This window comes from Oryctolagus cuniculus, chromosome 14, assembly GCF_051225735.1.
Source record: "Oryctolagus cuniculus isolate XC-2025 breed Fujian yellow rabbit chromosome 14, ASM5122573v1, whole genome shotgun sequence".
Taxonomy (NCBI): domain Eukaryota; kingdom Metazoa; phylum Chordata; class Mammalia; order Lagomorpha; family Leporidae; genus Oryctolagus; species Oryctolagus cuniculus.
The window spans coordinates 8,001,729-8,145,907 of NC_142880.1; the positions used below are offsets into that span (position 1 = coordinate 8,001,729).

At 39.2% G+C, this 144,179-nt stretch overlaps 1 pseudogene; it reads right to left on the reverse strand.

Moving 5' to 3' along the window:
* Positions 1–20,828: 20,828 nt before the first annotated feature.
* On the reverse strand, positions 20,829–88,203 carry LOC149122233 (ribosome biogenesis protein WDR12-like; annotated as a pseudogene).
* Positions 88,204–144,179: the final 55,976 nt, after the last annotated feature.

Genomic DNA, 144,179 nt, shown 5'->3' on the forward strand with positions numbered 1-144,179 from the left:
TTTTTTTTTTTTACAATTAGAGAGATAGTGAGAGTGAGAGCAATGGCGGGAGGGCAGGAGAGAGAGAGAGAAAATGAGAGAGAGAGAGAGAGAGAGAGAGAGAAGCATATCTTTCATGTAGTGGTTCACTCCCCAGTTGGCAACTACAACCAGATCTGGGCCAAGCCAAACTCAGCCAGAAATTCCATTAAGATCCTCTACAGGGTAGCAGAGGCCCATATATGTGTAATATCATTTGCTTCCTTCCCTAGGGTACATGGGAACTCTTTCTACAACTGCTGTTTTATAACAGAACAGTAGCAGGACCCTGGAACACCAATAGAGGGGCAGGAGTCCTTGAACCAGTGCTCTGATATGGATGCCAATACTTCAAACAAAGACCTAATCTGCTGGGTCACAATGCCACTCCCAGTTAGCTTATTTGATGACAGTTTTTTCTTTTTAAATTTCTCATTTGCAAAAATAAAGAACTTTATCCGTAGCTGTCAAGGTGTGTGTCTAGGTGCGTACCATTTAATTGCACTGAGAGTTAGAATATTGGCTAGTTACTCACCTCTTACTAACATGATCAATTTTCCATCGTTTTTATGATTAATTTGTTAGTCCACTTTTGAAATCTTGCTTATAATTTTTTATGTTTCATAACAATGCAGTTCGTACTCTAATTCATTTGCATCTGCATCTTAATTTATATAATTTATTTATAACTTATATGTATAATTTTCCAAGTTGTGATACTATGTATGAAGTAGTATAAAATGTTTCCTTCCCCGATTTGTGAGCATCGGTATGATGTCTCTTCTGTTATTTTGTGTTACTTACTCATGATCGCTTCTTTCTTTACACTAATTTAATGATTCTTGCTTCAGATTGTGATGCTTAGTGTGACATCAGCAACCTTTTCCTGTATTACTTTTTTTTTTTTTTTGGGGGGGGGGGACAGGCAGAGTTAGACAGAGAGAGAGAGAGAGAGAAAGGTCTTCCTTTTCTGTTGGTTCACCCCCCATATGGCCGCTAAGGCCAGCGCACTGCGCTGAAGCCAGGAGCCAGGTGCTTCCTCCTGGTTTCCCATGCGGGTGCAGGGCCCAAGCACTTGGGCCATCCTCCACTGCCTTCCCGGGCCACAGCAGAGAGCTGGACTGGAGGAAGAGCAACTGGGACAGAATCTGGCGCCCCATCTGGGACTAGAACCCGGGATGCCGGCACCACAGGCAGAGGATTAGCCTAGTGAGCTGCGGTGTCAGCCTCCTGTATTATTTTAAAATGGCCCTGTGTTTTGGCCATTCTGCTCCATTCTGTTGCACCAATTTAAACCTTTGAGCCTAATCACATGGGCAAAAAGCCTAGAGAAACGGGACAGGGTTTTTGTTTTCTCTTCCCTGAGTGACTTCATGGGAGATTTGTGAATTCATGAGTCGTTTGAGTGTTGGCTGCTATCAGAGGTCTGTGTTCCTCTGGCTCAGGGAGGTAAAGTACAGCTAACCAGGTGGAAAATGCATGAAAGATGAAAGTGTTAAAGAATCTGAGCAGGATGGGCTCACATTTGAATGAGAAACTGGAATATGTATATTTTGGCTTAGTTTAAAAGAAAATTATTTTAAGCTGTTTTAAAATGACTCCAGGGCTTTGGCAATTGAATTTTATTCAAATTAATAATACTTGCTCTTTGATGACTGTTAAGAAATTTAAACTGCAAGCCTCAGGTCAGGAGAAAATATTTGAAATAATCTGACAAAAGATTTGCAAGGAGACTACATAAGGACTTCTTGTAGCTCAGTAATAGGAAGACAAGCAGTGAAATTTGAAATATGGAAAAACCATTTAATGGATACTTCATAAAGGAATATATATATAGATACACCTGTCCAGTGGTCACATGAAAAATATTCAGTGGTATTAGTCATCACAGAATACAGATTAAATGCACAAAGGTACACAGGAGAATGGAGGTCAGTAACAAGGCAGGCAATTCAAAATGTTGATGGGGATTTGGAGCAACTGGAAATCTCATACTTTGTTGGTGGCAAATAAAACAATGTAATAATTTTGGTAAACTATTTAACATTACCTCAGTTTAACTCCTGAGTATTTATTAAAGATAATAAAAAGTATGTTGATGTGATGATACCCATATAAATAAATGTACATAGCTAGTGCAATTGCAATAACTCAAAAAATAGAAACAAAGGCCAAATGTACACTAGTGGAAACTTAAACAGCTGACATTTTTTACCTCTCAATAAAGTTGTTTAAAAATCCTACTAGGGAAGTTGTGTGTAGTTTACGAGTTGTGACAAATATACTAATCCAAGATGTTAATAGTAAGGGAAGCTGGCTGTAGGGTATATGGGAACTCTTTCTACAACTTCTGTTTTATAAATTTAAATTAATATGACATTAAAATTTAAAACATTATGGAATTTTTTGTGTTTGTTTTATATCACAGAGAAAGTGAGAGCCAAGCTCATCCCATACAACCCCAGCAAAAGTGACAGAAAAGGGAAGACTATCATCTTCTCTGAGTTTCTCCTTTGAAAGGTTTTCATGTTACGATACAAAGGGACATGTGCAAAGTTCTCCTGTCTATATTCAAACCACATGGTGAAAGCTTTTCTAAGCATATCTGGCCCACTGTTATGATTCTATGGATTTGCTTTAATCGTTTATCTCCTCATATGATTAAGCAAGCAGCTATACAAACTCAACTCCTATGTGAGATTACATCCTTGCCCAAGCTACAAAGAGCTGAAATGACTGAAATATTATCAATTTACCATGTCTAAATAACTTGGTTTTTATGCACAGAGAGACTCCTATCAAGTCTTTTCCCTAAAAGATGTTGTATTTCAGCACAAAAATTTCCTGCTGCTTTTTCATAAGGTTTGCTTTCTTCTACCATTATATGTGAAATGGCATCATTACTGCTGCAGAACATGAACTTACGATATGTGATGATGTTTTGAGATAGAAGCGGTGCAAATGAGAGTTGAAAGTCATAATACTCGCTTACACTTGTCTTCGGTTTGGGAAATGAACATATTCATTCTCTTTTCTCCTACCTTTGTAGCTGTAAAAGACCTCTGTGTTTTGGGCTTGTATCTATATTTTTTTTCTCAAGAATTGGTATTTGTAAATACTAAGGTTTTATTTTCACTTCATTGACAAGGCTTCTCGCTTCTGTAAAGGTTCAGAATTAAATTTTAGATCGTATACAGCATTTTTCATAGGATAGAATGGATGAAATAAACATAAGTATTTAACATGACAAATAGTCAGCAATTTCCTCATAGACTTCCTGAGAGGAAGGGAAATTTCCATAAAGAGAGAAATACTGGGGAAAATTTCAATAAAAGCTATATCAGAAATAAAATTGATGTCTACAATAAATCACCTTCAGTACTCTAGTGCCAAACACTGTCTGGACTGAAACTGCAAGGAATTTTACTGGGGTGCTCCAGTGTATAATAACATCTGTTTTTCCTCCAAATACAGCACTACAATTCTACTAGTATTTGCAGTTGTACTCTATATTTTCCGTTAGCATAAGACCAGGTGGTCTGAGATTTTAAAAGTCGAATAAAGAGGAGTTATTTTTCTTTATGCTGACTGCAATTGAATAATAAGATCATTGGTTATTTGATTGATAACAGAAAACGTTCATAACTGAATTGTTTTTTAGAGCTTTGATGTATTGAATTAGAAATATAATGTTCTCATTTTGTAGACTTCAGAACAGTTAATATATGTATGTAATGCTTACAATAGAACAAGCTTAATTTTAATTAATGAAACTACCTGGAGCTTGTTAATCTCATAAAGAGTGAATTGGTTTTTGTAAAGGAAGGGAATTAAATATGGATACTTGTGAAATGCATTTACACTGGGTTGTTACAGATTCTAACATTATCGTCTAAATTTATTCTGAATCACATGGTTTCCTATCAGTATTCCTAAAATCATTTATAGGCACTTCACTGATGCTTAGAGGCTGAGCAGCTTTGGAGAGAGAGGATCACAGAGCTTGTAAGAGGAAGGTTAGAGTTGAAATCCTGGTCTTTAGGACCCAGGACTCCGGACCCTTGGTTGTAATTTTATACCCAAGGCTTCCTATGTCCCTTAAGACCAATAAGAACCGGATTTCCAGATTCACATGGTTTCCCAAGAAATCCCCTTGCTGCATGGGTTACTGAATGAAGCTCTTCTGAAAGACTTCTCCTTGGATGTAAAGCAGCCAAAAGGCATGAGCCTGTGAGCAGACAGACACACGTCCTTCAGGGGACATGGCTCAGGGATGGCTTCTTGAATCCTCTTGTTTTGCTGATTCCCTTATTCTGCTGGTGAAGTCCTCAAAATGTACATAGAGACATCACCACAAAATGAGGAAATAATGTCTGGGTTCTATTCACCTGCCGACAGTTCTGCCCAACAACTAATTTCAATTGCCATTTACTGAGAGGGTATTACAATGTATAAAGACATAATGGGGCATTAGAAGCCTGTTCCTCTGCAAATAATTTGTGCAATTTTTGTCTTTGAAGCTAAAACTTTAAGGTGAGTTCAACCTCTGTTCAAAGCTCTGTCATCAGGGCATTAAGGATAAAAGTGCATAGTACTGAATTTTTCACTAAAACATGCAAAGGACAGCAATATTATTTCAGACAAATATTGAAATCCTGTGAACTTACTAAGGCAGGCAAAATTTCCTTAGTTGTTTTTAATAAGTTATTCTACCTGGTATGTTTATGTAAATTAATCCCACTAACTCCATAATATCTGGCAGGCAGGGCTGAATTGCAATTATGATTTCTATTTCTTATACATCTCTCTATTATATTTACGCTCTTAGAGGGACTGACTTCACTCTTGCTAGTTACCAACCTGTGTTTTCTCTTTCAGATCAGTGATGACCTTTGTTATTTAAATAATGTAGAAACAGCAACAATAACAAAATAACACATTGCTAGCTATTAGAAACTGTGCTAAATGCTTTAAACAAATTATGGAATTTGGTCCTAATATCTACCTTAATATTTTCATCTTTATGTTAAATTGACCAAGATTTAGAGAAATGAAAGTCCCAGAAGGAAGCTACACCTAGAGGAGTTGTTAGAGCAGGGAATGCGAATGAAGTTCCCTTTTGTGAAAAGCCCATGCAAGCTTTTAACAGCTAAAAGTTTCCTTGTTTCAGAGTGTGACCCATGGAAGCTGTTTCCCCAAACTTCTCCCCTTCAATTGCTAAAATGAAACTCCTGTCCAATGATACATGTTTTCGTTCCTGCAATCACAATCTGCCCAAATACATTTCTGGAATCCTGTTTACAAGAGGCAATATAGCTATAGGTAGAGTGAGGAGCAGACAAACCTGGGCCGGATTGCCATCTCCCTCCACAACTGAGAATTGGAAAGAGTATGATTGGCTGGTGTACATGCTAGTACCCTCATTGGTAACAAGGGATCATATTAGGTTGTTCTAATTCTGGCTAGAACACTAGGAAAATGCATGTCTAAGATACTGCCGGCCACTGAGTGAAATTTGCAATACATTGTCTACTTCATTTCACTTCTCCTTTACTTATCTTCCACAACTATCTCTTACTTTCCTCCACGGGCAACCAGTTGCAGACATTTGGACACTTGACTCTGGAGCCAATGACACTATAACGTCCTAAATATATATTGGATTATTTAGACTACCAGTGTGGGCACACATCCCGTTTGGTAGTCAAGCTAGTGTGTGTGTGTTGTGATTGTGTTGTGAGAATACTGGCTTATTGTATTACCTTTTTTTCCCACCCATTATAATAAATACCATTTGGAGTGACTGTGATTTCCCAGGCTCTTGCTGAGAACTTGTTCCTCATCATTTGCTATTACCTATAAAATATTTGCTATGTGGGTGCAATTTTTAGTTTCTTTTTCAGGTGAGGAAATTTAAGCTTAGAAAGACTTAGTGATTTTCCAAGATAATACCTCCTATGTTTTGGGATCTAGATTCAAACTCAGGCCCTTCAAGCCTCCCCCTTTCATCACTACAAAACACTTTTTATACTTGCATTTCTTTTTTTTTTCTTTTTTATTTATATGTCATGGTCAACACATTTGGATTAATAATCGAGAGGTGGTTATGTTTAGTTTTCAAATCTATTCTCTTTTTTAAAAACGATTTATTTATTTGAAGACCAAGTTACAGAGAGGGAGAGACAGAGAGAGAGAGTCTTCAATCCACTGGTTCACTCTCTAGATGGCCACAACAACCATAGCTGCACCCATCCAAAGCCAGGAGCCAGGAGCTTCTTCCAGGTCTTCTACTGCTTTCCCAGGCTATAGCAGAGAGCTGGATCAGAAATGGAGCAGCCGGGACGAGAACCAGCCCCCATTTGGGATGCCAGCACTGCAGGCAGTGGCTTTACCTGCTACACCATAGCGCCAGCCCCTTCAAAACTATTCTTAAACTTTGAGCATTAAACTATTCTGACAGTGTAACTAGTGAGAGAACACAGTTCTAGTCGAACACTTAGTGTGAGGCAGAAAAGAAGTACCCTCGAAGCTTCCAGGTAATTGTCACCTCACTCTGACCTATCTTAGTATCACTTTGATATTAAGAAAGCCATATCTAAATTGACTTGTAACTATTATTCTCCAGTATTGCTAATTATAACTATTTGTTTCAGTGGAAAGAATTAGGTATATTATGTTTAGCTTTTGGACATTGAAAAAGTAATTTATATAGAAAGGACTAGTGCTAAATAAAAGCTAATCAAGAAGCATGACTGTGTTCTCTTCATTTGTCCCCTGACAGTTATGTGAGTCTGGTCGGTGCACTGGCGCTGCTATTTCAGTTTGTTTTCAATATGACACATAGGTTCCAGCAACTGAATTCACAGCATTAATAAGGCAACTTTAGTAGTCATTCCAGGGGTCCTCGTCTTTTCAGAAGAGTTAGTAATTATTTCATCATAGTTAAGTGAAAGTTACATGACTGAAGGCATCCTCTACATGAAGCAGAGTTAATGCCGCTGACATTTCAGGTCACCTGCAGACTTCCAATTTGGTGTGTAAGAGCTGAAGACGAGATAATTCATTCAAAGGTCTATATTTGGAAAAAGGCCCAAGCGAGACACCCTCAAATTAAATATTTGGCAAAATTCCTCAGATAGATGGAAAAGGTCATTTTGAAAATTTGTTTTGGTAGATTTTAACAATTGCACTATAAACTGTAACTGCAGTTTAAACAACCTCCAATGCTACTCTGAAAAGATTTTAACCTGCCACCCCTCAGAGCTTGCACAGAATACACAGACAGAATTCTTTGGGCTGCAAGGGAATTTCTCAGATATTGCTTAATTTCAGTCATTGTTACAGGTAACAACTCAAACATGATCCATAATCTGTGAGGAAAAAAAAAAAAAACTTTGAATACTTAAGTTTGCGAGAGTGGATTCCTTATGTATTGAAAACAAAAAGGCAAGTAAATATAAGCAGATTCAAATATTAAAGAAACTAATCATTTAAGAATAAAAAGACTACATTTACTTTTTAGAAAATTCTGAAGGTAGATGTATTTTAAGTATCAATTTGCTCACATGAAAATAGTATAGATTTAGTGGTTCTATATCAGAATTACTACTTTTGAAAATTATGTTTACAACTTAAAATTGTCATTGGGAAAATAAAAAGTATTATTTGGGAAATAACATCAGACTCAGAATAGTAAATTGCACCCTAGGATGTAAAAGCAAAATATATAATTTAAAAATACATGCTGGCTGATTTTTAAAATATGATATTAACAAGATTTTGAGTATCTCAAAAGAAAATCATAGATGTATACTTTCCAGATTAAATTATTAAGCTATTAAATTATTCAGTGGAATGGGAAAATGTCAAGTCTTTCAAGTATTTCATAATTTGATAATTTCAGTATTTTAAAATACCTTTCTTTCAATATTGCATTTTATTTAAGATTTTATGTACAATAATTAAAAATATTTAAAAGTTATGGAGGCAGCGCTGTGGCGAATAGATTAATTCTCCACCTGCGGCACCAGCATCCCATATTGGCGCTGGTTCTAGTCCTGGCTGCTCCTCTTCCGATCCAGCTCTCTTCTGTGGCCTGGGAAAGTAGTAGAAGATGGCCCGACTCCTTGGCCCCTGCGCCCGCATGGGAGACCCGGAAGAAGCTCCTGGCTCCTGGCTCCTGGCTGCTGGCTTCAGATCAGTGTAGCTCTGACCATTGCAGTCATTTGGGGAGTGAACCAGTGGAAGGAAGACCTCTCTCTCTGAGTCTTCCTCTATCTGTAACTCTACCTCACAAATAAATAAAATCTTAAAAAAAGTTACAATGTAATATTTCGATACATCTATAAAATATGTATGGTCAAAACAAAGTAATCAATCACCATTGCCCCTTCTTGAAATTTTTTTGTTCTTTTTTATTTTTCTAAATTTTATTTAAGGAATACAAGCTTTACACATTCCACATACACAAATTTAGGAACATAGTGATTCTTGCCACTTCACCTCCCTCTCGCTTATACCTCCACCCTTCTTCTGGAATACTACACAGCAGTAAAAAATAAAAAAAATGAAGTCCTGTCATTTCCAACAAAATGCATGCAACTGGAAACCATTAGTGAAATAAGCCAGTCCCAAGAAGACAAACACCATATGTTCTCTCTGATCTGTGTTAATTGATAGAACACCTGAGAGCTCATCTAAAGGAGTGGAATTGACACCTTGTGATGCGATGATTTTTTTTTTTTTTGACAGGCAGAGTGGACAGTGGGAGAAAGAGAGACAGGGATAAAGGTCTTCCTTTGCCGTTGGTTCACCCTCCAATGGCTGGGACAGAATCTGGCGCCCTGACTGGGACTAGAACCTGGTGTGCCAGCACTGCAGGTGGGGGATTAGCCTATGATGCGGCCTGTGATGCAATGATTTTTAACAGCCCTGTCTTGATTGTTGAGGAACAATGTTTTTTTGTTTGTTTGTTTTTTTCTTTTTTCTTCAGACTATATTTTGAACTCTCTACTTTGTGTTTTGAGGCTTTTAACTTCTTCTATTTGTTCATACTACATATGTAAGGTTGTTGTGAATTACAGTGTCTGCACTATGCAGCGTAACAAGATTTATTTGAAAGGCAGAGTTACAGCAAGACAGGGGGAGACAAAGAGAGAAATCTTCCATTCAATGGTTCACTCTTCAAGTGGCCGCAATGGTAGTGCAAGGCCAAGCTGAAGCTAGGAGCTTTGAACGCCATCCATGTTTTCCACGTGGATGGAAGGGCCCAAGAACTTGAGCCATATTTCGCTGCCTTCCCAGGTGCACTAGCAGGCAGCTGGATCTCAAGTGGAACTTCCAGGGCTCAAAACTGCACTCATACGGGATACCAGTGTTGCTGGTGGAGGCTGAACCCACTGCACCACAACGTTTTTCAAGAGCTTCATTTGATGCCAGGTATCCACACCCCTTCTATTTCCTCTACTCCTTCTGGCCTCTTGTAATCACAACTCTGTATTCCAGTTGATTCTTTTTTACCTCCTAAGTGGGAGGGAAACCATGCAGTTATTTCGCTATGTTTGACTTATTTCACTAAACATGGCGTTCTCCAGTTCCAACCATTTTGCTGCAAATGACAGTATTTTATTTTTTAACAGCTAAATATACATTGTGTATATAAACCACGATTTTTATCTATTCATCTGAAGATGCACACCTTGGCTGATTCTGTATCTTGACTGCTGTGAACAGTGCTGCAATGATGCAATGAACATGACCGAGCAGGTGTCTCTTTCATACAAGTTCATGTCTTTTGGATGCATATCCATCAACCCAGAGACTGATGAATCACAATGTAGTTCTAATTCTAGCTTTTTCAAAGAAATCTCATTACTGCTTTCCACAGGCTGCACAACAGTGTATTAGAGTCCCCTTTCTTCACAAACTTGCCAGCATGTGTTTCTCTATGCTTTGAAATAGGAGTGCTAATACAGGTGAGGCGATATTTCCTTATAGTCTTCATTTGCATTTCTCTGATAACTAGAGATGTTGATCATTTTTTGACAATTTGGTCATTATATTTTTTCTTCTGAGAACTGTCTGTTTAGGTCATTTGCCCTTTTCTTAGCCTGAAAGTTTGTGCTTTTTGGTGTTCAGTTTTTGGAATTGCTGATAGATTATGGATATTAATCCCGTGTCAGATAAATAGCTTGAAAATATTCTTCCCATTCTGTCCTATGTCTCTTCACTCTACTGATTGTTTCTTTCGCTATGTGTAGCTTCTGATTTTTTTTTTTTTGATAGGCAGAGTGGACAGTGAGAGAGAAAGAGAGACAGAGAGAAAGGTCTTCCTTTGCCGTTGGTTCACCCCCCCAAATGGCCGCTGTGGCCAGCACACTGCGGCCAGCGCACCACACTGATCCGAAGGCAGGAGCCAGGTGCTTCTCCTGGTCTCCCATGGGGTGCAGGGCCCAAGCACTTGGGCCATCCTCCACTGCACTCCTGGGCCACGGCAGAGAGCTGGACTGGAAGAGGAGCAACCGGGACAGAATCCGGCGCCCCAACTGGGACTAGAACTCAGGGTGCCAGCACTGGGACTAGAACCTGGGGTGCCGGCGCCGCAAGGTGGAGGATTAGCCTATTGAACCGCAGCTCCGGCACTTCTGAGTTTGATATAATCCCATTATAACAAAATGTTTTACTTTTTTTGCTTGCACTTTCAGGGGTCTTACATTAAATCATTACCTATACCAATGAATCGAAATGTTTCCTGTATATTTTCTTCTAACTATTCCAGAGTTTCAGGTTTCACAGTGAGGTCTTTTCTATGTCTATAGCAATCCAATATGCCAGTGCCACTTATTAAAGTGACTTTTTCTCCAGTGTATGTTCTTGACACTTTTAGCAAAAATCGGATGATCATAGGGATGCACATTGATTTCTAGGTTCTCTGTCCTGTTCCATTCAACTATGTGTCAGTTTTTATGCCCATACCATGCTGCTTTAACTATATAGCTTTGTATTACGCTTTGGAGTCAGTCATGTGTTGCCTCTAGTTTCATTTTTCCCTTCTCAGGATCATTTAACTATTCTGTATCTTTTGTGATTCCATAAGAATTTTAGGATTATGATTTCTAATTTGGTAAAGAATGATATTTGTATTCTAATAAATATTGCACTGAGTCTTTAGATTGCTGTAGGGAGTATGGGCATTTAAAAATATTTTTCACTGTATAATAATAATAAATATATTATATTATTGAAAATTTTCAATTTTTCAATTTTAGTGTTATTAATTTTTGTTTCAATATTTTGCAGTTCCTTTTTAATTTTTTCAATAATACTCCATTTATCATTCAGGATAATGTTATTAAATTTCTATATATTTCTAAATTTTCTATTGTTCTTGTTGATTTATAGCATCATTCATATGTTATCTCGGAAGATGAATGGAATGATTTCAATTTTTAAAATTTCTTGAGACTTGGTTGGTTGTGTAAAATATAGTCTGTTATGGAAAAGGTTCTATGTGCTGATTAGAAGACTGTGTAGGGCCACTGTGACGTATGATAAAGATGCTGCCTGAAGTGCTGGCATCCCGTATGGGCGGTGGTTCAAGTTCTGGCTGCTCCACTTCCATTCCAGCTCTCTGCTATGGTCTGGGAAAGCAGTGCAAGATGGCCCAAGCCCTTGGGCCCTTGTACCTGTGTGAGAGACCTGGAGGAAGCTCCTAGCTCCTGGATTTGGATCGGTGCAGCTCTGGCCATTATAGCTATCTGGGGAGTGAACTAGAGGATCTAAGACCTCTCTCTCTTTCTGCCTCAGTCTCTCTGTAACTCTGCCTTTCAAATAAATAAATCTTAAAAAAAAAACAAGATTGTATAATCTGTAGCTGTTTAATGAAATATTCTGCTCATGTCTGTAAGAGTCATTTGCTATCATGCAGTTCATGCCCGATGTATAGCTGTTTATTTTCTATAACAAATAACACTATTACAGTCTGCTTCCACGCTTATTGTATTTGAAGTCATCTATTTCTGAAAAACATTGAGATATGTAAATATTAAAATTACAATAGCTGATCAGTGACAGCACTCCAAACATTGAAAGGTCTTCTATAAAATTGACAGACTGAGATATGTTCACTATAATAATGACCTCATTTCACCACAGTAGTCTCTAGGTTCATCCCATTGCTCCATTTTATATCTTTATCATTTCATACATAATTTCTAAAAAACCTGACCCCTGTACTGACCTATCAGTGTGTTTAGGTACTTGCAAATATACTACTACTACATCTACATTATAATAAAACTGATCCTCACAAAATGTTAAGCATTAGTTTAATTTTATCCAGCTAGTAAAGGAAAAGATAAGAAACACAAGCCCTGCCCATTCAACTTTCTTATTTTTTATGTCTTTTATTATGTCATCAGGACATCTTTTTTTAAGAGATGCCTAATCAATTGTTTTCCCTGATTAGAACTCTTTCATCTTCAATAAAAGAATAAATGGAGTTTCAATTTTATCAGAACTAGTTCTGTAAGTGGAAGAAGAACTTGGGTAATTAAAATTAATAAATTTTGACAGGAAAAAATAAACACAAGAACATACAATTTCAGTAGTGCCACGCAGGACCATGTTAGCAATCCTACAAAAGTCACGCATGCATGCCACTTATGTAGACAGATCAATGTGGGCATGACATACTTGTGTAATCATCTCCCAGTAATCCCAAATCCCATGGATGCAATTATTTCTTAAAGGAAGGATAGTTTTAGTTTGAGAGCGCAGGAAATAAATGACTGACAGCGAGAAAAAGACAAGATCCAAACACTCTTCACAAGCCAGGCTCTCAGCTGGCTCAGGGATTTTGGTTTAAGCCTGGTGCTGACTCTTGCGCTCTGAAGGGATGAGCCAAACCCTTGGAGAAGATACGTTTTTGACATTTCATTAGCCACAGATCTTTCCCTTCTTTTCAGGAGAGCCACGTAAACAGTACAGATCCCCAGGCTCGTTCTAAATAAGTTGGAAGTGGCCCAGGTATTGTAGTCTGTATCCCCTTTGTAAAAAATAAAACTTCTAATTAAATGTGGCCTAAGGATTTCTTTTATAGGGAAGACTGATCCATGTCATTTCCCCCTGGAATTAGAGGCACATCATGGCTTTCAAAGTTCATTTCAGGACAAATTAGCTTCTGCAGCCCCTCCTTACTCCTTAACTCTGTCTAGTGCCATTTTCTTGGGATATTACCTGGGGAAGGGGGGTGGGAACCACGGAACATTCCTAAGGTTCCATGAGCTTATAGAAATCAGTGAGTTTTTCTGCTGAATTCTCTTTAGATTCACAGAAATTACAAAACCCAGCACTTAGGAGATCAAGAGCCTCCCTGTGCCACTTCCAAAATAGATTTTTTTCCAGTCATTTGAAAGGACATAAAGAAGTATTAAAATGGAATTATAGGCCGGTGACGTGGCTCAATAGGCTAATCCTCCACCTAGCGGTGCCGGCACCCCAGGTTTTAGTCCCGGTCAGGGTGCCGGATTCTGTCCCGGTTGCTCCTCTTCCAGTCCAGCTCTCTCTGTGGCCAGGGAGTGCAGTAGAGGATGGCCCAAGTGCTTGGGCCCTGCACCCCATGGGAGACCAGGAGAAGTACCTGGCTCTTGCCATCGGATCAGCACAGTGCGCCGGCCACGGCGGCCATTGGAGGGTGAACCAACGGCAAAGGAAGACCTTTCTCTCTGTCTCTCTCTCTCACTGTCCACTCTGCCTGTCAAAAAAAAAAATGGAATTATAGAAACACGAATGCTTTACATGTAACTAGTTGCATCCTAAAAGACCCAAAGCACAATGACTGCGAATGTAACCACATCACCGTGGAGACTCGTCTTCCATGTGAGACAGGCCGAATGGCCGTTCTGGTGTCTTCATGGTTATACTTGATGACTAAACTCTTCAGAGCAGGTGAAGGCACAACCTGAAACACAGCTCAGGCAGAAGAGCAGAAACACACAACCAGACTGCCTGTGCTCGGTGGATCTCAGCTGTGTCCCTTTCTGACTGTGTGGGTCTGTGCTTCCTTTTCCTCCTTTCTAATGGAGATAATAATCACCTTCCCTGGGGCTGTAGCAAGGACCCAGTGAGGATGCTGTACAGAGGCAGGGACATGGCACACGACTTCACTCACTCTGTACTGGCCAGGTCTCTGGGTTGTGGCCCTGAACAAGACTGGGAATAGCACAATGAAAAAGACGCATTTGTGTTGCGTTCACTGGTAGCATATGTGATTAATGTCACGTGAAGATGTTGGCTACTACTCCAAAAGGATTTGAAGAAACCCACAGCTCACAAAGAGTTGGCAGTGAATCTCTGGTAAATACCACTCCTTTTTACTCCATTAAAGATGCAGAAATTCAGGGCTTGCACTGTGCCATAGCAGGTGAAACTACTGCCTGGGGGGCTGGCCCGAGTCCCGGCTGATCCATGTCTGATACAGCTGCCTGCTAATAGGCCTGAGAAAGCTGCAGAGAATACTCCAAGTCTTTGAGGCCTTGCACACATGTGGGAGACCTAAAAGAAGCTCCTGGTTAATGGCTTCAGATCCGCCCAGCTCCGGCCGTTCTGGCCATTTGCAAAGTGAGCCAGTGATGGAAGATTCTCTCTCTCTCTCTTTCTCTCTCTCTCTCTCTCTCTCTCTCGGTAACTCTGCCTTTTAAATAAATGAATAAATCTTAAAAATGAAAAGTTGTAGAAATCCATCTTCTAAGCATTAGCAAATAACATTGCCAATTAGTTTAAAGTCACTGGAAATTATAAAGTTTGGCCATGTAAAAGCAGTAGTGCTGGTGAAAAATACAGACGAAGTCAATGTACTGTATCCACACAAACTAATATCTCAAGTCTACAATTTGCTTACCATAACTCAGGCAAGGAGAACATGTTTATTTTTCTAATTTATCTATTTTCATGATAAATAAGTTCATGAAAAATATGGAAATTCATTGCCTATGTGGGAAATCATAAAAATCACATTTAAAATAAAAACATCGAAAGTTTTTGTTTTGTTTTATTTTAGTTTCGCCTAATAGTTTTAATCTGGTCACTAAATCAATTCTAAGACACCGTGGAAAAGGCACAGGACAAACAAATATAGCCAGTCTCCTTTGGATTACTGCCATGATAAACTATATAATCATGAAAGAGAAGCATAATTTGTCACATTTAATCTGAAATGATTCCCACAAGAAGGGCTCAAATGATCAAAGTTGGAAATCATGAGGCTATTGCAATAAAACGTCCTGATTCTATGCAACATTCTGCCACTCACTTAATCTCAAAGTCCTATTCTACGAACTAAGAATAATAATAGATGTTACAACATATTTGTGAGAATAAACAAATACAGCTCATATCAAATTCTTAGCATGGCACCTTCATTCTTATCTAATGTTGAACATATTTTGGTACTTATTTTTAATTTTTCCTTCTTAGGGCTTAAAATATGATGTTTCATGTGAAACTTTTCTTATAAACAGTTTATTCTTAATATATATTTTACATATAAATTAGCGTTCCATGTGATTGAATCCAGGATATATTAACCTAGACTATTTGACAGCTTTTGAAAGTGGAACTGAGTTATTTGAAAATTCACAAATACTAGCTAACTCTCCCAGGTGAATGGAACTTGATCATATATTTCAGGTTATCCAGAGGACATGAATGAAAGCTTAAACATTAGGTATTTTTTCATTGTGAAGATTCTTCCTGGGAAATTCATCTTGCTGTTTTGCTACTGTAGTGTCCATTCAATAAGGTGAAGCGAATTGTGTTCAAGTATCTTAGATAGTGGATGGTATTGTGTAAAGAGAATCCTAATGACTCTTTCTAAATACCTTACTCAGCTGAACTGTCCACTAAACCCTTACTGAAATTCAATCTGCTTTTCCATTCGAATTCCTTTGCACATGCATATTCCCTCCATGACAACACATTTCTGCTTAGCACTACTTGTTTAAGTAAGTCCAGTTATTAAGACTTTCTCAGCTGGGGCCGTGGCTCACTAGGCTAATCCTCCGCCTTGTGGCGCCGGCATGTCCCAGTCGGGGCGCCGGATTCTGTCCCGGTTGCCCCTCTTCCAAGCCAGCTCTCTGCTGTGGCCTGGGAGTACAGTGGAGGATGGCCCAAGTGCTTGGGCCCTGCACCCCATGGGAGACCAGGAAAAGCACCTAGCTCCTGCCATCGGATCAGCGTGGTGCGCCGGCCACAGCGCACCGGCCACAGCGGCCATTGGAGGGTGAACCAACGGCAAAGGAAGACCTTTCTCTCTGTCTCTCTCTCTCACTGTCCACTCTGCCTGTCAAAAAAAAAAAAAAAAAAAAAAAAGACTTTCTCAGGTAGTATCAGCACCATGACAGATTTCTCCATTTTACTTTCTTCCCACATCTCTGTTACATCTCATTTTCCAACCTTGTTGAAGTATGTTTATACATTGTCTTCACGACTAGGCAACCATAGGTAACCCTGATTTACTGATCCATTACCAATTGGTATACTTAACACTTTGCATGTGCGGAATGACGAAATTACTTTTCTTAATTCAAATGAACCACATATATTTACATCATATCTTAAGGAACTTAATATGTAACATCATTCCACAGTCCTGTGGTTTTGGAAACCACAAAGGGTAATACTTTAACTGGAAAATAAGGCTATTTTTATTTCATATAATAATAAAATTAAAAATGTAGTATTAATATGTGATTTTTTTACATTACAGTTAAATAAAATATTTTTAAGTTTTATTTATTTTTCAGTTTTTATTTTATTTTCTTAAGTTTTATTTATTTATTTGAAAAGCAGAGTTAGAGACGGGGAGGGGAGAGGGAGAGAGAGGGAGAGAGAGAGGAAGAGGGAGACGGAGAGGGAGAGGGAGAGAAAAAGAGAGAATCATCCATCACTGGTTAAATCCCCAAACGGCAGCAACAACCAGTGCTGGCCAGGCTGAGGCCAGGAGTGTGGACCATCAATTGAGTCATCTATGTGGGACATCTTATTCTGCTTTCCCAGAAACATTAGCAGGGAGCTGGATAGGAAGTAGGGCAGCTGGGACTCGAACCTGTACCCATATGGGATGTTGGCATTGCAGGCAGAGGCTTTTCCCACTATGCCACAACACCTTCCCAGACAAATAGATTTTTGATGAGAGAACTGAGAGATTCTACAAGTTTTTATTTGAATTACAAGTTAAAAACACCTTTCTTTATTCACAGAATATATTTTGTGAGTTCTTTGTTACAAATATCAACCTTCTACCATAAATATGAAAAAAAAATTCAATTTCACGAGTTCAAGTGGCCACACAATTTCATCTAGCTAGTCAGCAGGAGTGTCAAGTTGACAAAGAGAAACAAACAACCCACTTAAGAGATGGGCCAAGGACCTCAATAGACATTTTTCAAAAGAGGAAATCCAAATGGCCAACAGACGCATAAACAAATGTTCAGGATCACTAGCAATCAGGGAAATGCAAATCAAAACCACAATGAGGTTTCACCTCACCCAGTTAGAATGGCTTACATATAGAAATCTACCAACAACAGATGCTGGCAAGGATGTAGGGGAGAAAGGGACACAACCCACTTGTTGGTGGGAATGCAAACTGGTTAAGCCACTATGGAAGTCAGTCTGGAGATTCCTCAGAAACCTGAAGATAACCCTACCATTCAACCCAGCCATCCCACTCCTTGGAATTTACCCAAAGGAAATGAAATTGGCAAACAAAAAAGCTGTCTGCACCTTAATGTTTATTGCAGCTCAATTCACAATAGCTAAGACCTGGAACCAACCCAAATGCCCATAAACAGTAGACTGGATAAAGAAATTATGGGACATGTACTCTATAGAATACTATACCATAGTAAAAAACAATGAAATCCGGTCTTTTGCAACAAGATGGAGGAATCTGGAAAACATTATGCTGAGTGAATTAACCCAGGCCCAAAGGGACAAATATCATTTGTTCTCCCTGATCGGCGACAACTAACTGAGCACCAAAGGGGAAACCTGTTGAAGTGAAATGGACACTATGAGAAACAGTGACTTGATCAGCTCTTGTCCTGACTGTTGATATACAATGTAATACTTTATCCCTTTTAGTTTTTGTTGTTGTTGTTGTTGTTGTTGTTGTTCTAGTACTATTGGTTGAACTCTGTAATTAACACACAAGTATTCTTAGGTGTTTAACTTAAACTGAAAAGTGATCCCTGTTAAATATAAGAATGGGAATAAGAGAGGGAGGAGATGTACAGTTTGGAACATGCTCAAGCTGACTTCCCCCAAACGGTAGATTAGAAACGTGCCAGGGGATGCCAATTCAATCCCATCAAGGTGGCATGTACCAATTCCATCTCACTAGTCCAAGTGATCAGTTTCAATTCATAATTGACCATAATGATAGGATTAAGAGTCAAAGGGATCACATAAACAAGACTAGTGTCTGCTAATACTAACTGATAGAATTAAAAAGGAGAGAAAGATCCAACATGGGAAGTGGGATACACAGCAGACTCATAGAATGGCAGATGTTCTAAACAGGACTCTGGCCTCAGAATCAGCCTTTAAGGCATTCAGATCTGGCTTAGGTGTGGAAAGCCAAGATACTTTGGCAAAAAAAAAAAAAAAAAAACCCTAAATGATAGATGTCTGCGAGTGAGATCCCAGTGGAAAGAATGGGGCCATCAAAGAAGGAGGTACCTTTCTTTGAATGGAGGAGAGAACTACACTTTGACTATGGTCTTGTCTAAATAAGATCAGAGTTGGCAAACTCAAAAGGCTTCCATAGCCTTGGCAACTCATGACAAGAGCCTAGGGTGATTACTGACACCATAAACAAGAGTGTCAATTGTAAAGTCAACAACAGGAGTCACTGTGCACTTACTCCCCCGTGTAGGATCTCTGTCCTTAATGAGTTGTCCAATGTGAATTAATGCTATAACTAGTACTCAAACAGTACTTTACACTTTGTGTTTCTGTGCAGGTGCAAACTGATGAAATCTTTACTTAATATATACTAAATTGATCTTCTGTATCTAAAGATAATTGAAAATGAATCTTGATGTGAATGGAAGGGGAGAGGGAGTGGGAGATGGGATGGTTGTGGGTGGGAGGGAAGTTATGGGGGAGGAAAAAAACACTGTAATTCAAAAGCTGTACCTTTATATAAATTTTTTAAATTTATATTTATTGAATAAAAGTTTAAAAAAAGATGACAAAGAACCCAATGGTAATAACTTCTAGTCCTCTACTCTATCACATAAAAAGATGTTTCAAGAAAAACACATGCCAATGACTTACTTTCCAACCCATTCAATGAAGCTAATCATTATATGTCAAATATTGTACTCATTTTGAAAAAAAATTAGAATTAAAGTGAACTTCATTGCTACCTTTACAGATTGTACATACATCACATCTCTGGAATATGGCAGAGTGACTGAAAGACATTGATCAATTGCAGATTGATCAATCTACGTCACAAACTTTGTTTTAAATTGGTCTGACATTAGTGCTCAGGGTTCTTGAGACTTGTGACCTTGAGCTGGCTCCCTGACCTTTGAGTTTTCTTTTCAACCATGTAGATTTGCAAATTTTGGAAATTTCTTAGTTTTAATTAATCATTTTCTGCTTTGAAGGATGTTCCCTATAGTCTTCCCTTTCTATATTTCTGCAGTGTATTTTTCCTTTGGACAAACCTAATTCTTCTCACTGCTCCATTTTTCTTTCCTTATGCATTCTACATCTTAATGATCGAATTTATATATTAAATAACACAAAAATATCTCATTCTCTATATTTGATATTTTCATAAGGATGACTGCTGCTGATCCAAAGCCTGCATTTTTCTCAGTAATGCTCCAGTTGTTCGCATTATGAAATCTGTATTATTTAGTAATTTGAAGAGAAAATCTGGAACCACTGACCATTTAAAATGAAGAAAACAGCAGTATGAAATATGGAAACCATACATTCAAAAGAATAGAACATATAGGGAACTTGATATTAGGATATAAAGGGGAAAGGAGTAAAATAAAACTAACTGAAATTTTGAGGGAATGATATATCCACTTAAAAAAAAGGAAAACAACTAAAGCATCTTTTACTGTTTTTTAATTTATTTGACAGATAGAGTTAGACAGTGAGAGAGAGAGACAGAGAGAAAGGTCTTCCTTCCGTTGGTTTACTCTTCAAATGGCGGCAATGGCCGGAGCTGCGCCTATCCGAAGCCAGGGACCAGGTGCTTCTTCCTGGTCTCCCATGTAGGTGCAGGGGCCCAAGCACTTGGGCCATCCTCCACTGCCTTCCTGGGCCACGGCAGAGAGCTGTCCTGGAAGAGGATCAACCGGGACTAGAACCTGCGCTCATATGGGATGCTGGTGCCGCAGGCGGAGGATTAACCAAGTGAGCCACAGTGCTGGCCTTAGGCATCTTTTACTTTTGGCAATATAGGAAATCAAATGACCTAAAATGCTTTCACTACAAACTGTAAGAATTATCAATAAGCTATATTTTAAAGAGAAATAAACAGTTAATTTTAAGTTTGTATAAGGTAGAGAATGTAAGCCACATTTTATATTTTATAAACTATTATGTTATAAATATGAAATAAAGGACAAAAAGAGTGATATGTTAGCTTATGAGGGTGCAAACATTCTATAAACTTTTCTCTAAAAAGGCTACTTTCTGCATTGCATCAGTGTAATCTGAAAATTCTTTACCAATTTCATTTACAGACAGAATCTCTATGATCAGACTATTACTCACTTTCATGTCCCCACCATGCTAGGTAAATATCCATAGGGATATAATTTACAGCCTGCTGCCCCACTCAGAAGGAACCCTGAATGTCAACACTCAGAATTTTGTCTTTATGGGCAGTCAGATCATAGAGACGAGACTTACAACTTCTTATATCCTACAGCTTGAAAATGTTACCCCAAGTGCCCGAAACTGGTGGGTGTTCATGCATAGGCCACTTTACTGACATGGCCCAGCTTGGATGATGAATGTAGGGCAATGACACCAAAGAACCACCCTTGGTTCAGGGGCCCCGCATCATAAATGCCTGTTTATGCTTCCAGTTGCTAAGTGGGTTCAAAGAATAGAAATAGGAATAGAATAGAATAGAATAGAATAGAATAGAATAGAATAGAATAGAATAGAATAGACGATTAAATAGTATTTCCAGTCGAGGCTGACTTAAGACCTCCAAACTCAACATCTCACACCGTAACAGTGTGGTTCCAAGTGGCACTGCAGCGTGTTTGGTCTCTAATGACAGAAGTAATAATATTGTTTCCTTGTGGCCAGAGAAGGTACCGATAGAACTCCTTGTTAATCCCAATTTCTCTGTTTTTTTTCTGTGTCGATTTGCGGATTCCTCCATTTCATCTTCTTCATCTCTGGATCCTGGAGACCGGATTTTAGCATCTTGTCCCAGAAGCCACTGCAAAATTTACTTCCCGAGCTATCAGCACTGTAGACTTCCAACATTATCCCTGCAGCAGTGCAGGGTTTTCACTTGGTTCTTCTCTGCTTTCCACTTGCATTCGAGAATGGTCTTATCGAGAGAGGCATCCATCCAGGCCAATTCTTTTCCAATGTCTCCATGTCCTACAACTATCATTTTTGACTTTCTTTCGACAGGCCATGTCTGTGGAATCTTACATAAGAACCAGTCAGGATCCATTCTTCTGCTCCTTTATTTGAGCTGATCCAGTGAGCTCAGAACATGCATTGCCCTGGCTGGCGTACAAGGTACTTATTTCTCCACGTTCTCTAGTTCCACTCTCTCTTCTCAGCTCCACATGTTTGATTGAAGGTATTCACAGAAACTGACCCTTAACAAGGAAATCAGATTCCGCATGTTCATGGAACTCTTACATGGTCTCCAGCACCTTATTGATGATGCCACTGAGGCCAGTCATTTCAGAGGCAGCATGGATTGAGAAGGGAACCTTCTCCACAGCACATGATTGCTTGTTTTCCGTGTAGAAGCATTTCTGGGGCTGTGCCAGGGCAATGAGTACACATAATCCTTGCCCACAGATAGCAGTGTGTGGGTAGAGAATGGGAGCTCTTGTCTTTTAGGACTATACAAAGAGGTAGTTCAAAGTTAGACTGCATAGCTAAATAAGAAGGTGCTGTTGAACCTGGCTTGTTTTCTTTTCTGTTGTCTCCTTGGTGGTATCCATAAAATATCAATAACATTCTGATAACATGTAACTGAGCTGGGGATAAGGGGAACCCAGGGAGTTCTAAAAGGGAGAAGTCAGAGCAGTGAGCCACGTGCTGAAGGGCTGCTAGCGGTCATGGTAGGAGTGGCAATGTGGAGGGAGGCTCTCTTCCATTGAAACAAAGGGACTTTTTATGTTTAATATTAATTTTGATGTAGATTCAAAATCACAGGAAAACTGAAAGAACGGTACATGGAATTCTCATACATACTTCTCCTACATTATCCAAGTGTTCCCACTGACTACATACACCTTTTCACTTCCTCAGGTGTTATCTCTCTCTCTCTACCTCCACATCTATTGGATAGGCATAATTGAAGGATAAATTCACTGAAGTTACAGGAAAGTAATGAGCTATTTGTTACACTTCGAAAAAAAAATCTAGGGGTCCAGTGCTGTGGCGCAGTGGGTAACACCCTGGCCTGAAGCACCGGCATCCCATATGGGCGCCAGTTCTAGTCCCCGCTGCTCCTCTTCTGATCCAGCTCTCTGCTATCGCCTAAAAATCAGTAGAAGATGGTCCAAGTCCTTGGGCCCCTGCACCCACATGGGAGACCCAGAGGAAGCTCCTGGCTCCTGGCTTCAGATCGGTGCAGCTCTGGCCATTGTGGCCATCTGGGGAGTGAACCAGTGGATGGAAGATTTCTGTCTCTAGCTCTCTGTAACTCTGTCTTTCAAATAAATAAAATAAATCTTAAAAAAAGAAAAAAAAATCTAGTATAACAACTGAAAAGATGAAGGAATTAATATATTTTCTACATTCCTGTATGAATATTGTATATACAAGCCTGATTATTTGATCTTGACCCTCTTCCTGAGGAAGTACACACATTGAATGTAAAAACTGTATTGCCTCATCTTTTCAGAGCCTCATCTTTTTGGAAGCCCAAGATGTGAAGCCCTGGATCTCATGTTTGTGAATATGGAACATAGCTCTTATCTCAGGATTAGGAAAAGTAACTTCAAGAAATGTTGCAATTTTGTTTATACGGATATATCATTGTTAACTAGCATTAGTGTTTCTAGTCTGCACATACCCTCAAAGCCATTTCTAACATCTTTAGGGTACAATAAGAATGAAATGTAATCACAAGTGTAATATTAAAAAAGAAATATGTTTTATTTTAATTGTTACCTTAGGAAAAAATGATTGAACATGTAAGATAAGAAATCCCAGCTCAAATTTTATACTTTATTTCATTATCATCAATTCTTTGCCTAGTTTAGGGTCATTTATCAGCTTATAAACAACTCCTAGTACCCATCCTGTGAACAGTATGTTTTCTAAAGTTGTTCTCTGTGATTAATTGTTTCTTACACAGAATTCACGCTGAGAAAACACCTTTAAAAGTGTCCTTGTAAACACATACGTAACTAGCAAAAAATCACCTTCACTTGTTTTCTGCATATTTTATACTTTCCCATTTCACCTAATGTCTATGTAATACTTGAAAACTTTTATTTAATGTGTTTTTTTTTTCAAAATGTATTCATTTATGAGAGAGAGAGAGAGAGAGAGAGAGAGAGAGAAACAAGCTCCCAGTTGCTGGTTTACTCCTCAAATGCCTGCAATGGCCAGTACAAAACTAAGCAGTATCTCAGGCTGAAAACTCAAACGAGGGCCCCCCATTGCTAAAGCCATTACAATTGCCTTCCTGTTAGCAGGAACTTGGAACCAGGGCTGGTCCCCATGTACTTTGTACCCATGTACTTTGATGTGGAACAAAGCACATGTCTTTTTTTATATGTACACAATGGAATACTGTTCAGCTATAAAAAAGAATGAAACTGTCATTTGTAGCAAAATGGGTAGAAGTAGGCATCATGCTGAGTGAAGTATCTAGACACAGAAAGACAAATGTCATGTTTCCCCCTATATGTAGGACCTAAAATTTAAAAAAAAATCTCAAATTATAATTACTAAAGGCTTAAAGGCTGACTAGTGACTGGGAGGGGTGGGGGATATAAAAAGAGTTTGGGGGGGGCCAGTGTTGTGGCGCAGTAGGTTAAGCTGCCGTCTGCAGTGCCGGCATCCCTTATGGATTCTAGTTTGATCCAGCTCCCTGCTAATGTGCCTGAGAAAACCTTAGAATTTGGCCCAAGGAAACAGTGGAAGATGGCTATCTGAACCCATGTGGGAGACCCTGATGAAGCTCCTGGCTCCTGGCTTCTGCTTAGCATAGCTCCTGCTGCTGTAGCCATTTGGAGAGTGAACTAGCAGATGGAAGATCTCCCTCTGTCTCCCTGTCTCTCTTTCTCTCTCCTATAACTCTAACTTTCAAATAAATAAATAGATCTTTTTTAAAAAGGAGTTTGGATGAGGAAATATGGGAAGCTGGTGGGGTTCATTAATTGTGATAAATATGGTAAGATGAGCTGTTAACAGGAGAACTGTGTGAGTGGTGTATGGAAATTCTTTGCATTACTACCTCACGATTTTTATGTTGTAAATTTAAAACTATTCTGAAATAAAATGTTCAAAATAAATAAACATTTGAAACAAGGAACAAAGTCCTGGAAAGGAGGATTAGGGGGGACTCCTGGTCAGAGACGTGAGAAGGGCCCCAGCTCCCGACTTCATGTTCTCAGAACATCAGCTCTGCTATTCTCTGTCTTCTCCATTGGAGGAGATCACGCTAACCCAAAAATGACCTCCCCTCTGGCTCACCCCTTCTGTTTCATTTATTCTGAAATGTGAATAGATCTTTGTTTACTGACATCAACACAGCAATAGATAGGTCGATCTGTACTTTGGAAATTTATATTTACTAAATCAAAGTTAAAAAAAAAAAGAGTGATAGAAAATATGTGGCAAAGTACGTGAATCCAGCTCTTTATAGATAAACAGAGACCAGTTTCAAATTTCAGATGTCCAAATGATCCTAAAGAAATAAGAGAGCAGTTAGGGACCATCTTATGGAAAAGCCATTAAGGGAGTGGTTTGTAAATCTTTAAAATTATTTTTTGGTAGATTTGTACTATATCAGGGAACACTGGAAACCTTCAGTGAATTGTAACTGTTTTTGTTAACATGCTGATATTGCTATAATTACATATTTACTAAATTTATTGATCAGAATAGCATAATAATGAGGTCATAGATACAGATCTCAGAGCTAGCTGTGTTATGTTTAAGTGTCTACCAGCTGACCTCTCATCTCACTTTTCTGTATCATTAACTGTGATAGAGAACATTAAAATGTGAGATTGCATATCTGGAATGAGAAGAATTCTGGAAAAATAACTCAAACTTTGTGCTTTGCTTACAATGGTCACTACTCATCTTTGTAAAACTAGAACAATTTATGTCTGATGATGAGACATATATTCATTTAAAAGACTCATAAAATATTCTGTACTTATATATTGTCTAAAATTCCAAAGATGAATTTATAACCTTTAACAATTGCACCAACCATTTGAATTGTTTTGTTTGTCTGAAATATTTTTTCATACATTGCACATCAACTAAAAATTAAAGTTGTTCATGCAATTAGGAGTATTACGCTAATGTTATAACTTGTAGCAGACCCACTGGAAATTATATTTTTTTATTTATTTGACAGATAGAGGTATAGACAGTGAGAGAGAGAGACAAAGTGAAAGAAATCTTCCTTCCGTTAGTTCACTCCCCAAATGGCCGCTATGGTGGGCGCTGTGCCGATCCGAAGCCAGGAGCCAGGTGCTTCCTCCTGGTCTCCCACGCGGGTGCAGGGGCCCAAGCACTTGGGCCATCTTCCACCACCCTCGCGGGCCACAGCAGAGAGCTGGACTGGAAGAGGAGCAACGGGACTAGAACCCGGCACCTATATGGGATGCCGGTGCCGCAGGCAGAGGATTAACCAAGTGAGGCACCCCCACTGGAAATTATTAATATCAGCAGACAAATATTACATGAATTAGACACAACCAATTACATTTGTTTTCAACTTACATATTTATGTGAAGTAAAGTAACAGAATATAGAAGAAATTGTAATGAGCTATTGAGACAGAATCTAGTCAACGAAGTTGCCGGTTACTCAGAGGAAGTCAAAAGTCTTTAGTCTCTCAAAGCAAAATTAATGAACAGCCAATCTCAGGGAAATTTCTCAATTTCTCGTAAAAATCACTGTAGTTGATTCATCAGGCTTTATCTAAACCTGATCTCAGGATTTCAGACCATGTTTTTGCGTATGTGGTGCATACCTAAGATTTCTGGATGTTTACCTACTGCCAATGACTTGAATTGGTTCCCCTTTCAGACTTGGTGGGTTCAAAGAGAAACCTGAATTATAACATGCTGTTAGCAGGTATCTCCGTAAACGTCAAGAAAAGATTGCAGGGTGGGGAGCCCTTGTCTCTGCCAAGGGCCATTTGGATATTGATAGCATAATTTGTGAGTCATACAAAATTACAGACTTAAAAATTAGCCTGCTGTAGGTTTATTAAATCTGTTTCTCACCTGCGGTTGCCTTGGCAGGGCCAGACTAAATGATTTTGTGGGCCTCACATGGCTTGTGTGCCAGACGTTCCCTGCCCCTGGTTGTGGTCATCACACTAAATCACCTGTGCTTATAGAACAAAATCCTCATAACCAGGCATCAGGATGGTTCTTGTGGGTTTCAGACCCATCAGTCATGACACAGGTTATTGCCACACTTAAATCATGAGACTCAGGGAACGTCAGTGTTAGCAGCACAACTCTTTCCATTCCTATTTTGTGCAAATTCATGCAGCTTAAATTCTGAGACTCACTTTATGAATGGATATCGCACCCCTCAGAACAGTTCCTTTTCTATACAATAAATTTCTTTTTAAAATTCTACAGTAAGTATACCCATAATGTAGTTTTATATTTGTTTGGTTTTGTTATACCATTCTTTTCCTCTTTGAAGATGTGTAATGGAAATTCCTACAGATTAATCCATAAAGATTTTTTTTTTTTTGACAGGCAGAGTGGACAGTGAGAGAGAGAGACAGAGAGAAAGGTCTTCCTTTTGCCATTGGTTCACCCTTCAATGGCCGCTGCGGCCGGCGCGCAGCGGCCGGTGCACTGCGCTGATCCGATGGCAGGAGCCAGGTGCTTCTCCTGGTCTCCCATGGGGTGCAGGGCCCAAGCACTTGGGCCATCCTGCACTGTACTCCCGGGCCACAGCAGAGAGCTGGCCTGGAAGAGGGGCAACCGGGACAGAATCCGGCGCCCCGACCGGGACCAGAACCCGGTGTGCTGGCGCCACAGGCGGAGGATTATCCTAGTGAGCCGCGGCGCCGGCCCATAAAGATTTCTTAAGGTTATTCTTTGTACTTACATACAGAGTGCACATAGAAGGATGAACTAATTTAGAAAAAAGAATTATCTCATGCTGGATATATTATTATTATTTTTTAGAATGAGGGCTAGTTTAAACACTACACCCCTCTCCTGCTCTGGCTTCTGATTCCTGTTTCCTACTAATTTGGCCTCTAGGAGCCAACAGTAAAGATCCTAGTGGTCGGGTTCCTGCCCCCATGCGAGATACCTGGATTGGGTTCCTGGCACCTGGCTTTGGCTCTCTGGCAGTTGAGGGCATTTGGTGTGATGGGGTGGGATGGGAATCCAAGGGACAGAACTCTTTCTCCATCTTTTTCTTTCTCACTCCCTCTCAAATATGAAAGTAAATAAATAAATAAGTACAAGATGTCAAGTTAAATAAAAATTTCAAGAGAAACAAAAATATGTTTAATATATGCATATCCCCAGTACGGGTTTAGTGGTTCTAAAACATTATTCCTTGTCTATATGAAATTTCTGTTTATCTGAGTGTCTTCTGCTTTGTTAGCAAACCTGGCAGCTCGTTTTTTATTTGTCTTCCATCTTTTCCATTTGACCACCTCTGACTGCTTTGCTCCCTCCCGCCCGATTTAGGCACCCTCATTGTTCCACATGGGACAATCTCTGTGAAATATGAGGAAGGAATTTGGAATTTGGAATTCTTCTGTCATGCAGACGCATACATTGGTGTTGGAATATGTAAATAATAATATTATGAAAGATCACTATAAGTAAGGCGCTCTTAAGTTTGTAACATATATTACTTAAATTACCTGGAGGAATAACCATTGATACAAGTATTCACTTCATTTTACAAATTTGAAAATTGAGACTACTGAGAATAAGCAATATATTTAAAGTGATACAGTTAAAATTTTATATATGAAACCTAGTATCTGGACTCAGGGGTACCAACTCCTAGACCCACATGAACTACTCACTATTTTTATTTGTATATTTATATACCATTCTTGTATAACTATTAAACTTTTACTGTATAAGAAATATCAGGAGACTGAAATTGCTACCACTCATACCCAAAAAGTTTAGCTAATTACATTTTCAGTAAACCGACTCTAGCATTACCATGACAAAATAATTTTAAAATCTACCAAATTAGCTCAACATTATCATAAAGTTTTTCATAATTTTGTGTAGCATAAACTAGGATTTTAGAAAAGAACATTTGATTTATTCAAAGATTAGTTATTTTCCTTATGCCCGTGTTTGCGTTTTCCCATTTCCTATATGCATGCGTAGACACAGGTGTTGTGTGTGCCTGTATATGAATGTGCATGTGTGTGTGTCATAAAGACAGAGCGTACCTGCAGACTGTATCTACTGGAACCTTACCTAGCTTCCATGCTAATTCTGAAGATATTTTTAGCTAGTATGTCAATGCAAGTTTTCCTAAATAGAAACTCTGTTCTTCACACCTCGAGTCGGCCTGAAACACATTTTCACTGTGATGCTCTGAGTCTCTGAGGCTGCCACATTTCAAACTCAGGGAGCCATTCCTGAAAGCAGAGAGCATCTCACAGATCTTGGATATCTGAACAAAAACTGTTCTATTTTCTAAACACTCAGGCAGTTGGGTAAAATATTCGGTAATATTTAGACAGAGAAAGATGTTCCTAAAGTAATTATCCCCAACAAAATCCTGAGGTAGGAATTGAACAATTTCATCTACTCTTTATTTAGCATTTTGAAATCCCAGATATTTTACACTATTACATTTTGTGATAAAATCCCAGGGTATTTTTCTAATTATCTACTTCTTTCTTTCTTTATTTATTTAAAAGGGAGGGTGACAGAGATGCCCACAACAGTCACTGCAGTGCCAGGTTGAAGCCAGGAGCCATGGAGCATAGGGATCTCCCACATGGGTGACAGGAGCTCAAGTACTTATGCCTTATCTACTGTTTCCTGACCCATGTGATGTGGGATGGGGCATCCCAAGTGGTGGCTTAGTGCTGTACCACAGTGCCCCCCATAATCCTACATTATTATGAAGACAAATGTGCGCACCACCTACTCTGCAAAAACAGAGTGTCAATGTCAATGTTAGCCTCATTGTTATATCACAGTTGTATAGAGCTGTGTTTGACAAAAAGAAATGAACATTGTTTAATGGAAAATTAACACGTATTTTGACAAATATTTTTCTTTTTTCAAAAAAATGTAACTGGTACATAACAGTTGAACAGATTTATGGGGTATCATGTGATGTTTTAATACACATACATTCTGTGCAATGTCTAATCAGGGTAAACATATCCATCTTCTCCAACATTTATCATGCATTTATGATACAAACACTCAAAATCCTTTCTGATAGCTTTTTTCAATAGAAAAATTACAGTGCGTTTTAATTCTGTATAGTGATCTTGCTGTGCAATAGAACACAGGAAGGCCTTTCTCCTATCCTCCTATAACCTGGTTCCTGTTAATCAGCCTGTCCTCATCCTGCTCTCCTCCATACTATCCCCAGCCTCTGGGAATTACTTCATTCTTAACTACTATGAGACCACCTGCTTTAGCTATCACATATGAGTTATACACTAAAATATCTGGCTTTATGTGCCTGGCCTATTTCACTTCATTTTAGCAAATATTCTAATTCTCTAGAAACACTAACGACAAAGATTAATGTTGAGTCCAGGGAACAAGTAGTGAGAGTTAAAATGGCCCCCATAGATGGCAATAGTGATGTACTATTACTGATAACAGATAACAGAAGCAATTATAATAATAGTGATACTAATTTTACTGATTCCTTCAGTTCAAGACTGTTTTCTGGATAGTAGATTATTCTAACAGTCATCCGTCACACAACCATATCGGAACAGGTACTATTTTCATATGAAAAAGAAAACTCAAGTGTAGGAAAATTCCAGATGTGGAGCACCACATGGCTACTGTGTACTTCTTAAACACCCATCAGTTGGCTATGGAATCAGGCCTTTTAAATGACAATTCTGAAAGTTTATCATCGTTCAAGGATCATTTTGTCTTCTAAGAAGAGTTTTATGTGATGTATATTTTTATTTGAAGGTATTATTAAGTCTACATGTTAGGACTATATTAAATTTATAAGCTAAACAAAATTCTTTCTAGATCCTGATTCTCCTACTCAATACTGGGATTCAGATTCAAATATTTGAAAACTGGAAAAGCATAAAATTACTTTGTTTCATTTTTGACATAACTTTAAAAATTTATTTTCTTTACATAAGTGTTGGATAAAATATAGTTTTTCTTGGTTAAATTCTATTTTTAACTTTTTGATGGCCTTATTTTCATACTTATTTCCCTTTCAAAAGCACAATGACTCTGTCAGTCTTAGATTTGCTATATATGAGAGCCCTTCAAAATGCTCACAGAAAATGACATTAAAATATAAGTTCATTTTGATGAAAATTTTTGAAATCCACTCATATGCAATATCTTCAAAAATTTCTATAGAAAATGTGTATTATGAAAAAAATTGCATGGGTTTCAATCTTTTGCATGAAAATAAATATATTCTTTAATTCTATTTCCACAAGCTTGTTGAAGACCTGTGTATACAATACATTGTACAGAGTGAATTTATTCTTCACTTATTGCTATTCCCAGCCATTGTACAGAACTCATGAACTTCTGTGATCCACCAGCATGGCTGACAACCTAACCACAAGCTATGGCTTTCCCCAAGAAGTTATCAGCTGTTGGACTGACTAATTGGTTAATGCTGTGATGTGTCAGTCTTTGTCACAATAACAAGGATTATTAGCAATAACACCTAGGGAAAAAGAACTCTATGCCATCCAAACTTCCTACCTTCTTCATAATGTAGAACATTCCATGAGCTGCAAGTTTTAACTCATTCTTTAAATGAATTTACTTTCTTCTCACAGTGAGGAGAATGATGAACGAGCTTGATACTTTATTCTATGTAAGAGGTTGATGCAGATATTTGTAGATCATTTTATCAATTCAGAATTTTTTCTTGATAATAACAGAATATGATTCAATCATTTTTAGAAAACTGATATTCAGGGAGGTGTCCTATAATAATAAAGTTAAGTTTTTCAGCACTCTGGCCTCAGAATCAGCCCTTAAGGCATTTGGATCCAGCTAAAAAGTCCATGGCAAAAAAACAATTACCTAAATGAAAGATCTCTGTGAGTGAGATCCCAGTGGAAAGAACGGGCCATCAAAGAAGGAGGTACCTTTCTCTGAAGGGAGGAGAGAACTTCCACTTTGACTATGACCTTGTCTAAATAAGATCAGAGTTGGCAAAATCAAAAGGCTTCCATAGCCTTGGCAGCTCATGACAAGAGCCTAGGGTGATTACTGACACCATAAACAAGAGTGTCAATTGTTAAATCAACAACAGGAGTCACTGTACACTTACTCCCCATGTAGGATCTCTGTCCTTAATGTGTTGTACTATGTGAATTAATGGCAAACAGTACTTTACACTTTGTGTTTCTGTGTGGGTGCAAACTGTTGAAATCTTTACCTAGTATATACTAAATTGATATTCTGTATACAAAGATAATTGAAAACAAATCTTGATGTGAATGGGATGGGAGAGTAAGACGGAGGGGAAATGGGATGGTTGCAAGTGGGAGGGAGGTTTTGGGGGGAAAAAGCCACTGTAATCCAAAAGCTGTACTTTGGAAATTTATATTTATTAAATAAAAGTTAGAAAAAAGTAAGTTTTTATACATTTCAAGAAGGTTTGAATTAAATGTGAATATATATTTTTGCTCTATTTGGTATTATCCATTCTTATAGAACATACTATTTATATGTAAGAACTTTCTCTTTATATAAATCTGTCTGGAAACATACAATACTCATGTTGTTTATTCTTCATTCCTTTTGCAGTTCATTGGTATGCTTGAAAAAAAAAGCAAGAGGAAAATAGATGATAGATACATAAATATATAGACAGATGATAAAGATCTTCCCTCTGTTTATTCACTCACCAAATAACCACAATAGCCAGGGCTAGGTCAGGTAAAAATCAGGGATATAAAATCCATCTGGATCTCCCATGAGGGTGGCTAAGGTGCAGGCATTTGCACCCATCATCCATTGCTTTCCAGGAGGCATCAATTGCAAATTGAATCTGAAGCCCAGCAGCCAGTACCCAAAACACTACCATAGGCCTGCGCCGTGGCCCAATAGGCTAATCCTCCGCCTTGTGGCGCTGGCACCCTGGGTTCTAGTCCCGGTCGGGGCGCCGGATTCTGTCCTGGTTGCCCCTCTTCCAGGCCAGCTCTCTGCTGTGGCCAGGGAGTGCAGTGGAGGATGGCCCAAGTGCTTGGGCCCTGCACCCGGATGGGAGACCAGGAGAAGCACCTGGCTCCCGGCTTCGGATCAGTGCGGTGCGCTGGCCGCAGCGGCCATTGGAGGGTGAACCAACAGAAAAGGAAGACCTTTCTCTCTGTCTCTCTCTCTCACTGTCCACTCTGCCTGTAAAAAAAAAAAAAAAAAAAAAAAATAACACTACCATAGGGAATGGGTGGCCCAATTAGTGTCTTGGCCTACTGGGCTACAATGCCCTCTCCTCAATGGCATGACCTTTTAAAGTTTTGTAGTAATTATGGACTCTTCAAAAATATTCTCTGAAATGTCAATCCGCTAAGTTTTCAACTTATTAACATTTTCCTTGATTTTATGATAGGACAAACTATACAAGTCCACAATCACTCATTTATAATCATCATAAAAATAGTATTTTCACTCAGACATATATATGCTTTTTAAAAATGCAATTTAATATTTTTAGAGTCGGCACCCTTAAACATAAAAATTCATATTCTCATTTTTTTTTTGACAGGCAGAGTGGACAGTAAGAGAGACAGAGAGAAAGGTCTTCCTTTGCTGTTGGTTCACCCTCCAATGGCCCCCGCAGCCGGCGCGCTGTGGCCAGCGCACTGGGCTGATCGAACGGCAGGAGCCAGGTGCTTCTCCTGGTCTCCCATGGGGTGCAGGACCCAAGCACTTGGGCCATCCTCTACTGCACTCCCGGGCCAGAGCAGAGAGCTGGCCTGGAAGTAGTTTTAAATATAAAAAGAAAAAGTGTCTTAAATAGAACTTTGATAAATTTATAAACATGAATTTCAACCATTACCAGACCAAATTATCTGAATAAACATTGCCTTATGAGACAATGTTCCTCCAATGAGTAAAGGGAGGTGAAATGATCAATCCAACCCATAAACCTCAGTGTCTGTCAGGGCCTGGGGCCTCTTTGTAGTTTGGAAATGAAGCAGATGTTTTGTTGAAAAGGAGAGAAGAATGAGCACATGGTAATACATGGCGGCACAGGAGCGTCCGCGTCGCTTTTTCTAACTTGGAGTTTCTGAGAGATTTAAGTCAGTTTTCTTTCCGTTTGCTTTAATTATATTCTCTCTGATGTGTCACTGAAATTCAAAGTTTTAATCATAAATGTGAGATTTAGGTGGCAACCTGAAACACCCGTGGTGACTTAAGTTTTATACTATAATTGATTAACCAAAAGCACAAAACACAAAAATATGAGTGTGAAGATGACAATTTTCTTGCTACTAAAGATAACACAAAGGTCTTTCAAAAAGTTCATGAAAAACAGAATTTTTTTTTTCATTTTCGATTCTCTTTATATACAGAAGATCAGTTTAGCATACATTAAGTAAAGATTTCAACAGTTTGCTCCCACACAGAAACATAAAGTGAAAAATACTGTTTGAGTACTAGTTATAGCATTAAATCTCAATGTACAGCACATTAAGGACAAAGATCCTACATGAGGAGTAAGTGCACAGTGACTCCTGTTGTTGACTTAACAAATTTACACTCTTGTTTATGGCATCAGTAATCACCCTAGGCTGCCAAGGCTATGGAAGCCCCCTAAGTTCACCAACTCTGATCATATTTAGACAAGGCCATGGTCAAAGTGGAAGTTCTTTCCTCCGTTCAGAGAAAGGTACCTCCTTCTTTGATGACCCATTCTTTCCACTGGGATCTCACTCGCGGAGATCTTTCATTTAGGTGTTTTTGTTGTTGTTGTTGTTGTTTTTTTTTTTTTTTTTTTTTTTTTTTTTCCCCAGAGTGTCTTGGCTTTCCATGCCTAAAATACTCTCATGGGCTTTTCAGCCGGATCCACATGCCTTAAGGGCTGATTCTGAGGCCAGAGTGCTGTTTAGGACATCTGCCATTCTATGGGTCTGCTGTGTATGTTAATTTATGCATAGTTTTTTTCATGATACCCATTTCTACCAACTTCTGAAGCACTGTCATATAATCTAGCTGGAAGGTTCTGGAAAGCGACAGCATCATTTTCCAAAAACAAACAAACAAAAAATCCCTAAGACCAAATTACTTAAATTACCACACTTCAATTTTCTGGATTTAATTCATGACATAAAAATAACCCCTGAGATGAGTGTCCTCTCAGTTTTCATATATGTAAGTGTGCCTGATTAATTATCCGTTCAAAAATTTGTCATGAGGTATTACTGTGGATTCAAAAAAAAAAAAAAAATGAGGGAAAGTTGCCTGCTTTTATGTAAACTTATTATCATTAAGAAAGTCACTATGCATGCATTACATTGCACACTGATGCTGTCCAGGAAGCACTTTCTCATTTGACATGCTAATGTTTCTAAAACATATGAATAATGTGATTGCTTGAACAAGAAATATGTTGTAAGTATTTTAACTAGAAAAAAAATCAATAAATATTCACATCAGGATATGCCTAACTTTGCCATTATATGAAAAAAGTCCTCTTGTTTTCAGATCCTTTTAGATATTCGAATCACAAAGAAGGATGTGTGATTTTCATTACAGCACACATCATTTTCTGTGTGCTTTTCTTTCTCCACCTTGGTGCTCTGAGCCATGTAAATTTTCCAGAGCCCAACTAATTTGGCTACAGTTGTGAGCACTGAATGTGTGAAAGTCAAGACAGAATTTGGACTACTCCAAATTTTTAGTGATTATCAAAATATTAGAAATAATATTTAACAGTTTTGAGAATGTAAAAACACACCTTGAGAAATACAATATAACAGTACTTCAAAAGTGCATAGGAAATGATTATTATGAAGATAACTTGCAATTCAAAAATTTTTGTACCAAAATAAAACTTAATGTTTAAAATTATTTTATATGATTTGAAAGGCAGAGAGAGAGAGAGCGCGCGCTCTCCTATTCACCGGCCCACTCCAACTGGTTAGGGGGCGGGCTGAATCTGAGAGCCAGGAACTGGATCCAGGTCCCCTGTGTGAGTGACAGTGACCCAGGTACCTGCTGCCACCAAGGGTGTGCGTTAGACGTAAGCTGGATCAGAAGGACACCCATGACTTGAATCCAAGCACTCTGACAAGGGATTGGGGAGTCTCAAGTGGCATCTTAACCACTTTGCCAAATGCTTGCCTCGCCTTTAATTCGATTTTTCTATGAACTTTTAAAGATCTCTTTGTATTCCTTATTGTGCTAATGAAAAGCCACACCCTGGGAAAATTTGGTCAGATATATCTATATTTGTTGATATCTATTTTATCTCATAACTATTAAGTGTCTCAGCCGGAGTTCTTGTTCTGTACTTGCAAATAGTTTATTGAAGCTGATGGAATTCTCTTTCTTTTGTGCCTGCTTGTATGTTTTGTGTACATATCTACAGAGCTTGCTCCCAAGCATTTAAGAATCTGCAGACTGAATAATATGCTTTCCATCATCTTCTTTTCTGTTGCAGATACGAGTGGGTCTTGTGAGAAAATTACTTTTTCCTGTCTGGCTGGTTCTCAGAGGAATGGAACATTCAAACACTTTCATTTAGCTGGATAAAACACAATCGAAAAATAAAATGTGTCCTGTAGGTTTATCTCGGTGTTCTCACCTTCGAGTAGCAAAGGATAGAACAGAAATATATGACAGTCTTCAACCCCAGCACGTAGTATAGCTGAAGCAATGTATTTTGGTTATGGAATTCAAGAGAAGGAGTGGAAGGGTAAGGAGGAGTCACCAAGGCAAGCTTTGGGGTCTAGTCAGCCTCGAGGTTGACTGAGCCACTTCCAAAGAGAAAACTGTATGGAAATGAGGTCTCAGCCAAACTCTGACAAAATTCCAGGTCTCAAGAGCTTTAGGTCTCTTTTCCTGTGTGCAGAGTCATGTACCTCTCTAACCACGCATGACACAAAGCTGCCCTCATGTTTGTCAGGTCAGGATATCTGAAAGCACACGTGACCAACCCCGTATTTTTCGGAAGATCCCTGGGTCATGCTTATGGCTGCATGAAATATTTCAGTGGCAAATACCATGAAGCACATTGCTGCTGTGGGTGGGACATCTTGATGAAGCGGTGAGGGTAACAGATGGCTCCCTGTTTCTCCAAAGGCATTATTACAATCTCTGGGTGTTCTCAATCTGCACATGAGGAAACAGAAGCCTAAAGAAACTGAGGTACTTTCTGAGGAGCGCACAGACTTGCAAATGGTGGAGTAAGAACCTGAAGCCAAGTTCTCCAGTGCCAGGAATTCAGTGCTATCTGTCCTTCCATCAATATCTCAGAAGGTACATCTTTGTGAGTAGAATCTTTTATTGCTTCAAAAATGATTATTTTTCCATGATATGAGGCTTTCTATTTGTTTAAGTCTGGTAAGTGCTTTAGCTATCACTCTACCTCTTCTGGACAATAAAGAGAAAACCAAGAAAATTAAATGGATTGACTATAATTACAGACCTAAAACAAGTCTGTGTCCACATCGAGGACTGTTACCAGGAAGAGCTTTGTAAGGAGCTGCACTTTCTCAACCCCACACGTATTCATAAGCCGTTCTTAAGCTTCAGCCTTAGAGGAATACCTTTCATTCTGATAGATTTTAGAATCTTGCTACTAACTCACATGAAATGAATGGGCTGTCAGTCTTGATATCTCTATTTCACTTGGAGGAGACCGCTGGCTTTTTTTTGGCAAAAAGGGAGCAAGTGAATAAAGAGATATCATTTAACAGCATCAATAAAGCAAGTGAACCTCAAAAGAAGAGTAACTATGTTTAGAAATTGTTTACATGACTTAAACTTTTTATTGTTACTAATGCTAAAGCAAATCTTCCCTAAGGAAAACCACAAGTATAACTGAATTGCTTTTCAATGAATTCCAATGATTCTTTTTGGGGATGAAGCATTTGAATACAAATTTTAATGACATAATTACTACTGTTCCTTTGTTTTGTCTACTATCATTTGAGATGACTGACAAAAAAGTTGAGTAAAATAAAATAATTTTTGCTATTGAAATTTAGACATGCTCAGGAATTAGCTGTTTCTTATAAGGTACAATTCTGATTTCTATTATTAAAGCCTAAAAATATTTCTTAAAATTATAACACTTAAATTTTTTCTTAAAATTATAATACACCATAATTTATAAGATAACAAGATGGATAATTTGTCAGAAGGTCAAAAATTTTTTAAATATAATAATATATTTTGGAAAATTTTATGAGTAGATTTCACAAATTATGTTAAATCTCATGATATGTGAAATGATTTTGAAATGGAGAAAATTAAAAAAATATTGTCTTAAAATTTAATAATTACATTTCAAAAGAGAATTGTTAAATAACTGGGCTTTTATTTTTTGGTTGTTTCATTTAGGCACATAATAACATGTCAGTTCTGTGTTCAAAGAACCCAGAATTTCTTTAATTGAAAAAGTAAATTCTTCTAAGAAAAAAAAATCATCTAACATCTAGTAAATTTGATGCTTGATAAAGAACTACTATTTGCTAAAAGTCATATTTGGTAGGATGCTATTTCAAGGTTAGATCTATATTTGCCAAATCATGTATTGTACATCTCCTTTATCTGTATACCCCTCAGTATTCTCAAGATGTGGGGCCTGAGGCAGGGGTCAGCTTTTCCCTGTGGGCTCCTTGGCTTCCTGAGTCGTCTCACCATCTGCTCCTGTTCTGAACCACACGGTCTACATGTGAGAAAAAGCTTCCCAGGGATCAAAGGAAAAATTCAGGTGGTCCCAAAATGACAGATGCCATGTTTTCCCTGGTCAGGGTAACTAATAGAATACCAAAACTGTAATGTATTGGAGTGAAATGGACATTTTGAGATTTGATGATTGTTTACCACTCTTGTCTCTACAGTGGAGGAAGTGTTTTTTTCCTTCATACTATTTGTTGAACTCTTAACATGTTAATGTTATGAGTATAAAGTAAACTGAAAGCAGATCGTTAGAAAGATTAAGAGAGCACATAAGAGAGAAAGGAGGAGGAAGGGTGGGAGCATTGGCGGGAGGAGAGCAGAGTGGGAAGTATCACTATGCTCCTGGTTTACCTTAAATAAAAAGAAATTAAAAGGGATTTACACAGCCACAAGAGTTGGTAGAGAAAAACCTGCTGATATGTTGATGAAAGCATCGAAGAATATATGTAGGGACATTGAGCGGTGTTAACACTTAAGAAGTTTGGAAGGTTTATTACCTAGAGAATAGGAAAATGAATAAGAAACTACAACAAAACTTTCTCTGTAGTGTTTCCAGTTGCATAGTTATTAAAAGAAAAATTGTAAAATTTTATATTTGAATAAAAGGTAGCATTTTCAAAATTTTATTTCAGTTATACAAGTTTCAAGTATTTCACATACACAGATTTAGGAAGATAGTGATGCTTCTCACCCTACTCTCCCTCCTGCCCACCCTCCCACCCTTCTTCCTCCTCCCTCTCCTACTCCCACTTTTTTTTTTTTTTTTAATATTTTTTTTTAATTTTTTTATTTATTTTTTTTTTTTTTTATTTTTTGACAGGCAGAGTGGACAGTGAGAGAGAGACAGAGAGAAAGGTCTTCCTTTGCCGTTGGTTCACCCTCCAATGGCCGCCGCGGCCTGCGCGCTGCGGCCGGCGCACCGCGCTGATCCGATGGCAGGAGCCAGGAGCCAGGTGCTTTTCCTGGTCTCCCATGGGGTGCAGGGCCCAAGCACCTGGGCCATCCTCCACTGCATTCCCTGGCCACAGCAGAGGGCTGGCCTGGAAGAGGGGCAACCGGGACAGAATCCGGCGCCCCGACCGGGACTAGAACCCGGTGTGCCGGCGCCGCTAGGCGGAGGATTAGCCTAGTGAGCCGCGGCGCCGGCTCCCACTTTTAATTTTTACAGAGATCTGTTTTCAGTGTACTTAATATTCTTTTTTTTTTTTTTTTTTTTTTTTTTTTTTACAGGCAGAGTGGACAGTGAGAGAGAGAGAGACAGAAAGGTCTTACTTTGCCTTTGGTTCACCCTCCAATGCCCGCCACGACCGGCGCGCTGCGGCCGGCACATCTCGCTGATCTGAAGCCAGGAGCCAGGTGCTTCTCCTGGTCTCCCATGCGGGTGCAGGGCCCAAGCACCTGGGCCATCCTCCACTGCACTCCCTGGCCATAGCAGAGAGCTGGCCTGGAAGAGGGGCAACCGGGACAGAATCCGGCGCCCCGACCAGGACTAGAACCTGGTGTGCCGGCGCCGCAAGGCAGAGGATTAGCCTATTGAGCCACGGCACCAGCCGTACTTAATATTCTTAAGGTTAACCATATAGTAAGTAAAGAGTTCAACAAATAGTATGAAGAAAAAAAAAACACTGTTCCTCAACAAAAGAGACAAAGCCTGTAAACAATCATCTAATCTCAAAATGTCCATTTCACACCAGTACATTACATTTTAGGTACTGTATTATTTAACCCAGATCAGGGAAAACATTTGACATCTGTCTTTTGGGGACTGGATGATAGCATTTTAAAAGGTATTTATTTATTTATTGAAAAGGGAAAGTGATAGAGAGAGAGACAGAGAGAGGGGCACTCCATCTCCTGGTTCACTCCCTAGAGGGCTGTAACATCCTGAGCTAGACCTGTTTAAACCAGGATCCGGGATATTCAACCAAGACATCCATGTGAGTGGCAGAAACTCAAGTATCTGAGCCATCTTCTGCTACATCCTAGCTACATTAGCAGAGAATTAGATCAGAAGTGGAATGGCTGTAATTTGAACCAACACTTTGATGTGGGAAGCAGGTGGGAAGCGCTGGTTTAACTCACTACAACACAATGCCCATCCCAGGAGGGCAGCTTTAAAAATAACCATGTGTTGCCCCTTTTCCAGGCCAGCTCTCTGCTGTGGCCCTGGAGTGCAGTGGAGGATGGCCCAGGTGCTTGGGCCCTGCACCCCATGGGAGACCAGGAGAAGTACCTGGCTCTTACCATCGGATCAGCTCAGTGCACCCGCCGCAGTGCACTGGCCACGGTGGCCATTGGAGGGTGAACCAACGGCAAAAGTAAGACCTTTCTCTGTCTCTCTCTCTCTGTCCACTCTGCCTGCCAAAAAAAAAATTAAAAAAAAAGAGAAAAAAAGTAACCATGTGGTCACCAAAGAGTTGCAATATCTGCAACAACTCTATGATGAGTGAAAGAGGTGACAGCTTTTGAGGATGGTGTCCTTTGAAAACATTTATGCAAAAATAACACCTTCAACTGTCAAGGATTCCCAACCATCCACATCATCTGTCTGTCACATTTCACCACCGACCTTGTCATGGCTATATGGAACAAGATTATCTAAAGCAGATGTTTCTCCTTCTGATGTATTTCTGGAAAGTCAATAATAGCCCAATGCTGTGTCATAAAACCTGCATCATCCATCTCACTCCACTTCATCACAGAGGCACTGTGTCATCCAACATCATCACAGGAGGAGAAGGGTGAGTATAGGACAAAAGGATATTTTGAGAAGGGGGAAGAGAGAAAAAGGTGAAAGAGAAAGAGCAAATTCACATAACTTATCTTACATTATATTGTTATAATTATCCTATTTTATTATTGCTAGCTTCTTATTGTGTTTAACAGATTAAATTTTATCATAGGTAAGTATAAACAGAAAAAAACTTAGTATAGAAAGGTTTTGGTACTACTACAGTTTGGGGCATCCACTGAGGATCTTGGACAATATGACCCATTGATGGGTGAGGGATTCCATAGCAGTTGGGTTTTATCTAAAAATTTCAGATTCTTCATCACTCTAAAAAAGGATGGACATTTATACTTCTTTAAGTCCAGACTGAAACTAAAGAAAATAGAAAGATACAGAAACATCAAATAACTATTTTAAAAACCTAAGAATAGGCTTATACATTGAATGAAAATAGATCTACACCAAAGCACAAAGCATTGTGAAATTTTATGTTTCAAGGACAAAGATTCTGACACTTGTGGGGCTGGGGAACGTAGTCTACTCACAAAATGTAAGGAATAATAATGCCTCTAAACTTAATGGCTTCCAACACCAGACACTAATGCAATGGGAAATTACCCTGAAAACACTTTACAGGAAATGATGTCTAACTGAAATCTTCACTTAGCTTAACTGTCAATTAAGAATAAAGATAGAATGAAGTTATGTTCAGACACGCGGAATTTCAACAAAGACTATCTACCATTATCATTCTTGAGGAAATGATTTGATGTGCTTCCTTCAAAACAAAGGAGTAAACCTACATGGAAGCATCCTCCATAAAACAGGGATGCAGTTCAGGAGGGAAAGAAGCCATGAGACACATGGGATGCTGGGGAAGTGAGATCAATGATGACAGCAGCCCAGATATAGAGATATGCAGGACCACCCGGAGGAAGTCAGAAGCCTTTGGGAGTTCTTCAAGAAAATGAAACCAAATAATTTATGATGCATGTGAATAAAGAAAGAGAGGTTTACACAAGAGAAGGAACATTTGGAGTTGAAGTAGTGCCGTCCTTATGGAAAAGTGAGCAAAAGACCAAAAATGATAATTAATCCAGGGGAAAATGTGCAGAAATGTAAAATCAATGACAAAATGTATGCACAAGGTAAAAAGTTATCAACAGAATCAAAATAATGTAAACAGGCCTTGTTGATAAAAACCAAAGTTATGGTAAAGCCTTATCGGTAACGGAAGGGAAGAGTCTGGGGGGAAGATTAGGAGTAATGCTTACCTACTTCATAGTGTGCCTCCTACAACTTGTAACTTGTTAACCTATGTTGTACAGCTAAGGTGCACACTGCTCTTGTCTGCCCAGGAAATGTCCATGTTCACAACTTTTGTCTAGGTATAATTATTAACTGCACACCATTCATTCTCAAAGGAGACCAGTCTGGATGATAAACGACCGTGTCAACACAGCTTAGAGGAAAAAGGTTGTTTCTTGCTCATGTTAAATGCAGGGGTCAGTGGTGGTTACACTACTGCTCCTTGGTTTTTATTTATTCCAGGATCTGGGCTAAGGAGCAGTTCCCAGTGGGATATGCAGTTCCTGTGACACAGAGAGAGAGCGATAAGGCACCAAAGGGACATACCGGCTCACATGTCATTGGGCAAGGAGAGTCCCCTGCCCACGCCAGCTGTCAGGGCAATGGGAGCGACACGGAGATGCTGCTTCTCACGTGGCAATAATGGGGATGTGTATTCCTGCTAGGAATGGGGCACAAAAATGGGACTGCGATGTACCGGATCACCAAGTGGAAATAACATCTTGGAAAATATGAATCAGTGACCATGTAGCCATAATAGCTAAACTACTGCTGGGACAATTTAACTATGAATTAATAAGACACAATATATGTATTGTGCTTTTTATTTCACACTGGGCTTTTACATACACAATCACATTTTTTAAAAAGATTTATTTAGTTAGTTTTTTTTTAGTATTTTTTTAGTATTTTTTTTGTATTTATTTATTTAGTTTTCTTTTACTTAAAAGTCAAGTGGATGATCATGAAATGAAAAATATGACTGGACATTGATTGTTGTTCTGCACACAAAGAGAGGGAAAAACAGAGAGAGAGATCTTCCATCTGCTGGTTCACTCTCCAGATGGCTTCCATGCTCAGGGCTGGGCCAAGCACTTTGGTCATCTGCTGCTGCTTTTTCTAGGCCAGTAGCAGGCAGCTGGATCAGATGTGGAGCAGTCAGGACACAAATCAGCTCCCATATGGGATACTGGCATTGCGGGCGGCAGCTTTACCTGCTACACCAAAACATGGACTCCACATATACACTTTTGTTTCTTACACTGAACTTCATTTGGATACTTTACTATGTCCATTTTACAAGTGAAGAAATTGACATTAAAAATTACATAACATGACCAAATGATGCAAATAGTGTCAGTCTGAGATCCAGGATTCCAAATTTCCATATACAATACTGTTCCTTCATAAATGGGATACAATTGTACTTTATGATAAAATAAGTTCTGTTATGTATTTGGTAGTTTTGTAACTATCTACTTTTTTCTCTTATGCTGAATGTATTTATGTGAAAGAAAATAAATGTAGAACAGTGTGCTGCTCTTCACGATTAGCAAATTTGAAGTGGTTTGTAAAGAAGTTTTCTTTCTTTCTCACTGGCTATAGTGTATGCTCTATCAATAAAACAATAAATCTAGATTCCATCTTATTTTATACAAATACAGCCCACCTACAAAGTTGTGTGGAATGTTAAGTGGATGATTGAAATGAAAAATATGACTGGCTATTGATTGTTGTTCCATATACAGACTCAAAATTTTTAGTTTGACTCAGATATGAACATATTAAAGTATAAATGTGAACCAATATCAATCTTTTATAGAAGTAAAATATACTGTTTATAGGGCCGGTGCTATGGCATAGCAGGTTAAAGCGCTACCCTGCAGCACCCGCATCCCATATGGGTACTGGTTTGAGTCCCTGCTGCTCCACTTCTGATCAGGTCTCTGCTGTGGCCTGGGAAGGCAGTAGTAGATGGCGCCGGTCCTTGGGTCCCTGCACCCACGTGGGAGACCTGGAAGAAGCTCCTGGCTTCTGGCTTATCGGCTCAGCTCTGGCCATTGCGGTCATTTGGGGAGTGAAGACCTCTCTCTCTCTGGCTGTAATTCTGTCTTTCAAAGAAATAAAATAAATCTTATAAAAAAGCAGTGAATTGTACTGTTATAAAGTGCTTTTGTTGTGGAGTGCGGACTGTAAAGATGTAATCCTCATTACACTCCTCTTCTGAAATCCCACCCTTACTCACCCACTCGGGCTTTCATGCGTTCATTCACTCATTTCACAAGCAGTGTTTTACTCATTACCTGTGCCTGTGCTTCAAGAGCCCAAAATCAGGTGATGGAGACAGAAATACACTCAAGTAATTGCTACAGAGTGAGATAAGTGCTATCAGAGGTGTATGCAAAAGGCTAAAATAACACTTTCGATGAGCCTGCGGGTTGTGACATTTCAACCAGAGAGTCAGCAAAAGTGTGAATCTGCCGGGTGGCTCTGGAGAGAAAGAGGGAGGGAGGGTGTCACAGAGAAACTCCCTCAGGATACACTGGACAAGAAGGGACATCTTCACATTAGTATAATCTCCTGAAATTAGGCACAGAGTGAGAATTTGGTTTCTCGCCTTCAGGAACTGAATGCCTTTTTTAATGACCTATGCAATAGCAATCACGTGGTTCAGCAATGACGCTGTCCTCAACCACACAGGCTTAAACCATGGTGCTCGCATAGCTAGATGCTCACAAAGCAGAACCCTGGGTGAATGTGGCCTGCAGGAGCTGAGTTCCTCCCATTCTGTTACTGGTCTCACAAGAGTCCAAAGCATTTATTAATATTAACTGGCTCATTTATACATCAGCTTCTGTTTTAACTTATTAAGGTATATTTTTATATTCTTGGATCACTTGAGAGCAATTTAGTTATTTGCATTAACTTTGTGAAAGTAATTTGTAACCCCAAACAAAACAAGAAGTGCAAAAAAGAATCCCCAAAAACAAACTTAAAAGAAAATACCAAATAAAATATAATAGATGACAGTGGAACAGGTATATACATTAAGAAATGTGTTAGTTTGTATTTTTGTCCCTACTGCTTTAAGTTTAAAAGGGAACCCGGCTTAGTCTTTACTTTGATCACAAATGCACTGAATTCCTCCCCTCCCCTGGATTAATGTCCTCTGTTTTGATTATTGTTATGCACTCTAAGCACATTGATTTTCACAATTCTATAATTGACTTAATAAAAAAGCAATCAAAGCATAGTTTCACGATGACTAAGTAATTATGTAGTAATTTATCAAGTCAGCTAATTATTATAGATTTGGTTCAAGGTTCTCACACATTTAACTCAACAGCAGTATTAGGTATAAATAAAAATTTTGACATATTGAGACAGTAAACAAATTTTTACTTTCTCCTTTATCTGTAACTAAAATTTTCTGGATTATTTATCAGCCACTAAAATGTCTCAAATTTTAATATACATTTTACTTTGATTTAATAATAATTGTAGGCATATAATTTAATTTTAGGAAAGGCAGTTCTGATAACATAAAAGCCCAGTGAATGAATCTAACATACAGAAGAATAAAATACATTGTTTTTAATTCATCAACTACAACAGTTATTCTACCAATAGGTCAGAACCCAATGTCAGTTGAACTTTCTTTTTTATTTTTAAAGCTCTATTTATGGGAGCCGACACTGTGGCGCAGTGGGTTAAAGCCCTGGCCTGAGGCACCAGCATCCCATATGGTAGCTGGTTCTACTCCCAGCTGCTCCTCCTCTTCCAATCCAGCTCTCTGCTGTGGCCTGGGAAGGCAGTAGAGGATGGCCCAAGCCCTTGGGCCCCTGCACCTGGCTCCTGGCTTTGTATCCACACAGCTCTGGCCATTACGGCCATCTATGGAGTGGACCAGAGGATGGAATACCTCTCTCTTTGTCTCAACCTCTCTCTGTAGCTCTGTCTTTCAAATAAATAAAATAAATCTTTACTAAAAAAAAAAAATGCTCTGTTTACTTGTTTTGATTTATTTGAAAGGCAAAGCAGCAGGGAGGGAGACAGATTTCCCATCCACTGCTTCATTCCCCAGAGGCCAGAAACAGCCAAGTGTGACCCAGGCTGCAGCCTGGAACTTGGCGTCACCTGCTTCTCCCAGTGTGCACAGGAGAAGGAAGCTGGACTGGAGGTGGAGTAGGGTGAGGACACAGCACAGACACTTGATGTGGGTTGCAGGTGTCTAAGGTGGTGGACCAAGCCTCCATGCCTAAGGCCTGACCCGGCTGGGTTTGTTGTTATCAGCATTTCTTTATAATATATAGATGATTATTTGATTTTCTGCCAAGGAATTTGGTGACTTCTTATTTCTAAGGCATGCTATCAGATCATTTTAGTCAGTTTCTGAATTAGTTTGACTACGATGATAGGGTATAGCTATGTGAAAATTACATATAATATATACAATGAAAATATGTATATTTTAACAATAAATTTAACTGTCATTAACTCATATATCCCATCGCTTTATTCATAATACACCTACAAAGACTCAAACTGAGTAATAAATATGCCATTTATGGTGATGTTGAATAAATATTACATCATTGACATATTCACAGAATCGAAAACTTGGGACTTAACTCAAACTATGTACGTGTTTGTTTTTGCTTCAACATTTAAAATATAAAATATTTGTCTAATTAAAGTTGTAATCATTGTTTCATTCATTACTTAATTCTTCAAGTTAATAATTAAGCAAAAATATTTTACATATTTCACAATATTATTTCATCTATATTATCTATTTACCTTGTATTCTATTGTTCATTTTATCTTGGACACTGAAATGGTAGTTCAATTCTCTGTTAAAAACCATCAAGTGGCTGGCGCCGCGGCTCACTAGGCTAATCCTCCGCCTGCGGCGCCGGCATCCCGGCTTCTAGTCCTGGTTGGGGCGCCAGTTCTGTCCTGGTTGTTCCTCTTCCAGTCCAGCTCTCTGCTGTGGCCAGGGAGTGCAGTGGAGGATGGCCCAAGTCCTTGGGCCCTGCACCTACATGGGAGACCAGGAGAAGCACCTGGCTCCTGGCTCCAGATCGGCGCAGCACTGGCCGCAGCAGCCACTTGGGGGGGGTGAACCAACGGAAAAAGGAAGACCTTTCTCTCTGTCTCTCTCTCTCACTGTCTAACTCTGCCTGTCAAAAAAAAAAAAAAATCAAGTATATTTGTAAATATGGAACATACTAAATTACAAATACAAATTCAAAAAGTGAATATTTTCATATTTTGTTTTGCTTAAAGAATATACAACAATGGGTCACAACTACTTTATAGTCCAGAGTCTACCACAAAAGTTGTTGCACTGTGAGATGAAAATACAGAAGGGTGGAAGAAGGAAGGAAGAAGGGAGAGAATAAAGGGGGGGGGAGGAGGGAAATGCCAGGCAGTAAGGTGGAAAACCTTGGAAAACCTCAACTCTGATTGCCACTTTACTTTAGTTGTGTGCTACATATGTCAACTTACTCAGTGTCTCTGAACATTGATATTCCCACCCGTAAAATGCAGAAACTTTTACAGCCTTCCCTGTGGATTATGATGGATAATTTCTATAAACAGCCTCCTGCAGTGCCAGGCTTTTGTTTCCTTCTCTCCTCCTCCTATTGAATTCCTAATTGCAAGGATAGGACAAGGAAAAAAAATGGCAGCTCCTGGGATTTGGAGTGTGCTTAAAGGTGAGAACCTTTTGGTTTATGCTAGAAGAGTTACTATTTTGAAATTTAACAGGGGTGAGGTGTATTAAAATCAAAATAGTGCTTAAGTTATATTTAATCATTTAATAGGAAATTATTAGTATTTTTATATGTTAGAAAAAATGCAATTTAGGATGTATCAAAAATACTAAAAATATTACTTAAAAGAACTGATCTTGTCCCCTTGGGACATCCCATAACCTAGGTGTGGTAAACAGAATCAATGAATCTGTCTTATCCATAAAATTATATTTGCATTTCAGGGATCATTTAAATTTCAACAGAACCTTCTTAGGTTTCTTACTTTCACACTTTCTTACTTTTGAGGTAAATCCAATAGTTTTGTTTTCCTTTTCTATACCATGCAACCATTCTCATCACTGGATTAGAACCCAAAGTGAGGACAGATTCTAAAAAATGCTTGCATCACTGAGACAATTTATACAATTAGGAAATATGACCAATAAAAGTTAAAATACTATTCAGTTGTTAAAGTGTAACTTAGAGTTGGCTTACTTCTCCTTCTGTCTCAAATCTAACTAGTTCCCTTACTCTTCAAAATCTATTGGTTTTTAAATATTAAATAAGAATGCATGTAGAAAATCTTAAGTGCAACAAAACTGCAAAATATAAAATAAAAATATGCTACTATAATCTTGACATAAGATGTAAACGCTTGGTGTACATCAGTCCAAAGAACTAACCTATGAGTCTACGCGTGCACGTTTGTAAGTGTTTATAGTATCTGTCCCGTTTTGTACACTGAGTTTAACATCATATTGTGTCATGTAAATCCCTAGTACTAGTTAACTGACTTAAAATATAGAAGAACATCTGGATAGCATTCTATTAGAAAGACAGGCCAGCCATTTTGATTTTCAACACTGATCAACATTTATCCAGTGTTTGATTTGGATTGCTAAATACACATAAAATAGGGAAAGTTTCTTTCCAAAGACTTCATGTTCATGGATGGAGTCTAATTGTTTTGAATATATAAGAGCATATTTTGCAAAAATGTGCATCTAAAATTCACTAACAACTAAGTTTATATTTCTGTAAGTTTTCTTAGTACAACTGCTAACAGATAATTCATGTTAAATAGTCTTAAGACAGTTCTTATTTTACCCACAAATCTAATTATTTCTGTGATTTTATTTCCCTTGATTTTAAAAGGGAATTTTTAAGTTGAGTGCATTTTTAAATTATTAATATCAAAGTGTGCTTTAGGAAGGCAACTACAGTAATACATCCAGACAGCATGTCTCTGGGTACTAAATTAGTGCTTTCCTTTTAGGTAAAGAAAATGAAAAATATTGATTCTTTGACTGCATTTTAGTGTAGAAAAGGTCATATATGGACCCTTCGTTATTTGAAGATTTAAAAAAAAAATTTTTGGTCTGCAGGTGGCCGATTCCTATAAACATCTATTTATAGGAAATAATCCATGGACAGATTTTCACTTCAGTTATGGACTGTTACTTAAAATAAACTCATTTCAAGCATCCTTATTTTGTTCTTTAAAATTATCTACCTGACCTTAGCCATATCTGTATCAGTTTAAAGAATTAAGATATCAGAAAGCAGACACAATGAAATCAGGAGTGACTAAATGTCAAGATGTACTATTAAATCTATCAAATAATCCCTACGTATTCTGTAACAGTAAGGTCGTACTCAAATTGAAGAGAAGCCTTCTCAGTTTTGCTTTGTGTTATATTGACATTTCAGAGGGATTGTCTGGGCAGTCTCAGATAATAAAAGCCTGCCACGTTGAATGTTCCATCCCAGTGATTGAAGAGTTCCTTCCTTTGATGTGCAGCCTCTTTCACACAGGCTTACTTTTCTGGCACCTTAAGGATGCACTTGTGCATTTCTGGCCCCTGCGTTGTGGTTGATTCACCTGGCAAGAAAATCATCCAGAGCTGTGACTCTTTCCAAAGTGATCTGTTCTGATTTCCTCTCCATACCTGTGACACATCACACACCTCTCTTTGTTCCGCCCCTAATATCTGACTCCCACAGTCCACTCTAGTGCATCTCTTGCCTGCAGATTTATCACATGTGAATTAGACACCATCCACCTCTGATCCTCAAACCATAAGGGCTACAAGTTACGTTTTCCTAAGAGGCTTTTCATTTGCCTTGGTTTCACCTATTGGACTAAAGAAAGGGTATTGTTTTTTTTGTTTTTTTTTGTTTTTTTTTCTTATCTTTTTTATTTTTTGACAGGCAGAGTGGACAGTGAGAGAGAGAGAGACAGAGAGAAAGGTCTTCCTTTTGCCGTTGGTTCACCCTCCAATGGCCGCCGAGGCCAGCGCGCTGCGGCCGGCGCACCGCGCTGATCCGATGGCAGGAGCCAGGTGCTTTTCCTGGTCTCCCATGGGGTGCAGGGCCCAAGCACCTGGGCCATCCTCCACTGCACTCCCGGGCCACAGCAGAGGGCTGGCCTGGAAGAGGGGCAACCGGGACAGAATCCGGCGCCCCAACCGGGACTAGAACCCGGTGTGCCGGCGCCGCAATGCGGAGGATTAGCCTAGTGAGCCGCGGCGCCGGCCTAAGAAAGGATATTGTTAAAACATTCCAGCACCATTCTCCAAGTAAAGCCAATCTTCCTCTGATCGTTGCAACATACTAGACAGTTTGGATATGGATACAGATATTGTTCTAAGTTTGCAAAAATTCCAGATGGAAAATATTTTAAACCATTTAGTTTGTAGTTTCTTCACAGACAATACAACCCCTTGCTTTTATACTGTAGAAGTGCCTGCCCCTTTATTTTGTCCTAGAATTCTATTTTTAACTGTTACATGGCAAGGCTTACTTCCTGTTTGGAATATAGCTTCAAAATCGGATAGAACAGATAAAGTGAAGTCCAAATCCTTGAATACTCCAATCCTTCCCATCCAGTTAGTGGGCAGATGGCCAGCAGACCCCCTTTCTGGGCAGAACTCTCCCCAAAAATGTATATCTGGGCCTCACCGGAAAGGCTCTCTCCCAAAGTTCCTAGAACTAAAGAGAGGCCAGTGTTGATTCCTTTGTTCCAAATAGCTCATAGAAAGCAGAGTATCATTGTTTCTAATGACTTTATGATGATTTTTTCTTCAGGGAGACAAGGCTTAGTAACGCTGGGAACCAAAATATTTAGGTAGCTGGACCATGCTGACGACTACAAAATTATTGCTGTATCTCTATATTGTTTATCCAAAACCTGCCCCCACATACATTCAGTATGGCTTCGGGTTCATCTGAGTTTATCAGTTTATAGAATGAAATTTCCCACACAATTGGATCTAACCACGAGGATCTCCTTATCTTTCATCTCTTTCATTTCCAGCTGGCATCAAGTCTCAGAATACACACAGTGTGAAAAACAGAGTTTGGAAATCATATATTTAGGCTGTTTAATATAAATCATAATCACGATAGCTTGATTCTGATTACTTTTGTGACGCCAGAACTTTTGAATGTAGGGAAAGTTAAAATGTTGAAGGCAAATTCCACCTTAATTTCTATATGTGCTATATTGTTTAACTTGAGTGTATTTGTTAATGTATTAGTGATTTATTGCTGTATCAACAAATCACCCCAATACACAGCTGTTTAAAAATCAGCATTTATAAGCTTACAGTCTCCCTGGGTGAGGGAGTTTGGCATGGCTGGCATAGGCTTTCTCGTGATCTGCACCAATGATCTGACCGGGACTTCGGTCATCTCCCTGGCTGTCTGAGCGAGGACCCACTTCTAAGCTCATTCAGATGCTTCTGGGAAGTCTAGACTTTCACTTGATTTCAAAAAGAGATATTAATTCCTTGCCACTTGAAGTTCCATACAGGGCAGCTGATAATGTCACAGCTCATAATGTCACAGCTGCCTTTCAACTGAGCAACAAAAGTTTATAGTGAGGGCAGGGACATCCCATAACTGTTGTCACATTCTATTCATTGGAAGTGAGTCATTAGTTATAGTTCCAACAAAAGCCAAGTTAAGTGCCCAAGCTTATAAACACCAGGGCATAGGAATGACTGGGGCCACATCAGATACCGTCAATCATTTATCATTTGTCCACATTCAAACAGCAGATATAAATTTTATACACTGATGATCAATGTTTAGGGAATCACAGAATCCAGTCTGTGCTTTGGGACACAAAATTAATAGTATTTGTCTTAAAATGCCACCTAGAACTTAGACATTGAAGGATTCATTCTTCTTCATATCTACAATGGTATATGAAATGACTGAAGTGTTCCCATTCAGAAAATTTAACTTCAACAGTTTGCCATTCATGTGGCAGAAATTCTATTAACAAACTTGATAGCCTTGGATAGCATGTTAAAATCATTATATGCCTGCCAGTTGTCTAGTTAAAACACAGAAAACCAAACTAAATAAAACAAATGGAATGTATTATGTAGTAGTTTCTTATTGCTGATGTAACAGATTGCCACACATTTCATGCCATTAAAAAATGTACTATCTTAGTTATGAAATCAGAAACTCAAAGAGTGGGGCCAGTGTTGTGGCATAGCGAATTAAGCTGCCACCTGCAATACTGGCTTCCCATGTGGGTGCCCGTTAAATCCCAGCTGCTCCACTTTTGATTCAGCTCCCTGCTACTGGCCCCAGGAAAGGCAATGGAAGTTGGCTCAAGTGCTTGAGCTCCCGCCACCCATGTGGGAGGTCTGGGTGAAGCTCCTGCCTCCTGGCTTCAGCCTGGCCCAGTCCTGGCCATTGCAGCCATGTGGGGTAGTGAGCCAGTGGATGGAATATCTCTCTCTCTCTCTCTTTTTCTGTGTATCTTCCTTTATCCCTGTAACTCAGACTTTCAAACTAAATAAATATTTTTAAAAAGATAAAAGAAACTCAAAGACAGCATAAATTCAGCAGTCACCCATGTCGTGTTCCTTTCTAGAGGCTCGGCTGGAATCAGTGTGTTTTGTTTTTGTTATTTTTCAAGCAGCTTCTGGGAGTTATCCACATCTTTTGGCTTGCGGTCTTCATCCATCTTAAAGGCCTTGGCTTTTTGGCTGGAGTCTATCTCGCATTGTGTCTTTCTGCCACTTAACTTTCCTACTTCAGTCATCAACTCTAAGTACTCCTTATATGATTAAATCGGGCCTGCCTGAGTAACTAGACTGATATCTCAAGGTCAGCTGATCAGTAAACTTAAATCTGTTTGCAACATTCATCCCCGCTTGCCACTGGCATCACATACTCAAAGATTCTGAAAACTAACATGCAAATAATTTTGAGAGGCTATTACTCCATGACATTTTGAAATGTAGAAATTAACTGAAGCAAGCTTGATACACATTTTCAATGTACAGTGAGTGATTTTTTTAGCACAACAGAGTAGATGAATGTTTATTTAATAATTAAATGAAAGTCAACAATGTTTTCTACCTCAAAAATTTATTTCCTTTTTTATTTAAAAGGCTAAAAGGCAGGATAACAGAGAGAGAGAGAGAGAGGAGAGAGAGAGATCTTTCATCCCCTGGTGGTCTTCTCAAATGCCTGCAGCAGTTATGTCTGGTCCAGGCTGAAATCAGGAGCCAAGAACTCCATTCTAGTCTCCCATGTGGATGACAGGGACCCAAGCACCTGGATGAACTTCCAGTATCTTTCCAGGTACATTAGCAGGAAGCTGGGTCAGAAGTGGAGTAGCCAGGACTCGTACTGGCACTGTAGTATGGGTTGTTGCTAACTCTGGCCACTGCTACATCCTCTGTGCAAAGTCAAAGGAGGCTGAATCTCCGGAGCTCACTCAGAGAAGAGAAATACAAGCACAGCTCCCTGACTTTTATTTGAGAGTCTGCTTGAAGTGTAGTCTCTTTCGATTGCATATTGCTATCTGATTGCCATTCCCCAAAGTAGACTTTTCTTCTGTATTCTTAAACTTCAAAAGATGTACAAAAAGATGCAAAGAAAGATAATGAGAGCAGAGAGAATATAAACTGACAACAATGGGGGAAATAAAAGAAATAACACAGACTTGCCAAGTCTCTGCCATAGATTCTTTTCACTCGTTTATATTAATTTCTCGTCAGATATCCAGCTTCTAACCTATCTGGTCCATTTGTCGTTTACACAATAAGCACACATTCTGACAGGCTTAGTCAAAGCTGCTGTTAGGTATGTCTGTTCCGGCTCCATCATTTCAAGTTCCCATGATTGCCCAGGAAAATAGAATTCTGCTTGGCTTCCCTCATCCTGTTAAATCAAACATCAGTGAATTCAATCCCTATATTGTCAGTTCTCAAAATGTTATTTTAGTGCCCGGCCTTGTGGTGTAGCAGATAGAGTTGCTGCCTGGGACACTGGATCCATTATGGGTACTTCCAATCCAGCCCCTTGCTAATGCATCTGGGAAAAGCAGTGGCAGATGGCCAAAGTGCTTGGGCCCCTGCAACCCACATGGGAGACCTGGATGAAGCTCCTGGCTCCCAATTTTCACCTGGCTCAGCCCTTGGGAAATGAAGCAGCCAATGGAAGACATTTCTTTGTCTCTTCTCTGTCTGTAACTCTGCCTTTCAAATAAATAAACAAGGTATTTTAAATATTTTTAAATGTTTTTCTGAAAGGCAGAGTTAGAGAGAGAGAGAGAGAGGAGAGAGAGAGAGAGATCTTCTATCTACTGGGTCACTCCCCAAATGGCCACAATAGCTGAAGCTTGGTCAACACAAAGACAGGAGCCAGGAGCTTCATCCAGGTCTCCCATGTAGATGCAGACGCCCAAGGACTTGGGCCATCTTCCACTACTTTCCCAGGCTTATCAGCAGGGAGGGAGCTGGATCAGAAGTGGAGCAGCCGGGACTTGAACCGGCACCCATATGGGATGCCGGCACAGCAGGTGGAGGCTTGACCCACTACACTACTGTGTCAGCTTCAAAAGTGGTGTTAGTTAAGCTCAGTTACCTCAGAGATCTTTCCTTTTTCATGACTTTGTCCCTGCCCACATGGAGAATCCTTAGGGGATCCCCTTCTCTGGAACGGTTTCCTGAGGGCCTGGAGGCTCTGTCCTCAGCGCGAGGCAGCCACTCAATGTCGACTTCATCAATGCACACAGAAATGATACCAGAGAAAAAATGAAACACCTCTACCTGACTGCTCTTTTATGGTTTTCTCCCAGATGTGCACTGACCCATTACTTACACCAGACTTAGACTACAAATCCTCCCATTTACATATCCTCCGAGCTCTGCCAGTCGGACTTCACCTGAACAATTTTAGGAGGCTCCTGAGGGCAAAAGAGATGGAAAATTACATGTTCATCCAGAGGCTGGCATTACATCAATTATTATTATAGGGCTCCATCCTCCTGCTACCACTCTGCCCCCTGTGAACACTTTTATTACTCAAATTTTTTATTATTACTCTTTTTTAATTTGCTGAGTCCTAAGAGTGTGCTGTGGTGCAGAACATGACAGCAAGCAGTCACGATTCCTTTCCAGGGTTTTAAAAGGTAAGTAATCGAGTTGAGTGTTTAGTCTTGAACATCATTCTGTAGATACACACGGAATACACACATACCTATAAATATATATTAAGATATTAATGCCCATGAATAATGCAATTTCTCACACGTATGCTCATAAAACATGCTTTCAAGTTGCCTAAAACTGAAAATTTAAAGGAAAAATAACAACTTTAAATCATAATAAATGCTTTTCACTTTCTAGTTTTTATACAGGATTCAAATTAATCAAAGGGTTCTTCGTATAGAGGCCTTCGACACCGCTACCATTTATACCCTGGTGGTGTTGTACTGAACAGACTCCTCTGTTAGATTCAGAAAAGAGGTGGAGTGGACAAATCCAAGACTTCAGCAGATAAGTGAATTGAATCAGTAAACGAATGAGCACAACTGCATGGACCCTCGATCTCTAGACTGAATGCCTTTCAGAGCCATTAGAGACAGAGTGTTTGTATAATAAGTCAACAGACGAAGAACAGTGCCATGTGGCGATACAGGAGCTCATGAGCAGTATGTGTGCCCAGCAGCAGGCTTTATGTTCATAGTGATTCATATATTCCAGTGGTCTTTATTTTTTATTTATTTTTTTACAGGCAGAGTGGACAGTCAGAGAGAGAGAAAGAGAGAAAGGTCTTCCTTTGCCCTTGGTTCACCCTCCAATGGCCACCGCGGCCGGCGCACCATGCCGATCCAAAGGCAGGAGCCAGGTGCTTCTCCTGGTCTCCCATGGGGTGCAGGGCCCAAGCACCTGGGCCATCCTTCACTGCACTCCCTGGCCATAGCAGAGAGCTGGCCTGGAAGAGGGGCAACCGGGACAGAATCCGGTGCCCCGACCGGGACTAGAACCCGGTGTGCCGGCGCCACAAGGCAGAGGATTAGCATATTGAGCCGTGGCGCTGGCCAGGGGTCTTTATTACAATGAGTCTACCTGTGAGGACGCAGAGAGGAGGAGCAGGCCGTATGGTTGTAGGAGTGGACGCAGACAGTAAGAAATTGAGTCACCACGTTGGTGACCACCAGAGTCAGACGCCCAGTATCGTCTGCTATGGTTTCCTGAACCCCGTGTCACCCAAGGCCCGGCTTTGTCACTGCTGAGATATTGGGCTATGCTCCCCTGAAGTGTCTTCTGCCTTCAATAGCTCACACAGTCTGAAAATGTCTCTGCTGTTTACAACATAATGAAGTGAATGGTGAAAGATGAAGGGTAAGGAATGGAGAAAACCAAATGAAGAGGGAGGACAGAGGGAGAGATGTAGGTTAGGACCATGATGGCTCATCAAAGCTAAGGATGATGTACACTTACAACACAGAGCTATGATTAATTGTTATTAATCAAGTAATGTTGGACATAGTCTGGATAATTTTATGAAATTCACAAAAAAAGTCTCCAAGGTGTTTTTAGTGGACTATATTTTATTTTTTTTATTTTTTATTTATTTTTTTTTTATTTTTGATAGGCAGAGTGGACAGTGAGAGAGAGAGAGACAGAGAGAGAAAGGTCTTCCCTTGCCATTGGTTCACCCTCCAATGGCCACCGCTGCAGCCAGCGCACCGCGCTGATCCGATGGCAGGAGCCAGGATCCAGGTGCTTTTTCCTGGTCTTCCATGGGGTGCAGGGCCCAAGCACCTGGGCCATCCTCCACTGCACTCCCTGGCCATAGCAGAGAGCTGGCCTGGAAGAAGGGCAACCGGGACAGAATCCGGCGCCCCGACCGGGACTAGAACCCGGTGTGCTGGCGCCGCAAGGTGGAGGATTAGCCTATTGAGCCACGGCACCGCCTTGTGGACTATATTTTAAATACAGCAAAATTGAACACAAAATTCAGAGTGCTCGTGTATTCCTCATCCGTATCCATGCACAGCCCTCTGCCCACCTGCACCCTACACCGGAATGGCAGACCTGTTACAACAGATGACCCTGCACTGGCACATTCTTATCATCCAAAGTCCACCGTCCTCATTAAGGTTCCATCTTGGGATTGTCCCTTCTGTGGTCTTGATAGATATAAATGCACCGTCACATATCGTACAGCACAGAACTCTCTGTTCTTTACTTTCCCTATCTCATCCACCCCAGCCCTGCAATCAGGATAATTTTGCTGTAGCCACTGCTTTTCCTTTTCCAGAGTGTCACACAGCTGGAATCACATAGTGTGTTGTCTTTTCAGATAGGTAGGCTCCTTCCATTCAGTACTATGTGTCTTTGTGTGGTGAAAAGCTCATTTTTCTTGTATCCCTGAATAACCTTTTTTTGCCTGGATGCAATACAATGCATTCATCCAGCTACTAACTGAAGAACTCCCTTGTTTCTTCCAAGTATTTGTAGCTATGAATAAATCTGCTAAAAGCTCCCATAGCAGATTTCTGTGCAAACTCAGTTTCAACTAGTTGGTGGAAATGTTAAGGAGCTTAATTGCTGGATTGTATGGCACTGCAAGTTTAGTCTTGTAAGAAACTAAGTAATTATGTTCCAAAGTTTCTCTATCATTCATTTTCCCACAATGAATTAGAGTTCCTTTTGCCCCAAATACTTGCCAGAACATAGCATTTTAAGTATATTAAGTTTTAGCCATTCTGGTAAGAGAATAGTAGTGTATCATCATCTGAATTTTTAATTTCCTAGTAACCTATGATGTGGAACATTTTCTGTATATATATATATATATATATATATATATATATATATTCCATCTGCATTTGTTCTTTGATGTTGTCTTTGCTTACATTTTTTGCCCATTTTATCACATAGGTTATTTTCTTAATGTGCCTAACTAGTTATCGGTATAGTTCAGATAACTGGCTTTTATTAGACATTTGTTTGCAAACATTTCTTTTAATCTCTGAGTTATTGTCTCAACAGATAATTTTAATTGTAACTGAGTCTAGTTTATCATTTCTTCTCATGTACTGGTCTTTGGTGTTGTGTCTAAAAAGTTGTCATCATATCAAAGTTACTGAGGTTTTCTCCTATGTTATCTTCTGGAAGCTTTTTAGTTTTGCATGCTACATGATTTGTTTTAGGCTAATTTTTATGGAGAGGATAAAGTCTGTGTCTAGATTCATTTTTTTCACATATGAATGCCCGGTTGTTTCAGCATTATTTATTGAAAAGACAATTTTAATTTAACATGTTACTTTTGTTCCTTTGTCAAAGATCGATTGATATTATTTATGTGGCTCTATTTCTAGGCTCTGTATTCTATTCTGTTGATATATTTGCTTACTGATTTGCCAATACCACAGTGTCTTGCTTAAAGTAATTTCATAGCAAGTCTTGAGTTTGGTTAACATCAGTTCTCCAAAAATGTTCCACTCCAATATTGTGCTGGCTTATTTGTCTTTTGCTCTTTACTTGTACCCTAACATTAATTTATTAATGTACAAAAAATACCTTGATAGGATTTTTATTGGAATGACATTGAAACTTTAGATGAAATTGAGAAGAATTGACATCCAGAAAATATTGAGATGTTCAAATCGTCTCTTCATTATCCTCATAATGTTGTTATTTTCTATGACTGTCCCTTCTTCATTTCTTATATTTAAAGTAGGCTTTAATTAAAAATTAATATGTAGACCATTGTGCACAATAAAGTAAAAATGTCTATGTTGGTATCTTTTTGCCAGTGTATCTTTCTTCTGCCTGTTTCTCTATTATCTACACATACTTTTAAGTTCATTGGTTGCCAACACTGCGCCAGTCTGAATTTCCACAATATTGTTTGACTTTACACCATCTGAATTCATTGTCTGTTGATTATTTTTTCCAGATATTCATTTACTAAATGGATTGAAATTAAGTAGCTGAAAATAAATTTATCTTTGCATGGAACTAATCTGTTTCGGCTAGATAAATGCAATGCAATCCATGAAATCTTGCATCTTTTGTAAAAATATTAACACCAATTTTAGAAATGATACTACTATCTATTTAAAATTTGTTTAAGAAGTATTGAAGTTTTGAATACTTATACAGATATCTTATAGTTTGTTTGCTTTTTAGTCAAGATTCACATATGCATTTAGAAAAATATCATGGCCCTGATTCCTACAAATATCATATGAAAATCCAATAGCTGAAACAAGCAAAACACTTTTCTCAGAAGACTACGGTAGAAGCTTAAAAGATCTTCCCCTAGTTTCCTTCTCATATAACTTGGCCTAGCAACCACTTTCCCTTGTCAGTGTTCAAAAACCTATTAAATGCTCTAAAATCTGCCCATTTCTTTATTCACTTCTTCCAAATTATTCTGTAAAGGTGGGTCCTTTATTAGTGCCTGGAAAGAATACACTGAAAGAGTTGAGTTCCATCACTGTTTGAGTGCTTTATGGATGACTACAAATTCCCTCCAACTGGTACCTAAAACGTCTCCCCTTTATCTCCCTGTTTGTGCCTTATTCAGATGTGCTTGTGTTTTAGTGACTTCAGCATCAAAACTCCAGTTTTCTGACTTCAAATGATAAACACCTCCAGTTTCCTGACAATATAAGATTAAGGATAAGCGGAAATAATTCTGATCACTTCTGTCATTTTTCTGTTTTAATTATCTCTACATTGTACTTTCTTAAACAGAAAATGTTGCTCGAATTGGGTGAGTTATTTTTGTTGGAGATATTTGCAGTTACTTTCTTATTTTTTTATTCATAAATTTTCACACCAAAGTCTTATTGCCATTTCTCACTTAAAGCTACCATTTTTTTCTGTTGTCTTTGTGTGTTGTCTCATGATTTTTAAATATTGTATCCAGTATGCATAGTGTTGCTTTACTCTTATTATTCCTTTGTTGTCAGGTAGGTGGGGGCTTTTGAGGAGAGTAAAATAAATAATTGGTCAAAAGTATCATGTTTCTCTGGCATTATATCTATTAGAAGTAAGAAATAAATTTAAATTTTTCTTCCATGATATAAGTCTGTTCACTTATTTTCTTACTTATAGCAAATGCTAAAACATAGCATTGGAGGAACTCATCTACTTTTAAAAAAGGCTATAAATTTTGTCAAAATAAGGACTATGTGATATTTCCCTTAAGCATCAATTAAACTATTCATTCTCTCTCATCTGCCACACTCTGTTCCAGATACTTAGGGCATATCTGTGAACAATGTACATGAAGATCTCTCTCTTCATGGAAGTCACATCCCAGCGGAGGGCGATGAACAATACATGATACAAATAAAGAATGCATCAACTGCACAATACCTCAGTATGCAACTCTCACAGTAAAAAGAATGATGCAGCGTTTGTATTTTGTAAAGGTACAAAGGTGCAGAAATTACTAATGAAACAGACATAAGGAGTTCGTGTGTGTTTTGTGTTGGCTGAACATCCATTATGTGTGGTGTGATAATTTGTGACCAAAACTGATTAGAACAAATTTCACTAAAACACAATTTTATCAAAATGTTTGTATATGAGGTGAACTCATTATTGATAACTATAGAAGTACCCTGGTTTCTAATACATTCATTAAAGAATAATGTATTAAAACATCACACAATATCCAATAACTATGTACAATCTATGTGTCAATAAAAATGGGCTAAGTCAAAAGGCAAAAAGATGAGTGAATCGGAAATAATTGGTCTTGCAGTTTTCACTTGTGATAAATCCAAGTAACAAATCACCATTTTCATACTGAAGGCATAGCTAATTGGTTAAAAGGAATTAAATATTACTTAATTACTTCATGCTTGATATAGCTCAAACAGTACAATACTTCCCATAACAACAACAAAAGAAGAAGTTCAGACAACATTTTTTGGGAATGAAAATACATAAAGTAGACAATCATATCATCTATTTAAAATGAATGGAACTCCGCCATTATTCACTTTCCTCAGAACACTAAGTGAAAATACAATACCAACACCATAGTACTGCACCTACTGGACATTATGTTACTCAATATTGGTATGTTTAAATACAAACACTCAAAGTCACACTAATACTAATGGTTACTTTAAAATATTTGTTATCAAATACCTTACATACTCATTCCATTCCTTGCAATACCAAACAACAGAGTAGCTGAAGAAGAGATTTCTGTGTGCAGCTATGTGTGATATGACCCCCATTTGATGTAACTGGCCATTTCTTTATAGAAAGTGCTTAGGATTGCATAGCAATTGATTTTGTTTCTTTTCTATAGTGGTCAATGAGTGTTCCTACTTTGATTAGTGTTGCAATCTTAAAGACATATTCAAACTCCTGAGAAAGAGAACAATGCCAATAAATAGATTCACAATTTATCTTTTACGATAGCAAGTTGTAGGCTATTCCTGAGTGCAATTAGCATAATTAAAACAAGATTTAAATCCTACTTTAAAAATTGACTTAACATCACTTCCTTTACGCAGGAATTTTCAAGAAAATTCTGCATAAAAACTTTCATCCTTTTAATTTAAACTTTATAAAATGGAAGCAGAATTCTACAGGACATATATATATTCATAATCAATATTTAAATGCTATAAGTGAACATTTCACATGTTTTAATGATTACATGAAGATACTCCAATTATAGTACTTGGTATTCATTTCATAGAACTATACTCCAAACATTTAAACATTTAAAAATTACAGTTACTTAAATTTTGTTCTATTTTATTTTTTCTATTTAAATGTTAATGGGATTTAAAAATTTAAGAAATCTTAATGAAATTTCAATTTCTATAATGGAGATCAATTAGTTAAGTCATTAAATAACACTGATCATGATATATAGCTTGATAATTTACATAGATATAGATGTACCTGCATAATTATTAATAGGGTTTGAAATTTCAAATTGAGTTTAGACATTATCTTTGTGAAATTTTTAAGGATTTTACTAAATGTATGAGAGACACAAAAAAGTAAAGAATCATTTCAGATAAGTGAAAATGTATGATTCTGTGAGAAGGGCATTGTTGCAACTATTAAGACACTACTGAGAATGTTCATATGCCATACTTAGCACCTGGATTTGAGTCCCACTTCTGCGTCTGATTGCAGTTTCCTGCTACTGTACCCTTCTGAAGGAAGGCAATGGTTTAAGTACTTCACTCACTACTGCTGACATGAGAGAGCGGTACTGAGTTCTAGGCTCCTGGCTTCAACCTGATCAAGCCCCACTATTTTCAGGCATTTGGAGAGTAAATCATTGGATGGAGAATCTCTCTTTCTCTATCTATCTCTGCCTTTTGAAAAGTCTATCTATCTATCTATCTAAAACACACACACAAACAAACATGAATATAATTTGGATTAAAACTGCATCTTTGAAGTAAAAACATCCTAAATGTTTTTTGTTTGTTTCAGATAAATCTATCCATTTATGAAACTAGTTAAAGTAAGTGTAGAGGTTCTTCATCAAATTGGCATGAATATATTAATCAAGAAAGTACTTTATCAATCAGTAGTTGTATCAGTAGAATGAAAATGAACTTTTCTGACATGATAACTTTAACAGATTTGTTAGAGATAATACTGCTATGCCATCAATCTACACAATTTCTTACAGTCTTTTTAGATTGTGTTCTTTTGGAAATTACTTTATTTCCAGAATTTTCAATATATAAGATGTTTAAAAGTATAAGCAATGCCAACCTTTGCTTCCTTGTAGTTTTTATTAAACTGTGATACTGAACATATACAAAAGCATTTATCTGCCATCATATACTCACTCTGGAAAGTTTCCATTGCAGCTTCACTGGCCCTACTCCTGAATAATAAAACAATAATAACACAAACGCGCACAATCCTGTGTTTCCAGGCTAAGAGTTCAAGTGTGATAATGCAGTGAATTCTCATGATAACCTTGTTAGGTGTAACTACCAGTAAACTCACTTTCTACAAGTGCAAACTTGTGTAGATACTTTTCCAATGTTTTACACCTAGCAAATAAATACATGATTTGAACCCAAATCTACTGATTTGCATTAACTATGTTCTTAAAACTTACAAATATAGGGTTATACTAGCAAATGTAACAATTCCTGATGAATCACTGAATATTTACAATGTGCAAAGGTTAGTGGGCAGGTATCGTAGACGTCAGATGAATGTAAACAGAATATCATAATATAACGCAGAGTGACAAGAACTGTAACTGGAATCAACCTGAGTTATGGATGGCCAGTGCTGTAATTTGTGGCTGTTACCCAGGAACTGCCATTGGCATTGTCACAGTAGTGGGATGGCTGTGTCCCCTCAGCTGTTCTTTATCATGGCAGCAATGCAAACTTACCCACGGATTCTATTTGCCTCTAAGAACAGCGCCATGGAGAAGGATTTACTTCATAAAAACATGAGGATCTCTGAGATGCATCTGGTCTTCCCCTCACACTGTGGCAGGCCACACCGCTCGTCCTTAAGCAGGGCAATTGTTGGCCTCCAAACATTTGTCCCCTATCTCTCAGGGATCAATGTCCTTTACTGCCTGAAGTTTAGTGTTTTGAAAACTGTTGTCTCGTATACTTGGTCTGTAATTGTTTCAGCGCACCCTGTTCTTGTAGATTGTCAAGAGAGACATTTCTAACTTGATTTATATCTCCTCAGGATGCCACAGTTGGTATCCAAGTCATTCACTTTATACAGAATGTACAAACCAAGAAAAAGCTTTATCGATATACAATATTCAAGTTTAGGTTAAGATCCATGTTGTCTGAAGGATATTTAAAAATATTTATTTAGTAACTCAGTTTAATAAAAAATACAAAGAGAAGCACAAGTAATTTTCTTTTCATAATAGGAACTGCACTGAATATTTTGATAGGATTGAGTAACCAGGAGGAAAATTAAATCAGAAAAATAAAACTTATCCTAAGTAGGTTCATCATTTTGATGAGGAAATATTCCTTGGTCAAAAATGTTTTATGGATAATAAAGATATAAATTGCTGTGATTTTTCAAAAAACTGATTATGATTATTCTATGAGTTTAATGAATAATGGCATCATTTTCATTAATGTGTGCCAAATTCTTAATTGTGAATCATACTTGCCAATAAGTTACATAAAGATGTTAATTCTTAGTTTAAAGATAAGGAAAATTTACCAAAGAGTGGTGGAAAAAGTACCTCAGAGAGCGTTTCTCCAAAGATTCCAGGTAAGAAGGAGCTTGAAACATTCTGGAATTGAGAGTGGGCCAGTTTGATGCTGTACAGGGAGAAAGACAGAATGTGTCTTGAGATGCACTGGAGAGAAAGGTAGGAAGTTGTCATATGGAGACTCATGTGCCAAATTAAGAAGTATGGACAGAACCTTTGATAGGCCACTATCAGGTGAGATGCACACTCTAAAATATGTTTTATAGAGACCACTGGATCCTCGGTGAAAGGTGGATTGGAGAGGAATAGGGGACAGTGGGGAGGGGTTGGGGATCAATTCAGAGTCTATTAGGATGATTTGTCTCACCAACAGTAGGGTAAGGAAGTCAAAAAGAGGGGCTGGTGTTGTTGGCATAGAGGGTACAGCCTCCACCTGTGATGCTGGTATCACATGTGGGCACTGGTTTGAGACCCAGCTCCTGATGATGTGCCTGGAAAAGCAGCAGAAGATGGCCCAAGTCTTCCAACCCCTGCACCCATATGGGAGATCTGTCAAAAATCCAGCCCCGGCCGGCGCCGCGGCTCACTAGGTTAATCCTCTGCCTTGTGGCGCCGGCACACCCGGTTCTAGTCCCGGTCGGGGCGCCGGATTCTGTCCCGGTTGCCCCTCTTCCAGGCCAGCTGTCTGCTGTGGCCAGGGAGTGCAGTGGAGGATGGCCCAAGTGCTTGGGCCCTGCACCTCATGGGAGACCAGGAGAAGTACCTGGCTCCTGCCAACGGATCAGCGCGGTGCGCCGGCTGCAGTGCGCCGACCGCGGCGGCCATTGGAGGGTGAACCAACAGCAAAGGAAGACCTTTCTCTCTGTCTCTCTCTCACTGTCTACTCTGCCTGTCAAAAAAAAAAAAAAATCCAGCCCCAACTGTTGCAGCCACTTGGATGAAACGCTCACGCTCTATCTCCCTCTTCTCTCTCTCTCTCTGTGTGTGTGTGTGTGTGTCTTCTTTCCTCTGTGGAATTCTGACTTTCAAATAAATGAATAAATCTTAAAAAAAAAAAAGAAGTTGTAAAGTATTTGGCTGAAAGTCTGCTTAGCATTCTGGTGCAACTTTTGAGGGACTGATGAGAGCACAGAATTCTACTGATTAGGAGTTGAAGCTGTGCCTGCCTATGCTCTGTGCAAGGTATGCTGGCTGAGTGTTTTGCTGCTCAACTGCTAAGACTAAGTTTCGGTCGGAAGGTGTTTGTAATGGGTAAAGATGGTCTGAGGAGCAAGCAAGAGGGTGGGGGGGCACGCCCTGTTTGGCAGAGGGCTCTGTTTTGGCTGTGTGGCCTTGTAGCCCAGGTCTTCCTGCCAGCTGTCTGGAGGTCTCTAATGAGTACAAATTGAACAGACATAAAGGAAGCATCTGGGTTGAGAAACAGAGCATTGAGAATGGGAATTTTCCAAGAAAAGTGAAGTAAGTGTTAAGGCTGTTGATGAAAGAGAAGAAGCTTCAGAAAACATACATTTTCTTGTTTCATCACACCCTCGTAGGTTTCCTCAATCACCAAATAACACTTTTCAGTTTCCTCGGAAGGCGTCTTCTTCTCCAGTTTTTCTCTCCATTTAGGATCCCAGTTCTCCTTTCCAGCCACCCAACACCGTTGCCCTAAGCATTGCCATTCATTTCCAAGGATTTAGGTTTTAATGTGGGGTCCTGGTTACAAGCCCCATTCAGAGTCATCTGTGCTCCAAAATGCTTTATTCTATCTCTTTTTTTTTTCTTAAAGATTTATTTATTTATTTGGAAGGCAGAGTTACGGAGAGGCAAAGGGAAAGAGAGGTCTTCTATCTGCCGGTTCACTCCCCAAATGGTCACAATGGCCAGAGCTGGGCCGATCAGGAGCCTCTTCTGGGTCTCCCACGTGGGTACAGAGATCCAGGACTTGGGCCAGAGCTGGATTGGAAGTGGAGCAGCCGGGACTCAAACCAGCACCCATATGGGAAGCCAGCACTGCAGGTGGTGACTTTTCCTGCTACACCACAGCACCAGCCCCATACCTTCTCAGAAGCATCTCAGAAAAGCTAGAATCAAAACTTAAATTTAATTCTAAACTGAATTCTTGCTTTCCCCTCCAATAAAGCACTTTCTTCTCTTATCAGTTATACCATCATGCTTTGAGTTTCGATTGAAGTAGGCATGTCAGTAGAAATCTTAAGAGCAGATCTCTACTGCTGGGATATAAAGAAGCCATCACAGGACCATGTCAATTCTCCAGCTTTAATGTGGTCTGTAAGAGCTGGCGGGATCTTAGCCTCTGCCCATCTCAACAGCTTCCTCTCATCCAGCTGCCCCTTCACCCGCCTCAATGTTCTCAACCTTTACATCTCATTGCAGACTCAGGAACCTCACAGACGCTGTTTTCTCTGTTCATAATGTTCTTTCTGACCCCCCTTTGAGCTTCAACTTCAACAAAGGTTACATGCTACTCCATGTCCAGATTGAATCCTAAATATTGTATTCTCAAAAAAGTTTTATGCAAGATCTTTATAATATAAATTATACTCCTCCGTCATATTTTTCCAAGGCACTCCCCATTCTTTTCTTGTATAATCTTTTTTTTTCCCGAGATTTATTTATTTAAAAGGCAGAGTTACAGTGAGGCAGAGGCAGAGGTCTTTCATCCTTTTTTTCACTTCCCAAATGGCTGCAATGGCCAGAGCTGTGCTGATCTGAAGCCAGGAGCCAGAAGCTTCTTCCAGGTCTCCCACGTGAGTGCAGAGGCCCAAGGACTTGGGCCATCTTCTACTGCTTTCCCAGGCCATAGCAGAGAGATGGATCAGAAGTGGAGCAGCTGGCCGGCGCTGCGGCTCACTAGGCTAGTCCTCCGCCTTGCGGCGCCGGCACACCGGTTTCTGGTCCCAGTCAGGGCACCGGATTCTGTCCCGGTTGCCCCTCTTCCAGGCCAGCTCTCTGCTGTGGCCTGGGAAGGCAGTGGAGGATGGCCCAGGTGCTTGGGCCCTGCACCCCATGGGAGACCAGGAGAAGCACCTGGCTCTTGCCATCGGATCAGCGCAGCGCACCAGCCGTGGCAGCCATTGGAGGGTGAACCAACGGCAAAGGAAGACCTTTCTCTCCGTCTCTCTCTCTCTCACTGTCCACTCTGCTTGTCCAAAAAAAAAAAAAAAAAAAATGTGGAGCAGCCAAGACTATAACTGGCGCCCATAGGGGATGCCGGTACTGCAGGTGGCAGCTTTTGCCCAATATACCACAGCACTGGCCCCTGTATAATTTTATGGTACTTTGCCATGACACCTGCATACGGGCATCTTGTTTAGTATATGGCCAACGACCACACTACCTGCTCTCTGATAGTAGGACCCATCTCTGTTTTGTGAACTTGTATATCAGTGGGTCCTAAAACTGATGTTGAAGACCTGCACCTTCAAGATAAGTGCAATGGGAGGTACTTAGTATTGATTTGTTTGCTATGTGGACAAATGAAATATATTGTGTTTCAGAATTAATTATTTTTGCAGTCAATAAAGAAAAGTAAAAACCAGTTTCAAAAATATCACACTAAACATGTTGTTATAAAGCAATGTGACATTATAATGTATGTGATTAATGTTGTTTCTTAAACTTTAGCCAATATTGTTAGTAAAAGATTTCACATGCCAATACAGTTATAAAATGAGAAGGAACATTTTCAGCCATCAAATCCTCTTACTGTATATTATTTTCAAAATATTACTTGAGGGGCTGGCACTGTGGCACAGAAGGTTAATCCTCTGCCTGCGGTGCCAGAATCCTATATGGGCATTGGTTCGAGTACCAGATGCTCCTCTTCCGATCCAGCTATCTGCTATGGCCTGAAAAGGCAGTGGAAGATGGCCCAGGTGCTTGGGCCCCTGCACCTGCACAGGAGACCCAGAAGAAGCTCCTGGCTCCTGGCTTCGTATCAGCTCAGCTCCAGCCATTGCAGCCATTTAGGTAGTGGAGCAGCAGATGGAGGACCTTTCACTCTGTCTCTCCCTCTCACTGTCTGTAACTCTACCTCTCAAATAAATAAAATCTTTATAAATCTTACTTGAAAATGTTTACATTTTAATTGATTTTCACATAAGCAAATTGTGGTTCACCAATGATTTAAAATTTCCTTTGTACTACAGTTTAGTCACTTCCTTGAAAGACATACTTGAAATATAATTTAATGCTTTATAAGCTTTAAGCATTAAAATTATTATAAACTCTTCAACTGTTGCATGGGTAGGAATAATATTGGGCAATAATTAAGTAAATTATTCAATTGATTAGTTAAGTAGAATTACTTAAAATAGGAAAAAACAATCACAAATAAGTAAAAATCTTGAGATATGAAAATGTGCTATCTTATGTAATTTTACTTTTTCTAAAGTTATACAAAATAACTTGATTTAACAATGTATTATCTAAATATTCTAAGGTATGTTAAGATTCTTACCATATTAAATAATTAATTATCAATATTTTGTGAATACTGGCTAATAAGAATTCTTTTTTTTTTTTTTTTTGACAGGAAGAGTTAGACAGGGAGAGAGAGAGAGACAGAGAGAAAGGTCTTCCTTCCCTTGGTTCACCCCCCAAATGACTGCTATGGCTGGCATGCTGCGCCAATCCGAAGCCAGGAGCCAGGCTCCCCCTCCTGGTCTCCCATGAGGGTGCAGGGCCCAAGAACTTGAGCCATCCTCCACTGCACTCCAGGGCCACAGCAGAGAGCTGGCCTGGAAGAGGGGCAACCGGGACAGAATCTGGTGTCGGTGCCTCAGGCAAGGGATTAAGCCGGGCCGGCTAATAAGAATTCTAATTTAAAAAGTAACCTATTCATATTCAGTAGGGAATTACTACCTTGCTTTAGAGATTATGTTACTTCTTGGTTGGTTTATTTATTCTACTCAGTTAAGTAACTGAAGTAGAATACTTTTATGAAAGTCAAAAGCTGCATATTTAACTATGCAAAACCCAGCAGATGAAAAATAAGATATTCAGAGTAACATTTTCTCATCATGTTAATGGAAACATTAATCTTGGGATTCTTCTTTTTATTGTGTTCATTAAAACTGCATGGCATCTGACTTTCTATGTAATAATATGAAAATGTGGCTTGGAGGTTGGATAATATACCTGTGACTATATGATTTGGTTCTGCAATGCTTTGCAACATCTGTTATAATTTCTCTTTATAAGATTTGCTTCTAACCAGTTCATTTTCAAGAAACTCAGTATCTAAAAAGAGTGTTTAAAAATTCTATGCCCTTTCCAACAGGAAAATTAGCATTGGTAACACTATGATAAAAGATGCGCAACTTTGTTAAGAGCCCTACAATGTCTTCTCCTCTTCTCCTACTTTTCTGCAAATTAAAATCCAGTTGCTCTCTCTGCAAAGCAGTTTTCCAGATGTCTCTGAGGTCTGAATGAAAAAAGGACAGATGAATCATAAAAGTAAAAAAGTCTTGGAAAAATGATAATCAGAAAAATGAACCAGGTTGAGTTCAATGTAGTGCACATAGCAATGCTTTAATTTTCTTACAGACACCTGTTAGGATCAATATAAATGATAAAACTTGGATCATTATTCCTAAAATGAAATTCTATTAAAGAAGATATCACATAAAGTAGTGTTTTTAATGCTTAGTCATTTAGCATTAGTAGTTCTAAGTCATTAAAAAAATAATTTTACAAGTCTGTGCAATCTGAGACATGGATATTTATTTTTCCTATGAGCTAGAGCTTACATACACAATTTTAAATAGTGTGAAAGATGAACAATAAAGACTTCCTGCATATAAGAAAATAAACAAATATAGTGTAACATCCAAAATTAACAAAATTTTATTGTAATGAGCCAAAAAAATACAGAAACACAAAATGTAGCTATTGCTACCCACCAAAATATGCCATTAACAGTCCAACAAATCCTTCTCTTTCTTACAGAATTACTGATTTTATAAGTTGAAATTCTAAAGGCAACTGATGCATCTGTTGGTGTTAGATTGGAACATTAAAACAATGATGACCATGATGCTAGGGTGCTATCAGACAAAGTAGATAGCATCTACCAATGACAGATAAGCAAAGCAAGCATGGAAACAGAAACCCTAAGAAAGAAACAAAATGACAAACTAAAGATTAATTACACTGGAAAGGAACTGAGAAGGTCTTTGATAGACTTGTCAGTAGACTGGACATGACTGAGGAATCTGAGTTAGAGAACACAGAAGCTTTGAAAGCGGAGTGAGTAGTTTGCAACAGCAGGTTAAGCCACTGCTAGAACACCCATATCAGAGTGCTGGTTTGAGTCTTGGCTTCTCACTTGCTGCTTGTGATCCAGCTTCTGGCTAGTTCATGCTGGAAGGCATGATGATGGATGGAGCGCCTGGGCCCCTGCAACCCAAGAGGAAGAGCTGGATGGAGTTCCAGGCTCCTGTTTCAATACACCTTGGCCTTGGGTGTTGCAGCCATTTGCAGACTGAAACCTCTGTTGGAAGAGTGCTCTCTATGTCTCTGTCTCTTTCACTCTCTTTCTTTAAGTTGATGAAAATAAATACATTATTTCTAAAAATAATTGACTCTCTCTTTAAGAAAAGAATTTGTGAAAGCTGAAAAGCGAAGAAATTGTAACAATAGCCAAGGACTGTGGAACAACTACAGAAAATGCACCATAAGTGTAGTGAAAACATTGGAAGGAGAAGGTAGGCAGTAGGACAGAAGAAATCAAAAACATGATCTCTGAGGGAAAAAACAATAAAGTGGACATCATCAATAATAAAATGTTCCATGAAGAACATGATAAAATAAAAAGAGCCACACACTTAGATAACATATTTGCAGACCACATGTATGACAACTTCACGCACTAGAATATATAAAGGACACTCAAATTTCAATATTAAAGAAAATAAAAATTTATATTTTAAAATGGACGATTCAAAGAAATATTTTGCTGAAGAAGATATATAATTATCAAATAAGCATATGAAAAATGTTTTACCATAATTAGCAGTAGAGAAACAAAAATTAAAACCACAATATAACATCAGTATGCACTTAGAAGAATGTCTAAAGTAAAAAAAAAAAAAAGGTGAAGATGCTAAATAGGGCAGGGATGCACAGAAAATGGAGCACTTGTAGATGATTGATGGGAATGTGAAATGCGAAAACGTAAAGCCACTCTGCAGAACAGTTTGGCAGGTTCTTTAAAACAAAACAGATAAACAAAATAACCACCTGCACACACACTTTCCATGTTACCCACAACTGTAGTTGTGGACATTTACTTCATAGAAATGAAAACATACACCCATGTAAAAGTCCACAAGAGGAACGATATGATTTTGCATAGCAGCTTTATTTTCTTTATGGCTCTAAACCAAGACAACCAAAATGTCCCTCAACAGGTGACTGGTTTTCAGCACTGAAAAGGACTAAACTATGGATACACACAGCAACTTGACTGGATCGCAAGAGCCTTAATTTGAATGAACAGAAAAGGCAATCACAAAAGGCCATGCAATTTAAGATTCCAACTACATGACATTCTCAAAATGAGATATTTATGGAAGTGGAAGAGAGATTAGTGGTTTCCAGAAAGTAGGAGTGGTCAAAGGGGGAAAGGCGATGTTTAGACAGAGAATGTTGAGGAAGATCTTTGAGCTGGTAGTGCAGTTCTGTGTCTCGTTTGCAGTCATCAGTGTATGGCTGCTATGCATTATGTCTGCAATTTCCTGTGAATCCATAAACACAGTCAATTCTTCTGATGTTCTATAAAGTTATTGCAAGAACTGAATTAGGAAAGACAAACCACTGCTCCTAGAGGAGATACAAGACAAACACCCTGGGAACCTCTGGTTACACCATTCTCAATGACCTATCAATGCATCACCTTCGTTTATCAGTGTTTCTACTTAAAGACACCTGAATGGGGGTGGTGAGGTGAGTAGGGGCTGGCATTGTGGCACAGTGGATAAAGCTGCCCATTGCGATGCCAGTATCCCATACGGGTACCTGTGCGGAGTCCCAGCTGCTTCATTTCTGATCCAGCTCCCAGCTGCTGGGCCTGGGAGGACAGCAGAGGATGACCCAAGAGCTAGGGGGAGACCTGGAGGAAACTCCTGGCTCCGGGCTTTGAACCAGCCCAGCTCTGGCATTTATGGCCATTTGAGGAGTGAACCAGCAGATGGAAGACCTCTCTCTCTCTCTCTTTCTCCTCTTTCTGTCTGTAACTCTTGCTTTCAAATAAAAAATAAATAAATAAATAAATATTTTTTAAAAAGGAAAGGCACCTATGCAATACGTATTTCTTATAAATATTGATAATACCCTATTTCTTATAGCAAAGCAGTAGCTGAAAACCTTTTCATATTTTGCTGACCATAGGTAACATGATCATAAATTCATCTGACTTTGAGCCACAGAACAGTGTTGTCCCACTACACTTTTTATTGATTATTTCTTACAGCCCTTGCCTAGATTTCATTTAGCTAAGGTCTTTTTGGCTTTTTACTTGTGGAATTCTTTACTTACTGGAGCGTTAAGGTTTTGACTATAATGTAAATTAAAATGTTATCTCAAAAATGAAACAAAAAGAGAGGAAGAAAGAAAGAAGGGAGAGAGGAAGAGAAGTATTATATGCTTATCATTGTACCAACTATATTGAATCTGTTCTCTTGGATGTATTATTGGACTAACATAAGATTTGTGTTGTAGCAATTTTCATGAATTTGCTGTGATTCTGAGAATCAAAGGTATTAATGCATTACTTAGAAAACAAAACAATCAACAAAAACAAAAATTCAACCACTTTTACATCTTTTTCATTACTTTACCATACATTATATTTGGAATTTGAGTCCCTGATACAGCAGTCTGAAACACACATTGGCAAGTACCTCCTTTTTTCTGAATGTACCATAGATCCAATAGCATCCTTGCAATGGATAGTTCTGCAGCACACTATATTTGAAGGCAATTTTAAATACCATGATCACTAAAAGTATGTAAAAGTATTGAAGATTGGAAAGGACAAAAAGTTTTAGTACGCTTGGATCAACGTCAGCTGGAGTCCTGGGCATCTGAGACTCAAAGCGTTTTGGCACTCTACATATGTCCTTGAATGATTATGACAGTTCTTTGAGTATTAATTGAGAGTTAAAATGTTAGTGTATAAGTAAATTTTAAAACAGAAAATCATCAAGTTATGAGATTGTACTTTAAATTACAAAGCCAAAGAAACTTAAATTAGAAAATAGATGACTAGAGACTGCTGGGCCTGAACACGCCACCTTCATTCAATATATAATGCAGGAAATGGTCCCTTCTGGAGGTGAGGAGAATATAATTAGCACAGTTATATATAGCTACCCTGGGCATTGCAGAGTACCATATGTGGTAGAGTTCTACCTCTGACTCCTAATTTGAAAGAAAGCCTTGGAGACAGACATCCTGCTGTGAGAACTGTTGGCTATGGGAATGAAGCAACATCAAGCCATTGCATAGTTTTCAAAATCCAAATATGTTATATTGGAATACGTTCAAGAAACACAGAAATATTCAGTTTCCAGTAGCTCTCCAGAAATAGTCAAAGGAAATTTTAGCCAATTCATATGGCTCAGTGCTAATAGGAGAATTCCTTATAAAAATGAGCCATTATATTACTAAATAGCTCCTTTTCAATGTTTAAGAATTTCAGTGTTATTAAAATGTGATTAGTACTGGCAGAGTGGATATTAATGAACTGTGACAACTGTAGCTGAGTATTAGAAACAACAAGGTAAGCTATATACATGTGCATTTTAAAGATTAAATAAATTAAGCAATTAGATATGATTCCCCAAAAACCTTGTCACTTTCAAATATATATTTATTAGAAGAAAAGTAAAATGTAATAAATAGTATTTTATTAGTGGAAGAGTTTATGCAGAAAACAAATGATCAGGAAAAATGAAAAGTAACACTATATTCAGCAAACAAAATGTCTTTAGCAGAGATCACTGATATTTAATAATCAGCAACTTTTGTCAGTATATTATGAGATGAGAATAAAATATAAGATAGCAATCATTAAAATTGAGATGTCTTGGTTCTCATCTTTACCTACTCATTTTGTCACACAAACAGGTGAATGAAGCATGTTATGATTTGTTCTTTTGTACCATCTTGGTGAAATACTTCTCTGTAATGTAGTTAATTAACTTCAAGCCCTGGGTTTAATACTACTAAGTGTCCTACCACATTGTGCAAAACATACCTGTGCTAATTCTATTACAGTTACAAGGTGACAGTCTTCTTAAAGATCAATATTCCGTTTATATACTTGATTTCTGCTGCTGGGTAGGAGTGATTAATTAAGCTCAGTGCTACACAATGGTTTTTTAATGCATCTTAACCAGGATAATTTCAGGACAAAGAATAGTCAGTGGTTTCACAGGTCAAATGCTAGTATTGATTCATTTCATCAAATGTACTAGAGTTAGTAAAAGCAAGAAATCATCCCTTTATAGGCATCTCACCCACTCTTAACCATGTGGAAAGAAAATGTTCTTAATCTATATATATTTCAACTTCTGGGCTAGGGATTTCCCATTGGAAACAACTCTATATTTGTACCTATCCCTACTAACACTACTGAAAGAACTTGAACTTCTTCAATTTCATATTTTCTTCTTATTAGTCAAAAATAATGCTGATTCGTGTATATACACAGTATTATCTAATAACTACATAGTTTGACACAACTAGGGTGAGGATGATACTGTAATGGAAAATGAGCTACAAAATATTTAAAAGAGGATGTAGTGTCATTGCTGTTCTGGACTTGTAACAGTGTTAATCACAGGATCTTCTGACACAAGAGTAAATGAGAATAGCTCTTGAATGGTATAAAATATTGCTAAGGCATGATTCTTTACAATGTTTTATTTTTTCAGATAACTAAGTAATTTTCATAGCATTTTATGAAAGTCATTAATTCCCAGGATATAATTCTTTCCTCAAACAGTAACAATAATAGTAACTAGAATAATTAAACAACTTACAGCATGTTAGACACTTCCAAGAGCTTTGCATGTATACGTTTACATTATCCTCACAGCAACACAATGACACCAACACGACAAAGGTACCCATTTACAAGTGAAGAAGGCAGATTAAAAGCTCTCCTAAGGTCACAGAGCTGGTTTGCAGTGAGTTTAAGCGACAAGTCTGTACTTCTGCCTTTAGAACTCAGGCTTTGACTGTCTGCACTTTTACTTCAAAAAGTTTATTAAGACTGCAAATAAGTACAGAACATGGACCCATAGACAAGAATTGTACTCTTATTTTTATGCTTTTTTTTTTTTTTTGTCCTAACTCACCTTCACATTTACTGCTCAGTTAAGGAGCAACATGAAGATTAGCAATGAACCTTTTAGGTGGAAGTGTTCACTATATCTTGAATGGGACCTACTTTGCAAGAAAAATGTGGTATATTCCCAACTATACACATTCACTCCACACTCTTTATACACATATAGTCTACAGGCTGCCTAAAATTCACCTTGAGGGTCCCTCAGAAGTGAAGACTTCTGGGATAATTATGGAAAGAGTAATATAATTGTTTCTAAATAATTTGGTCCAAGAAATCATCACAAGGGACATGCATTCATTTCATAGTATGACACGCTTTATGAAAGAATATTGCTGTGGAATTCCTTTGGTAGTCATTTGATGAAGATGACAGTGGGTGTTGATGCCAGCAGAATGTTAACTTGGAATAGCACCTACTGAGTATGAGTGGGTAGTAAAATCTTATGGGGTAATCAGAGATTTCATTTCACTTGGGGAGGCCACCCAAATATTAACTGCCTGAAAAATAACATAACTGAGAAACGGACTATAAATCTCTGAGCCCTTGACTTTATTATAGTAAGTACATAATTCACGCCCTTTGAAACCTTAGGAGTACTGGTTTGTATATGTGCAATTATCCTCTCATATTTATTATGAATCTAAGTGTATTTTGAATGTACCCATGAATGAGAAGCATGAAAGAGATGGGAGTAGGAAGCATAACAGAAATTCCATATTTTCACAAATGGTTTCTTGAGAAACACAATCGGTTTATATATACATGTGTGTGTATGTTTATATATATATATATGATTTTATTCATTTATTTGAGAATTATTGTTACAAAAAGAGAAAGAGAGAGAGATCTTCCATTCACTGGTTCACTCTCCAAAAGGCCTAAATGGCCAGAGCTATGCCAATCTGAAGCCAGGAGCCAGGAGCTTCTGCCAGGTCGCCCACATGAGTGCAGGGGCCCAAGCAAATGGGACATCTTTCATGGCTTTCCCAGGCCGTTAACAGAGAGCTGGATTGGAAGAGGAGCAGCCAGGCAAGAACTGGGAGCCCATATGGGATGCTGGGGGCATCACAGATGGAGGCTTAACCTACTATGCCACAGCACTGGTTCCCACATTTTTTTTTTTATTTCTGCCTTTTTTTTCACTCCACAGGTGTTCATTGCTATTCAAATGTTCTGAAATTCTCCAACCTAGGCCAGTTTGGTTTCAGCTCACATATTTTTTCCTGCTGACACTAGCAGTTAAAATTTTTCTTTTCACTTTTTACAAGAGGTCCTCAAAAATTCATGAGAAACAAAACTATGTGTGGATTTAAAAAATTTTTGCATCAATTCATCCTTTTTAAAATATTTATTAATGGCCGGCGCCGTGGCTCAATAGGCTAATCCTCCACCTTGCGGTGCCGGCACACCGGGTTCTAGTCCTGGTCAGGGCACCGGATTCTGTCCTGGTTGCCCCTCTTCCAGGCCAGCTCTCTGCTGTGGCCAGGGAGTGCAGTGGAGGATGGCCCAAGTGCTTGGGCCCTGCACCCCATGGGAAACCAGGAGAAGCACCTGGCTCCTGCCTTCGGATTGGAGGGTGAACCAACGGCAAAAGGAAGACCTTTCTCTCTCTCTCTCTCTCTCACTCTCCACTCTGCTTGTAAAAAAATATATATTTATTAATTATTTAAAAGGCTCAGCCACACACACATACACACACACAAATACAGACACAGACACAAACACGCACACATACATACAGGGAGAGAGAGAGAGAGAATCCGCGACAGAGCCAGAGCTAGATCAGGCTTAAGCCAGGAGCCTGGAGCACATTTTGGTCTCCAATGTGAACAACGGGGTCCCAAGTACTTGTTATGTCTTAATGCTACCTTGCCGGACACATTAGCAGAAACCGAATCTGACATGGAGCAGTCAGGATTCGACAGACACTTTCTCCATAGAAGCTGAAAGTATTGATGCAGGCTTCACTTGGCATGGTCTTCCTTCTGCCATGTGACAGGTGATGTCCGGGGGAGGATAACCGCTTTAGTCTCAGAGTAAAATTGAAGATGACCAGGGTCCAGAGCATACGGGACCACATAAGTACACTCACCACTCAAGGAAGGATGAACCTTGGTTGCTGTCAACCATTTGTGGGGAGCAATCCGGACTAGACTGAGTTACTGGAATTAGGACTTATTCTGTGCATCTGCTCTCCCACAATATGGCGCTGGGAGAGAAGTAAACAGCTTCCGCACAGCTGCCTCCAGTTCAGCTAATAAACTGTAGGACCTGCTCCTGATTGGAGGAGAGCAGCGTACTCGGCGTGTGGGCAGCCGAGTTAGGATTGGCGGAGGAGGACTATAAAGGAGGAGAGAGACGGCATGCACCAGGAACATCTAAGGGGAACATCTAGCTGAGGGAACACCTGTGCAGCCCCCGAGAAGAGCCGGCCGGCGGTGTGCCACTCCCCTGCGGAAGTGGGGAATGTGGCCAGGGGGAACTGCCCTTCCACGGAGGTGGAAGGGATAGTAGCCAACCCGGGAAGAACCAGCAGCAAACCCGGGGAGGGCCGAGCAGACAGAAGAACAGCGCAGGGTCCTGTGTCGTTCCTCCATGAAGAGGGGGAGCGACATAATGGTGCCGTGACTCGGATATGAAGCCTAGGCAGGGTTTAGTGTTGCTCCTCCAATGAAGAGGGGGAGCAACATAATGGTGCCGTGACTCGGATAGGAAACTTAGGACGGATAGGAAACTTAGGAGGGAAGAAACGGGAGGAAGCAGGAAAATACCGGAGAGAGAGACTAGCGAAGAGCCTGGGGGAAAGCCGGACGAGAAAGGTGCCGGAAGAAGCTATTGAAAGCCTAGGCATAGACTCAGATATGGACTGTGGGAAAGAAGTTAGGATTTAAAGCGAAAGTGAAAGCTTTCATAGACTCGGATGCGGACTATGGCGGGGAAGCTAGGAGATTGAAAGCGAAAGTGAAACCTGGAGGAGGCTTGGACTCGGATACGGACTGTGGGAAAGAAGTTAGGATTTAAAGTGAAAGCAAGAAGAAACTTAGACTCAGATACGGACTGCAGGTTGAAAGTGAAAGTGAAACCTATAAGAAACTTAGACTTGGATACGGACTGTGGGGAGAGGCCAGGAGAAATGAGGGAGGAATATTGTTGGAAGAAAACTTAGGGAAACATACCGGGTAGAGAAAAATGTTAGGGAGGATGAAGCCGCGAGTGCAGGCCGAGGAGGAGACATAAGCCACCTTGGAATTCTTCAAGTCACCCCGGGGAGCAAGAGGCGAAGATCTGGAACCAGAGGCAGAGACGTGGGCCGCCAGGTTGAATTCGCCAGGCTAGCCCGGGGAACTTAGATTGAATGCTAGTGGCGGACACGTAAGCTACGCTGTGTTACTCGTGGAAGCCGCCGCGTGCAGAGAGAGCACGGGGCGTGAATAGATAGGGAACAGGGCTGGCGCGAGGCCGTGGTGCAGACGCAAAGGGCGTGGAGACCGCGGAGTGCGCGAAGCCAAGCCGTGCAAAGCCGGGAAGCAGCGCAGATGAGAGAGGCACGGGCTGAAGCGGCGCAGAGCCGGGAAGCTGCAGGGATAAGAGAAACAGAAGTTTAGAAGTAAAAGAGAAATAGGAATGCTGGAAGATAGAAGTAAAATGGGAGAAATAGGAATGCCCGGAGATAGAGAAATAGAGAAATAGAAAGGCCTCCCTACAACACTGCAATGTGAGAGCTTGGATTCGGTCTGCCTGATTAAGTGAGGCGATGAGCACGATGAGCACCTGCGGCGGCTAGCAGCTTATGCGCCGCAGGTCACCGAAGACAGGCACGAATTAACATCAGTAAGGCCTCCCCACAAAAAGGCAATGAGAAGGCTTGGATTCAGTTTGCCTGATAGGGCTTGTAAGCCCCTGCAGGCAGAGCAGAGCATGCGCTGCAGGGCACCGAACACAGGCACGCATCAGCGCCTAAAAACCTCCTCACAACATGGCGAAGAGAGGACCCGGATTCGGTTTGCCTGATTGATAGGACTTGTAAGAGCCTGTGGCAACTCTAGCAAGTAGAGCAGAGTGTGTGCCGCGGGACACCGAAGACAGGCGCGTATCAACGCCAAAAAATAAAAAGAAAGGGGGATCTGTGGGGAGCAATCCGGACTAGACTGAGTTACTGGAATTAGGACTTATTCTGTGCATCTGCTCTCCCACAATATGGCGCTGGGAGAGAAGTAAACAGCTTCCACACAGCTGCCTCCAGTTCAGCTAATAAACTGTAGGACCTGCTCCTGATTGGAGGAGAGCAGCGTACTCGGCGTGTGGGCAGCCGAGTTAGGATTGGCGGAGGAGGACTATAAAGGAGGAGAGAGACGGCATGCACCAGGAACATCTAAGGGGAACATCTAGCTGAGGGAACACCTGTGCAGCCCCCGAGAAGAGCCGGCCGGCGGTGTGCCACTCCCCTGCGGAAGTGGGGAATGTGGCCAGGGGGAACTGCCCTTCCACGGAGGTGGAAGGGATAGTAGCCAACCCGGGAAGAACCAGCAGCAAACCCGGGAAGGGCCGAGCAGACGAAAGAACAGCGCAGGGTCCTGTGTCATTCCTCCACGAAGACGGGGAGCGACATAATGGTGCCGTGACTCGGATATGAAGCCTAGGCAGGGTTTAGTGTCGTTCCTCCATGAAGAGGGGGAGCGACATAATGGTGCCGTGACTCGGATATGAAGCCTAGGCAGGGTTTAGTGTTGCTCCTCCAATGAAGAGGGGGAGCGACACCATTGAGATGTGAGGGAGATTTGCACTATGGCAGTTATAGTTTAAGGAAACTACTTATTCTTCAGTATTTGTAAAAGCCAGACCTTTTTTTAGAGAATAGCATGAAAATAGTCCAAAAATTCATTGATGTCAACAAAAGGTCAAATATGCTCAAAAGTTTCTGTGATGCTGATCCCGAATGTTTCATTGCTTGTGAAGTTGTCCCAAGATCAACAGTCATCTCAAACAATGCAGGCTACTCCCTACTGCAAATGTTATACAATATTCTTTTCACCTTTGCAAGAGTATTTGGATAGACTTAAGACTCAATGCTTGGACAGTTCATTAATGAGAGAAAATAGAGTGGAATAGGAACTGGTAACATGAATGAGAAAACAAGTCAGACTGCTTGTCATCTGTTGATGATGGCTCACTTAGACAGAAATGTAGGTAAATATTATTTTATTCATCCACCGTCCCTAGAATACTATGTACATTTTCTTTGCATTCATTTTTATGACACACTTACAAATACGGTTGCAAAACCCAACATATATACATTAATGACAGACTGAAAGTTGAAAGATAAAACACTTGCCACATGAGAGTACTACCATATTGTCTGAAAATTTTTTATGTAGGAAAAACAGTGAAGGAAATTTTGCCAGAGAGACAAATACATGACATTATTGTATCCTGAAGAAAAAACATATTTAAATGAATTGAAATTATTTTCAAAGTTCCAAAAGCTGTAAAAGTTTTAAAAAGATGGGAATTTAGTTTGGAATTTTTTAGTCCAATGAAAAAACATGATAACAGCTTTAACTTTCATGGAAATTCAGTATTTTAATTTTTATTGTGGCAAGATATACATTAAATAATGTTACATATATTGAAATGTGCAATAAAAATACGGTTGATCTGCCGATTCACTCCCCAGAAGTTCCCCATGTGGGGCAGGGACCCAAACACTGGGGCCATTTTCCCCTGCCTTCCCAGGTGTATCATCAGGAAGACAGTTTGGAAGCAGAGTAGTTACGACTGCAACTGGCACTCTGATATGGGACACTCGTGTCACAAGCATTGGCTTAACCACTGCAACATGAGGCCAGCCTGCTTTTCTTCATTATTGATTTGCTGAGTATTTTTTCCATGAAGGTGTGTTTAATTTTGTCAAATGCTTTTTGTGTATCATTTGAAATGATCATGTTTTTCTGCTGTTTTCTGTTCATGTCATGTAGTACACTGATTTTATATGTTGAACTATCTTTGCATGTCAGGAATAAATTCCGCTAGGTCCTGGCATATTTTCCTTTTAATGGATGCTTGATTTTTTCCATTATTATTTTGATGGTACTTGGATATGTGTTCACATTGTTCTACAGTTTTCTTTTTAGTTAAATGCCCTTCTCTGGCTGGCTGTCCGGGTAATGCTGTCCTCATAGAATGAGCGACCAAGTATTCCCTTATCTTAAGTTTTTTGGAAATGCTGGTATAAATTCTCCATTGAATGTTTATTAGCAAACACTTGGGAAGCCATCAGTTCCAGGGCTTTTCTTTCAAAGGAACAGTTTGACTACTGATTCAATCTTCTCACTAAAGATCCATTCCGATTTTCTTGTTCTTTGTGAGTTAGTGTTGGCTTGGTGCTTCCAGGATTTTGTTCATTTCATTCAGATTATCCAGTTTCTAGGTGTACTACTGCCCTCCCTGGTGTTCTCCTACAATCCTTTTATTTTTCAAGAATTGGTAGTGATATCCCCACTTTTATTTCTGTTTTTAATAATTTGAGTCAAGTTCAAAGTCTGTCAGTTGCTGATCTTTTCAAAGAATCAACTTTTGGTCTCACTAATTCTCTTCATTTTGTTTTCCTATTCTTCATTTCATTTATTTCTGCTCCAATCTTTATTATTTCTTCCTTCTGCCATCTGTGTGTTTAAGGCTGTTTTCCTTTTGCTATTTTCTGAAACTAAAGTTGGGTTATTTATTTGAGATGTTTCTTGTTTTTAATATAAGCTTTGACAGCTATCAATCTTTCCCCTTTGCACCACTTTCATTGTTATGGCCTGCCGAATTTTAATTGTCTTTCATCTCTACATATTTTCTTACTTCTTTCTGATTTTTCTTCAACCTATTGGTTAATAAATAGTATGTTCTACACTCCCACTAAACTTGGGCCTTTTTGGTTTTTACTTGTTAATCTTTTTATTTGGTGAAGTATTAAACCTTTTTACTGCAATGTAAATATAAAATGTGTTTTCTCAAAAACTCAAGAAAAGGAGACAGAAATAAAGGTAGAAGGGAGAATGGTGGAAGGGAGAGCAAAAGAAGGGGAATATCATTATGTTCTTAGACTTGTATCTATAAATCATATTCAATCTGCTAGAATTACTTAAAATTGAAATAAAATATGAAAGAGAGTATGTTCTCTCTTTTCCAAAATTTATGAACATATCGGGTTTACTTCAATTATCCATTTCTAACTCTGCCACTGTGCTCAGAGGAAGCACTTTGTATAGTAGCTTCTTATGTCCTTAATTTAAAAAAATTAGCACTAGTAATTATAGGAAACAGTGTGGCAGGTCAGCACAGGTATGTGGTGTGTGATGATCATGTCAGGCAACGCATTTCCATTACCTACTCACTGCCAACTGTGGTTTGTGTTGTGCTGTGGAACAATGGAACCCTTCCTCCATCTGTCAGCCTTTCACAACCTTACCAGGCTCTGTTAGCTACTATTCTCTTTTCTCCTTTTCTGGGATCAACTTTTTAGCTTCCATGCTTTTTTGCCTTTCTGTGCATGACTTATTTCACCTAACATAATGTCCCCCAGTGCCGTTCATGTCACTGCAAAAGACAGAATCTCATTATTTTTTATGACTGTTTTAAAATCCTTTGGAACTAACTGTGTGGCCTAACATGCCATCTACCCTATTAATCAAACATGTGCACATCAGAAGATTGTGAATGATGTGTTCAATAGTAGAGTGTTCTGTATGTGTATGCTCTATCTGCTTAGTTTATGTGTTCAGTCCTCTATTTCCTTGCTTATCTTCTATAGTTCCACCCATCACTGAGTGCAGCATATTTAAGTCTCCAACTATTTTTAGAGAAGTGTCCATTTCTTCTTTCAATTCTATCAGTTTTTGGTTCATAAGTGTTCATAATCTGTCATCAATTGTGTAAATGTTTATAATTGCTACAGTTTTCTGCTGTATTGAACGTTTTATTAGTATACAATGGCTCTTCTGGTTGCAAACTTTTAACTCTCTTTTCTCTTTTTACTATTGGAATGGGGTATATTTTTTCATCCTTTTGCGTTCTGTCTAAATGTGTCTGCATCTAAAGTGAATCTGTTGCAGAGAATGTTGAGTTGGATCATGTGTCTTTATTTTTCCAACCATTGTCTTGATGGAAGAGTTTAATCCACTCATATTTAAAATAATTACTGACAAGTCTCTCCTTACATCGTCATTCTCCTATTTGTTTTCCTCATGCTCTACAGATTCTTTATTCCTCAATTTCTGCACTATTGTCCTCTTGTGCTCAGTTGATTTTTTGTAGTGAAATATTTAAATTCCTTTCTCATTTTCTTTTGTGTATATTCTATAACTATTTTCTTTGTGGTTACCATGGAGACTACATTTAACAACCAAAGGTTGTATCACTGTAATTTGAATTTATCCTAGCTGAACTTCAATAACATATAAAAATGCTGGCCCTTTACTGCTCTATTCCCCATCCCTTTTGGTTGTTGCTGTCACAAAATTGAGTATTTATACATTGTGTGCCAAAAAATGATAAACTTCAATTCTTTTAAATGCATGCCTTTTACAAAATGCATAGAAAACAAAATAAGGGGCTGGCCCTGAATAACCTTTGGATGAAACCACTTCTACCAGAGGGGCAGGGAGTTGAACACTGGTCGGAAGTCCAAAGCAATGGTGCCTGCCTTGGTCTGCGTCTCTGAACTGAAGCACCTGTCCAGTCCCAGAATACTGACCACTGTACCTTGATGCTAGGTCCTTAGCCTACCTGTTGCACAAGAGCTGTTTAGGGGCTTTTGACAGTTTCCTGCTTCGTGGTTGAGGGATGGATGGGTAGCTGCCAAGAGTGGAAATTGATCATAGTCACCCACAATCAGCCTGCATTTGTGCTGTAGTGGGAAAAGCTGCCTCCTCCAGTGCTGGCATCCCATATGCACAACGGTTTACATTCTGACAGACCCACTTCCCATCCAGCTCCCTGATAATTGCCTGGGGAAAGCAGAGGAAGATGACCTAAGTATTTGGGTCCCTGACACCCAGGTAGGAGACCTGGATGAGGTTCCTGGCTCCTGGTTTGCCTGGCCCAGGATTGGCTGTTAAGGCATCTGGGTTGTGAACCAGTGGATAGAAGGCCACTCTCTCTCTCTTCTTTGTAACCTTTTCAGATAAATAAATATTGCTTTTAAATTACCCACAATTTCCCCTACAAGACTTCCCCTGGAATTCACACGTCTGTCTTAGCTCCCAGACTCCACAACAAAGGTACATTTTGCAGATTCTGTGGGAGCAGCTGTGGACTCTGGTAGGGGAAGGATTCTCAGTGCTTCCTTCTCTGCTGTCTTCCCAGAATCTGCACTCAAGTTCAGACAAATTTTGGTAAGCTGATACAAATAGCTATTGAAAGGTAAAATGACATATTCTAAAGGGACACTCATATATAAATAAAGTAGAATTTATAGAAAATTCAATGTAACAGAGCAAAGAAATATATTAAATTGAAAAGTGGCATCTTTAGTTTGTACTAGATTTTGGGTGCATCTCATCCTGAATGTATGTCAGGTAGAGTCAAGATTTTTCTTCTTTCTTCTGAAATTTATGAAGATTTGTACTTGATTTAGTGGTTATAAGAGGGTCAGAATTGTTTTTGGATACTTCAGCTTTGAAGGCAATTAAGGAATAAGTGAATAATATATTATCTCTATAGTATGTATGTTGAAAACAAAATCCAAATTATATTTCTCTGACAAGTAATGCTCCTCTACTTCATTGTATTTGTGCTGATGTTTTTGAAACCTGTAACAGAATTTGGAAAAAAATGTAAAGCTGTCCTAAGGATTTGCAGAAAATATCAGGATGCCACAGAGCAGAGAGCATAAAATCGCATGTTATCGCAAAGTTACAATACCAGTGCACTTGAAGTTGCGATTCAATGGTATGCTATGGTAAGTGGACTTTCACTAACGTGAAAAATAGATGAAATGCATCTTGACAGAGTTGGTTTAGGATATTTCTACATGGTAACTCTCCATGTTCAATCTAGCTAAAAATGTGGCTGGCCCAGCAAATGGTGGGATTCTTCCTGCTGTCTAACAGGGTATTACTAGTCACAGCTTTAAACTTTAAAAACCACTTCAGGTCACTGCTCAGGATACGGACTCTGACAGACTGACCCTAGTTAGATTCTGAAGAGAGCAATGTACAAATAAAAAATTGAAGGGAAAGCAAGTTTTAAGCCATTCTGTTCTCAGATACTCTGCTCACAATGACACTGATAGAAAATGAAGAGGCTTAGATGGCAGAAGTACCAGGTTATTGGTATGAAAATGCATGTGTTTCTTTGTTAAGCATATCAGATGTTTAAGCCTCTCTACCTCCTGGTAGACCATGGTAAGGGGAGATTTTAGCAGCTGTATAAACCCAAATTTATTATTTTCTTCCAGAATTCTGTTTTTTATTTGTATAGTACTTTGAAGCTCAGGATAAACTGAACTATTAAAACAAAAATATCTATTTGTTATTTAAAAACTAAAATTAAAAACTCTAAGGCGTTGGCACTGTGGTATAGTAGGCTAAGGTTTTGCCTGTGACACCAGCATCCCATATGGAAATCGGTTTGTGTCCTGGCTGCTCCTCTTCTGATCCAGCTTCCTGCTATTGCCTGGGAAAGCAGTAGAAGATGCCGAACTGCTTCAGCCCTGTACCCGTGTGGGAGACTAGGAAGAAGCTCCTGGTTCCTGGCTTCGGATAGGCCCAGCTCCTGCAAAGTGGGGAGTGAACCAGCGGATGGAGGACCTTTCTCTCTGTCTCTCTTTCTCTCTCTCTGTAACTCCACCTCCCAAATAAATAAATAAACCTCAAAAAAAAAATCTGTAAGGGGCAGGTATTGTGGCATAGCAGATTAAGCCAGCACTTGGGACACCCACATCCCATACCAGATCGCCTGGGCTGGAGTCCTGCCTTGGTATCTGATCAAGCTTCCTGTTAATGTACTGGGAAGATAGCCGATGATGGTTCAAGTACTCAGGTTCCCTGTCACTCATGTGGAAGACCTGGATGGAATTCTTTGCTCCTGGCTTCAGTCTGGCCTAGCATTGGCTGTTGCAGACATTTGGGGAGTGAACAAGTGAATGAAAGACACTTACCATCTTCCCCCTCCCTGTCGTTTCTCCCCCTCCTTCTGTCAGTCTGCCTTTCAAATAGATAAATAACTAAATATGCATTTAAAAATCTTTCAAACTTTTTTAGTCCACCAGGTGGATGAAATAAATGGATGTATCTAATATTCATGGTATATCCACGCATATTAATTCAAAATAATTTAATATGTATTTGAATGTATATATTTATTTTTACATGAAGAAACTATCTTTACCACTCTTTAGGAACCAAGTGATAGCTTATAAACACCTTATAACACATTGGTTTTTAGCTCCCCATGTTAAAGCATAATATGATTATTATAACAGCAAAGTAAACAAATATTTGCACATCTGTCTGGACTTTCAGAACACGAAAATCAAAATTTTCAATAAACTATGTTTTCCGTTTTTAAATGCTAAAATGCTGTGCCAAAGAAAGGTAAACTAACACATCTTTGCTTATCTGTTTTATCAGATAAACACTTAATCCACAGTAAATTACCTCCCAATTAGAGCAGATGTAATGCGTTAAATATCGTGCAGTGTTGCCTCTGCAGGCTAACTTGCCGTGTGTTCTGTGAACAGGTGAAAGGCACAGTTGAGAAAGATAATTCGGTTACTGCTGCACTGTTTTTACTGCCAGCCTATAAAGTGCCAATGCTCACAGTCCCCCGATCATCCTGATCACCTATTCTGGGATGGAGGCACAGCAACACCTGTGATTCCCTGCAAAGATGAACTGTGTCTAATTGCTCATCCAAGTGGACGCACAGTTCTGCTGGAGGCTGTAGTATGGCCACTGCCGCAGACCCTGGGTTTAAGAGAAATGTTCTGTTTTGTGATTTCAGGCCAGCGAAAGCACGTGTGGGTGTTTCCACCACAATGATGCAGAAGAGCCACTTTCTCCTCCACAGTGATTTGAGAACGTTTAGAAGACTCCTCTCCTTCATTGTTCGCTTTACCTTTCCTTCAGAAGAAGACAAAGCCAGTGCAACCAGTCCTCCGCAGAAGGCACACGCCTTGAATGGAGGAGGATTTGCAAACCGGATTTCAATCATCACTTAGTTTCTCTTTGACAAAATGGTTATGGGTAACGAAAGGAATGCATATCAGAGAGATAATGAGGAAACCTGAGTTCATTGTAGGCTTAGAAACCCTTCAAGTTTGCCACCAACAGACTTCACCAAAACAATATTATACAGACTACTTTTCAATAAGAAGAAAAGTACACACTAATATTATAAAGCAATGCAAATCAAAAGGCATTGGTCAGAATGTGGGTACAGCTAAACAAATAGTGATTTAATAAAACAAAATAATAAGATTATGTGAGGTTAATAATGCCATACAAGTCAATTGCCTGATAACTGTTACTATGCAACTGGAAGGGCCTGTGATTAGAATTCAAGCATATTAAAGTCCTTGTATTCTGAGAGGCAAGACTTAAAAGGAAAATTATTTTAGATGTTCAATATTTAAACATTTCTATGAGTAACCACTAAATGAGTCGTTGATGTACTGCCATTCCAGTTCTCTCCAGTGGTTTGCTTTATTGCTGATTCCTTGGTTGTCTCAATAGCCCCTGATGGCATCTCAACTCTACCATCATCTCTGTAACCAGTTACTGCTTTTCAAATTCCCTGGAAGGGCAGGCATTTAGCACAGTCGTTAAGATTCTGCTGGTTGTGGCTGCATCCTGATGGGAGTGTGTGGGTTTGAGTCCTGGCTTCTCTTCTGATTTCAGCTTCCTACTACTGTGCTCCCTGGGATGTTGTAGACGATGGCTCAAGTAGCTGGTCCCTGACATTTGTGTGGAAGACCCAGATTGAGTTCAGGGTTCCTGACTTCAGCATGGCTCAGCCCGTCTGCGTAAGTATTTGGGAAATGACCCAGTGGATGGGAGAATTTTGTATCTGTCTGTTGATCTCTCAAGCTTTCAAAATAAATAAATAAGTAAATAAGTTTCCTCTGGACCACTTAAGTCGTCTTCTGTTTCACTAATTGGACCTTGCGTTGTGCTGAGTGTCAACATATGCAGTGGTCTGAATGTTTATGTATCCTGGAAGTAGTTTGTTCAAACACTGACCCCCAAGACGACAGGACGAAGAAGAGGGGCCCTTGGCAAGTGATCAAGTCATGAGAGTAGAGCTCTACCAAATGGGAGGAGTGCCCTTTACAGAAGAGGCAGAGGGAGAACATTGGTCCTGTCTGTCCTTGGGAACCCAGCAGAAAGATTACTGTGCACAAGTCAGCCAGTCCCTGAGTCTGCCTTCATCTCGGATTCCCCAGACCCCAGAACTATAAGAAACAAATTCCTACAGTTGAGATGCTGCTCAGTTTACAGCATTTTTTAACAACAAACTGAAGAGACTAAGACATCATTTGATGATAAAAGTCTTTCCTCCCCCCAGAATTCTATGATGATCCTACTTCTGGACACACTTCATATCCTGATTCCAAAAGATATGAGACAAAAGTTGATAAAGTAAGAAAGAAAAGATAGTAAGTTTAATGTCATACCAGGAGATTTTAACACACTCCAAACCACTCCTTAAGTATAATATTTCCTTGAGTTTTTCAGCTGTGAATGCCTATTTCTAAGCAAATAGTTACTCAAGGCTAGCCACATCAACTGTAAAATAGCAGTTTTATTTCATTCTTTCCTTCTTTCATTCTCATACCTCTCCCATTCCACCTTCCCTGCAAAATTAAACCATATTTCTCAACAAAATGTTGCCTAGTATGCAGTTTCTGAAGCTGATTCTTGGGAGAAATACTTTTGTAAATGTGTTGATGTCCTCCTAGGAGGGACACAAACACTATATTTCATTTGTGAACTCTGCAGAAAGAATTGTCAGGAAGACACACTTCCAGGTTAACCAATATTAGTGAGTTCTTATCTGGTTACTGTCCCTAAATGTAAAAGGGAGAGAACATGTCATTCCTAAGGCCAGAAACTTCTGGTTCTAGATGAAACTGTGAAGCAGAAAGACTTTTCATTCTTATAGGTAGAATTTTCATCTCTCTGATGTTCCCCTCCTGAATTCTCCCTCAGACCACTGGGTGTTACTTCAGTTACTACAAGAATATCTGGGTTCCTGCTTGGGAGCTGAGCCAGACGGTACACGCAATCTGAGTTGTCAGTCATGAATACATTATATGGTAAAGCCTTTGCTTGCCTTAACACAAGCGGAAAAAATCCTACGACAGGCTGCGTTTCACTTAAGTGAATGTGGACCATGCCCTCAATGGGCAGATGACATTCTCCTTCCCATTAATGATTTTACTCCCTGTCTGTCATACTAGATGGAGGAAACAAACAAACAAACAAAAACTCTTAGTAAAATAGCTGGTACAATGCTTGTCACGATTTCATTTTCGTTTGCTTTTTACTTTACCATTGAACATGGGTGCTATACAGAATCCTAAAAGATCCTAGAATCCAATATGTGGATATGCCTTAGTCTATGTAGAAGTTTGTTGTGAATGACACGAAGGCCACAGAGTTCCCTCACAGTATCTGTAAACCAGAAAGCTTCAGAGAGAAGTCTATACTGTAGTACCACTGGCATCAGTGGCTTCAGTTGCTGACAAAATTGTCTAAAATTTGCCCAATATAAGAGTCTGCGCATTTTGATTTGCTTATTCTGCTTCACCTCAACAAACACACCCTTTTGTTATCAGTATATTCCTTTCCACTGCAATGAATTTAACATTTGAAAGAAAGAAAGGTATGAAGAAGCCCTGGGTGTGCTTTCATACCTATTCTTTGTCTTGAGAACATATCTTTGTATAAACTATCCCAGATATGCCAATACTCCAAAACAAAGCAAAAGGAGTTGCCCAAGCAGGGGTATGCACCATTTAAATGCATAGCTTTTTGCACACCATACAACTCCCTAGAAAGAACTTATCCTTTCCACATTTCACAAAGAGCTACATCAAAGTGCACTACATTGCATTTCTCTGATAATTCACAGGAAATAGTTTCAGTCAATCAAATAACAAGTTTAATAAAACATTTCATAGTTTTCTACAGAATCTTGACATTTCAAGTTTTTGAGAGTCCTGCTTTTTTTTAAAAACTCTGACCTTTCTACCTAAATATCATATTTTTGCATTACATTTTGATAGCTCAATAACTTTTTAAATGAACGTCTTGTGCTTTTGACTTGAAAGTATACAGAGCAAACTGGTAAGAGCAAGTTCCATTTTTTTAATTTAAATTATTTTCATGGCTTTAAGCAAACTTTAACCTTTACCACAGACTATATACAATTCTGATTAACTCTGCTACTACAAAGTGGAGACAAACTTTTCCTTCATAGCAATGGCAGATAAATGTTTTCTTATCTGAGCTAATTGAGAAAAAAATAAAACTACATGCAAGTCACGTTTGTCTTTTCATTCAACATTTAAATGTTGCTGTTAATATCCATGATGCCACAGCAGAAAACCTGTCTTACTGAATCCCTAATAGAATATTAAAAAGGAAACTGACATTTTTAATAGGCAACATAAAATTAACATTTGGGAGTGTTGCTGATTTTCCTCAGGAATGCTTTTATCTAATGCCTGAGTAGTGCACTGGAGTTCACAGGAAACATTCCTGTACCTTACCTGACCGTTGTGTAGTTAACAATTAGCTAGCACTTACTTTGTTGCAATACTTTTCTATATTCCATGATGTGCACGCTCTAGTGTTTTCTAGATTTCCACTACCACAGAATAAGCCCCCTTTCATAAACAAGGAAAACATTTTAGAATGCCTATGTTGTATAACTGCAGAAAAATTGGGATTTTCTTGGCATCTGGAACTAAGTATTCATGAACCGCCATCTCCTAGTCGATAGCAGAAGGACTCTGGTTGGAGCTCAGTCTCGGCATATTGCCTCTCTTCTTAAGTCTGTAGGCTGCCAGCTGTCTGCCCACATTTCTTCACCCCAGACATGGGAAAAGATTTCTCCCTTAGTTCTACAAAAACTCTACTTAGCCTTAGCTGTAACTAAACCAAACTTCAGTGAAAGTTTAGAGATAGTAGAAATTACAACTCTGAAAAGAAATGTTGGCGCCAGACAGGGACCATAAATTCTCCTGGACACCACTAAGAACGAGTGTCTCCAGGGTGAATTTTTCTGTTTCCCTTACCTACTGTGGTTCTGCGGTCAGCTGGCAGAGGTCAGCTCATCTCCCTGTGTGGTGGTGTTCTGAACTTGAATTCTCCCTTTGGCCTCTCTGGATCCTACAGTGATAGAGGTTCTACTGTCAGACTCTGGCCTATCTGCAATCAACATCTCAAGAACCTTAGAAATGCAAATAATCCACAACCAAGACAAACTTTCACATTATTCTGCAGACTAGTTTAGCTTGAAAGACTCTGTAAAAGCTTGCAATTTTTGCAGGAAGTAAAAGGCCCGTTCCTGATTTCCATTAATTCCAAAAGCCGGTTTTATGAAAAAGGATTAAAGACCACTGCTGAGAGCTTTAAAATACTGTTTCCCCCTCTCAGTGGCAGAGACTTGCAGCTGACCACCAAATCCATTCCTGCTGCCTTGTGCACCTGTTTGCCAACCTGGACCTGCGTGTACTCAGTGGTAGCAGTGGTAGCCAATGGAATGTGAAGGGAGGAATCAAGGCCAAGTCTAAGTCACATCCATTGTAACTGCTCTGTAAGATCGTCTACACTTTCGCCTTATGGGCCTAAAGAGCTACTTAGACAGAAACACAAGATGGACAGAATCCTAGTACAGGCAGGTCGAGAGGGACAAGGATGCCCAAGGAAGAATAACATGATCACTGGAAGCAGCCAAGGATCCCAACCACCATTGACCTGTTTGAACATTCTGCTGAATTCCACATACAACACAAGCTCTTCTGGCTCCGACCTCTGAGACACTCTGATCTCTGAGCAGAAGAACGCTCCAGTTTTTCCTTATTGGCAGAAATATATGCAGAAAAATGGTATTATGCTCCGTGAGTGGCTCAAAAGTTATTATGCTATTATATATACTATTATTTTATTTAAGTATTTATTTTATATTATTATATAATATATGCTATTATTAGCATATATAGTCACCTGTCAGAGAAAGCTCCCCATTTAAAAACACATAAAACCTCTAGACACAATCTATACATTGGCAACTCCTTTTGGGATCTGTCCCAGTGTTGCTGGGGGCTTTCTTGTTTGCCTCTCATTTCACTCAAGAAACTTTGCATTGCTCACTCTTCCATGTCCATGTGTGTAATTCTTTGTGGTCACGAGACAAAGAACCTAGCAGAGAAAATGAGCTGTAACATAGAAGAGCTGCAACATTTCTAAAAAGAAAAAATCTGCAGCAGCTCTAACCTTCTAAGCAACCATTTTTCACAGGGAAAATCCATCTGCTTTTATGATGGCTGTGCTACTATGATGAGACGAATGAATTTAAATAACCGATATGGGGAAAACTGCATTCCCTTGAATCCAGTCTTTTCTTCTTGGTTTCTCTCCTCTGGGTCTCCCAGAAACCTTCAACAACAGCCAAATCCTTGGTGCTGTCCTCTTTGGTTTCCCATCCAACAGCTGTCTTCCTCATTCCTCACCACTGTCTCTTTTTCCTCCTTTTTGTTCCTCCAGGAGTTAACTACAAGAATTTGCTAAATCTGACCCTGGACCTCCACTGTTTCTTTTTCCTTGAAGATGTCACCTTTTCTAACCTCCTCTCACCTCACCTCCATTTAAGTAACTTTCAAATCTTCATGTTTATCCCTGGCTTTTTTCTTGAGTTCCAGTTCTGTATTTTTAACAAATGTCCCAAATTCCAAATGTGACTGTTATTCTTACCACTTTGAACCATTCTTGACTTTTTCATCTGTTATATGCGATCATGTTTTCTTAAGTAAAAAAAAAAAGAATTGCGGCTTCTTCACTTTGGTTTTCACCCTCCAACCTGCCCTGATACTTTTATCATTCTAGTTCAGGTCCTCTTACTCAAGAAGAAATTAGTCTCATTTCCCTCATCCCTGTTTCTATTGAGAGTGATACATTTAAAGTTCATACGCTCTGGGACACAACTGAGTCTTGGTTTTCTGTGGTAGGAGGGTTTCAAAGTCTAGAAAGTCCACACAAAAATGGCCGGAACAGTTTCATGGAAACACCCGTGCACTGCCTGCTTCCTTTGGGGAACAGCTCAAGTCAGCTCCCTTGAGTGTGCCACTTGTGAATGTGGACCCAGTTATAATACCTCTAAATTATCTTTTGGTGAAAAAGCTAACAAAGAATCATATGTTATATTATAGTTTCCCTTTCTTAAACATATCTTAGGAATGGAAAGAATCCGCTGGTTGCCAGTTTGAGATTTCATCAAATTAATTAGAAGAAAACAAACCCCCAAATGTGTGATAACTTCCTGTGAGCAAATCGAGCTCATGAAGCCTGTTGGACAGGCTCTTTTCCCAGAAGCTCTGGCTGTAAGACAATCACTTAGCCCCCTCACATCTGGTGCACAACCGAGCCTGACTGGAAGACTCTAGTGTAAGCCATAAGAAATGCGCTTCCTGTTGTGACATTTAATAAGCCCTCCTTCATCATCATATTCAATGTTTTCTCCTAAAATGACCCTTGTGAGCTTCTGGTCCAGTCCAGCTGAACGTTTGTTCCTCTCTACAGGCATCTCTAAGTCGCCTGGAGATTTTCATTTACAGATTCTAGCTCTTCAATGTGCCCTCATTCATGTACTCCCCATATTCTGAGAGGAAGTGCTGTACATTTTTGAAAAAGCCCAGGAATTTGCATGCATGCTATCAGTGTACTTCCTGTATTGTCAGTGTGTGTAACTGGATCATCACATAGACTGGTCCTTTTCTTTTCTAACATCATGAAGATCATCATAAGTTCTTGCGCATTACAGGACGCTTTTATTTGGTGATTATAAATGTGCTTGGAACTGGAACACTTTGACTTACATTCTCTCTGAACAACAGGTATCAGAATCGGGATGTGGTTGTTTGTCAACCAAGGTGAGACGAATTAATCCAGCAAGCAGCACTTCCTGTGGCGTGTTTTATGCCCAGCTTGTCACCAGTAATTGAAACAGAAGGCAGAGTGGTTTTCACCCTGGCTGATAGGCTATCGTTTCACTGTGGCTTGTCAATTTCTACTTCTCTTCCTGTCTCCAAACAGTCTGCGGTTCTGATAAGGAACCAAAGTTTAGCTTGAAAAATAGTGCGGATTAGTTCAGGTAGCAGCAGACACAGAATACAGATAGAAACTGTGAATTTCAGGGACACTTTTGATACTGTCCTCTTCACTTGAGCTTCGTTCTGCACATTTCCCAGAGATGAAGGTGAGCAGCTCTGCTTTTCTCCCTCTGTGGCTTCACCTTCTATAAACAGGGCTAGGAATAGTGTCTACTACGAATTCATAAATACTTTATAAATACAACTTATCTATATATGCGAGATTATCAAAGCTCAATAAATGCTAGTACCAGAATGTTTATATAAATATATGCCAAGGGTAGGTATTTGACACAGTAGTGAAGGTACCACTTGAGATGCTCACATTCCATGCCAGGGGGCCTGAGTTTGAGTTCTGGTTCTGTTTCTGACTTTTGCCTCCTGACAATGTGAGCCCTTGGGAGCCATAGGTGATGGCTCATGTGGTGGGATCCCTGCCACCCATCTGAGAGCTCAAACTGAGTTCTGGACTCGGCTTGGGCCTGGCCCATCCCAGCTGTTGTGGACATTTGAGAGGTGACCTAGAGGATGGAGGATGTCTCCCTTCCTCCATCTTTCTGCCTTTCAATTAAGTAAATATATGAAAAATAAAAACAAATATACATGGCCAGAATCTGTGATCCATTTTTAGCCTGTTTTGAGTTAAATGTTATTTACACTAAAATATTCTGTTAATCTTTTTCTATTTTACTTTTTTACATATATTGATTATACCTAAATTAACATTCATTTTTCTTAGAGATGAAATAAACAACATTCACAAAGTGATGTACACTTATGTCTCCTCAGAAGAAGATTCCATTCAGGAGATTAAATTGGGGAACCACCTAAGAGGACAAATCAAAAGGATGGAGAGAGCATGGTGTCAGGTGTACTGTAAGCCCACAGGAGCTCTGCTTAGAAACAGGGGAACTGAAGGGGTTTGAGGAAGAGTCTGAGTGCAGGGCAGCTCCAGGTGTGCAGTCTTCTGGCTGTTGAGCAGTTCAGGCCACAGCTGCCTGCCCCAGTCCTGTGTCTCCCAGGAATGGACCTGTGTTCAGATCCCTGCAAGGCTCAACCACTGGCATGAGGCAAGCAGGGACCTTGGAAACCAGCAAGAAGACCTTCAGTCAGTTACACCCTTGGATCAGGGACTTGGCAGCCACAGGAGTCAGATTCAAACTTTTACTAAAGGATAAAATAGGGAGCTGTACATAAATATGCTCTCATGGCCAAAGGGTTATGTGGCAGCTTTCACTCATTTAGATATTGTAGTGTAGTAGGGCTGTATTATGCTGCTGTTTTTGTTAGAAAAGCCCATTCCCTTTTCCTTGGAGAATAGCACAAAGTATAGAGAATGAACTGACCCTTTATGCCCATCTTCAGAGCAACTGCTAAGAGAAAGTTAAAATCTACAGAAGGAAAGATGTCATTTGTAAAGAAGTAATGGTACCAAACTGAGCCCTTAAATTCTGCTACAAAACAAGAAAAGAGGGACACTGACATAGGGTAGTCCCAAAAATAGCACAGTGGTTCCAATGAATGTATGGTTCTGGAATAAATCCTAAAACAATAGCCAGATCTTTCAAGAACTGCCTGTCATTTTTATATCCCATGTCAGATCCGTATAAACTATTGTCTCAGACATCATCCATTTACCCAAAAATGTTAGAGTTTTGCTACAGAAAGTTTGTGATATTCTCTCTTTTAAAAATAAAAGCTATAAAAAAATGGCTGTCATTTGTAATCTTAAATGCAAATGTAGTGAGATAATGGCAGGTGAATATTCTTCAAGGAGTTTTCTATATACTTTCTAGGCTAGTTTACATGAAGGATTTCTAGGCAAAGTGAAAATCAATACAATTTGATGGCCATGTGGGTAATGAAGACACATACGCAATGGGATGCAGGATATTAATATGCTTACATTCTTGAAAAATGGAGTTATAATTTGTGTTAGAGATAAAGATCAACTGGTGTTCCTACTAGAGGAGATAGAAGGCAATTAACATTTCATTCTCCCCTGAGTTTTTCATACCCTCTGCGAAGATACCTCTGGATATTTGTGTCAGGGCCAAGTAATGAACAGGACAATTGCTTTGTTTCTCCAACTTTGCGGTTCAAAATTGACCATCATCTTGATTCTACATTTGATGTGCTGATGTCTGCTTGCTGTTTGCGAAGGTCTATGTACTTCTCAATACTGTCCCTACCATCAAGTATTATGTAGGGCCCTGAACCAATGACAATGTTTTTCAATACTGATTGATCAACTGATGTGAAGTATTGTTGCAGAGTATGAATCTATTAGAAAATGAAAATTAATAAAGTAAGATTACCCTGACAAAAGAGGAAAGTCTCACTGTCTGTTTCTTTCCCCCTCAGTAGTTGTTCTCCTTGATTTTTAAATTCGTTTTTTGGAGTGGAAGTTATTGTTACAAAGAGGGTAGACAACGAGCTTGGGCCGAGGGGAGACTTGGTATTTTGGCATGGAGCCTTAACTTTAGGTTCAATGTTGTCACACTGATCTCTGCATTCACAACATTTCACCAATGACCCCAAGTGTTCTGTCACTAGGAACAGGTTGGGAAAACCTCCTACTTTGACAATGCTTTTGAATTAATTAACTAATCTGGGTTGTAGTCAATTGGAAATTACCTTTGAATTGAAAACTTTACAGTGTAAGTTGATCGGGATTATAGGATAACGGCAGTAATGAAACCATGAGCCACAAAACAGTTCTCCTGGCTTCCCTTTGCCGACAAATCTTGACAATCTTCAAGTGGAAAGCATTAGTTGGATTCTCAACTGAAGGCGTTTGAGTAATAAAGGTCATTTCCTATTGAATTGTAGTTAATCATTATAACAGTTGAGATGTACCAAGAACTATGTAGACACCATCATATCCTGCTCATTTCACATGAATTTCCTGTTTCATCATGTAAGGCATTATATTAATTTGTCCATATTGTGGGGGAGCAAATAGAAAGGCATCTGAAAATGACATCAGGAGAGATGTTCTGCTCACGTTGGGACCTGGATTTGAGACAAAAAAATGTGTCTCCAGAATCCACGAGCCCAAACGCCTGCTTTATTTCCTCCCTTGTTCCTGCTCTGAAAATGAAGCCTACAAATTTATGAATGAAAGCGCACAGGCAGCATCTGCATAGCTGACCTTTTAAGGCACTTTTATAGGAAATTCCTGAAGGGAGACTCAAATTCCTTTTAAAGGTCTCAGTTCTAAGATTTTGGAAACACTTGCCTCATGTCCTACAGAGAAAGGGTTTGTTTTTTATCGCTCCTCTCTGCTTTAGTAGAATCTCTGCTTCTCTCTACAGTTTCTCCCCATTACTGCAAATTCTTTGCTTGTTGGATGTTGTTTATCACCCTACGCACAGCATGTGTATATCAGCCTCATTCTTACTTCTTACCTGGTTATAAGGCTAGAGATTTAGAATTTGGACCTGATCTGCTACAACAGGAGCAAAGAGAAAGGAGAAGAGAAAATGTGGGAAAAACAAAAGAGAAAGAAAAGTAATGCCTCAGTAATTTTGGATACTACAGAGGAGACATTTTCTGAGACTGAACAAAGAAATACAAATTCTTGTTGAGCATGAGAAAATCCATCCAGGAGGAAGGCCCTTCCTCCCGGCTGGAAGATTGCCTGTGCCCGCTGTTGGAACCACAAGGACATGACCGCTGCTCTACTTGATGAGACAATGCAGCCTTCAGTCGGGAAATTTCCACTTATTAACACATTAGGCAAGGAATGAGAACAGGATCTAAGTGAAGGTTTGTTCTCCGGCATATTGCTAGTCAATGGTAGGTTGTTTCACAAGGTGAACTTTTTTCTCTCCAAAATGAGATTCTCAGAGAAATAGCCCTGCTAAATGACACCAAAGTAGAAATGTTCCTGAGAATTAGACACGATTTAAGCTAGGAAGAAATCTCCTGGATATTAGCTCCTCTTTCTCAGGTAAGAAAATTGACATCCCAGAGAGGTTATTTAATTTACATACATTTCATTCCTAATCCTTGCAAATCTGGACACACCAAAGAAAAGATTAATATACTTGATTTCATAAAAAATACTCTGCAGCACACAAATACAAAACCACAAAAAAGTTAAGTGAAATATGACAAATGGGACAAATATTGACAATGCCTAAGAAAAGAATGTTTGAGGCTGGCATGTGACTCAGCGAGTTAGTGAGTTGAGCTGCTGCTTGCAACGCAGGCATCCCATTATTAAAGCTCCAGTTCAAGTCCTCACTGCTCTACTTCCAGTCCCTGCTAGTGTGCCTGGGCAAGCAACAAAAGATGGTCAAAGTATTTGGGTCCCTGACACCAACACGAGAGGCCCACCCAGAATCTGAGGCTCCTGGAGTCAGCCTGGTCCAGCTGTTGCAGCTGTATTTGGAGAGTGAATCAGTGGATGGAAAATCTCTCTCTCTTTTGCAAATAAATAAATAAATCATATTTTTTAAAAAAGAAAAGATTTTTGCTATAGAAAGCAGTGATTCAAATAAACAGTAGAAAGATAAACAACTCAGTAGTAATAAATCATATAACATTAAAACACAGATGACAGTAAAATACTCAATATTTATAAAATATTTATAAATAAATTTTATAAATAAACATTTATAAGATACTGTGAAAACTCTGATTTACCATTAAATATATTCAAATTAAAATAAAAAAGAAATACCTCTTTTTTTTTTAACTTTTATTTAATGAATATAAATTTCCAAAGTACAGAATATGGATTATAATGGCTTCCCCCCATAACGTCCCTCCCACCCGCAACCCTCACCTTTCCAACTCCATCTCCCCTTCCATTCACATCAAGATTCATTTTCATTTCTCTTTATATACAGAAGATCAGTTTAGCATACATTAAGTAAAGATTTCAACAGTTTGCTCCCACACAGAAACATAAAGTGAAAAATACTGTTTGAGTACTAGTTATAGCATTAAATCACAATGTACAGCACACTAAGGACAAAGATCCTACATGAGGAGTAAGTGCACAGTGACTCCTGTTGTAGACTTAACAAATTGACACTCTTGTTTATGGCCTCAGTAATCACCCTAGGCTCTTGTCATGAGCTGCCAAGGCTATGGAAGCCCCTCTATTTGATCTATCAAATGGAAAAGATTTAAAAGTTCGGGGACTGTTAAGAATAAAAACGGTGAACTGAAGACAACAGTACCAACCCACAGGAGCTGAACACACTTAAATGTTTAATACATTTATACTTTCAGTCTTAAAGTTTAACAAGTTTAAATTTGGGCATACTTTTTCATATGTAGATATTGTATGTGTACACATACGCACTATTTTTCTTGAAAATTGGGTTATTTACATCATAAAGTGAGGGATTCATAACTACTGTCATAATGTGGGAAAACAGTGGTGTATTTTCATCCAACTCTGTCTTCAAGGACATCATATTGGTAGTCTGAAACTGGCGGTGACTGCTACATGTATAACATGGCCATTGTCTGTCATTGTCAATAAGGAATTTTTTTTAATTATTTTTTTGACAGGCAGAGTGGACAGTGAGAGAGAGAGACAGAGAGAAAGGTCTTCCTTTGCCGTTGGTTCACCCTCCAATGGCCGCCGCGGCCAGCAGAGAGCTGGCCTGGAAGAGGGGCAACCAGGACAGAATCCGGCGCCCCGACTGGGACTAGAACCCTGTGTGCCAGCGCCGCAAGGCAGAGGATTAGCCTTGTGAGCTGCGGCGCCGGCCGGAAATTTTTAAAGCCAGAAGCACTTTAAGCTGTTGAGTATTTACCAACACGCCCACAGGTATACTCACACATCAAATTGAAAATTTAACAGATGCAAGTTCTTCATTATTAGCTAATTGAAAATCTGCACTTAATGGTAATATACATGTATTAACCCAGTTATTTAATTTCTATAAATTATTCAGAGTGATTTCAAATCCCATAAAAATGAGAATGGTGCTATTTTTGTAAAAGCCAAAAACAAATATAAAACTCAATGTACAAGTAGTAGAAACTGATACAAAAATTATGGACAGCTAGATAAAGTGAATATTACAATTACTTTAAAAAGAAAAAAAGTGCTGCATAGAAGGATATGTAAATACATACCAAATATTATTTGAAATGAAAAACATAAGTTACCATAAAAGTAACATATATGTAGGCAAAATTTTTTTAGAAAAATTGGCATACCCCCCAAAGAATTTAAAATATGTCTGAAACATATAAAAAAAAAGTGCCAATATTATTTACCTCTGGAGAGTGGGATTCCAAGTCATAAGAAAAAAATATATATATATAATCCATTTCAAATACATGACTCTCCTCTTACTATGTATAATTTACACTATTAAAACTCTTATTTAAATGCTTACTCAATCTTATCTTAAGGGAAAATATTCTTTTGAATACTATTGAAAACTAAATATGATTGTGGCCCAGGCTCATGGAAGTCTGTTTACTGTGATTAGAGTATCCCTATAGTGCCTGGGTGTCCAGCAGTAGACAGTTTGAGGCCACATTTTCAGAAGAGTTTACTCTGAAATTGGAAACATTATTACTCTCAATCAATATGTGGAAAAGAATAATAAGCACTCGGAACTCTACGAAGACTCACCTCAGACTAGGGAATGAAACATTCATTTTCTCCCTTACAGAGCATTTATGAAGAGGTTCAAGGTGTGGTATTTTGGGCTTGTCCTGAGCACAGAGTAAATTAAACTTGCATATTTGTATTTTGTTAGTGACAGTGTAAGTAATTATGAAAACTAGTTGGAAATATTCTTTAAGTGCAAGAAAAGTTTTAGTTGAACCAGAACTCCAAATTCTGCTTTATTTACTATAACTAATAAGCTGAGACAAGGAGAAGGCTAGAGGCACAAAGGCATTCAATATTAGCACTAATTTTAACGAAATTCAATAGAGTTTAATTGTTGAGCTTAGTGGAATTGCAAACCAAAGGCAGCTTAAGCTGTCCATGGAACAAAAGTCAGTGACTAGAAATCATTTGTGTAAAGACTGTAATAACATAGCACTTGATGGTCCTTATATGTCTCATCACAACTTCTAACTCGATTTGACAAAAGTGAACATATTTGATCTAAGTGCTGATTATTCCAGAAAACAGCACCATAATCCACACAATTGTGCAAGCCTCGTGTTACTGCTTCACCTTGTAACTCCTTCTAGCTGCCTACCTATTCAATTGATCATTGCATTGGTTATTGTTACCCACTAAGTATTTCTCCGACCCATACACTATTTTTTCCACCTTCAAAATAAATTTTAATAAAATGCTTAATGTAAATTTGTTGTTCTTGGGATTGAAATACAGAACTGTATGTGATCACTGTATTCTCTGCCACTAAGGATTTTACTGAGGTGATTTCTTGTGTCATTTTTTTTTTCTGACAGGCAGAGTGGACAGTGAGAGAGAGAGACAGACAGAAAGGTCTTCCTTTGCCATTGGTTCACCCTCCAATGGCCGCTGCGGCCACCGCACTGAGGCTGGCGCACCGCGCTGATCCGATGGCAGGAGCCAGGTGCTTCTCCTGGTCTCCCATGGGGTGCAGGGCCCAATCACTTGGGCCATCCTCCACTGCACTCCCTGGCCACAGCAGAGAGCTGGCCTGGAAGAGGGGCAACCGGGACAGGATCCGGCGCCCCGACCGGGACTAGAACCCGGTGTGCCGGCGCCGCAAGGCGGAGGATTAGCCTAGTGAGCCACAGCGCCAGCCTCTTGTGTCATTTTAATCTAGAAAATTTTAGGCTAAGTCCTGTCCATCTTTCAGCTTTTTATTTTAAGAGTTCAGGGAAACAGGTCCCACGACCTTTGACCCTCCTTCAGGACACTTGTCAAAGCTGCACTGTTTTAGTCCTTGGGAGTTCTGTATCTGTGGTGCCCTCAACATGGAATTGTTGCTTCTATAAGGGCAGGGACTATGTTACCTTCCTGTTTGTTTTTATCCCTAACTACTAGAAAAATATGCAAATGTAGGAGATACTCAAATCATTTTGTTTTTCTTATATGGAATGGAAAAATAAAAAAGGAAAATGTGAACAACCAAAAATCATGCATTAAAAGTAAAAAGGAAGTGTGAGTAATTGAACAGGATACAAATTGATAACTAACATTTAAATTTTTAAAACATGGAAAGGCATTGGAATGTTTTGTACACATTTCTACAAAATATTATTGCAATAGCAGTGGCTCACTTGTATTGTACCTTCACATACCCCAGGTGGTGTACAAAAGCATATTATATGCAAGGGCTCATTTATTCCTCACAATACTATGTCCGAGAAATGTCCTATTATGCAGCTGAAGTTCAAAAATGGGAAAGCACATCGTAGGATGTGTCTGCAGTCATGCCCAGGTTGTTCTGAATTTGGGGATCCTGCTTTTAGTCAGTTCTCTACACTGAACTTCCTAAGTAAGGTGCTGAAGTTTTGACTGACCTTGGTCCCTGAGGTGTCTCGAGTGCTTCATATGTAGTCATAAAGACAAAAAGGATGAACTGGTACTGCTATTTCTCTCTCCCTATTGTAGTCTTGATCTCAAAATACAGTTAAATTACTAAACAAATAAGATATTTGCTCCACAGGGCCTATGTAATCCTACTCACATCACTAAATAGAAGTATATGTGACCAAACCTTTGGTTTGATTTTTGGTCAAATTGTATGAAATGAAAAAGTATATACTATTTACATTTTTGGAAATTTTAGAAATGATAGTACTGAAATATTGATGTAGATGTTTCCTCTTAGTTTGCTTCAAACTTATGAATATCTTTAGTAATTTAAGTAATTTAAATAGTCATAAGTAGTAATTTAAGTACTTCAGTCATCCTATTGATCAGTTAAATATTTCCAAGTTTAAAATGAAAGGGTTTAATGTGCTTGTAGATATTTTTGGACGTTTCATTATTTTCACATCCTGTGGCATTCAGGCAAGAACATTTTGATTCTAGGGAGGTGTGTGTGTTTGTGTGTGCTTGTGTGTGCATGTGTGTGTGTGTGCATGAGTTTACTGCATGTTTGGAAACAGAAAAGGAAAATCTGTTCCACTGACTTTATTTCAACAGTTAAGTCAAATTTGCAATACGTGATAACTTAATTTCTTTTTCTGGGGTGGTAAAACTACACAAAGACATACAACTTGCACATTGCTGAGGTTACTCAATTCCAGTTAATGAGACTGACAGCATCCCTGGGTACTGTTCATTGGATGAGGCGAGCTGTGCCTGTGCTGGAATCAAGTGGGCACAGAGACTGCATTCACTGTTTCAATAGATGTGCTGCTAAGTGAGCACTGCATTCACTCAGGGCCCACATCTTACTGACGTCTCTCTGTACGTGCCTCAACTCTACTTTTATTAAGCAAAACTGTTCCCTCTCCTGGACTGGTTTGTGTCGCTCCCCCTCTTCGTGGAGGAACGACACAGGACCCTGCGCTGTTCTTTCGTCTGCTCGGCCCTCCCCGGGTTTGCTGCTGGTTCTTCCCGGTTTGGCTACTATCCCTTCCACCTCCGTGGAAGGGCAGTTCCCCCTGGCCACATTCCCCACTTCCGCAGGGGAGCGGCACACCGCCGACCGGCTCTCTCGGGGGCTGCACAGGTGTTATTCGGATAGATGTTCCCCTTAGATGTTCCCCATAGATGTTCCTGGTGCATGCCGTCTCTCTCCTCCTTTATAGTCCTCCTCCGCCAATCCTAACTCGGCTGCCCACACGCCGAGTACGCTGCTCTCCAATCAGGAGCAAGTCCTACAGTTTATTGGTTGAACTGGAGGCAGCTGTGCGGAAGCTGTTTACTTCTCTCCCAGCGCCATATTGTGGGAGAGCAGATGCATAGAATAAGTCCTAATTCCAGCAACTCAGTCCAGTCCGGATTGCTCCCCACAGTTTGTAACACAGATTTTAGAATTCCAGAGTCACTAATTTTAAAATGAAGAAAATACATCATAATTAAGGAAAATTTTTATCATCCTAGTTTGATAAGGCATTGAAATAATTTAATGTGTTTTTAGGTAATATATTTTGGCAACCTACTTTTACTGCCAAATGAAATCAACTGTCTATGCATTATCCAAGAGATTCAGCTTAGATATGTTTTTAAAAATGGAATTAAGTTTTCATGCATGCGTACTTAAAATACCTAGATACGCAGCCTGTTAACCTCTTAATGCCATTCCATATCAGAGCTTCACCTGCTCTGCTTTCTATACAGCTCCCTGCTAATGTACACCCTGGGAAGGCAGGGAGAGATGGCCCAAGCGCTTGGGCCTCTGCCAACCACCTCCATGGAGCTCTGGCCTGGACCAGCCCCGACTGTTAGAGCGTTGTGGGGAGTAAACCGGTGGGGGGAAGATCTCCTTCTCTATCTGTTTCTCTCTCTCTCTAACATTCTGCTTTTCAAATGAATAAATAAATCTTAATTAGAATCATTCACCTTTTAGGACTATTTCATCTGTGCATTACAGAAATGTACAGTAAATTATTCTTAAATTTACAAAGAGTTAATATATTCTAGAGTTTCCAAAATTTTCAAATATTTATACTATATTCAAATTTTACAAGTATTAAAATGTCATCATGAGAAAGTCACCCTACTTGAGAGTTTTGTATATAGTCTCTTGGATTTTATTTTCCTTTTAACGTTTATTTCCTTTTCCTGCTCTTTATCTTGCAATCCTGTAACTTTTTCACTTTTAATTAATGATGTTTTACTGTGGCTTCTGGAGGCTTTTTAGCTAAGGAAAGAGTTTAGTCATAAAAACGAATAAGTATTTCTAGAACAAAGTGTGCCATTAAGAGAAGCTATTTCCTCAGCTTCAGGGTGCGGAGACAGAGCTGTGGGAATCAGCACTGCTTGGAGAGATATTTTGAAAACAGCAACATCAACATTTTACTCGGCCATGGGGTGATTTTTCAGCAAAGAAGGATGACCAACAAAGGCGATGTGCGCAGAGCACCCAGAGATGTTTTTAGCATGTATGAAAACACCCTGAACAGGACAAATACAAACAGGTAGCGACAGTCTCCTCTAATAAGGGAGATAAGGGAGAGAGAAGCGGGATGCCTACTAGATCAACTTCACTGAAACCGGGCAGCCCGATTTTCACAAGTTGTGGTGAGGGCTGGGGTCACTGTAGGTAATCTGTGTTTGCTAATTGGCCCCACTCAGAAGAAAGTAAACCCACTTTGATCTCCAAGAGAAGTCATTTTGCAACTAGAACAAAGGCAGCCAGCCAAGTTAGGCTACTGCCAGAGCCTGACAGCATTTCAAAGGGATGGCCCCGGGTCAGTGAGGAAGACAACCCTGGAGTGTGCAACTGACTAGAGACTTCAAAAGTATTTGCATGTCCAAGGGGCAGCCTTCCAGTGCACACTTAGAGCTTGCTAAAGTCAAGGCTCTGAAAAGTAGGAGGTCAGCTCTTGTTCTAGAAGTCTGTTGAAAGTTTAGTAAACTGGAAGCCAGATGAGGCTATCTTGGTCATATCTAATAACAATGACATTTTTCTACACTTCAGGATGAGCTTTAATCTTATTTATCTTCAGGCTCCTGCTGACGCATGGATCAAGGACTTGGAGACCTTGCTATTAGCCTACAGTCATCTACCTGCTTCAAACTCAGATTCCAAATGACACTTGTCTTCATGGTTGTTTCTGCTTTCATTTTTTGGCAACTCCTTGAGGGTGATGGAACTGTCTCCTTTGGAAGGAGATGCTTTTTATGCTTAATTTTAGTAGTCATCATTCTAAGAAAGGAAGCGTGGGTAGGAAATCAGTGTTTATTTTTGTCTCCATCATGCCTGATTCTGAGGAACCAGGCTGGTGGTATGTGAAGAGTCCCCACCCCATGGCACACCCTTAACACTTCAGCATTCTGAGCTGGGAGGGACTAATGGCATAACTGATGCGGTCTGGTTCTTCTTGTGAATTACTGCCATTACAGCCCCAATCAGAAAACAAGCTCATAGCTCACTGAATCAGCGTGAGTGTGTCCGCAGTTTTCAAGGCTCCCTGCAAGTACTCACTCAAACCAAGCACGCCCTGCTAGGTGGTCTCACAGTAAGAGGACAAGATAGCGGAGTTGCTTGCTATGTTTAAGCAATGGCTACAGTTAAACAAATGCTTTTATTTAAAATATGTCCTTAATCTGAAGGATTAGGCAACCTACAGAGACAAGAAATTATGAGGCCTTTGGTATAGGAAGTGAAGTAGGCAGGCCTTTGGGTCAACCCACCCTATGCCTCCTGGCTTGGATGCTCCTCCTTGTGGCTGGTTCCTGGACTTGGTATGAACCCAGATCTCTCTCTCTGCTATAGATAAAGCCCTCACTCTCCTATGCATCTTTCACATTGAATAAAATCTTCAAATGTACAATGCTGCCTGGGTCATTTATGCCAGTATTCAGAATTCTTCTCTGAATATCAGGCAAGAACCCACTTAGGCTTACTAATATTAGGGAACTTATTAATAAGCATATAGTGATACTGTATAGCACCCCAAATTCAGATAACATATATGGCACCCCAGATGCAACTTCTGGGGAACTTTAAGGGGCCACATTTCGATATATATATTTTAAGGAGTCAAATTCCTGTATCAGAAGCATTATGGACAGATAGGGTACTTTTAACTTGTGGGTAGATAAGATTCTACTAAAAGTCCAATGAGCGTTATTCATACAAAGAGTTGGAAAAATGAATATTTTTTAACTTAGGTTTTATAATTTTCCAGTTTGGAGCACTGGTTTGTAATGTGTAATTTTCTTTTGAAATAAAACTTTAAATAACTCTTCCTAATTGAAACATGCAATTTCACTGCTTTGGAATATGCAATGCTTTTGTGAAACAGAACTTGTTTTCCTCATAATCGCATCATGTGGTTTCACAAATGCGAGCCTAGTCCCCACGGTCAAGTAGAACTTTCTGAAATCTTTAGGCCAATGGGGCGTCTATCATGTTGTAACCAATGGGAACAGTAAAACATTGGAACACAGACTTATAGCATGGCATGATTTTATATCTTCAATTATAAAATTCACAGTGATCACCAAAATGGTTAATAAAAGGACACTCAAAAAGCTATATTAAATGAACTAATTACTAAATATTTAATAGGTGAATAAATGAACGAAATAAAGACAATATAACTAGCATACTCAAAAATACTTATTTTCTACTTCACATCAGAATCTCTGCTATGCACTTTTCATAGACTAGGGAACATTCCAGAAAGACTCTATGCTACACTGCACATTATAACGTGGATATTATCAGAACTACCAAAATGATGCTTCCATTTTTAGAACTGATTCAGTGGACCTATGGAAAATTTATTTTGTTGTCTTCAGGATTGGAAGACATCAGGTTAGTGAGCTATTATATAATATGTTGCAATATGATTTTACACGAAAATGAAGGAGACTGTTAAAGGAATTCCTGTTCTGCAAATGCGGCTAAAAAATTGGAGGCATTGAATTAAAAACTAAGCCTCAAAGTCATGAATGGCATTTAAGTAGGACTCCAGAAACAGCTTTGCTAGGGCTTAAGAATGCAAATAAGAAATATTATATGACTTCAAACTTAAGAACTGAATATGATCATGAATTCCTTCTTTACTTCACTTTCTTCGAATCATTAACAACTTCTACCTAGTTTGATTCTTCTGTGCACATTCATTTGAATTTTATCTCTAGCTAGATTCCTCACACCTATGTAAATATGAATATCATAGGAGTAATACACATAAAATTAAAAGGCTATGATAAATGAGTAAACATATGTAAAATAATTCAAAATTTGTGAAATAACATGCACCACTCTCACAATAAGATATTGTTCACCCAGCTTTCTTAAGATTATATTTCACTATAAAATCATCAGTATATAAATATTAAAAATATAACAGAATCTAAGAGACTGAATTGAAATTCCTACCAGAATTTGTAAATTCAAAACCTGGCTAGTTATGAAACTGAGTGGTGAATCCCAACTTAGAATTCTAAATATATCCTATAGAATAATCTCTGAGTACATTTTGAGAGCAAATACATAAAATAAGTATTACAGAATTTTGCATATGTGATGATGCTTTTAAACTTTTCATGTTCTCTTCATCACGTAAACCCTTCAAAGTTATAATTTCCCTATAGTTCTACTACTCCTCAAACTCATTCTTAAACTCATGACTTTCTTAATTACACAAATCAAGACTGGTATCACCATTATAGCTCTTACTAGTTGCATGATTTTATTCTTGAAATACCTTAATTTTCTCATTTTTAAAGTACAGTGTGTAACATTTAATTTGGAGTTTTGAATTGGAATTATACATATAACAATCTTACTACAGTTTCTCGTATTTAAAGTAGGTCAAAATGATGAATATTATATTTTTCTATTATTTTTACTCTTAGTATTATTATGAAGCTTCTTTGTCCAATGAAAATCTTAAAAACTGCATTGAATCATTATGATTAGGAGTTGTTTCAAACACATAGGCATTGTTCAAAAACAAGCATAGATAGCTTAACAAGTCTTAATATGGTGACTTTTTAAAAATATGATGATTCCCAGGGCTGGTTTTGTACCACAGCAGGTTAAACTGCTGCTTGCGACACCAGCATCACGTGTTGGAGTGCCAGTTCTAGTCCTGGCTACTCCAGTTTCTATCAGGCTTCCTGCTGATGTGCCTGGGAAAACAGCTGATGATGGCCCAAGTGCTTGGACCCCTGCCACCCAGGTGGGAGACTTGGATGGAGTTTCTGGATCCTGGCTTTGTTTGGCCTATACCTGGATGTTGGGAGCATTTCGGGAGTGAGCAAATGGATGGAAGATCTCTCAGTCTCGGTCTCTGGGTATGCCTTTTTCTTGGTCTTGATAAAATGATACGACACAATGAAAACCCAAATTTAGCAACATGAATTTAGTGGTAAATAACTGGATTTTTTTCCAAAGTTGATATTTTCTTCTTTCAGATATCCAAGTTTTGTTAAAGAAATAAGATGGAATAAATGCGGACTCAGAAACCAAAACACTATTACACAATAACAGTTTCACACTGTACATTCTCCATATCTTTCTCAGGATGAATCAGGACCTGAATATTAGTCTAAGTGATACAACTGAGAGTTTAAGCTGATGCTAATTAATCAGCATTTGGTCAGCAAAAAAAGAAAAATAGTAACCACTGGAAACTCCCATGAATTATTATTACATGTTGTATGCCTTAAAAACTTACAAATATCCCTCAGATACTCTATTTTTGCTGATGAAAGCAGCCCTTATTAGCCAAGGTGGTGATTTATGTAGAGGCAAAAGTGAAAGCCGTAAGAAAGGGAAGTCTTAAACAAGAGTGAAGAAAGAGGCAGATTACAGCAGCAGAGTCAATGAAATCCTGTTGTTTGTAACAAAATCAGTGCAACTGGAAACCATTATGCTTAGTGAAATAAGCCAGTCCCCAAAAGACAAATAGCATATGTCCTCTCTGATCTGTGGGAATTAACGGAGCACCTGAAAGGTAATCTACAGGAGTGAAATCCACACCTGGAGATGCCATGATTTTTAACAGCACTTGTCTTTACTATTGAGGAACAGTGTCATTTTTTTTTTCTTCATACTATTTGTTGGAACTCTTTACTTAGTACAGGGTTAATCTTATGAGTAAGATCATTGAAAATATATCTTTGTAAAAAATAAGAATGGGAATAGGAGAGGTAGGAATAAGAAGGGTGGGAATGCAGGTGGGAGGGAAGGTAGAGTGGGAAGAATCATTGTTTCTAAGTTTGTATATATGAAATGCATGAAGTTTGCATTCCTTAAATAAAATCAGTAAAAAGAAGTTGAGATCCTTAAACATCATGTAACATATTTTATCTCTTAATTGTCATTGCAAAATAGTTTTAATAAGTCCCTTGAAACTTTTTTTCTCGTAGACAACATTTCTGGTCTTAAAAGTAAACAAGGAAAAATAAACACAATAAAATAAAATATAAGCTTTAAAATGATGGTGGTAACCAAATACCATATAACATGTTGCCCTGCTGTCTTTAAAAAATTTTAACTGACACATAATAATTGTACATAATTATGGGGCACCACGTGCTGTTTCCATACATGCACTCATTGTATAATATTCAAAGAGTGGTAAACCTATCTATCTCCTGAAACATTTTTACTTCTTTTTGGTGAAAACATTCAAAATCCTCTCCCCTAACTTTGTAAAAGAGATTTACATAACAAATCGTCATCATCATCATCAATGGTTACCATACTATGCAATGAAGAATCAAATCTTCCTTCCCCTTTCTGAATGTACCTTAGTACCTGTTAATCATTGCCCCCCCCACTACTGTCCCCAGCAGCAGTAATCATAATTTGACTGACAAATCCTATGAGTCCACTGCTTTAAATTCTATATTTGATTGACATCGTGCAATGCTTGAAATACGTTTCTTCCATGATTTCCTCTGTAATATTGTTGGGCTAGCCTAGTAATCATAACCATTAAACTATATTTTTAAATATTTATTTATTTGAAAGACAGAGTATAGAAGAGAGGGAGAGAGAGGTGGGGGAGAGAGACACAGAGAGAGAGGATGAGAGAGAGAGAGAGAGAGAGAGAGAGAGATTGATTGACTTCATCTGCTGGTTCACTACCCAAATAGCCACAACAGCCAGGCTGAGCCAAGCTGAAGCCATGAACCAGGAACTCCATTTGGGTCTCTCACGAGGATGGCAGGGACCTACGTGTGTGTGTCATCATCTTCTGCTTCCCATGGCATTAAAAAAAAAGTTGTACCAGAAGTGTGGAGTAGCCAGGACTTAAACAGGAACAGTGATTGATAATATGGCCATCCTGAACTGTGGCTTAATCCACTGGGCCACAACAGCTGCCCTTCAAACTATATTTTTCATTGGCTCTTTATACACACGGTGGTACTGGGAAGAGGGAATCATATTACAAATAGTAACCAAATATGAGTAAATAACCAAATGTATTACCCAAAGAGATTGAATCTTAAATAAAATTGTTAGCTTTAAAGCACAGGATACACACGATTTATTTACCCTTCTCATGAATGGCTTCACCTAATTATTTTTAAAGTATCTTTCAATTTGTTATTTTATTGACTTTCAAAATTGATATGGTGGAGTTTTATGGCTTTATGTTGAAGAAGTTGTCAGGTGGAGTCATATATATGGACCAAAAATGATATCAGATACTACTCACAACAAACAATCATAGCACTCTCTTCAATTTTGTTCCCATAAGAACTCAGTGAAGAACATTTTTTTTCTTCCCACTCACAGACAAGGAATGTAAGACTTATATATGTTAAATTTCTGACCAAGATCCCACATGTAATACTGATAAGATCAAAATTATTTTATCCAGTTTGTTCTCCATTTTTTTTTGCAAATTTGCTACTTAGATGTATTAAATATATATGACTCATTTTGCCTTTATTATATTCTATAATAAAAATCAATTATTTATATACTCCTAATTAAAAATAAAGGTCATATATTTTGAAATCTAAAATAAGCAATAAAACTTTGATGTATCACTTTCAAGTCTCCTTCAAATGATAAATTGCAATCTAAATCCATCACTTTCTAACACAATAGAATTTTCTTTCTGGTAACACCCTGAGAGGCATTTGCCCTAGTTCCTTTAAAGATTAATAGTTTTCTTCCATTAAATTGTAGGCTCATTATCAAAATAATTATGCTCTCTGAAATCACATCAATTCAAACATTTCTTCCTAAAGTTCCAACTATCTTTTGCAAAATCATGTGCTCAATATCTCACTTTGCATTACAATGGAGGAATGCCTTCCCTCAGTCTTGGAATCTCTGGACGAAGGTGGGTTGTGGGCTACGTCTCATGAACTGGCCATGAGTTTCAGCTGTTGAAGCTCTTCCATCACCAGCTGCATGTCAGCACTTAAGCTAAATAATGAGTCATCATCACCAATAACAAATACAGACAAGTCTTCAGAAATCAACAAGTGTGAAATAAATCGAAGATCTGACAGTTCATATCCTTAAAATATTATTGGTTTAATGTGAGAGAATAAAGATTCTAGAACACAAATTACATGTGTCATGAAATGTTACATATATTGGATATTAAGTCAAGGAAGCAATGCTAATAGAGAAGATAAATAAAAATATAAATTAATGACAGCATATAGGTAAGAAGAATACAAGTTCAATTTATATCTATTTTAATGTGGTATCCTCCCAGAAGTTTTATATTTTGAAATCTGCTTTTCATGTAGTAGACCATCAAGAACACTTGACACTCCTTGTTCACTAGGTCTGATAAGACTTTTATCATCAACATAGTGATGAGCACTGTGTTTTTCTAATTTCAAAACTATGAAGGTTACTTCAGACTTTATCATGAGAGTGCTATCATAGCCCTGGGCAAGACAGCAAGACAGCAAATGTTTCCCTGTGGTTTATACTTGCTGAATGGAAATACTTTTATCTGCTTCAACTAAGGGGACAGAAAGAGACATTTGCTAGATTATCCATGCAAAACAAGAGTCTTGGGTTGTCTGTCTGTCTTTCTTTCTCTTTCTTTCTTTCTTTCTTTCTTTCTTTCTTTCTTTCTTTCTTTCTTTCTTTCTTTCTTTGACAGGCAGAGTTAGACAGTGAGAGAGACAGACAGAAAGGTCTTCCTTCCGTTGGTTCACCCCTCAAAGGGCCACCACGGCTGACGCATTGCAGCCGGTGCACTGTGCTGATCAGAAGCCAAGAACCAGGTGCTTCCTCCTAGTCTCCCATGCGGGTGCAGGGCCCAAGCACTTGGGCCACAGCAGAGAGCTGTCCTGGAAGAGGAGCAACTGGGACAGAATCCGGTGCCCCAACTGGGACTAGAACCCGGTGTGCAGGCGGAGGATTAGCCAAGTGCACAGCGGTGCCGGCCGTGTTGAGCCATTTTCTTAAATACACTCTATCATGCACAGTAGATGAAATTCAGATGTTCAGTTGCTTAGATTTATATGAACTCATAGTCAATCAAGTTTCTTTACTAGGAATTGCAATGATGGACACTTCAAACTCTGCATGGCTTTTGCCTTTGAAATGTCAGAAATCTCTGTTATCTTATTTACTTCTTAAAATTTTTGTGGGTGGGTACACATTTTTTAATTCAAGAATGTGATGATCAATTCCTGTGTAAACTTGACTGGGTTAAGGGGCACTCAGAAAACTGTAATTGTTTTCTGGAAAAGAACAGTATTTAAGTCGGTTGGTTGAATAAGGAAGGCCCACCCTCACTACAGTAGGCAGCATAGCAATACTTTGAAGGCCAGGATAGAGAAAAAAAAAATCAGAGAAAATCTGAATCTGGTCCATCTTCTGGGGCTGAGATATCCTCAATTCTGTTGCCCAGGAGCTCTGGATTCTCAGCCTTTTGGACTCCAGAACATGAATCCTTGGCTTTCCTGGTTCTCAGGCCATCAGACATGGACTAAATCATTCCACTGGCATTCCTGCAACTCCCTTCAGCTTGCTGACACCATACAGAGGGACTTCTGTCCTCTATCATCATGTCGGCCAATTCCTATAATAAATCCCATTTATATATTCACATTTATATGTATCTTTATACATATCTGTTGGTTCCGCTTTCTGGAAACCCCTGACAATTACACAGATTTTCGTGTGGCCCTTTCTACCATTATTACTCTCACTCTGTTTCCACAAATTAATGCAATCTCTTTCAGTTGTTGTGTGTGTGCATTTCATTTTAAAAAACTGTTTAGAAGAAAAAGTTTGCAGACATATAAAATTAGCCATACACACAGAACACTAGGTGATGCCCTCATACAGGTATTCTTTGTGTAATGTCCAATCAAGATAAATATATATCCATCCTTTCAAATATTTAAGATTTATTTATGATAAAGCACTGAAATTCTTATCATTTAGTTTTTTATAGAGAAATACACAGTTTATTAACATTATCTGTAGTCACCCTTCTGTGCATTAGAACCCCAGAACTTCATACTATTACCTGGTGATAACTTCATACTAGTTAATCAGCCTGTTCCCACACCCTCCTGCCCCCATCTCTCCAAAGCCTCTGGTAACCACCGTTATAGTTTTAGTTTCTGTGAGATCACCTTTTAAAAAAGGACTCCACATATGAGTGAGATCATGAGATACTTGTCTTTCCATGCTTGGCTCATTTCACTTAACATATTGCCCTCTGGTTTCATCCATGTTGTTGAAAATGTCAAAATTTCATCCTTTTTATGGCTGAGTAATATTCTATTGTGTACATTTATCACATTTTCTTTATCCATTCACCAGTTGATGGGCACTTAGTTTGCTTCCATTTCTTGGCTATGGTGAGTTCTGCAGCAGTAAACATGGGAATCCATTTGTCTCCTCAACAGGTTCATTTTATTTTCCTAGGATATATACCCAGTAGTGCAATTGACGGATCATAGGTAGTTTTATTTTTAGTTTTTGGAATAATCTCTAGGCTTTATTCCACAATGACTCTACTAATTTACTTTATCACCAACAGTGGGACACATTCTCATCAGCACTTGGGCCATCTTCCACTGCTTTTCCAGGCCACAGCAGAAAGCTGGATCGAAAGTGGAGCAGCCAGGATTTGAACTAGCGCCTATGTGGGATGCCAGCACTGCAGGCAGAGGCTTTACCCACTAAGCCACAGTGTCAGCCCTGCAATTTATTCATTAATGCATTTTTCATTTCCTTGGTTTTCTGTCTGACTTTCTTACTTATGATGAACCAGTCTTTCTTATTGTCTGTAAGGCTTTCCTTACAGACAAGCTACAAGATACAGGAGACCCTTATGCAATCATGTAGACCTTCTATTGGTCACAGTGTGTTCTAAGTCGATAGGGCACTGATATGAGTACGTGATTTTTGTATTTATTTAAAAATATTTTTAGACAATATAGAAAAATACAAATGAAGGTTTAATTATTTTTAGCATTTTGCTATATTCACTTAAAAGAGGTGTATGAATTTTGTCAAGTCTTCTACAGTAATTTATAGACAGTCATACAAGTCTTATTGCTATCACTGCCTCCATCAAAACCATTAAGATATACTAAGATCAACAGCTGGCAAGCTAGAGATGTAGAAGGTATAATTATTTTTTTCTAGTTTGAGTCTGAAAGCCTCAGAACCAGGATTATCAACAGTATAATTTTAGCCCACATCCAAGCCCATAGGTAGAAGATTAACACACCAGCTGTAAAACAGGTAGAGAGAGGTGTCTCCCCAACTCAGCATTTTTTGTTCTATTCTGGCCTTCAATTGATTGGGTGAAGCCAATCAACATTGGGGATAGCAATCTGCTTTACTCACGTATCAATTCCATCCCCCAAATCTCTCACAGATAGACTCAGAATACTGTTTAATCAAACACACACATGTCTTGCGGCCCAGCCAGGTCGACATGCAATACTGAACATCACAGAACTCCATCCTGCTCGTCTTCAGCGGGATCATCTCTGCTACCCTGTGATGTGAACTCAAAATCCCCTTTAGTGTCTGCTTTGTAGTGTCATTCTTGGTACCAACTAAGTAAATTCTTCACCTCCATGTTCATAGTGATTCTATTCAAAATATCCAAGAAATGGAATCAACCTATGTGTGCAATGGATGTACAGATAAAGACAAACTTGGAATATATGCTCAAAGGAATGTTACTTGACCATATAGAGTAGGAAAATTTTATCATTTCCAGTAACGTGGATGAACCTGGAGGGCATTATGTTAAGTGACATAAGCTAGACACAGAAATACAAACACAAAATAATCTGATTCCCATGTGGAATCTAAACAAGTTGATCTCCTAAGAGTGGAGTGTAGAATGGAGATTACAAGAGATTGAGGAGATTGAGAATGAGAAGCTGATATACAAAGATTCAAAATTACAATTAGGAGGAGTAAATTCAGGATACCTATTGTGCAGTACAGTGTCTATAGGTCATGACAAAATTCTTGAGAAAATGCCAAAAGAGTTCAGATTTCTAATCATAAAAATTTTGGCTCTGTAACTTCACACATATATTAATGCAGTATATCTTTCCATTCCACAACTTACATATATTTCATAATATATGCTGTCCATCATAGAACATTATTTATTATGGTCATGAAAAATAACCTAAAAATAAAAAGAAAATCTAGTAGGAGACTTAGATGAAATGATCTGTGTAGTGATCCTAGGAAGTAAGAGGAGACTGTAAAAAATGAACCAGGGAAGTAAGGAAACTCAGTGACATACTGATAAGTTACTGCTGTTGGTAGGCCATTAGGACTTCAATCCTATTAGGAATGCACTGAAGAATTATATAAGACATAATTAAGTTTTCACACTGAAACGAGGGTGTTGAGTGTTTTCAACTTGCCCTGAAACAGGACTGAGTGATCTTCCAGCCTAAAGCAGTGAACATCTTTAGGCAGAAAGACATTTCTTCATTTAGGAGAATGAAGGTACCTATAAGAGAATCATCTGCACATCACCTATGGGGAAAAGGAGACTAAGGCAATGTTGTCAGGATGCAGACAGTATTTATCAAAGAATTCTCTCTTCCTTGGTCCTTAGTGAACTCACAAAGCTATAAAGTCTAGAATCCTTTTCCTGGGAAATGATATAAAAGTAAGGATTTCTTTCCTGAATATACGTCTACTCAATTATATCTACATTTTGAGTTGACTTGGTATTTTATTTGTTCAGGATAAGATTCTTTACAATGAGTATATTAGGTACAATATATGAAAGAGGTGTCCTATGATTTTGGTGAGAACATATTTGCAAATTTAGAAATATCCATACGGTTAGCTTGCTAGTATAATTTCAGGTATGTTTCTCTGTGTATACTTTTCCAGCAACTCTAAGAAAAGCAGAAGGCTTTGATGTGGGGAGCAACTGGGAGCAACTCGGACTAGACTAAGTTACTGGAATTAAGACTTATTCTATGCATCTGCTCTCCCACAATATGGCGCTGGGAGAGGAGGAAACAGCTTCTACACAGCTGCCTCCAGTTCAACCAATAAACTGTAGGACCTGCTCCTGATTGGAGGAGAGCAGCGTACTCAGTGTGTGGGTAGCAGAGTTGGGATTGGTGGAAGAGGACTATAAAGGAGGAGAGAGACAACATGCACCAGGAACATCTAAGGGGAACATCTGAGGGAACACCTGTGCAGCCCCCGAGAGAGCCGGCCGGCGGTGTGCCGCTCCCCCGCGGAAGTGGGGAAAGTGGCAGGGGGAACCGCCCTTCCACGGAGGTGGAAGGGACGGTAGCCAACCCGGGAAGAACCAGCAGCAAACCTGGGGAGGGCCGAGCAGACAAAAAGAACTGCGCAGGGTCCTATGTCGTTCCTCCACGAAGAGGGGGAGTGACATAATGGTGCCGTGACTCGGATATGAAGCCTAGGCAGGGTTTAGTGTTGTTCCTCCATGAAGAGGGGGAGCGACATAATGGTGCCGTGACTCGGATAGGAAACTTAGGAGGGAAGAAGCGGAAAGAAACAGGAAGAAGGGGAAAATACCGGAGAGAGAGACTAGCAAAGAGCCTAGGGAAAAGCCAGACGGAAAAGGTGCCAGAAGAAGCTATTGAAAGCCTAGGCATAGACTTAGATACAGACTGTGGGAAAGAAGTTAGGATTTAAACTGAAAGCAAGAAGAAACTTAGACTCAGATACGGACTGCAGGTTGAAAGCGAAAGTGAAACCTAGAAGAAACTTAGACTTGGATACGGATTGTGGGGAGAAGCCAGGAGAAGCGAGAGGGGAATATTGTTGGAAGAAAAGTTAGGAAACATACCGGGTAGAGAAAAATATGTTAGGGAGGATGAAGCCGCAGGGGCAGGCTGAGGCGGAGACGTAAGCCAGCTTGGGATTCTTCAAGTCAGCCCGGGGAGCAAAAGGCGAAAAGCTAAAACTAGAGGCGGATGCGTATGCCAGGTTGGAATCCGTCAGATTAGCACGGGGAGCAAAAGACGGGAAGCCAAACCGAAAGGCGCAGACGTGAGTTAGGTTGAATTCGCCAGGTTAGCCCGGGGAACTTAGACTGAATACCGGTGGCGGAAACGTGAGCTAGGCTGTGTGACTCGCGGAAGCCGCCGCGCGCAGAGAGAGCGCGCGGGGCCCGAATAGATAGGAACGTGGGGCTAGCGAGGAGGCCGTGGTGCAGGCGCAAAGGGCGTGGAGACCGTGGAGAGCGCGCGAAGCCGGGAAGCGGCTCAGAGCCGGGAAGCCGCCACAGGGCGAGGCGCCGAGAAGCAGCCTCGGGGCGGGCACCAGGATGCCGCGGGGATAAGAGAAACAGAAGTATAGAAGTAAAATGAGAGAAATAGGAATGCTGGTAGATAGAAGTAAAATAGGAGAAATAGGAATGCCCGGAGATAGAGAAATAGAGAAAAATAAGGCCTCCCCACAACATGGCAACGAGAGAGCTTGGATTCGGTCTGCCTGATTAGTAAGACGATAAGCACCTGTTGGCGGCTGCAGGTCACCGAAGACAGGCACGTTATCAACACCAATAAGTCTCCCCACAAGACGGCAATGAGAGGGCTTGGATTCGGTTTGCCTGATTGGTAGGGCTTGTAAGCATCTGCAGGCAGTTCTAGCAGAGCAGAGCATGCGCTGCGGGGCACCGAACACAGGCACGCATCAGCGCCTAAAAACCTCCTCACAACATGACGAAGAGAGGACCCGGATTCGGTTTGCCTGATTGGTAGGGCTTGTAAGCACCTGTGGGCAACTCTAGCAAGCAGAGCAGAGTGTGTGCCACGGGGCACCGAAGACAGGTGCGTATCAACGCCAAAAAATAAAAAGAAAGGGGGATCTGCGGGGAGCAACTCGGACTAGACTAAGTTACTGGAATTAAGACTTATTCTATGCATCTGCTTTCCCACAATATGGCGTTGCGAGAGGAGGAAACAGTTTCTACACAGCTGCCTCCAGTTCAACCAATAAACAGCAGGACCTGCTCCTGATTGGAGGAGAGCAGCGTACTCGGTGTGTGGGTAGCAGAGTTGGGATTGGTGGAAGAGGACTATAAAGGAGGACAGAGACAACATGCACCAGGAACATCTATCTGAAGGAACACCTGTGCAGCCCCCGAGAGAGCCGGCCGGCGGTGTGCCGCTCCCCCGCGGAAGTGGGGAAAGTGGCAGGGGGAACCGCCCTTCCACGGAGGTGGAAGGGACGGTAGCCAACCCGGGAAGAACCAGCAGCAAACCCGGGGAGGGCCGAGCAGACAAAAGAACTGCGCAGGGTCCTGTGTCGTTCCTCCACGAAGAGGGGGAGTGACATAATGGTGCCGTGACTCGGATATGAAGCCTAGGCAGGGTTTAGTGTCGTTCCTCCATGAAGAGGGGGAGTGACACTTTGATACCTATATCATAGATGGCTCATAGTAAGTAGATTTGTCTGTTGGCAAAAGTTGGTTTGTTCCCTCTCTTTTACTGTTTTACATAATGGTCTAAAGTGAATCAACTATTTTCCTCACACAGAGGCCATTAAAATTTATAAGATTTGCAGTGTTTTTTCCTCTTTGCATAGGTCAGCTTACCTGAAGGGAGTCCAGAGACACTAACTGAATCCAAGAGGGTCCATTATCTGCCTCTTCTCTAGACCTTGCCTTTAGCAGACATACGTTAATTTGCATGTTATAAATATTCTGCCTGTTAAAGCCCTAGATGTAGCTCTATGTTTACAAAGAAAGCCTCATTTGCTCTATTGTGCCTCTACAGGCATCTTGCATACCACGATGTGGCTGGTATGCATCTATTTCTAGTGCAGATGGATTTTCCATAGGTCTACATCATGTGTTGGAGGAGGTTGTGGGAAGGCATTTCCACCAGAGTTTCTGTTGCGTAAGTGGTCTTCAGTCAATTCCCAGCACTCACCCTAGCCTAGAGGGATGGGGGTTTTCCCTTCCAGCCAACACTATCATTCAATGGGTCTTGAAACACACCATACATAGAAGACTCTATATAAGTCCTGAGCTATTGATGAGAGAGATTTTTAGAGAAGATGGAGAGGCACAAACTCTGGAAGAACAAAATTAATTGTCCTGATGGAAGTCTCCATTCGTGATAAGTCATGAAACTTCTCACCAAAAAGCTTGTGTGTCACTCGTCCAGTGTCCCAGTGTGACCTCCAGCACTCACGGTGACTCAGAGATCTCCCAAGCACCTCTGATGCTCCACCTGGGTTTCCTAGTTTGCCAGAGAGGAGCAATCTCTCCTTCCGGACAATGCTTCAGTCCTTGATACTTCTCCTCTTCCCACAGAACCAGCCCGCATGACAATCTGGGAAGTAAATACAACCCAACAACAACTTAGTTTTCCATATTCTGATCTTCATTTTCATCCCCAAAACTGGAAAAAAATGGAACCAATAGCTTAAACTATTTTATATCATATTCCATTAAGGTAGGGTTGCATATCTCTCAAGGCACACAAAAATATTTCTAGGTAAAAATGAACAAATCCAAATGAATTGGGAAGGATGGAAAGGAGGCCTAGGAGGGAGCAAAGCTTAAATGGAAAAATATTTAATTTGTTGATGTACATTTTGCATTCCATATTATTCTTTTATATAATTGTGGACTTCTAAAATGATTTTCATATAGTAATTTTCACAGAACAAGAAACTTATGTAGTAAGACTTTTCAGAGGATTTATAATATTAATCTGGAGAACAGAGACACAATCAAGAGCACAGTATTTAAACTTAGAACTACAAACTTATCTCCATTATTTTTCATTCAACAGGAAATTATAGCTTGGGCATTATCAAACCTCTTCCTGTTTTATTTGTCATATCAGATGCATTTTCTATCCAATGTCAAATAATGAAATCACTACAGTATCCATTTTCTTGCCTTGAAAATCACCTTTTAAATATAAATCAGATTCATTTTATTTACTTTTCAAATACTGAAAAATAATGACATGGGAGTTTGTTATTCTTTATCAGATAGTTTGGATTTCTTTCCAGTATTTTCTGCTGTTCCTACTAAAGATATGAGGACAGCAGGAGATGCATTCCTTCGTTCATTGCTAACATTTGCTAGTTCTGTTTACTAGTTGCCCATATCTGTCTTCTAAGTGACATTTACTAATATGTCAGTGTCTTTCTTGTGTCACCATGTGGAGTATATTTACCCTTAACTATTTCACAATCCTTTCCTGCAATGATTTTAAATGTTCTTGTTGTTAGGAATTAATTTTTGTGGGCGAAGGGCACTCTGTATACTTTTAATGATATTATGTCTTAGGAGACAATTTCCCCCTCTCCTGAATGGTTGGAACACTTGTTCTCTATGTACCATATGGTCGCCACTAGAGTTTTTTATTTCTTCACATTTAATTAATATTCCCTTAGTGTTATGATTAGTAAACATATTACATTCTGCCTTGTAGATTTAAATTATTGACCTCTAAGCCAAACATTTATGAAAAGTTCCTTTATCTTTTTTGGTAAAATAAACATTTCTCCAGAGAAAAAGTTCACCTTCCCTGTAAAAGTCTCAGAATAAATCAGCTGTTTTGGAGGCACTTGAATTTCTACCTTCAGTACTAGCATTTTAGAATCTATATTAAAAAAAAAATTGAGACCTAAAATGAGAGACTTAACTCCATTTATTTCACAGATTCTTGGGTATTTTTTCATTTTTTATTTGAGAGGTTGAAAGACACACACACACACACCCCACACATACACATGTCCCATGTGCCGGTTCACTCCCAAATTCCCACAACAACTAGAACTGGGGTTGGCCAAAGCTTGGAACCAGGAGCCGGGAATCCTGTTCTCCCATGAGGATGGTAGGACCCAATTACTAGAGTAACTACTACAATGTCCCAGGACTTGCATGGTCAGGAAGCTGGAGTCAGGAGCCAGACCAGGAACTGAACTTGGGGACTGCAATGTGGGATATGGGCATTTAACCTACATGCTTACTGCTAGGGTAAATGTCTGCCTTATTTCTTCAGTATCTTTTACTTTAATCAAGGTTGCATGTTATTGATGGCATTTATGTGTATATGTGATATCTTGCATATTTGCTACAACTGCATTGCATACTTATACATATATATGTATTTGCATATATTGTTATTGTGTACATGAATGATTTTCTGTAACCATGTTCTTGTGTTTAAATAAATATTTGAAGTAAATTCTATACTGGAATTCCCTCTCTCCCTCACCCTCTTTCCATTTTTCTTTTATGTGGATGCATAAACAACAACAAGAAAACACACACCATTATTTGAAAGTCTTTAATTTTTTTTTCTTACAAAGGACTTTACTGCCTAATTTTTGACAACAAATATGGCTTACTTTTTAATTGAAAAATATTTTCCCTGATAGAAATATGAAAACTATTTCTTTTGCACAAAACAGAAGTTTAATTTAGACTAATTTACTCTTATCTGGGAATTTAGTGCCAGAAACAATAGAATGAAAGAGACCAGTACGTTGAAAAGCTGAAAGCACAAGATGTCTCTTCCACGTTTGTCCTGAGTTCTACAGTGATACCCTCATGAGGACAGTGCTGTCTGTAGCGTTCTTGACTGTATATTTTGCCATGATTCTACATTAATGAAGGAAGGTTATCCAGTTGTACTTTGTTCCATTAATGCACTTCTCCAAATCTTTCTGAATCAGGGATTCCAGAACAGAGCCACTTGTCAGGCACCTTCTGAGGTTCTCTAAAGATACTCATAACCCATGAGAATTTTCTCTCTCCCTTAGATACACCCAGCAAATCTGTGGGACCTGGTGGTACTGAAGAATAGAACTCAATGATCTCTCATCCCTCCTCAGAATCCCTGAAACTCAATGGACTCACTGTTGGGGTGGGCTAATTATGCATGTCTAAGATTTATCTTTTGCATACAAAACATGGTTTTTCTTTGCAAGTTGTTAGGAAGGACATCAAAGTGGATGTATCACAGGATGTGATGCTTAGGTTAGGCCTACTTATGTGCTTGTTGAATGAGTGGATAAGTAAATAAGATTTCAAATGAGCTGTAATTGACAGAGTGAAGTTCCTAGTTCTTATAAATTGAACAGAATTATCCTTACTCTGAAATGTATTAGTTACCTTTTTAGTAATCAGATCTTAAGGAATGAGACTGTGTCACTTAGACATTTGCAGAATCTGTCTGTGCTCATTAACACGAATCTTAGAATCTGATTATCATTAATATTTTATTTGTAAATGTAGGAGGACTTGGAGGATGTGTGGCTCATGAAAGAAACCATGCCTTAAATGAATAATTGATTTAACCATATTTTTAAAAGATTCTTATAATTTGAAACAATTTCTGAGCCATTTGTTTTTATTACCTGAAACTAAAATGCCTTCTTAAAGCCTATTAAAATTGGCCACTGGGTGGGAGTTTAGTGTAAAATGAAGTCTGAATTCAGGAAAGTATTTAGAGTTCCTAGCAGGGCATGCGAAACAGACTATGACAACTCAGAATAATCTCCAACGATAATAAGGTATCCTACAATTTTAGTAATATTACAATAATCTAGATAGACCTAAAAAATGTTTATAAAGATTCATTTATTTGAAAGACAGTGTCAGAGAAAGATCTTTCATCTGCTAATTCATTCCTCATATGCTTTCAACAATCAGGCTGGGCCAAACCAAAGGCAGGAGCTAGGATCTCCAAGCTTCTCACCTGCATGGAAGGGACCAGACCACTCGAGGCATCATCTGGTGCCTCTCAGGCACAGTAGCAGGAAGCTACCTCTGAAGTGTGTTGTACTCAGCACTTAAAACTGGCACTTCAGATGCATTCACTTAACTACCTGAGCCATACATACACCCCTCAATAAAAATGTGATAGCAATTACTAAAACCATAAATTTGGCATACAAATAGCAGTAGCACATGCTATACATCAGAGTGAGTTGTGTCTTCTATTGAACTGACCAATTCTCTAGTGAAATTGAAGAGAATTCAGAATCCACCAAACAAAATGTTCAAAGCATTTTAAAAACAGATAATTTGGCCGGCGCCGCAGCTCACTTGGCTAATCCTCCGCCTGCGGTGCCGGCACCCTGGGTTCTAGTCCCGGTTGGGGCTCCAGGTACTAGTCCTGGTAGCTCCTCTTCCAGTCCAGCTCTCTGCTGTGGCCCAGGAGGGCAGTGGAGGATGGCCCAAGTCCTTGGGCCCTGCACCCACATGGGAGACCTGGAGGAAGCACCTGGCTCCTGGCTTTGGATGGGCGAAGCGCACCAGCCGTAGTGGCCATTTAGGGGGTGAACCATTGGAAAAGGAAGACCTTTCTCTCTGTCTCTCTCTCCCACTGTCTAAATCTACCTGTCAAAAAAAAAATAAATAAAAAAGCAGATAATTTAAATATAGACCAGAGGAACTTTACATATGCTAGTGCTAAAATCACAATGTAAACAAAGACATTAGAAAGAAATGTCCCAGTTCAGAAATATGACAGATAAATTCTAAGATGGCAGTAAAGTACTCTACAGTTAGTAAATGAAAGCACCATTAATAAACCAGAGAAACCATAGAGTCAATGGTAGAGAAGAAAAAGAGCTCCTGTGTTTGTTCAGGCTATTATAACAAAATACCTTAGATTCAATGCATAAGAACAACATACGCTTTTCACAGTTCTGTGGGCTGGGAATCCACGGGCAAGCTTCAGATGGATTCTGTGTCTGGGGAAGGCCTACTTCTCACGACTGCACCTACCCGCTGTGAGCTTGTGTGGCAAAAGGACCAGTACCTGAATCAGTGCCCATACGGGATGCTGGCATTGTAGGTGGTGGCATGACACCTATGGCTATAACCTGCAACGCCACAACACTGGCCCCTGGACAATTCTTTTCACCCTTGAACATGGACCGTTTTCCCATTTGTTTGTTTATTTTTAAATTCATTTCATCAGCGTTTTATAATTTTGAACACAGACATCTTTACATCTTTGGTTCAATTTATTCCTTGTTTAAATTATTTGCATTTTACCTTTTGATGATATTAATAATACAATTATTTTCTTTCCTTTTTTTGGACAGCTCATCATGTGTGCATAGAAATACAATCAATTTTTGTAAATCAATTTTTTAATCCTGAGACTTTATTGAATTCACTTATTTGTGTGTGTGTGTGTGTGTGTGTGCGTGGTGTTTCTTTTTTGGAATTCTTCTATGTAAAGGATAATATAATCTTTAGAGATATTTACTTCCTTTCATTGAATCCTTACTTACTGAATTTCTCTGGCGAGGACTTCCAGTACTGTGGTGAATAGATGCAGCAACAGTAGGCATCCTTTTCTTGTTCTTCATCTCAAAGGATGAGTTTTCAGTGTCACAATTGAGTGTGGTGTTACACAGGTGTTTGTGAAAACATGACCATTTCAATTTTAAATGATGATGAGTTCTATCAAAGGCCTTTTCAGCATCTATTAAGATGAGCATGTGTTTTCCCCTTTCATTCTATTGCCGTATTATATTTATTATTTGATTATGTTGAAATGTTCTTGAATTCCGAGGATAAATATCACAATGATTGTGCATGCTCTTTTTAATGTGCAGTTGAATTTTATGTGTTAGTATCTTGTTGAGGACTTTTGCATCTATGTTCACAAATACTGGTCTGTAGTTTTCTTATAGCTTCTTTGGCTTTGGTAATACACACACAAAAAAGTTTGGAAGTGTTTCCTCAATGCCACTTTTTGAGAGGAGTAATTTTTGTTTTAATTAAAAAAATTTTGGCTTGTAGAAACAAAGAACATTTTAACATTTACTGTTTTGTAAGTGTATGTCTCTGTGTGTGATACCAATATACATATATTTTATTGAGTTTTCCATTTTTATGCTATCCCTTTCTCCATTTTCTCATTTTTACCACTCAGGGAACACTTTTTAAGCGTGACTTTTATAACCATATGTCTGGTGCTTGCTGTGTGAACCAGAAAAGAAACATGTTTTACAGATGAGTTACATCTATTATTGATATGTCTGCCATATTTGCCTCAATAGTGATGTCATTTTGTTGTACTTTTTTATTTTTTCTTTTTATATTTAAAGCTTTTTTTAGTTTTTTATGATTTATTTACATTCTTACTTTTCATAAAAATTAATGTCCTTCTTTCATTATATTTTTTTAAAGGCAAAGTTATAGAGAAGCAGAGGCAGAGAGAGAGAGAGAAAGAGTGGCTTTCCATCTGTTGGTTCACTCCAAAATGGCAGCAATGGCCAGGGCTGGGCCGATCTGAAGCCAGGAGCCAGGAGCTTTTCCCCAGTCTCCCACGTGGGTGCAGGGGCCCAAGCACTTGGGTCATCTTCAACTGTTTTCCCAGGCCACAGCAGAGAGCTGGATCAGAAGTGGAACAGCTGAAACTGGAAGTGGCACTCATATGGGAATGCGGGCACTGAAGGTGGCGGCTTTACCCACTATGCCACAGCACGAGCCCCTCTTTACATTCTTATTGATCATTTACTTACTTTTTGGTTTTCAACAGTACACTAACTGGTACACCCATTGCTTAAATAACAACCAATAAACATATACTAATTCATGCATCCTTCTGTAGTCTCTTTTCAACTCTTTTGTGCATGTTGTCAGAATATGCAAAATATGAGATCATCAAATAATATTTTATTCCAACTTCCGTCATATGTTTTCTTTTATTCTTCAATCTAAAATTAAATATACCATCTACTTTCTCTTACTACTTTTCTTGCAGTTCCCCCTATTGTCTCTTGGTTAGGAGGAATTCATGTTTTAATAAATTTCTCAGGAAGGGCTTGTAGGTACACAATTCCCAGAACTATTGCATATTTAATTTCTTCGATGTATCTTTGATGAAAAAAGTTGGCTGCTGATAAAAAATCTTTGACTCATACTTAAATTTCCTTACTTTTTGAAAATGTTGGTTTTCTTTTTCCAAACCATTTTTGGTTTCCATAAAACGTTTGTGAAGGGAACATGACCAATAGCTTGGTAGGATGTGCTGTTAATTTTTCCACACACAGGAAAATTGAATTGGGCATATAATCTGGTGTCGCTCCCCGTCTTCGTGGAGGAACGACACAGGACCCTGCGCTGTTCTTTCGTCTGCTCGGCCCTCCCCGGGTTTGCTGCTGGTTCTACCCGGGTTGGCTACTGTCCCTTCCCGGGTTTGCTGCTGGTCCTTCCCGGGTTGGCTACTGACCCTTCCACCTCCGTGGAAGGGCGGTTCCCCCTGCCACTTTCCCCACTTCCGCGGGGGAGCGGCACACCACCGGCCGGCTCTCTCGGGGGCTGCACAGGTGTTCCCTCAGATGTTCCCCTTAGATGTTCCTGGTGCATGTTGTCTCTCTCCTCCTTTATAGTCCTCCTCCGCCAATCCCAACTCGGCTGCCCACACGCCGAGTATGCTGCTCTCCTCCAATCAGGAGCAAGTCCTACAGTTTATTGGCTGAACTGGAGGCAGCTGTGTAGAAGCTGTTTTCTCCTCTCCCAGCGCCATGTTGTGGGAGAGCAGATGCATAGAATAAGTCTTAATTCCAGTAACTTAGTCTAGTCCGAGTTGCTCTCCACAATCTGGTTTAGGTATGGCATGTGCATGGATTTTAGCAGTTTCTTTTATTATCCTTATTCTCCTTTATTTTTGGGTGCATACTTTGGCAAGATTCATATTCTTATCAGCACTGTTATTTCATTTATATATTAATCTTTTAATAAGGTATGGAATACATGCATGGCATTATTTTTACTACCAATTGCATGGATTATGATAAAATTTCCAATTCCTTTAACAGATGGCAAGAGAATTTTCTTCTGTGATTTTCCTGTGATAGTCACCCAGTGATTGTGTCTCTGCATTACACAACCAAATGATAATGCTGTCCATGTTGATGGCTTCAATGGTAACTGACTGACTGTGTCCTAGTTACTGATGCATTATTAGCTAAAAGCATAATCCTAGGAGTTATTTATGTGAAGTCAATTTAGAACACTAGAACTGATGCTTGGAAAATGTTTGGTCTTTTTCTTGGCTGTGTAATCTTAGAAATATGCCAAAAGCAAGACAGTTGCAAGAAAAGTAAATTGCAGAACTTCGATAGCTGATTTTATTCCAGGTTTCTGTTTTTCTAAGGACTTTTTTACAACTGCACATAAGCCTTCATTGTCCAGAACACTGCTTTGGAGCAGTTCCTATTATGGAGGACTGTCCCAAACCCTAAATTTCTGCAAGCTCTTGAAGAGCGGCTCAACATAAAGTCAGGACACAGCAACAGCGAATCTGCCTCATTTTGCTTTCTCAAAGCCTTGCTAATCACTACAGAATGACCTTCAGATCAGTAGGACAAGCATCACCTAAAAATGATCAAAAACACAAAATTTCAGATTTCCCAGACATATTGAATTAGAATCTATATTTTCCAATACCACTGATAATATCTTTGCTAATTAATGGTTGAGAAATATTGCTTTTAAAAGATTGAAGCCCTTGCTCTGACTGTTGATGAACAACTTAATACATTATCCCTCTTAGTATTTTTTTTGTTTGTTCTACTTAATACTTTTGGTTGAATACTGTAATCAATACACAGTTATTCTTAGGTGTTGAAACCTAACTGAAAAGTGATCACTGTTAAATATAAGAGAGGAAATAAGAGAGGGAAGAGATGTGCAATTCGGGACATGCTCTAGCTGACTTGCCCCAAAAGGTAGAGTTAGAAACATACCAGGGGATTCCAATTCAATCCTATCAAGGTGGCATGTTCCAATGCCATCTCATTAGTCCCAGTGATCAATATCAGTTCACAATTGATCATCATGATAGGACTAAGAGCCAAAGGGAGCAAATAAACAAGACTAGTGTCTGCAAATACTAACTGATAGAATAAAAAAGGGAGAGAATGATCCAACATGGGAAGCGAGATACACAGCAGACCCATAGAATGGCAGATGTCCTAAACAGCACTCTGGCCTCAGCTCTTAAGGCATGCGGATCCGGCTGAAAAGCCCATGAGAATATTTCAGGCATGGAAAGCCAAGACACTCTGGCAACAAACAAACAAACAAACAAACAAAAAAACCCTAAATGAAAGATCTCTGTGAGTGAGATCCCAGTGGAAAGAACAGGACCATCAAAGAAGGAGGTACCTTTCTCTGAAGGGAGGAGAGAACTTCCACTTTGACTACGACCTTGCCTAAATATGGTCAGAGTTGGCAAACTCAAAAGGCTTCCATAGCCTTGGCAGCTCATGACAAGAGCCTAGGGTGATTACTGAGGCCATAAACAAGAGTGTCAATTTGTTAAGAGTGTCAATTTGTTAAGAGTGTCAATTTGTTAAGTCAACAACAGGAGTCACTGTGCACTTACTCCTCATGTAGGATCTCTGTCCTTACTGTGATGTACATTGAGATTTAATGCTATAACTAGTACTCAAACAGTATTTTTCACTTTGTGTTTCTATGTGGGTGCAAACTGTTGAAATCTTGACTTAATATATGCTAAACTGATCTTCTGTATATAAAGAGAATTGAAAATGAATCTTGATGTGAATGGAAGGGGAGAGGGAGTGGGAAAGGGGAGGGTTGCGGATGGGAGGGACGTTATGGGGGGGAAGCCATTGTAATCCATAAGCTGTACTTTGGAAATTTATATTCATTAAATAAAAGTTAAAAAAAAAAGACTGAAAAAATATAATAAAAAAGAAGAGTGAAAGAAAGAAAAAAGAAGATCAAGGTCGTTTCTTTTAGAACAGAATCTGGCTAACGTCAGGTAAAATGACACATGGATGAAAAGTAGACCACATTTGGACACTATTTGTAACCTTAAAAATCAGAACTGGTGAAAAAGAGCAGATTTTTCCTATCACTGCACCTTTTGCTAGCATCTATAATATATGTTTGCTGAAGACTTTAGAAATATGTACAAAACATAAGATGTTCATTCTGGAGCTGCAATAACAAGATGCACAAAATGAAAAAAATTATGCCCCCTCCCCTGGCATTGATTTTCTGTGTAAAAGTGGCTGGCTCTTACTGAGCAGATAATGTGAATCTTGTCCTTAAAAATTCCAAACAAACAAATCCAAGGCCAACTAGATCACAGCAGAAGTGGTGATGTTCCTCACCTCCTCTATTATTCCTTCTTTCCATGTAAAGGAAAAATACCTAAGGAGTGAACATGTCCTTTATCTTTAAATACTTTGAATGATTACTCCTTAGAAATTCTTAAGTGTTGGTTGGATGAATAGACATCAGGCCATTATTGGTGTTGGGGAACTCAGTTATTTCCCATAAATGTAGACTCTGCTGATCTATTTTAGTTCAAACTTTCGCCCCTAATGTATTAATTCGGGTCTAGATGTTTACTAAGTTTTACAGCAAGCTAGGATGTAAAGGAGATACAAGACTCTTTCTTGGCTGGCGCCGCGGCTTACTAGGCTAATCCTCCGCCTAGCGGCGCCGGCACACGGGGTTCTAGTCCCGGTCAGGGCGCCGGATTCTGTCCCGGTTGCCCCTCTTCTAGGCCAGCCCTCTGCTGTGGCAAGGGAGTGCAGTGGAGGATGGCCCAGGTGCTTGGGCCCTGCACCCCATGGGAGAAGACTCTTTCTTAAGCCCATTCAAAAATTAAGCACTATCCATTAATTTGTGTTTTCTTTTGAGAATATCTTACGATGTACAGATATAAAATAAAAGTATTCAATAATAATATTTAGAAAATGTGAATTTGCTAAGTTATTTTGTCTGCATTTAGACATTTATTGCTACTTAATTTTCTGAAGATTGCTGTAAAATGAAACAAACATTAGCAAATAAAATAAGCCAATAAATTAAGATATGAATCCTTGTTGTTCTCTGTTCAAGTATTTGATGTTGCTGATTATTTTCAAACCTAACTGCTCAGCTGTGTGTAGGATAAATGCCTTGGGACATATCACCACACCAAGATGCTGCAGTGACACCTCATACATTAAGGGAGTGCACTGTTTTAAATGGGAATGTACATGTATGTGCATTATAATTACACTCAACGTGGAAAATACCCAGTTTTTTCTAATCATATAGACACAGACACTAAGGCACAGAGATTTTCTATGACAAGCTACAGTAAGGTCTAATAAATTATCATAGATTCACAAATATTTCTTTTGTAGTTGTAGGCTTGAGGCCTATTTTCTCCTTAAGCATCCTGGAAATGGATATAAGTATGCAAACATTTACATTTAATGTTTAAAATATCAGATTAAATGTTAACGCATAAGTAAGACACTGGATAAAATGTAAATTTGTTAGTTTTACTTGTCAAAAAAAAGGAGAACTATTTAACTTTTTCTTCACTTTTGTAATTCATACCAGCATGTCTAGTGGCAGCACTGGATTTTTAATGGAACAAGAGCAACAGAATCATACAGAGTCAAATAGACAAAAAGAAGAAAAAAATGCATGTGTAACTAATAATTAGAATTTATTCTTACAATTAAACTAATATCAGAGTTCAAAAATAAATCACATTTTAATTAACTCTTTAAATATTTGTATGCAATTCCAGTCCAAATTGATCCTCAAAGACATACTGCATCAGTATTCTTTAAACATTACTGAGGAGAGATTTAATAAGTTTATGGTTATTATGAGGCCGGAAGTAACTGTTAATTACTTTTCCTCTCTTGCAACCTTTTCACAGTCTTCCTGAAAATAAATTAGCCCTTTTCTATATGCTTGTGTTATCACCAAGCCCAGTGATTTACTGATTACAAGGACAGAATTGAAAGGATAAAAATTGAAGCTCACATTAGAGATTCAAGCTTCTCTCCCACTTCCATCTCTCACCCTTCATTCCTATAACTCATGCAAGGGAAAAAGTTAAAACTTTTGAAGATTTTTTTTGTTTTGATTTATTCTTATAGGCATCTGAATGCTCACAAATGAATGGGCTTTTTGCAACATTTCCTATTTTCATTGTGTTTTTGTAAATCATAGGCAGAAAATCTGTCTGACTTCATTATGTTTCTTTTTTTTTTTTTTGCTTTCAAACTTTTATTTAATGAATATAAATTTCCAAAGTACAGCTTATGGATTACAATGGCTTCCCCCCCATAACGTCCCTCCCACCCACAACCCTCCCCTTTCCCACTCCCTCTCCCCTTCATTATGTTTCAAAATGCATTTGTTTTTGCCCTCAGATTTTCACCAACAGGGGCTACAGTATTTGTTTCATTGTTCCATGATTTCACCTTATTTTGGATAACTATAGTATGTGTATATATATATATATATATGTATATATATGTGTGTGTGTGTATGCACGCACATGTATATTTGTGCTTGTGTTTAAACAACTAAATGATCAAATGATGAGGGTCTAGATTCATCGGCTCAAAATCACTGTTCATCTTAAGATAAAAAGTTATAGACAAAATTCCTATGCCTACATGTGCTGTGGACTTCTCACAGAGATGAGAAAAAGTGCACACCTGATAAGATGATTAATCATCTGACTGCAGTTGGAGCAAAAACGTTCCAAAAGGAAGCCACAGAAAGCAGCAGATGGGAGGACTGGAGTAGTTAAAATTATGAGGCAATGTTTTGAAAGATTTATATATTTATTTGAAAGGTAGAGGGACAGAGATAGAGAGAGGGACAAAGAAAGAGGGAGATGGACTTTCCATCAGCTGGTTCACTCTCCAAACATCCAGAGCAGCCACAGTTGAGGTAAGCTGAAGCCAAGTGCAAGTAACTCCATCCTGATGTGCCGCGAGGGTGGCAGGGGCCCAAGCACTTGTATTGCAGCAGGGAGCCATCATCCACTACTTCCCAGGCACATAAGCAGGGAGCCGCATCAGAAGTGCAGCAGCTGGGACTCCTACTGGCTTTCCGATACGGGATGCTGACATCACAGGCTGTGATTGTTATTCAGAAAGAGAACCCTATGATGGTTGAAATGCAACCAAAATTTTGACGCATTTGTTTGACCTGGCTTAAAAAAAGGCCAGGTAGTAGTAACTTCCAGGGTTGCTTGCATGACTTCAGAGTTAATGTTAGATCTTTCCTGAAGGAAAATTATTTACCAAAAACTGTGTAACTGGGATGGGTGTTATGGCATAACTGCTTAAGCTGCCACTTATAATATCAGAGACCCAATCGGAACATCACCTGCTCCACTTCCAGTTCAGCTTTGTGCTAATGTATCCTGGAAGAAAGTTGATGTTGACTCAAGTGTTTGCACCCTGCTATCTATATGGGAGACCAAGATGGAGTCTTGGGCTCCTGGCTTTGGGCTGGCCCTGTCCTGGCTGATGTTGGGGACTGAAACAGTGGATGGAAGACCTCCCTCTGTCTCTGTCTGTTTCTCTTTCTTTCTCTCCCTCCCACCCTCTCCCTCACCTTCTCCCTCTCTGTTGCTCTAGATGAAAATAAGCATTATAAAAACTATATACCTAAAATTTGTAATACAACTGTCCTTTTGAAGGGCGACAGTAGATAATGTAGCCCTGAATGTGTATGGTGTCCAATCTTCACTATGTGGGTCCTCAGGAAGAACCTTGGGTCAGATAATTCAATTTAAAATGTATTACAAATACTGCATCAGCTAAATAAAAGTATGTTCTCATGGTTGATACAAACAGAGATCTATGATACAAATGAGAAATAAGTCAAAGAATACTTCACAAAAGTCCATGGAAAATGGTATCTAAAAAGCTACATTTACTTTTGTGCAAATATTATTGCAAATTAATTCATAGTTCATTCAGAATATGCAACTTCCATAACATTGTTGAAGACCCTTCATATTTGGTCTCTATCCCCAGTTCCCAACACAGAACTCCTAAAACTCTACAATTCACGAGCCCTGTGTGTGCTCAGAACATCATTTGTTCCACTGTTTGGACCTTTCTGTGATTTATTCCCTGGATAAGAAGTGTTTCTTTGGTTTCAATTAGGTGACCTGTGGTGTACTCCTGGAAGGGACCTCATCACCAGAAACTTTAATCTATAATTTCAAGACAGGAATTCAGCCCTGGGGATGGGCATTAAAAGATGGATATTTGAAAGACAGACTTGCAGAGACAGAGAGAGGGAAAGACAGAGGGGGAGAGGGGGAGAGAGGGAGAGAGGGGGAGAGAAAGAGAGAGAGAGAGAGGGAGGGAGAGAGGGGGAGAGGGGGAGAGGGAGAGAGGGGGAGAGGGAGAGAGAGAGAAGGAGAGAGGGAATGGGGGAGAGAGGGAGAGAGAGGGGGAGAGAGGGAGAGAGGGGGAGAAGGAGAGAGAGAGAAGGGGAGAGGGAATGGGGGAGAGAGGGAGAGAGAGGGGGAGAGAGGGGACAGGGGAAGAGAGGGAGAGAGGGAGGGGGGAGAGGGAGAGAGGGAGAGTGGGAGAGAGGGAGGGGGGAGAGGGGGAGAGAGAAAGAGAGAGAGAATATTCCATCTGTCGGTTCACTTCACAAATAGGCCAGGCAGACAGCCAGGAACCTGGATGTTCATCTGGGTCTCCCATGTAGATGATGGGGGTCCAAACACTTGGGCTATCTTCCACTGCTTTCCAAGCCATATTAGCAGGAAACTGGATCAGAATTGGAACAGCAGAGACTCAAATAGTTGCTGGTATGGCATGCTGGAGTTAAGGTGGCCCAGGGATATAGATGTCTTAACCTCTAGGCTAAATGGCCACTCCTGATCATATGTTTTTTGACTTGTCACATCAGTATTGTCCACTGAAGTAACCATATGCAGATCATATTGAATGTGAGAGAAAAAGAAAAGACAGTGTTATAGCCTATGCCATAAATACTCACCTGCTATAGGTATTTAACTCTATTTTCTCTAGAGAAGAAAATGCATGACAAAGTGTTTGGAGTCTATTATGCAACTTATAGAAGTTAGGGATTGTGCAAGTTACTGCCTGTAGTTTACAAACATTTCCTTTAATATACACAGATTCCATGCAGATTCTTAACAGTTAGGGCCAGAGAATTTTAAAATACTTTCTTTAACACAAACAGTAGTAAATCTTGATTGAAACACAGAGTCTGTGTATAAATTAAGTTATAGTGAACTACTTGGGGAGTAATCATATTTGTCATTAAAAACATTGAAACTTTATTGAAAAAAGGTGGCATTTCTGTAGTTGTCTCATGCTTGATAGATGCTCAGTGTGAATTTCTGCCTGGGGCAACAAGTGTTCATTTTATTGGGCTCTTTTCAAGAACTCTTAAATGTCATTGTATTAGATTAATTTTACAGTTTTGTAAGATTTAAAGGTATCCCCAGTGTCTACTATTGCATCAATCTCCATTTTTAACAAATCAACATTCTGATCAAAAAATTTTGCTACAAGTTACTTTTAAGTGTTTCTTATAGGGAACTATTGAGTTCCTTTTGTTACTCAATTAACTTGCAAAGCATTTACCTATCTGAATAGGTATATAATGCATAATGACAATAAAGGTAAGTGTGTGTTAAGACATTCTCATATCATATGTTCTAGTTGTGTGATCTAAACAGCATCATTGTTAAATATAGCCCTATACATACACATGGATGTTGAATGACAACAATAATTTACAGCTCATTATATGTCTTCTAAACAAATTTCAGAATAAATTGAAATAGAATTTCCTCAATTCAGTTCAGTGAGATAGTATTTCTCAGAAACAGAGAAAGGATGGCTCATACATCTGCTGGTTCTCTATGTAGAATAGGATAACTATACACAATGAAAAGCAGCACTATTCTAGCAACGCGTTTCAATAAACTAACCTAGTCTTATTTCATCAGTGTTGCCACCGATGGGCATTTCTTAATGGATCAAACACCGCAACAATCAATCATTGTCACAGTAGAATCCTGGGCTGGCATTTCATCACATAGGGACTAAATAAAGTCATCGACATTTAACAAATGGTTCTACTACATACTGATACCTCCTGTATTTCAGAAGACATGGCTTATATCTTATTAAAAACAATTGCACCAACAGACTATTCTTAATTGGCACCTTTTATATCTCTATAAGGTATTTAATATAACTTCAGTTCATTTTAGTAAATTAGTGAGTTTATTAATATAGATTTAGCATATTTATATTAATATACTAGTATATTAATTAGGCAAAGTAGCAACAAGAAAATAGAAAATTTGAGTAATACTCTAGATCATCTAGACTTAAAAGATATCTATAGAGCACTCCACCCAAAACAATGGAATACAAATTCTTCTCAGATACATACAGTGTAGAAATTCTAGGATAGGTTATATATTAAGTGTCTTTGTCTAAGTTGTGGAAAAAATATCAGAAAGTAAGCGGATAGTAAGCAAAGAAATTTATTTCTCACACAGTCCTGGAAGAGAGAACCCTTCCCAAAGTCTGTGCCTTGGATGCCATCACCTTCAGACAAGAATTTCAGCATATGGCTTTTGGGGGCCATAAACAATCTACACCATTGGGAAAAAAATAAACCTACTAAATTTTAAATATTGAAGTCATGCAACTTAGTTTTTCTACCATAATGAAATCAAAAGTCAATTAAATAGATCAACAAAATTGAAAACTTTTCAAATCTTTAACAGCCTTGATGAGAGAGAGTAAGAGTGAATGAGAGAGAGAGAGAGAGGAATCAGAGCTCAAAATAATGAAAGGGAAGCACTTCCAAATTAACAGAAGGAAATAGAACTATAAAGCAAAATAAAAAAAAATTGTACAACCAAGTTAGATAACTTATGAAAGAAACAATTTTTATTTCTAAAAAATGTTTACTTATTTATTTGAAAGATAGAGTTACAAGAGAGTGACACATAGAGAGAGAGGTATTCCATCTGCTAGTTCACTCCCCAAATGGCTGCAACAACCAGGGCTAGGCCAGGCCTAAGCCAGGAGACAGGACCTTCTTCCAGGTCTCTCACATAGGAGGGTAACAGGGGTAGCAGGGGCCAAGCAGATGGGCCATCTTCCCACTGCTTTCCATGGTGCATTAGCAGGAAGTTGGGTGGGAAGTAGAGGAGCCAGGCCTTGAACTGGTGCCCATATGGGATGCTGGCATTGCAGGAGGCAGCTTTACCCACTATGCCACAACACCAGCCCTAAATTTCCAGAAGATAAAAAATACTCTCACTGACTCAACAATCAAAGTCCTTGTAATCATTTGGGAAATGTAACAGCAGAAGGAAGTTTAAGCTCACTCTCTCTTCCTCTGTCTCATGTCTCTGTCACCTTACCTTTAGCGCACCCACATACGTGAATTCTGAAATTCAAGAATATTGACTAAGATAGACTTTGCAGAACTTAAAGCTATATTTAACTACTTCGAGGCTCTTCTATAACATATAGTGTTCTCTCTTCGTACAGTGGAGGATGGAAGGAGCGGTTGCTGAGAACATTGTATCTGTTAGGTTCAGATTTTATTGCAAATGGATGAGAGCATGGCATAGCTTTTTACCACCATGAGCTCTGGAATCATGCATACGTAGATGTGAATCCGACCTTCATTGCTTGCTTATTAGTATCGTAACTGTTGAGTGGAAAGTCTCTCCCAAAACTTCCACATCCATGCAAAGGGACTTGTGATTTAGCTACTGTGTTACTCTCCACGCAGCAGAGTCAGTATTCACACTCAAATCCCTCCAGTGATCAAGTCTGTATTTCTCATTAACATGTTGCGCTCTACATCTAAACAGAAGTATTCATTGGCTGATGTAGTGTGGAATATGCAAATCAGGTAAACTCTGGAATTTAAACTTCAGTGTCCTCCAAGCATGGGTGACAGCTGAAGGCAGCACGTTTTTCTTCTTCTCTTTTTCATGGGAGTGGTATTGATTTGTGGACACTAACATCGCAGATAAAGTCCACTTAGAGACAGAAGAGAGTTCTTCAGTGACACAGGTCCATTAGCAGCAGCCCATTTTTCCAGTGCTTATATCTTCCCTGGGAATGACCTTTAAAATCATAGCAAAAGGGGGTCATTTGAACTAGGGGGTGATACTCAATTATCGTGTGAAGGGAGTAGTTTCTGTGAAAAGAAATACTAGGACAATGAAAGATGGAGAAATTCTGCCTTTTGTAAAGATCTGTAAGTGTTGACCAAGGGATGACATGAAAGGAAACCTGTTCTTTCTCCTCTTTGTGAATTTGGATTAGAAAAAAAAAATACTGTTTTCATATCAAAGATATACACAGCACAACTCTTAAGCTTCACAGACTTCCATGCAATGAAGTGCATAAACAAAGTGAACAGATGGAGTGACATCCTGGGCTTTGATATTTACAACATCTACAACTCACAGGGATTAGCATCAGGCATTCAGAAGACACTTCTGAGAATGAGACAGGAAACACAAAAGGAAATTGAGTAATGAATATCAAAATGATAAACAAACTAAAACCAAACTAAAAAATCAGATTGTGTTCAAATAAATCAGTACTAATAAATCTACTTTAATACACATTCAATTGATGCAATAATGAAACAGTATTTTTGGAAGAGTTATTTGGACAAAATGAAAAGATTATACTGTAGATTGGGGCTCCAGAAAACTTCCTTGATAATGACAGGATTGTGAAATGACTATATACTAAAGTTAAGGAACTTAGTGAAACTAAGTGGTGCCTTTGGGATCCACAAGGAGGGAAGGCCTACACTTCAGGGAATGGAGAGTCCCTACCCGCTCTTCCTGGGACGAAAAGTCCTTGTCAATGTCCTCGCGGGTGCCAAAAGGTCAACCAATGAGGATCAGACCTGCCTCAACCTTCAACCCCACGCCCTGTATCTATAAAAACAGCCCTCCAACCTCTGATACACGACTTTCCCGGCCCCTGCTCTGTTGGGACCAGGGAACTTCACCCAGGAGCGGAATCCCATTAAAACCTTGTGAATTAATTGATTCATCTGCCTGGGAAGATTTGTTATGTGCTGGACACCTCCCACTAACTAGTGTGTATTCATGTCCCAGAAATCCATTGCTGAACCTTCAGTCCCAAAGATTGCATTTTATTGGTGTATAAAGTCACATGAATTTGCTAATTTTCAAAACAGTGCAACTTATAAGTGAGACTGTCTTCCAAGTGGGGATATCTATATCAAAGGAAATAAGTAAGATTTTTGTGTGCACATGCCACAGTAGGGTTATAACAGCTTCAAGCAATTTAACACATCTCAAATACGTGATACTGAATCTTTTTTATAATTATAGAAGTCTAATCTTGATTTATTTGGTTTCTTTGCCTTGTGGTTTTGTTTGTTTCTTTTATTAATCATCACTGTAAAAGCCTGAATTGTTTCACTGTTGATATTTTTTAGAGGCTTGTTTATTTGGAAGGTAGAGTGATAGAGACAGAAAAAGTGCTACATGTACAAACACACACACACACACAAACACACACACACACAAAGGGAGACAGAGGAGACAGGAGAAAGAGGTACCACCCATCCACTGGTTCACTGTCCACAGCAGCCATGGCTAGCCCTGCCCAGGAGGTAGAAAATCCACCTTGTCTTCCACGTAGGTAGTAGAACGAACCATCATTGGCTGCCTTTCCAGGTACATTGGCAGGAAGATGGATCAGAAGCAGCACAGCTAGCACACTGACACGGGATGCCGTCATCCCAAACGGTGGTTTTTTCGTATGGTACTAAAACATTGTCCCCTTTTTGTTAGTATTTAACTGGCATATATTTTAATAAACATTCTGTCTTTTTGTTTGAGTCTTCATTTTCACAGTGCTTCCTTAAAGCAAAATAAAGCTAATTTTAATCCCCTTTCTTCTTACTTTAAGCATTTAAATTAATCACTACTACACTCCCCACTTAGGATTCTCCAGAGAGAGAGACAGGGCAGAAGATACAAAGAAGGATTACTTTGAAAACTAGCTCGTGCTGTTAAATAGGATGAGAGCTGCAAGCTGGAGCTAGGCAAGGCAGTGGTGCGGCTCAGTTGAGTTGAAAGCCTGAGAACCAGAGGAACTGAAAGGATAAGTCCCAAGCTTAAGAGGCCAAAATCTCCTTATGGAAAATCCACACGTCTGTCACAGAAGTGTTCTGTGTTGTATACAAGATGAAAAGGCAGCAGTTCGCTTTTGTATTATTTATAACAACTTATGCCATTTATTTATTTTATACAAATTAGCATTTTACCTATTTATGAAATATGATTTTCTAATTTTTTTTACAAAAACTGGCAATTCACAACTTCTCTTTTCATGTGTCTAAATTCCTTGACCACAATCTTTGAATTTAGTGTCAATTATTATATGTGTTTTCTGGAATTTTTACTTACTTATTTTCATTTTATTTTTGAAAGGCAGAGAGGGAGAGAGAGAAAGAGAGGGATTTTCCATCCACTGGTTCACTCCCTGAATGCTCAAACAGCCAGTGCTGGTCCAGGCCAAAACAAGGAGCCAAGATTCTTTAGAGTCTCCTACATGGGTGGCCAGTACCCCAATATTTGAGCCATCACTTGCAGCTCTCCAGGTTGTGCATTAGCAGAAACTGGATTGGAAGCAGAGCAGCTGGAATTCAACACTGGCACTCAAATATGGGAAGTGAGAGTCCCAAGAAGTGATGTAACTGTTGTGTCAAATGTCACCTCCAGCCCTTCACTATCTACTCTTACATTATGCCGTATTCCTGTCATTACAGGAAGATTCTAAGATCTTTTTTGTATGAATGTCCTTGGTTTTTCTTTTTTTATAAAACATTTTTCCGTCAGTGTGATGGTAATACAAAGAGAACAGATTCAATGTAGTTCATAGGTACAATTCTAAGAATACAATGATATGCCCTTCTCTCCCTCTTTTCCTTCCTCCTTCTCCCTTCCTCTCGTTCTGCACAGTACACAATCCAAACAACTCACTTTATCTTGCCAGTTGGTAGGGACACTTATAAATAAATAATGGAAGAGTTGCCTAACCGACAGGTAGAAAAAGGGGTGGATACTGAGAACAAAGGGAAATCTAAATGATCCAAAGCAATGCAAAACTTTACACTGAACTATGAATATTATGAAGATCAATTAAATCAAATATTCTGCAACTAATATCCAATTAAAAGAATCAAGAGCTGATCCCCAAACTGGAAGGATAAGTCAACTGAATGATTGAAGAATGCATTCTCCCTGTATGCCTGGAATGAACAAGGAGATTCCTGGCCCTCCTTCATTCGCTGTATCTTGTATGTGAACCATACTTACTCAGAATCAGATACCCTCTCGCTGTGCAGATATAGGTCAGTGCAGATCAATTTATTTCTACTACCCTTGTCATGTTTTTGATAAAATCTATTTATTTTATATTTTATTACCTTTTTAAGAACAGGGTATCGGTGCCTCTCATCTCTAGCCATCACAGCCATCATCAGTAGGTTCAGCCCTTCCTGATATTTAACTCATTACAGAAGAAGGCAAACGGTATAGTAAGATTAGGTCCAAGAGACCTTGTCATGAATTGTTGGTCTTTGATTATACACCAAGTTCTTACCGTGTTTGGATGAGCTTTGGGCATCTTTGGGCACATAAAGTCATATCTGTCTTACCTACTTTTTAGTCATTCTAACAAGTTGGAATTATTCTTTGGTTTCCTTATCTTGTGCCTCATTTTCCACTTGTTTTGTAGCATTATCCCAACCACATGCCCAACTACTTTTGATAGAATATTCACTTCCAGTCATTACCTAGGAGCAAGATATTACGACTAATACAATATTGGATTAACTGTGTTTAAAAGTGATTGCACCATTCCACTTTCTCCAGATCCTCCCATCCTCATAAACACTTGTATTTTTATTACAGTAATTTTATAGCAGTTTATTTTCATTTATATAAAAGAAACAGATACAGTTTTTTTTTTTTTTTTGACAGGCAGAGTGGACAGTGAGAGAGAGAGAGACAGAGAGAAAGGTCTTCCTTTGCCGTTGGTTCACCCTCCAATGGCCGCCGCGGCCAGCGCGATGCGGCCGGCGCACCGCGCTGATCCGATGGCAGGAGCCAGGAGCCAGGTGCTTTTCCTGGTCTCCCATGGGGTGCAGGGCCCAAGTACTTGGGCCATCCTCCACTGCACTCCCGGGCCACAGCAGAGGGCTGGCCTGGAAGAGGGGCAACCGGGACAGAATCCGGCGCCCCGACCGGGACCAGAACCCGGTGTGCCGGCGCCGCTAGGCGGAGGATTAGCCTAGTGAGCCGCGGCGCCGGCCGAAACAGATACAGTTTTAAGAACATTATAATTCTCACACTCCCTCCTACCTCCCCTCCTCCCCACTTTCATATTTTTTTAAATTTTTGTGATGACATACTTTGAATTTACTTTACTATCACACACTTAATCCTCCACTAAATAAAGAATTTAAAAAGTAGTAAGTAGAAAGACCACTGTTTCTCAGTAGTATAGACAAGTGATATAAACAATAAATGGTATCTCATTATGGTTTGAATTCCCATAATGTGCATGTTTGTTTATTGCGAATTGTCTGATTCCCAGTTACATGCTCTTCTTTGTACCTGCTTCCCAGACTGCTGCTAAGATACCCTAAAAATCTTACTAGAATTTGTTGCATATGCACACAGACTTCTACTCAGAATATGGTTAGTTTTGTCTCCCCTTCAGTTTTGATGCTTCAATGACCCTGCTAAGCCACAACTTTTTCATTATCAATCTAAACTCCAGCGATACAATGCTTCATAAGCAAAACTACCAGAAGGCTTGCACACATCTGATTTAACAGCAATACACTGATCTATGAGAAACATGGACTAAATGCAGGATCTCTGTCCTTAATGTGTAGTTCAATGTGAATTAATGCTATGACTAGTGCTCAAACAGTATTT